Source organism: Phaethon aethereus, assembly GCF_964289735.1.
Source record: "Phaethon aethereus genome assembly, chromosome: 3".
NCBI lineage: Eukaryota > Metazoa > Chordata > Aves > Phaethontiformes > Phaethontidae > Phaethon > Phaethon aethereus.
This window is the reverse complement of record NC_138576.1, coordinates 36,477,329-36,621,507: the sequence shown is the minus strand read 5'-3', so window position 1 is coordinate 36,621,507 and position 144,179 is coordinate 36,477,329. Positions and strand designations below refer to the sequence as shown.

General features: G+C 39.2%; 1 protein-coding gene across 1 annotated transcript; it reads right to left on the bottom strand.

The window, feature by feature from the left end:
* Positions 1-26,233: 26,233 nt before the first annotated feature.
* On the bottom strand, positions 26,234-110,591 carry SENP6 (SUMO specific peptidase 6; the record flags this gene model as incomplete). Its single annotated transcript, XM_081997940.1, has 24 exons — positions 26,234-26,443; positions 29,778-29,928; positions 30,027-30,095; positions 32,454-32,542; positions 34,690-34,793; positions 37,817-38,250; positions 44,596-44,688; positions 44,944-45,066; positions 45,865-45,981; positions 46,069-46,175; positions 46,779-47,005; positions 50,336-50,515; positions 54,193-54,235; positions 55,139-55,309; positions 57,955-58,187; positions 59,079-59,481; positions 62,722-62,867; positions 64,439-64,509; positions 71,807-71,827; positions 76,649-76,750; positions 83,037-83,179; positions 83,794-83,857; positions 90,212-90,305; positions 110,540-110,591. The coding sequence occupies 24 exons, from the start codon at positions 110,589-110,591 to the stop codon at positions 26,234-26,236; spliced, it is 3,447 nt and encodes a 1,148-aa protein (XP_081854066.1).
* Between the last annotated feature and the right edge of the window lie 33,588 nt (positions 110,592-144,179).

Sequence of the window (144,179 nt, the reverse complement as noted above, 5' to 3'; positions counted from 1 at the left end):
CTTTGGCACTCAGCTTCCCCTCTTTCTCCAGATATCCCATAGTTTATCTCTTTTCCCAGCCTCAAAATGCTTTTTTGCTCTTTGAAAATAAACTCTAAAGTTTCTCTTTGCTTTCTAAAGGGAAACTCACATCTGTTGTTAAAACTGCTAGTTATCAGAAAGTCAAAAAACATAGAAATAGGAAGATCACTGAGGATATTCAAGGGAAAACATGCCAGCACAAAGGGCCACGTCCTAGAAAATCACAGCTGATGCCATTCCAGGTAAGAAAAACACCTTGAAATGGTCTGGACTGCTTTTGGGGAACACCAGGAGCTCCCAATCCTGGCGTGGCGGCTGTGCTGGTCCTGCACCATGCTGCACCTGAGCCCAGCTGGCCAGCGAGGCTCTGCCTGGAAGGTGACCCACATCTTCTCAGCCTCCTTTGTTCAGCGTGCCCACAGCTCAGCAAAGTTACCGTTCCAGATCGTGCTTTCCCTACATCATGTGGCTGCTTCTGCCTACACGATCCCAGTCAATACCAGCACCAATAATTTTGTACCTCTGGTACTTACTCACCTTCTCAAGCCCTTCTACTCTAAACTGCCTCCCCCTTACACATTAAACTACAGCTAAAATTAGCTTCTAAAGCAGATCTCCAGCTCAACGCAGCAGCATTCCCCCCATTTCCATTCTTCCCAGAACAGGAAAACAGATTGCCACTTCCTTTTAGGAATTTAGTGAATCCACACATTCTGTGGGCAGCAAAAGGCATAGGGGTTTCTTTGCTAGGATGCTCTTGGCATGGTGACAAGGTGCTTCTGCTGACCCAGAACAAGATCAGTGCGATATCATCCAGGGCAAGGATCGCTGTGAGTAGCCAAAGGAGTTCCCAGCAGAGCAGCAACCCACAATAGTCTCCAACAACAAAAAAATACTCCTTCCTGCTGATTCAGATGGGGAGCAAGCACGTTCCACTGCAGGGCTTCCCAGGCTGTGCTGGGCACACGTGAGCAAAGTCTGCCATGAGAGGAGTGTTGCCCACGGCAAAGGTGTCCTCCACGTCACTCTCCCAACCTCAGGCTGACGAGCAGGGGTAATTGTAGGTTGACAGCTTCCAAGTAATTACAGCCATCCCCAATCCAGCGCTTGCTGGTTTGACATTGGTCATCCTCAACAAGGGAAGGCAGAGTGGAGAAAAATATGGATTTTAATTAAAACTCTCTTTCCAATCCTTAAATTCTGTTTCTGCCAGATGTTCTGCCCTGCGTTTCTCCACTACCCTTCTCACTAGATACCAAGCCTGGCTGCCAAGTAAAACAAAAACCAGCATCTCTTTCATCCTTGGAAAACCGTCCTGATGCAGCCAGTTTTACTTGCTCTATTGTACAAACTCCATTTGCAACCAATCTTGGTGTATGCAGACCACAGAGAGCATGTGAAGCTGCACACTCATTTGTAAGACTGACGCCATGCAAATCCTTCCCATTTCCCGCAAGTTGTGAAACACAAAAGGCAGGATATCCTTGAAGTAGCAAAGTAAAAGAAAAAAGAAAAAAAAAAAAAGAGGCAGAAAAGGCAGGTGTCCTGGGAATAGTGTTTACGTAGGGCTTCTTTAAGGGCAGCAGCCAATCCTGAAAAACTGAAGTCTGATTCAGAGGGAGCCACCTTGTAAAGCCACCCACAGGTACCTGCACTTGAAGCACCAAGGATCCAAACCACACCTCCGCTGCAGCCTGGATCCCAGAGTGGTCCAGGCAGATGAACGACGGGCAAGACACAATGCAACCCACGAAGCCCATGCAGGTGACATGCTAACAACACATACTGGAGTATTCGTTATGTTTTCTGCCCTGGTGAACTCCAGATGAATGCTATCACATGCAACTGGGTCAAAATTTGACTGCCATTACATTCAACAGTGCAGAGGTGGTATCAGCTATCACCAAACCAAGGTCTGCATCCCACGTATGACTCACTATAGCCTGAAGCACCCAAGCTCCACATCAAGCCCTTCCCATCCCAGCTGGGTGGGGGCCCCGGTACCCAAAAAAGGCAAAATCTTCCCTCAGCTACAGTAAGATCTTTTAAAAACCCTTCACACTTCTTCCACTTTTTCTTCTTGTTATTACTGAAATACATGTGAAGACCTTGACAGAGGCCTAACAGAGAAAGCACCATAGTTTTTCTAACTTCCCCAGGTAATAGTACAAGCTTTTAGCTTATATTAAAAGTTCAGCATAGTCCAAACAGTTGCAGGAGATGCTAAAGGGAAGTGATGATATGGCAGAAAAAAGGAAAAAAACACCCTTCTTTTTCAACAGCAGTAACTTGAAGACTCCTAAGACTTGAGCTTCAAAAATAAACAGCCCCCCACACACCAACCACCAAGTTTTGTTTAAATGCATGCTAACATCACCAGGCTAACTCCTCACAACACAAAATTGTTTTTCCTGCAAATGTGACTACTATTTCATATTCAACTTGATCCTCTTGTATCTTCAGCTATGTGATAGTTACACAGTTTTCCTCAAGCAAAGGCCTGAAAAAAGTAAAATTAAATACTTGGAAAAAAATCCTGTATTTTTCACACAGATGTGCTTACCTCATTGTCAGACTGGAGACTACTAGTTAGTTTTGTGGCTTTGTCTGCCTATAAGACATTCATCACAAAGTTAGGCCATGAATTTAAAATGAAGCAGCTGGTCAAATTAAACAAAACAAAGCCACATGAGACTCATACGCAGCTGTATCTTTCCTGTTAAAATTTCCCCATAAAGTATGCACAGCAAGGGAAGTAACAGATCCTTTTAAGAAGGCTCCTGTCTTATCTGGATCCTCTCAAAACTCCTTGGCCATTTGCAACAAGACAACCAATGGAAATAAGAAAGGCTTCTAGAGAGAACGTGCCAAGTCCTAGGAAAACATAAGCCAATTAGCTTTCATTATTTGCAATTAACCGCACCTCAGCACACCTTCAGATGTCGCTCCAAAACCTTTACCTGTCTTGGGGTGAAATACTTAGCCCAAATTGTGAGGCCTCGTGGTCTTCTTACACCCATGGCAGCCACACCCGGGGTCAGTGCCTGGGCATGTATGGGGATCAAACAGCATCTTTCAGTTGAGGAGGGAAACATGGCTTTAAAGTCCCGTCTAGGCATGGTAGGAAGGGGAACCCCTGATGTTAACCTGTTTTGTCTTCAAGCAGTCAAACCAGCATTTTTCTTCCACTGCAATCTTCAGGTGTTCCCCCTTAAATCTGCTGGGGTCCTTGTGATCCTCTCAGCTTCCCAGCCCTTCCCACCGTGACACTGTCCTTCAGGCTTCACGTGTTCCTCAAGAAGGAACTCACCTCAAACTACTCTTCCTCCTCCTGCTAGTTTCCCTCTCCCCTGCTTCCACCTCCTCCATAGGGTGAAAGCAGCAGAGTCACTCAGCAAACACACCAGGGGCATAAAGTGGCCTTTGTCCACCCTCTTCCCTCCCACAGGGATTCACAAAGAAACCAGGATTAATACAGAAAACAACTCATCTCAGATAGCCAGCTTTCTTTGAAATCATACAAATTTCCACTTCCATCTGATGCACTCAAGCAGTCAGTACTTATTACTCATATGAAAGCCCAATTTTTTTACTAAAAAAAAAAAATTTTAAACATCAGGAAATAATAGAACTGCATTTTTTAAAGGGTTACAAAAAATTCTCCTTCTACAAAACTCAGTAACTGATCTGGAACCATAACAGAAGGGTTAGCAACAGAAGCTACAGAGGGCAATTTAAAAAAAAGTCTATGAATCAGCTTATATCTTAAAACCCCTGCTAGGCTACATAAACAGACACAGAACTCCATATCAACAGAAATAAGAAAGCTGACCTCCAGTACTTGTTAAAAAAAAGTACTTCCAGTTCCAAGCTAAAAGAAACCTGATAAAGTATTTTCAAAATACATATACGCATGAAAAATTGGGAAAGTCTGTAAGGATTTATATCTAAAGAGAATAGTCCACAAGGGTGTATAGCCAACATATTATTTATATTTATCACTGCTGCTTTGGTGATGAAGATCTATAATCACAATTTGGCATGTGACAAAGACATACGCATAGCATCAGATCCCATGTCGTGGAAAGACTGTATTTTCATTTACAATAGGAAAGACTGTTACAACCCCATGCAGAGGAGCTACTTAGCCCACTGCATTGCAAAAACCATGTTCTGCGAGCATTGACCTTTTGGGCAAGACATGACTTGTACACCATGATAACAGGCTAAGAAACTTCTTGTCTAAGATTCCTCTCCCTAGGTTAGTAAGAAATAATCTTTTTCTTTGAGATGATGTAGAACTTTAAAGTAAATTGTAAAACAAGATCTAAAATTTGTTTCAGATTACCATGAGAATATGATACAAGATGTATTTGAAAAAGCATCCTTTCCCTAACCAAAGCTTAAAATCTGTTCTTGTATAAATGATATAAAAAATCCTAAGATCTTACACTACTTTTCAAAAGCCCATAACTGTATCTCCAAACAGCTGAAGAAAAAAGTATTTTCATTTATGACATTCATGCAGTGAGCCAAACACTATCTCAAGGTCTATATAATTTGAGATTGAGTGTCTGACCACGACTAATTTCAGATGCCTGAGAAGATAGAAGAGTAATCTAATGTGTTGACAATTAAAGACAAACATCATCACACCATCTCTGAAAGTTTTTTCTTCTGTACACTTGCAGTCAAATGCTCTGTTCCCAACAGTTCCAATTCAACACAACAATGACAGACAAGCCCATTTCTCTTCTTTCTCCTGAAAACTTAGAAATTGGAAGCAATGCTCTTCAGCATGGAAGATCAGTTACTGAAATCTAGAAAAACCATTAAAGTCTCTGAGAAATAGCTTGATCCCAGCAAAGAGCAAATAAGGACAAAGTGATGATGCAACATGCGCGCGTATTCCCACAAATGAATACACAGCTTGCAGGTCTATTTTTGGAAAAAAATTAAAAGAGGGGGAGAAAATGGGCCTGGCAACACGCTCATCGAAAGGCAAGCCAATAAGTGCAAGAGAAGGAGACACATGCATCCTGTCGCATCCATATAAATGACTCTTCTTGCACCAGAGCAGAAATATGCTGCAGAATGCCATTTGTGTATCCAAGCCCCTGCCAAAAAGGCTTGTTGCATGAACACAGCCATTTAAAGCAATCAGCAATCACTGAAAAAATATCAACTTATTACGAGCCCATAAAACAAGACAAAGATTTATCTCATTAGTTTTCCTATCTTTGTGAAGGATCACAGGTAAGAAGAAAGAAAATACAAAAGAAATTTCTCCCCACCCCAAAACCACCACATGTACTAAAACCAAGTGTTCTTATCTTTTTAAAGGGCTGCAAAAATGCTGTAGCTTCATGAGAGCTGAAGTGGTAGCAGCTTACCGCCCCAAGAGGGGTAAACCTTTTATCTGCCTCCCCTGGTTTCTGCTCCTTGCTACATGCTCCTGCTGCCCCGATGCATAAGCTCTGAAACGCACGACATCCCTCTGTAACAGTGATATGGAGAAGAGAAAGGCTATGGGCTTTGTTGCTTTCTGCAGAGCCAGCAGTTTGCACTGGGGGTGTGGAAAAGCCCGGTGCCCATCGGCACTGCTGGGAAGGGAGTGGAGGGGGGGGCCACAGCTGTGGGAAGATTTCCTCATTTCGTGGGGCCAGCAGTCACTTACGTCAGCCCAACTACTCACAAAACTGCAACCCTAGGGAATGGTTAAAATTTAAGTTATTGAAAATGTTTGTCAGCCTCTTCATTCCTGAATGAATCCTTGTCCTGGAAACTGCAGTACGTGAGCAGGGCCGACGGCACAGGAGGCTACCGCACACAGTTAAACCTCGAACCAGCAGAGCAGCTACCGAGCAGCCCCCTCCCAAAACTTTCCAGTGCCTCCCCTCAAACAAGCAAAGTGCCATGGTGGGCAGGTTTGGCGTGCCTGCACACAGCACTCACCCAGCTGAGAAAAAGGAAGACGCAGCAAAATAGCCAATCTTTGCCAGAAAGGATTTTGTGAAAGATTTTTATTGCTATCACCTCCGCCACTATAGAGCAGGTGTGACAGGCTGCACTTGAATAAATCGGGCAGAGCGAAACACGGATGGGAACTCGGAAGGGGGTGTTCTCACCCCACCGCTTCTTCTCACTCACGGGTCATGCCAGAGAACTGGAGAAGGACACACTGCCCTCCCACAGCCAGCTTCTTCTGAAACACAGCTATGACAGTGTAACATCTTAGATTGCTCTGGGGGCACTGAGAACGAACCCGAAATGACCAAAGCCTTGCTAAGTGCCACCGTAACAAAGAGAGTACAGCAGACAGAGGGATGGAGTTCTGGCCCATACAAATCACAAGCTGGACTTGCTGAAAATACAAAATATAACAATATTAACATGACTTTGGATCAGCCATGAAGGATCCATACAAACATGTAAGATACAATTCGGAAAGCTGTTCCTACCAATATAGCCACAGATCTTGCTGATACTGGAGAGATTTTTGTAAACCACTGACTTTGATACGTTCCCTGCTTCTCATTATTTTCCCCAAATTTCAAATCAGTCTGCTAAATATTGTTCATTACAAAGAAAACAAATTTGTTCAAGAAATTAAAGAATTATCCAATGTATAAATAATAATTTAATTGTCCATTTAACTACCTTTGCAAAATAAATTCGGTAAGCTCATTCAAGGCAGGTTGCTTCAAAAAGCAAAGATAAGTTTTCTTTTATTTGAAGTTGAAAAAGGTCTTTTTGTTGAGTATTTACAAACCCAGAGTTCACTCAGACTTCCAGCTGAAGACTCTGGGAATTTCTCTATTGATTTTTCTGACAGCAGACCATGCCCTGAAAGATGCACATACAGATGTGTCCACACCAGCTCTAATAGCGCGCTCAGGACAGCTCTATTCGGCGCTGCTAAGGCTGGATCCCAGTTTGGAGACTGGTCCTGTTCTGCCTTTACCAGTGTGGCCAGACGAACACAACAGCAGCAGTGCTGTGAGCTGCACATACAGAAAATTTAACTCCAGGTGCCTCGTTCTTCTCTCGTGCCCTGAAGCAAGGACAAACTACCCTTTAGCCACACACTTGCAGAGCGAGGGGAAGCTTGCAGCTGAGAAGGAAAGACCTCTGACCTGACAGAAGTGCTTCACGAGTCGCATAAACTCCGGGTACGACCCGCAGCGCAGTCACGGCAGCGCAGATACCATCCTGCGCTAGCCAAGCGCTTGCGCGTGCTACGCAAGCATTGCGTGCGGCCTGTAGCCGCAGTTTAGCTCGCAGCGCTGCAGCGTGCCTACACGAGCACCGCATCGGCAGGGTAAACGCTGCCTGGCTGCAACTCACTCCCTTTCCACTGGGAAAAAGTTAGGGTGCTGCCGGGGCTCCCAAACCACCTTCACAAGGCTGCACGAAGCGGCCCACGGGTGGCAACAGGCTCTTCGCCTTTGAGTTGCGGCAGGCAGCTCAGCGGCAGGACTGAACCGAAACAGCCCTCCCCGGCCCCGTCGCTCTCTGCTCCGTTTTTGCATGCTGTTCAATTTAAGAAAATGCCAGAACACGCTTTGGCCAAGTCATTTTTTTTTAATTGGTATTCTAAGATAGTTGCTTATAGAAAGACAGAATTAGAGTGCTCTTTTCAATTAAATGCATACTATTAAATATGTATGGTCATTACTTACAGAAATCATTCTGCCGGAGATTAAAGAGCCCACAGATTTATGTGTCTTTCATGCCATCAAAACCGTAGGAAAAACCATGAAAGCTTTAAAGACTTCTCATTTAGCTTCGTGAAACTGATTTTTATGGGAAGAAAAAATAAAAAAAAAATTAAAATTGTTTCATCTGCAGGCTTCAGTTCAAGAACTGAATTTTCTGCATGTGTTCTTTATATTATTATAGTTGTCTATCAATACTTCAGATGCCTGTATTTAAGTCTCAGTCACCAGTATTTACCTCACACATTCCAACCAGCTGCAGAGCAAAAACATTTTAACATAATGTGCCATGTATCAGTGTTAAGTCATTTTTATCTGCCCATGGATACTTTAAAAAGCAGATTCAAACTGAGGGTACCTAAAGAAATATACTCAACAAGCCTGATTTCTTTTGTTTTAAATAGGCCGACAGCTCTTTAAAAGTGTTTCAGAACAGAAGATGCTGTAACATTTGGACACAGGTTATGAAGCCACATACAGTATATACTACAGTAGATGATGAATGCCTCGGGTTTTATCCCTCTGATTTTCCTGTTTAAATCACAGTATGATCCTACACCTACATTTCCTATGTGATTACAAGCTACACTCTTGAACCACAGCATTTTGCTGTCAAATGCAATAGTTTGCCTCAACACTTAACTATTTTAAAACCAAATGTGTTAAGCTGTAAGGTCAGATCACCAGAAATAACTCAAAGATCCTAGGTCTTTATCATAGAAACTACATTTATTTGAGCACTAAAATGACTTTTTCCACATAAGCTCAGGCCAGAATACTAGCAGCACCTGAAGAAATCAAGTTCAACCCCCGGTGCAAGAACAAATAAAACAGTCAAGAAGAAAGTCTTTAATATATCCTTACCGTAATCCCTATTTGACTTTCAAAAACCTTCCCAAAAAGGAGACCACACCACCTCAGCTTGTTCCAGTTTTTCCCAAAGCATAACAGATTTTACAAACTACATCAAATCCTTGGTACAGGCTAGTTTAATCTCTTCCGATACAGTCACTGACAGAAAGACAAACACCACTTCTCACTAATTTTAAGACTGTAGCATCTTCTTGTCCGTTTATCTCATCCTCCTTCTGCTAGGCTTGCCTACCCTTTGGTAGATCACAGTTTCCAAACACGCACAGTCTCTGTAGATGACGTTTTCCAAACCCTTCCTAAGCCTTGATGACCACTTCTGCCAGATTAAGGCATTTGCATTTACCTTTCTTAAAGGGCTGTGGCCAAAACCGAACACATTATTCTGTTAATTTAGGCTTCAATAGTAGCAAAAGTTAAACGATAAACTTCCACATTATTGCATCCCACTGTTTATTGCGATCCCCCATAACCCTCAGATCTGTTTCCCATGGCACTGCTGCGTAATAGGATCTCCTTCCTGAAAATTGTACCTTGCACTTGAATACAACCACTGAATTTATCCAGGACCTCTTGTCCTCCAAGACAGAGCACCAAAAATAAGGCCTGAAACCCCTACTCCGTCTCCTTCAGACTTTGTGCTAATTCTGTTGATTAAAGACACCAATGACAACAGCAAGTACAAAGGTGCCAGAACTGTCCCCAGCACCACTTAAGATGACTTCCCAGTTTAATGACGACTAATAATCACTCTGTGAGAATAATCACCCAGAGTTGCTATCTCTAAACCTGGTCCCTTTGGCTTAGCTGTTCTCAAACACTTCAGAGGAATAAATAATTTTCCCAAGAGCAGCCCTACTGGGGCAGATGGCAGGTCTGTTGTCTCCAGTATGCTGCCAGCAGTAGTCAATGCCTGAAATGAATATAAAAGCTTAGTAAATACTTGACAGCACTTTCCCAGCATATTCTCCCAGGCTCCAATTGCAGTTCAGTCACTCTGAGCTACAGGAGGTGCTCTGTACAAAGTCAGCCTTAGTGGATCTTTCTTCCACGAATTTGTCCGGTTGCTTTTCGAGTCTCTGTAAACTTTCAGTATCCACATGCTTCAGAAAGGATTTCCAAAGCTTAACTACTCACTGGGTCAAAACCAACACACACCCCTTTTGTTCATTTTGAACCTGCCAGCTTAATCTCATGCTTCCACATTTTGCACTGAAAGTGACAATAAAAAGTTCGTCCCCACCCAACTTTGCCACATCACTCACGAGACCACCAAAATTTCTAAAACCTCAAAGCTTTGCTCAGAGCAGCATTATCAAACACCAAGAGAATATGAAGGTTAGATTGGTCCCAAAGCCTTCTCCACCCCTGCAGACCAGACACAAGGAAGCACTGACTTCACCTTGCTTATGAGAACATTGTAGTTAATGGGTCAAAATTCTGACCCAGTATCAAAACAAAGGTGCATGGCAATCCCGGATCCTGAAGGACACAGTACTCGGTGCAGACTATACATGAACACCCACTTTTAGAAATAGGCTAGAAACACGGGTGTGGGGAAATTAGTTCAACTCACAATTTCTGCAAGCTAATACTGACACAGTTTTAATTCAGAAAGCTATGAAGCCTAGCAGTAAACTTCACTGCCTTTATGTTCACACTGCTGGCTTTATAGTTTCACAGTCAAAGGCGTAACTGTACCGTCACTAAGTAGTTTATTAACTCAAACACATTAAAAATACATCCACTAAAAATACAGTCAAGTTAAATCCTAATTTCTACATTAGTAAAAACAACATCACAAAGGTTTCTAACTTGTGCTCTGACCATTTTGGTATTTACTTGCCCACCTCAACAATCCTTAGACCTTTTGTCTTGGCAGTTATTTTATAAATCGTACACTTCATAGTTAACTTGTACATTAGCACAGTTTTATGGTATTTAAACAAATACTGCAAGAAGAAATTTGCTTATACTTACAAATTTGCATAAGGGTAATTTTAATTATTAAATCATTCCAATTGTTATTAGGCTTTTTTCCCCCCTAGCATTCCCCTCTGTCTTGAAAAGAAAAAATGCAGATGACATTTAACTTACAAGTTCACCTCTATCCTGTTAATTTGTCACGTTTGCAACAGAAGGAAGCCTCAGCCCTGTGGCCAACCTTTGTACTCAGATGGCTGCTAACCCAGTTCATAGGCCGCTCCACAGCCCAGCCATGTCCACTGAACTGTAAGAAATTAGATCGCCTCAAAGGTCTTTTCCTTCTGAGAGCGAGACAGGACGCAAGTCACGACATACTACTTCTCTCCACCTGTGTAAAAAAGGGCTGACAATCAGCAATATTGAGATGAAATAACAGGTAAAAACCATCCTTTTATGCAACCCATAATCTATTAACTTAGTTATCTCAATCTTAAGGGCTTCTGGTTGCATTAATATTTACTAGTTAGGAATCTGAGGGACAGGTACCAGGCAAGCATCAACAATAAATATGCTGCATTGAAAGCTGTATTCACGTGATGGCCCATTAAGGGGACGAACCTTTTTAAGTTTTCCTATTTAGTAATGAATGTAAATTACAGGAATTAGGCACCAGGTTTTGCTACCACATCACGCATACACACGCTGCTCTCCAAAAACGCAGCCTGCAAAAAGTACTTCAACGAGAAGCACGCCAAGAGAAGATGTGCTTTAACTGCACTGCCGGTCACACTGTGTTCGACAGGTCAAGGCTGTAAAAAATTTCTTTTCCGCAACAAGGACAATCCTAATAGCACAGAAACGTTTTTGCAACAAGGAGAGGAGCTCAGCTGTAACTCAGCATGGATGGCATTTTACAGAGGATGACACTAGAATTAAAAAAAAAACAAAAAAACAAACGCCAAACAACAGGACAGGAAAGAAACTCCCATAACAGTTCAGTTAAGGAAGTAAAGAAAAAGCACTTTAGACTGTAACCGCACCTGACCGGGAAGGTCTGGGTACCGCACACCCACCCCGCGGAGGGCTGCGGGGGAGCCCTCACCCCGCCGAGGGGCTCTGCCCGGCCGCCCCCGCACCGGCAGGTCGCTCCTCCGGAGCGAGGGCCCCCCCACCCGAGCCCGCAGACCCTGGGGCCGGCACTGGGACGTATCGTGTGCCGCGACCTCGGCGGCAACATGTCTCCTTCGTTACCGAGGCGTGTAAGGTGAGAGCTACCGGGCGCAACAGCCGCCGCCCCGTCCCCGACCTCTCCCCACAGCGCTCGCCCCCGGCCCCGAGTCAGCGCCCCTTAAAGAAGCACCCGCCGCTGCAGCCCGCGTTTGTTACCAGAGGACGCTTGTCTCCGCCGAGTCCCGCTCCCCCCGACGAAGCCTCTGGCGAACGCCCCACCGGGCAGCCGACCGCACCTGCCGGCGGGCCGGGCCGCACCGCGGCCGAAGAGGAGGGCACGGCGGGGGGGAGGGCGAAGCGGAGGAGCCAAGGGCCTGGTCCGGCGCCGCGTCTTTACCTCCTGCTGGTGCTGTTGCGGCTACTGCTGTTGCGGCGACCGCGCTCCTCGCCCGGCTACCGGCCCTGTCGCCGCGGCTGCTGCGCTGCTCTGCGCCGCCCCCCGCCGCCCGGCACGGCCCGGCCCGGCCCGGCGTGCCGCCCGGGACGTCAGCGCCACAGGGGCCGGCCGGGGGCGGGGGCTGCGCCGGCGACGGCGGCGGGAGCGGGGGGAGGAGGCGGCGGCAGCCGGGAAGCCCGGGCCGGGCCCGCCGGCCTTCTCTCCGCACCGGCGCTGCTTGACAGGGAGACCCGGCCTGCGCCGCCCGCCCCGGGTCTCCCCGCGGCCGCCCCGGCCGGTGCGGGCGGGACAGAGCCTGGCGCCCCACGGGCAGCCCGACCTCGCGGCCTGCGCCCTCCGGCACCAGGGATGTTGTTCGAGGGGCTGGTTTGGGGACGCACCTTGCTTGGGGCTGGCTGCCGGCGGTTCTGGCAGAGGTTGGGTTTTTTCCTTTTTTTTTTTTTTGCCCAGTGCACTGACTCGGGTCAGTTTCTATGTTGTCTTTGTCTTAATAATTACCCCATAGAGAAAGGTACAGAGGAGGTGGTGGCTGTCCTGCTGCGGCAAACCTCAGAAGCCAGAGGTTGATTAACCCCTAGTTCCTTGCCCTGGCCCAGGCCCTGTGGTGTCCCTGCCATCGCAGCCCTATCCCCAGGCACCCGTCTTGCCAGGTCTTACTCGGGTGGGGAACAGCGGTGGTCATGGCTGCTGTTCCGCCATTGAGCAGCAGCCACCTGCCCCGGCCTTGTCCCCTCCAACCCTGCGGCTCCCATGGCCTCCACGGTGGCTCTGCGGGATTTCCCTGGCACCTGCCTACACCCAGCTATGCATCCCCGCGGCTGGTGTGCTGGTGTGACTCAGGAGAGCGGCCTGACTGGCCACCATTGCATCATGCTCAGCTGTGGCATCACACCACTGACAGCACCCACAACCGCCCCTCCCTGACCAGCCGTGCTGGAGTTTTGTGTGACCTCCCCGTCCCTCAGCTTTACGAGCATTCACTCCTAGCATCACCCGCTGGTTTGTCAGCTTCCCCGTAAACGCTTTGCTTCTCTTCACACAATACTTCACGAGTGACACAATGACCCTGGCTGTACACACAGAGCCTCCATCCTCTCCACCCGATGGCTGTAAAATTCTTGTCTGTTTTGCTGACAGAAGGAAATGAACCCGTTCATACTTCCAAATCTCTCGTGTTTTCTTTCATCTTGCAGCCCTAACTGCCTTTCTTTAGGCAGGGTGTGCTTCACTGCATCCTTTTTGGAGTGTTAGGACAACATCAGGGACATTGTGAGTACAGCCACTAGCTAATAAATAATTTAAACAAAATGTTTTCTTCCAGCCATATCAACCCCTGTAGGTACGATAGTCGTAACGATGCCTTGGCCTTTTTTCAGGGGTAAAGAGAAACCCCAGAGGGTTCTCTAGGGAAGGGATTCTGTCAAGGATCAGTGTGGATGTAGACATGGAAAGGAAAATGAAGTACACAAAGTGCCTGAGCAGTCCTGCATCCTGGGAAGACCAGTGGTGGAGTTAAATCCTGTGTCCAGATTAACATTCCTACAACTCCTGAAATGAGCTACAAGCTTGTTTTGATTTTTAAAACATTCCACATGCCTGCAAAGCAGCAAGGTGAATTTGACAGCTGCACCTTCTCTTGATGTAACTTAGGAATGTTTAACAATTTGGACAAATCAAAATATTGTAGAACTTCTTGAGAATGGGAGTTTACCTTTGGCATTACCTTTCAGGGCAGTACTTTGTACGTTCAGCCTTACTTTTACTAGTAAAAGATAAGGATAATTATTATCTGGAAAAAAAATGACTAGACAACTAAATAAAAATGTAAGTTTGCTGACTGGATAAAACCCTCTCTGTTAGCAAAACAGGATACAATGTCAGGAAATGGTCAACAAAATATTTTCAGTGTAAACAAGCTGCTCGGTTCCACGGTGCCACGGAAGCCAAGCAGTGCTGAGCCCTATCTCACCATCTGACGTGCCGCTCTCTCATCAGGAGGAATGCGTCTCTACTCTCTCCCCTCTTTTCTCCCTGGGAAATCTAAAAATAACCCAAGACACAGCAGTGCCTGTTCTGTAAATCTACTGGGAAAATACAGGAAAACACACACAATTGAAATCCGAGTGCAAGAACTTCAGCCTAAACCTAACTTGGGGGAGGGGGTGTGTGGAAAGAGAAAACAAGGCAAAATGTGTCCCTTGCCTGTTGATAAGGAGGCAGCAAGAAGTATTTCCAGTGTCATTCCTAGGGAAGTTAGACCGACCTCGGTAATTCCAGTCTGACCGAGACTTTTCAGAACACCAGGAACAGGGTGGTTAGGTTGGAGATGCCAACCAATTTTTGCTTAATAGCTGTATAAGGGACAGACACAGTTCGAGGCTGGGGGGGAGCATAGTGCTTTTAGCATCACCCAGTTCTTCCCGCACCTCAACATGTCACACGAGGGAAGCAGCATCGGAAGATCATCCATTCACCGCTGCAACACATAGATCAAGTTTGTTGGCATAGCTTTCGCTCAGGGGCAGGTTCATGCTGTACCCAACAGACCATGAGGGTCTGTTGTGATGAACGAGAAATATCATGAATGAGGAATATATGTTAGTGCCAACAATATCCCACAATGTTCTATTTAAATTTTTGTGAAGGTAAATTCTTGTGTATAACACAGTCGACCAAGATTTAGACCACTCAATATAAACACAAAAAGGTAAAGGCTCTCACACTTGCATGGCTAAAAATTTCACTCCTGAGATGGTTGTTCCTAAGTGGTTAGTATTGTGAGTGTTAAGTTTCTCTCCCCTCATTTTATTATGAAAAATAACATGCAAAAATCAGGTTTGATACTGACTACAAGCCTTTACTGTATGCATCTCTTCAGGTGGAAAGCTTGTGTTTAAGCCATGTTGGTATTAGCGGGGTTTCCCTGTGGATTACACATAGCTACAACTGGTTTTACACATCGCCTGTAATGAGTAAAGTTCTGCCTGTAAAAATGTCTATGGGTGCTGACTTAAGTCACAGCCAATGACTTAAAGAGGCCAGAAGTTCACTTACTTTACATTGCTTTGTTGGCATACTCTAAATATATATGAATGTGATGTAATTACACTGTGTCTGTGTAATGTGGTCGTGTTAAAATACCTCATCAACTCTTGCAAGTTTCCTGACTGTTGAGTATTCCACTTTAGTGCCTTGATACTCCCTAAAATTATTTTATAGTTTTGCAGTTAATTTCTGAAAAAAACCTAAACCTAAACTCACTGGTTTTAAAAGCATTTTGGATTTACCCATGCAGAATTTCCCAATGTAGCTATTGTAGCTGCCAACATAGTCCTGCCAGCACAATTTATCTCTTATTGTCTGCATAAAGAATAGCATGTTCATGTGTTTGCGAAAGAACATTTCTAACTGGCTCAAGGTTTAGCAGCTTTTGTTCAGAGACAGAGAAAGAACAAGAAAATTTGCTGAGATTTTTAGCAGCAGCTTACCAACTCCAAGATGACGTTCCTTTCAGAATCAACCTTTGGTTTCTTTCCAAGAAGTCTTACTCTAGATAAGAGCCATTCCTTTCCTTATTGTGTAAATTATTTACTGGAAAGCAGTGTGTCAGTCATATTTTATCTGCTCCCTTTCACTTAGTGTTATGTGCACCTACATAATTCTCTGATTTTGACAGCTGTGAAATGATCCTTCTTTTTTTCCTCTTTCTTTCCAATAGATTTTACATGAATGCCTATTTTGACTACACCTAATTTTTTTAATATTCTGACTTTTCCACAGGCCTTCTGTATTCCAACTGCTTTGTTCAAGTTATAAAAAAATTAGACATTATGTTTTAAGGCAAGAGCCCCTATTTAAATGTTTCATTTCAATTGGTAAGTAGTTTCTTCTGTTGTGTTATCAGACAACGTGTTAGTTAAGGAAGGTTGATGGTTTTGCATTTCCACCCCTAGCAACGTGTGACCGGTTTCTGAAGCTGTTGTTTTGACTGGGAGTAGGACTCCTGGACTGGCCTTATTTTTCTATTTCCTCTCCTTAAAGGCTAACTCAACTAAGCAAATAGATTATTTTGAATTGTGGGTAGCTCCAGCATAAATACTAGCATGAAAGGAGGTAAGAGGAATCCCTAACTTGACAACTCATAGTCCTTCTGGAGTCCAGTTGCTTTTTGTTTCACTTTTGTGAGCAGATTCATTGTATAAACCCAAATGGGGAGGACAGAAAAATGAGATTACAATACTCCAGAGTGGCTGGAAGATGTTCCTGGAGTTATCCCAGTATTTGAGAACTGATGGATTCCATTCCTGGTGCAACACGCCCCATGTCTCTGGGGAAAGGATTTGCTTTTGTTTTTGCTGAAGCTTCTCTCTGGCAAAGATATCATGGGCCCACTCTCACACATATTAAAAGTAGAATGGAACCAACTGGTTTAGCTAATTCATCTGGAGAACAGTCAGGAGCTGTAGTATAAGAATGAGAAGCCAGTAAAAGCCACACAGATAACACACAATAACAATTACCCTATTGTTTTTCATTTTTGTGGGTTCATCCCCCCCACACACCCCCAGTGTCCCATGATCACCTATATAGATTTCCTTTTTGGTGAAATTGTTGATAAAATAACTTCAGGCTCATCTGAAAAACAGAAGTAGCCTGTTGTAAACAGGTAACCTATAGGTGTCAGGCATAAGGCTGTTCTTCCTTCATGGAGCAGAAGCTACTCACCTGCAGGTAAATGAACTTCAGTATGGATCAGGTAGATCATGGTATCAATATCTTCTCACACTTCTTAGGGAAGTGGAGACTTTTTTAGTGAATTCTGTGAGGATATTAACTGATTTTTAAATCTTTCTGTAAAGGCCAGTGCTCATCTAACATGTTCTCAAATTATTGTCTCCTGTTAAACATATTGTGAGGACTTTTCTTCCATTCCATTTCAGGCAGTTTTAGCTTTAGCTTTTAAGCCAGTCTTGAGAAAGAAAACTTGAAGAGGCATGAGTGATCCATTTGAAATTCTAACACACCTTTGGGCAGGGACCAGAGGAGGTCCAGCAGTAATCTAATTCACAGAATAAGGGGGTCCAGCTGTGGCTCTCCTACACTTCACATCGATGGAAGAAACAAGAAAAAAACCCCATAGTCTCAATTAAAAGGCTGTGTGAGGAGCATGCTGCTAGGCTGAAAAGGAAGGTAACTAGAGCTGCTAAGACAAGAATGAAATTCTGCAAAGCTCTTGCAGGCGTTTCTCTCCTGTCTAGCCCTCACATATCACTGTGGGGTTATTATACAGAACAGAGTTTAATTTGCATTGCTAGTTGAATAAATCCACTCTCAGAGGTGTAGATCCTGTCCTTGATATCCATCTGGGCAAACCACTCAACAAACTTGCCTGGGGACCATTGCTGCATGAAGGAATCATAGAATATCTCAAGTTGGAAGGTACCTGTATCATCAAGTCCAACTCCCTGCTCCTAGCAGGACTACCTGAAACTAAACCATATGACTAAGAGCGTCATCCAGATGGAAGAATAACACTTTGCCAGAAAAGTAGGCTGCCGAAGCCGTACGTTGTTTCAGCATCTCCCTCTCTTCATTTACAATGCAGTTACACGTGCACTTGAACGCTATCAGAAGCATGGACTTGCCTCCCCATACCCTTCCCATACGTGAACTAGCAAGATTACCTCAAACCTCACCCTGAGTGCTTTCCTGCCGGTGAGTAGCCCTTGAGTTGGGTTTTACACCCACACTTAAATTCCACCACCAGCTCTTCAACCCCTTGTGGTAGGACTTTTAGTACAAGATAAGGCAATCCTCACCGAGACATCAAATACCCACTGCAGCATGACGTTCTCCCCTGGCATGCTTATTTGGCCCAGGGAGTGCCAAATTGTCCAGTTCTGACTCAGTCACTAAATCTGCCAATAATCTGTATAACTTCTCTGTTCACAAACAGTTCTAGTAATGGGACCCAGGTGGGAAAGACTAAAGATAGCCCATTAGTTTAGCTAATTCCTTCTGAAACCACGTATCTGAAACAGATGGGGAATGACATCTCAAGTGGGGACATTAAATGCAAATACTAGTAAACGGGTTTTTTTGGCATAAATAATCAAACCTCGTCGATTCAGAATGCTATACCAGCTCTTCTTAGTATGGTCAGCTTCTCAGACAAATGAGGATGAACTTTGTGGGTAAAAATAAGTTTGAAATCAAAAGATACTTCCTCTACTTCCCTGAACTCACGGGACTTCTGACTATACAAACAGGCTGATGATCGCAGTAATTTAGTGTCACATTAGCTGAAAAATGGGAGGACTGCTAATGAAGTTAGGTATAGCAGCAGACTATGTAGGACACACACTGAATGTCATATGAGCAAAAAGCAGCAATAATTCATAAATATCAAAAGTTAATATTTGATAGGTTCTACTTAAAAGAACACCTAACATGTATGTTTCCCCAGAATAGCTCAGCTAAATCATATTTCTGTTCTAAAGGTAAAATCACTGATGCCCGATGAGAGTGGTTATGACACTTTCTAACCATTTTAATAAATACTTTTTACAAGACACTGAAGTTGCCCATTTAATCAGTTTTTAAAGCTACTTATTGAAAGACCTCTCTGCTGAACAGAAAAAATACCCAAATCATTCTAGATAAATAGCTGAGTTTTGTGTTCAGTTGCTTATAATAGCTTTACTAACTTTCAGCTGCTTGGTTTAAAACTTTCCAAATTACATATTTGCTTTAAATTGAACACTAGCTAAAATGGTTCTGCTCACAATGATATTAAAGAACAGTAAGGCTGATTAAGCTTTGCAAGACAGTTTCCTACAGACTTGTAGCATAGATTTAAATTTGGCAAGCACTTTGTCTGCGTGCCAGAGATGTGCCTTTTGCCGTTAGTCTTACAAGACAACCAAATTTAGCCAAGCTATGAACTTCTGATGAGTGTTACCCATGGGCTGGCCTTGATCCCCGTAGCTTCGTTCTCAGAACGGCGCACCTGTAATGGCGGCACTGCCGCTGCGCTGCTGCCCGGGATTCCCTTTGCAGCCACCTCGCGCCTGCCAGGGTTGTCACACCAAGTACAGGAACCCAGAGCAAGCTCACAGAGTGACAGAGTAGTTGAGGTTGGAAGGGACCTCTGGAGGTCACCTGGTCCAATCCCCTGGCTCAAGCAGGGCCATCTAGAGCCAATTGCCCAGAACCATGTCCAGGCGGCTTTTGAGTATTTCCAAGGATGGAGACTCCACAGCCTCCCCGGGCAACCTGTGCCAGAGCTTGGTCACCTTCATAGTGAAAAACTGTTTCCTGATGTTCAGACGGAGCCTCCTGTGTTTCAGTTTGTGCCCATTGCCTCTGGTTCTGTCACTGGGCACCACTGAAAAGAACCTGGCTCCAAGTTGCTTGCACCCTCCCTTCAGGTATTTATACAGATTAATAAGATCCACCCTGAGCGTTCTCTTCTCCACAGACACAGCTCACTTGGCCCTCCCTCATAGGAGAGATGCTCCAGTCCCTTCATCATCTTAGTGGCCTTTTGCTGAACTCTCTCCAGTATGTCCATATCTCTCTTGCACTGGGGAGCCCAGACCTCAACACAGCACTCCAGGTGTGGCCTCAGCAGTGCCAAGTAGAGGGGAAGGATCATCTTGCTCAACGTGCTGGTGACACTTCCCAGAGCAGCCCAGGATACCATTAGCCTTCTTTGCTACAAGAGCACATTGCTGGCTCATGTTCAACTTGGTGTCCACCAGGACCCCCAGGTTCTTTTTTGCAGAGCTACTTTCCAGCCAGTTGGCCCCCAGCATGTGCTGCTGCATGGGGTTGTTCCCCACCAGGGGCTGGACGTCACACTTCTTTTTGTTGAAGGTCCCCATCAGCCCTTTTCTCCAGCTTGTCAAGGTCCCTCTGGGTGGCAGCACAACTCTTTGGTGTTATCAGCCACTCCTCCCATTTTTGTGTTGCTTGAAAACCTGCTGAGGGTACACTCCGCCCCATCATCCAGATCATTAACGAAGATGCTGAACGGGACTGGACCCAGTATTGACCCCTGGGGTACACCACAATTTACTGGCCTCCATCTAGACTTCTTGATCACCAGTTTCTGGGCCCAGCCATTCAGCCAGCATTCAATCCACCTGTCTGCTCATCCAGCCCATACTTCAACGGTTTCTCTACTGATGAAGCTCCTTTGGCAACACAGGAACATGGAGGAGAAAGACAACAGTGGCTGTTTTCCTGGAATGCATACTGAAGAATTGAGCTTTCAGACATGATAAAAGATTAACAGATGTAGAGCCAAGAGGGACTGGGAGAAGAACCAGTGCAGAAAGGGAATCACTTGGGGGTTTGGAGGGAAGGAAAACAGCAAGGGACAAGTGGCCCTGGGGCAAAATCTGTAACCACTAGAACAAGTTCTCCCTAGAACAAAACTAAGATTAAGGTGCATCAGTATTTCTCTGCTGTCAGCAGACAACTGGAAAAGCCACTTGGATTTGTGGACCACGTTTTCATCTAGGTGAGCAAGGAAATGACAACATACTATGACTGCTTACAGTAGAATTAGTCCTACTGGTGACCATTGTACACCAACAATGGAAGTCCGAAAAACCCATACGCAAACTACAGATTAAGAGAGACAGTTACAAACACAGGCACTCAAAATGTAGGAAATCCAAAAAATATTAAACTGTCCAAGAAACCTTAATGTACATGTCCACTTGCATGTACAAACTTCGATGTAATCACATGTAATGTTTTTTCCAAGTACCACTTCTCTCAATGGATGCTAAGTCTGGCGTTTAGGGAACTTAAAATTTCATAGTAAAGACAACTACGAGCTGTATGACTCCTGTTGTTCCATGAAGAGGTATGATAAGAAAATGAAAAAAAAAATTTCTCTTCGTTAAACCAACTGAATAGCGTATTTCAGACATGAACACATGACCCATTGCTACCAAAAAATTATCGATTATTCAGCAAATTACTTTAAAATATTTTCCAGCAGTCATTAGCTATGTTCTTATCTTCAGGTGCCCAATTTGAGATGCTTTGGGTCAGATTTGCAGGAGCATTTGCAACACCAGAAGATCAAATGACAGCTCAATACAAGTACTGTAGAAAGCAGTCACCTGTGTAAAGATCAGAGCAAAAATTGGAAAACAGAATTAAACACTCACTTCAGTGCTGGCTTCTGATAATGTCAGGTCAATAAAATTTCAGTCTAGGCAAACAGTTCTCCTAACCAGAAATTTGTCTCTTCAAGTAGCTAAGTAAACAGCAAGCATGTTTTTAAGCTTACATGTCAACACCTGTAAGTGAGAGCAGCTGGAGTGTGACTTTCAGCAGTTTAGTTAGAGTAGCTTAGCTTAAACTAAAACCTCTTCGCCTGAATTTCAGCACTCAATTTGCAAACTGGAGGTATCAAGCAACTCTGCAGACAAGACAGTGAAGATCACCCTGTCTAGCTCCTAACTGGCCTGAAAAATTTAGTGTCTAAATAAAAGCATTTGAATTAGACAATGTCTCTATAAAAAAAGGGAACCTCTTTGACTCGGAGAACTAACTTACTTGATTTAGACAGAAGACTGAGACACAGGGATGCAAGTTAGAAGCTGAAATCAGGCTGACTACACTGCATCCAAATTCATTAACTGCACATGAAAGACTGAGAATAATTGAGAGTAGCATGAAAAGCTCACCAAAGTGATGGTACAGTAAGGTGGCGAGCAAAAAAAGAACTAATAAATTCATGTAGGGAATACTACTTTTGGAAAACAAAGGCCTGTTTTCCCTGGGGAAAAAAAAGCTTTCTAATTAAATAGCCCGTCATAAGCCATCCATACAAACACCTTCAACACATTAATCCAGACACTTGTTAAAAATGTAATCTTGATTCCTGAAACTAGGCATTCATTTGCAGTGGAAGGAGTCAGTGCAAATTCTGATTTCATTCTAGGAATTTCAGTGGTCTTTAGGATGGGAGGAAGCTGTACAACTTCTCACGGCCTTTTATTGCCCTTTTGCAACACTGACAGCTATTATTACAATATTGTTTACAAATTTAGCTTTCAGAACCAAGGAACACTTAAGTGAGAAACGTGCTCCATTTGTTTGCATTCCAGCACAACTTATGTCCTATTTAGTTTCATTTTCTGCTAGAAGGATGTCACGCTTCTAACAGTGCTCTTTTGGGGTTAGCCCGATTTTCTCGTATTACAGAACCCACACACTATCCAGCATTATTGCTGATGTACACTATGAAATAGATTTCCAGGCCTGAAGCTATAGAATATGACGTTCTTTCGAGCTAAAATAATTAGTTTTCAGCCTGATGCATAAATAGCAAACTCATCCTAGAGCTTCAATTCCCAGCCAATGATTTCCCAAGAGCTCCTGCAATTAAATGTCATAGGTTTGGTCCAGTATATACTCATGTCCCCATCCAGGCTACCACTGCACTGTCTTACATACGTGTAAAGGTAAGGGAAACATTAGTTTCCCAAAATAGGAGTTGGGAAGGACAAACCTGATGTAAACAGGCACTGTCACACAGCTTGATTTAAAAACTGTTATATTTGGAGGACAGTGCGGGTAGAGTTTTGTGTAACGGTTTGCAAACTACTACTGTGAGTTGGCATCAGTATATATAGTCATATTTAATGTATATATGTTTAGTTGACATATATACAGAAGTACCACGTTATGAATGAAGGGCAACGTAAAGCTTGAACCAGTGGCTGAGAATACATTCTACTTAAAAACCTGAGTAATAAATCACAGTGGATTGGTAAACTAAGGAAACTGCTGCAGTTTGTTCATCAGAAAAGTCTAGTAGTTCACTCCAATTTTCCAGAGGAACTGCGTTAAGAACAGGAATTAAAAATCATACACTGAATAGCTTCTTGTTCTGCTTTACTCATTTGCTATGCAATGCATAAATAAATAAAAAAAGTATCAACAGCATGGTTTTCTCATGATGGTAAGAAGTTTGCTTGATTTTTCAACTCTTTCTTTACTGCGTGTTTTTTGAAGTTGGATTCTTCCAAGACAAGAATGCGGTGCAACCTCAAAAATCAGTAACACAGTTCTGCTTGAAGTCTGTTTTTTAAAGAGTGTGCTCAGTTTCTTAAGCAAGAAAAATAGGAATGTCACAAGGGACTACTTAGATGTCTCTTCTGCTTTTGCAGCTATCCTGCAAATGTGCACCAGAAGTACATGCATTTTTTATGCTAAGTAATCTAAAACTTTTACAAGAGTTCTTAACTGTTATTCTATCCGATGTGAAAAACAATACAAACATACATTTAATTAGGTAGCCATCTGATACTTTACGCTGCAGAATGCAGCCATGCTACTCTTAAAGCATCTCTAATCTTAAATCTTATAAAGGAATATACAACTTAGACTTTCCTCAGAGTGTATGTGTCATCATATAATTATTAAACAAACATATCTAGTCCCCACCCCACTAACTTGCCCTGAATAAATCTGATTCAGAAAACTCACTGGTAAAGCTCCTTGACAGACTGCAAAACACCGTAGCGTAGCTGACCATTATGTTAAGAACAAATACCTAACAAGCACATGCGGCAGTGAGCTTTTTACACCAAGTCAGTAAGGTTTTAAATAACTCAATTCTGTGGTTTTTTTTCTATTAACATCACATTTTATTAAAAAAATAAGTTTCCTATATTTAACATGTATATTAGCTTGCTGCATATGACTGAAGATCTCGAGACCTTTAACATTAAATGATAATAAATCAAACACTTTCTTCACAGCTTCGAAAAAGGGGAGGGAGGAAGAAGGGGAGGACAGGAAAGAGGAAGGAAAAGGAGGCAGCACCAGGCCATTCCTAGCAAGAGAACCAAATAGTTCTACAGCATCAAATTATGAACCTGCATCACAAACGTTAGAAAAACTGTATTATATTGATCAAATTTGGATATATTCCATATAATTAGAACATACCATTGGGAAAGACTATACTGGGAAGGAATACATTCTATTTGCAATTGTCTCTTCTCTGTGTTTCCAAGACATTCTTTCCGTTCCTCCTCTACACACCATCACTGATTTACTTGCATTTGTGTATTCTACTATTCCAGTATGTCGGTTACACTAAAGCCAGATATACAAGGCCCTGCAGGGAAACAATCTGAGACTATTTTATCACAGATTTCCCCAACAGTGGCAAGAATACTGGATAAATTTGATGGAGGAAACAACTCGGAGGTGTGCGCATTACGTATTTCATTTGCTGTCCAGAAGAGTGCCCCCACACACTTTCAACAAGAAACCAGGGTAGGAGTCATCTCTAACCTGACATATATACGTGGTGCTTACATATTCTCCATGGGGCCCAGGGCCTACGCTAGGAGAGAGACGAGGGAATTAACTACTCCCCTAAACCCCACAGGTTATCTCAGCAAAAGATTAGCAGCCCATGGTTGTATCGCTCTACGTGCAATCACGCTGCCTTGGTGAATGAGCCCCCTTTTAAACAGCGGGTCTCACAGAGACAGTCATCTGTGCAGAAATGCCCTGGCAGGAACGTCATCAACAGCTGTGTTTTCAGGGTGCAGCAAGAATGAACACTCATGGAGAACCTGAAGTACTGGGTTAGACTTGATCTTGTGTATAAAAATTGATCTCAGGGGACACAGAGTTCAGCTAACGAATTCTCTGCTGCTTCTCTTTGGGAGACAGGAATGACAAATGACATTGCCAGTAGAAAAATCAGGTGAGAAAATACTATCTGCAAGGTGGGACAGAAGGCCCCTCTCTTCCCCTGGACAGGTTCCTTCCTGGGAAGAGACAGTTGCCAGATCCCTTCAAAGATACCTATATTAGTAGAAGACTGGAGAGAGAGAGAGAGATCCTTGCAAGAACCATTTCTTATTTTCCTCATTTGAACACCAAAACCTTTCTGTAACAAAGATAAAAGGCTACGTTTGCAGTTTAAGCAATGATGGCATTTTAGACTGTTGTAAAATCAAAATACAGTGGAAATATCCAAACAAATCCCAACATTAGGCTGATGCTACCTAAAGCCAAGAACAAACAAGCAAGCAATGAACACTGGTATTTTGGTTTTTTTGCGTGGATATTACAAAAAATAGTAATCATACACTTTTTCCTTTTTAAATGTTCATTACTTAGATAAAGCACATATGAATGTTAACATTCAGAATTGTAACATAGAAAATGTAATGTGGGCAATCTGCTATTCCAAGTACACTTACCAAAATACAATTTTATAATGAAGAAAGTCTCAAAATACACCTGTACAACAATTGGGGTCCACAAAATATGATTTAATAGTATCACTCAAGATCACTTCATTGAAACCACTTTTATAATACTGTTTGAATAGTAATCTCTGATCAAAGAGCATTCTCCCCCTTTCCCTAGCCCGTCCCACTAAAGCAAGTGTGGAATTTTAATTGCAATGCATATCTTTTAAAACCCCAAATCTGAAGCAGTCCTATGAACTATTACACTGCCTACACTTAGATACTGGGAGGATGGGAATCACCCTCTCTGAGGCCATGGTACATTGAGACACATAACCATATTATGGTTTGTAGCGCAAGCAGAATAATCTTGTAAAGGGCAACTAAATAGGGTCAAAATAAGAATTCAGTATCTTACTACCAAATCATTCCCTATGTGTTACTTAAGCCTGTAACATTACAACTTTACTGAAAAAGAAAAGTTAACCATTTTATCCTATAAATATTTTCTTTATTTGCTTTATGTTTAAAAGTTGCTATTTAAGTCCTATTAACAGAAATACATAACAAAAGCTCCCTAACAAGTGGAAAAAAAGTAATTACAAATGCTGAAAAAGTTGGCCTCATTAACATATGTACAGACTTGCTTACTTAATACACATCTTTGTGGGAATTAAATCATTTTATGACACACATTTTATACAGGCATTAAACATTCCCAAGTAACTTTGAGCAGAGAATACGCCAAATCTTTAGTCTGGGCAGAAAAAAAAAATGTATATTTCAGTTTTGATTGTGGAGCTAACATGCAACAGATACAACATTCAGTCTGAGCTGCTGTTGGTAAGTTGTTCTGTTTTCTCCTGCAAAGATCTTTCCATTGAACTTGGGTCCTTTTGTCCCTTCTTTTCCTTGTTCTGCTGTTCCTGCAGCTTCAGGATTATTTTTCGTATTTCTTCTCTTTTGGTTTTCATTCTTGGGCGTGGAAACCAGTCTGTTAAGTTCATTGGTAGCTCAAAACTCAGAATGGGATTCTGAAAAGAAAGGTCATTTGTGTATTACAGTAAGGAGTTATTACCTAAAAGACTGGAGGGAACTGCAGTGGGAAAAAGTACATTCTTCCCCCACCTCATTCCATCAGCTTCTACAATTTGTGTGGTTTGTACATGTACAATTAGGGTAAAATCAATCAAGCAGATTGATTTTACAAGAATAACATTCATCCAGATCACAGTTGTGGTTCTAAGACTGCCCAAATAATCTACTCTGTTTACTATACCTTTTAGACAAAGCATTTGATTGCATAAATGTGTAAAAATGTTCTAATTAAAAAAAAAAAAAAGACAAAATCATTGTAATGATACAGCACTTTTTTTTTTCCAAGTATGACTCGCATAAGAATCTGGAGCTGATTAGGAATCTGTTGCTAAATACCCCATGGCTTATAAATACCTTTAGGACCACAACCAACCAGGAAAGTCAGGTTTAACATTCCACCCTAAAAAACAGTGCCTGTGAAAAGCCCCTGGCTATCACCAGCCCTTTTTATACTTACATTCTTTTTTCTTGCTAGAGGTCATTCATCCAAAGAATTAAGAGAATGATTATTAGGAGACATTATCTACAGCACTTCTTTGACACTATGTAACAATGTCACCCTAACCAAACAACAGTTTATGGAATAGTGTTTTCTCTCAAAGAAATTCCTCCCTTTGTGCATTCCAGTTTGCATCATTAACAGGGTTATTTAAGAGTGAATTACATTCATCCACTGAGCTAACACAAGGCTACTTGGGGAAAAAACTAGTCACACCCTGCACAGGAGCATGTCAATGCCTAATATTGCACAAGCAACAATACTCCACATTCAAAGAGAACATCAACTAGATAACATGGCAATTAAAAAACCCTGTGTTGAACTGACTTTGCCAGTGAAGCTACTTAACACCAGCAGGAAGCAGACTTCAGAAGAATGACACTAAAGATGCAGAAAACCATGGACAAAAACTGAAGAGGTTTTCCATCATTTCAATTATGAAATATGCCAGACAAAGGAATAAAAACATTAACAAAAACTAATTAGTGTGGTTACCAACAATACAAAAATATTTCAAATTAATCTGATGAGGTGCTGGAGCATGTCCAGAGAAAGGCAACGAAGCTGGTAAGGGGTCTGGAGAACAAAGCTTATGAGGAGCGGCTGAGGGAACTGGGGTTGTTCAGTTTGGAGAAGAGGAGGCTGAGGGGAGACCTTCTCGCTCTCTACAACTACCTGAAAGGGGGTTGTGGCAACATGGGTATTAGTCTCTTGTCCCAAGTAACTAGTAATAGAACAAGAGGAAATGGCCTCAAGTTGCACCAGGGGAGGTTTAGACTGGATATTAGGACAAATTTCTTTACTGAGAGAGTGGTCAAGCATTGGAATCGGCTGCCCAGGGAGGTAGCTGGAGTCACCATCACTGGGGTGTTCAAAAAACGCATGGACGTGGCACTTCAGGACACGGTTTAGTGGGCTTGGTGGTATTGGGTTGATGGTTGGACCTGATGATCTTTAAGGTCTTTTCCAACCGTAATGATTGATTCTGTGAACACTTCCTTAACTGACGCTTTTTTTGGTGGTTGTTTAGTTTGAGGAAGAAAAGCAGGGACATGGATCAGAAGCCAGCTGCGCACGCATTCTGCTGCCTCGGAGCTTCCTTCTCGCTTTGCGAGTTCTTTTACCCACAACTGACATGACCCATTCCTCCACCAAAACCCCGGCTCCTACCTGTAGGGGCTTTTAGGGCCCCACGCGGGCCGGCAGGGCCCCGGGCCGGCAGGCGGGCAGGGCCGCCGGCGGCACCACGGCGGCCCCTGGCGGCGGCAGCGGCGCCCCAGGCAGCCCGCCCCCTCCCCGCGAGGGCCGAAGGGACAGCGGGTGCCACGCGCCTGGCAGGGCAGAGGGCTGCCCGTCCCGCGTGGGCCGCAGGGCAACGCTGAACGGCACGGGGCTGAGGGAGGGCTGTAATGCCGCCTGCTGCCACTGCTGACAGGTACGCTCCCTACCCTGCCAAACGAGTCCTGTTTTTAAAAAATACATGTCATGGTTTTAAGCCTTAGTATTAAAAAGAAGATACTTTAAGTAAATCCATGAAGAAAAAAGAGGTGCCTCAGTAGTCCACAAACATCAAGTGCCCCTCCCCACTGAGTTCCTACAGCTGCTGAAAACAATGAGCCTTTGTGCAAGTTTTCAAATACATCAGTAGCTGAAATGACTAGCTCAGTAACTGTACGACAGCCAAGCAGCGTGCAGCCAGCACAGGTTTTCCTCTCCCACTCGTGTGATGTCCGAGAACACGCCGGGATTTGCTATCTGACACATCTACACACCATCCCTGCTCCCTGGCATACTGCAAGACCAGGCAGGACAAGGGAGTCAGCCCAACGTAGTTCAGCCATCACCCTGCGAGAAGGAAGGGGCTAAGGTTATTACAACTTGATCGCTCCTCACATCCTCTATGCACAAAGCAGGAAGCACTCGAGGATGTTTCTAAGCTCTCAAGAACTCATTGGCAAAGCAAAAGCTCTGGGCTTTGATTTGCACTAATGCACGGTGCTAAAGCCTTGCTGCTCTCGTATGGAGTATTAATGAGGGGTGGGGGAGGAATGGAGAAGAAACCACCAGCTTCCTCAGGACGGGTTAGTTGCAGGAGAGTTTAGGAACAGTGCTGTACGTACTACAGACTGTGAACAGAGTTAGTGTCCCAGGCAGGCAGCGTCTCACCTGACCATCATTTCTCCTCCCAACCCAGACCTGAAGGTACTAATGCTTCTACTTGTGAAAGGAGCCGTAACTTGAAGACCAAGACAGTTAAAGTAAGTAAGATTTTAACCGATTTCTTCAATGGAATCAAGATACAGCACTTAGCTGTAATGATTCCACTTACATGTTCTAATGCAAGTTAAAAAAAACTAGCTGTGTCATATCAATGAATTTATTCAGCCACATTTCCTAGGGAGAAAAGAACAATTTTTTGTACCACATCTTTTGTTTAGATTTTGAACTCAAAGTTAAACTCTGTTTCTTACCAGATAATTTTAAAGGCTATGTACTATAAGAACACAAAGGAAGAATCTGAATATGTTTTCTTAACATTCTCTCAGAAAATTCCATGGCTTCCAATTTCCAATACATATGTGCACCTGATGATAATGTTCATTATCCAAAAAGAATTACTATGTATGTTAATGTATACATTAGCTTATAATGCACAATCTAATAAATAGGTATAAGAGCTACACTACAGAACCTTTTATTATTGTAATAATTTCCATAGCTCATATTTGATTGCTGCAGGAAACCCCCAAAAATAGTTATGATATACATACCTCAAAAAAGCTCTCCACGTACTGCAGTATGTACACCCCGCAATCACTGAAGTTGTTCTGTTGTGGCACTTTTGGGTTGGAACCTTTCATGACATCTTTGGAAAAGCTTCTTTTGTTGCCTTTCCTGACTTCCCATTCTACTTCTAAATATCTATGATAAAAGACCATGCAAATTAAAACTTTACTTTTCTTGCAAAATTTTGCCACACACACGCTCCCCTCCAAAAAAAAGTCAGATACAAAACTTACTCCCTTAGTGTTTTCACAACATTTGACCGGGAAGGGCCTCTCAGTGAGTCCATAAGCAAAATACAGGGCCTAAGAGAGGACACAATGTTTAACTACACAGTATTTTACAGCAGTTTGGAAAACACAATGTTACACAGCTATCTAGCTATGAAATAATTTGTGATGTGACCTTGAACAAAACTAGATCAAATACTATAAATTTTGCCGGCGCTGCTATAATCCCCTAGCTGGAACAGCTAAATGCAAAGCTATCTTTAGATTTAACCATACACTAAGTACAGAGAACTTTGGCATGCACTTAGAAAATACACTGCTGTCAGACTGAAAGCATTTGTTACAAGCAAAACCTAGCTGCCTAAAACCCCCTCAAGTGTCTAGTGCTCTTTCAGATGCACAAGGTACCTGGGACACTGGCAAGACACTAGAAAGTAAGGCACAGAACCTGTAAACATCCTCCTGGAGTAGCAGCTGGAGGACAGATGGGAGAGTCCACAGCAACCGAGATGACAGTGGATATGCCTGTTCTAGAAGTGATGCCAACCAATCAATCTGAAACCTACCTGATAGTTACCCACAAAACACACTTACTCTATTTGATAGACTTTAGAAATACAACACACCTATAACCAAACATTTTCTAGAGAACCAAATCTGGTTGAACACTCTCTTGCATACTCCAGATGCTTACATCCTATCACTTGATCTAGAGGATGCTACCTTTGCAGTAGCTATAAACATAACACTCAATCATATCAGCTGCATTATATGCAACAGCTGGATTTACACATCAAAGCTAACTCATACCACTGTTCAGAATCTCAGCATGAGATGTAAGATGTATTTTGAGGGATAAATAGGATGCAGATTACTTTTCACAAAGCTCTGCTTTCTCTTTTCTAACAATAACACACATGCATTCAGGCAAGGTGTCCATTAGAGAAACTGTACCTTCAGAGACACTGCAAACTAGTAAATTCGGACAAAGTATTTGCATGCATTTATGTATAGGTTTGTCTGCATTTATAAATTAATTTACATGTATACAGTTTTGCAGGTGTAAGCATGTAATCACTTGAATAATGTCTGCTTTTACTTGTACTTGTTTTAATTTCTGATAAAAGAAACTTATTATTTATATAGGCAATGCTCTTTAAAAATGCAGAATCCAGTATGCTGGGGTGGGGACATATAAGAAGTGAAAGCTTTGTCAAGGTAATTTTCTTTTTCATATAGAAGTACCTTAAAAATATGCTAATAGTAAAGTGTTTAAGTGCCCTTAATGGCTTTTGATACTTAAGTGTCAAAGATCTTATGAAATTTCATGTTTGGATTAAAATAATGGCTGGTGGAAAGTATTATGTACAGATAATCCATCATCAAAATGGGACAAATTTAGCTAAGATATAATCAGAAGCTCATAAATATTCTGAAAATTCACAACACAGATGAATTCTTACCCTTTCACGAAAATGTATTAAGAATAATTCACACACGTTCCTTATGATGTGTGTGTGTATATATATAATTTTATTCTGCGCCATAAGAATGTATTGTGAAAGCCTTTACCTTTCTAGTAACCATTATATTCACAAAGAAGGAAATATAAAAATAAATAAATAAATAATGGAAAAATACAAAGGAAATTGTCAAGACAGCACTACTAGTAACAGTATTTCTGAATTTGGAATTATTAATTTCTGTCACACCAAAATGCAAGGAACTACAGTCAATGATTATTAAGAAATCATTTCTGGGTTTCAAACATAAAAAATTAAAATTTTAAGAATTTTCAAATCCAAAACAGGTAAAAAAAGCAAACAAACTTTTCAGTACTAAACTGAATTTAGTACTGTGGAACACTCTTATCAGAGAAAAAAAGAGTAATACCAAGAACAGAGAGAGAAAAAAAAGACTAATACTAGTAACAAAGAGAGACAATAAAGAGCTAGAACACATTTAGACAGGAAATGAGGGCAGTTAAAAATTATTCCCATTTTCCTGTACTAATCTGAGTGGTGACAAAGGTTTTCTTTAGTATTAAGTTAATTATTTTCACTTAAAGACATTAATCTGCTTTTTAATATAGAAGGATACATTTGAACATGCTTCTGTACCTTCTTTTTGTAGGAATTTAAGTGCAAGATATCAAAGAACCTGATCTGAAGAAACAATCTTTGCTTGCCTGAAGCAGCACATAGGCTGAACAGAAACCCTTTGGGGTTCTATTATTTCACTAGCAGTTTCATTCATTAAATTTTCTGCTCACCAAAGATAATGATAACACAAAGTATAAAATTCTCTCTCAAACACTAATAACATGCTGATTAAAGTGTCTGAAGACTGATGCACGACCATTTCCCATAATTACTGTCTTTTAAATTTCATAAACTTTTATGAAATTTCCATTTTAACTGTTTTAATACTTACTGTTTACAGATAGTAGGCTTCAGGTACCATTGTCCCATTTCTGAACTGCAGTTATCATCTACAAGGCCACCATCATCACTACTGTCTTCCTACAGAAGCAGCATGTTTACAGGTGTTTAAAAGCTAGTAATGTTTATCAAACAGATGCAAAAGAAATTATTGCTATACTTACCGTTTTTATTCAAGACCAGTAACGTAAGTTTAATAAAGAAGTGGTAGCTTTAATCTGAAACCATTCATTCTTTGTAAAGTTTGCATTACCAACTTTTAGTCACATGGTTTCTCAGATCCATGCTGGAATGACACAGAGTGAACGGTGCTATTTATGGAATGACTGCTGAAACTACAAAAAAGCTGCAACTGACATTTTCAAACCATTGCTGGCTTAAAAGAGGTGCATCTCCATTATTTGGTTATAATCCAAATTATCAATACTTTCCCTTGCTAATTATTACTAGAAACTTGCTTGGCTGTTTCACGTATGTTATCTTCTAGATGAAATGAGACAAAATCTGCAATGAACTCTGAATTAAAATTTGATCTTTGCTCCAAAATGCACCAACTTGGTTCTTAGGGCAAGGGAAATTAAACCGCCATGACATTATATATCACAGGTTGCAAAAATAGTCATGCCACAAACCTGGGAATGGCCTTTGACCTTTTGATTTCAATATTGACTGCTATGAAGGATATGGAAGTTTTATGAACAAAACCACTGAGTTCTTGTATCTAAAAGTATCCCAACGATCCATGGTTTCTTACCCTTCTACTGAGTTCACTATTACTACCACAGACCATTGCGTTATAGGGAAAAAGATACTTCCCAAAAATGGAAACCATCATAAGAGCATGATTTGTGAAATTTTTGATGAGAATTACGTACACTTCACTACCATGCAGGATCCTATGACCGAAATCCTCATCCTATGCCATGAAGATGTTATCATATTAAAAACTACTGCCTAGTTCCCAATACACTTGTTCCTTTTGCAGCCTCAACTCCATTTTTGGCAGATGTGAAGGTACACTCAGCCTGTCATTGTCTACCATTTCTATACTTGCTTTCTGCATTCCAGAATGTATCAGTCACACCTTCAGCCTTAGTTAAATTCTAAACTACACTGCAACCAGGAAACTCAGCATCTTTTCCCTCTCTCAAGGAACACAGCTGGCCCTGTACTTTCTTCCCTGCCTTCATGCCACATACTTCAGATTGGAAACACGCTACTACTCGTTCTCCATATTCAGGGAACTCTACTAAAAGAGAAAGGCACTTCCATCAGGCAAGAATCACAGAATGTTTGGGCAAGTGGCATGACAACAGAGGTGGGTTGAGTCTGTATGAAAAGTACAGTTAGGTTTCAACATAAACTGGAGCTTTTATATATGTGCACACATATACATACTATTTGGAAGCCACTACAAATAGCTGCAGACTTTGGAAAATAATTGTTTGCTCTGGACTCAAAGGTGAAAAATAGGTAATTCCTAGACTGTATATTTGACAGCCTCCAATTCTTTATTTCAGACAACTTGGAGTCATACACCTGGAACATGAACAGGAAGGCCAATTAGGAAGAGTAAATGTGTAACTCCTAGCTTGCTCACATTGAGTTTATACCGTAGAAGCAAGACGGCCCTGGAATAGTGCCCTCATACCCACTAAAAAGTCAGTTAAAGGACATTTTAATGATCAGTCTTTCCACAGCTCTAAAATCTAAACATCTCCAATTTGCACAAGAATGCTACTTGATTATAAATCCATGTTGTTTAAATTTGTTTACAAGAAGCACCAATGAAACAAAACAGCAGAGTAGCACCTACTTATAAATGTGTCTGTTTATGTCCAGGAAATGCAGCTGAAAGAGTAACTTGTTCGTGGGACTGGTAGATAAAACATGGGTGTGGAGGAAATGAAAGATAGAAATGTGTTGACTTTCAGAGGTTCCACTAAAATCACTGTGTAATATTGTTGCTATGCAAAAGACTCACAAATTAAATACAGCATCAGTAGAGCAGTTTCCTATTAAACAGTCTCATGAACAAACGTACAGTCTTCTCCCGTCAGCTAATTTGCAAATTTTTGTAGGTAACCAGTGCTTTGGATTTGACACTTGTAAAGATAACTAGCTTTAAGACAATGCACATTTACAATGTGTATAAAGCTTTTAAGTTGCCCATTCAAAATACAACACAACAGTTCGCATTTCCCAAATAAAATTTCTGAATTCTTTACCTGGTTATCTTGGTCTTCAGAAAAATCTATAAGCTCATCTTCGTTTAGTTTACTGCCATCAGTTGAGTCTTCGCTATAGTTTATCCTGATTTTGTGCAATCCATCTGTATCAATCACAGACAGTAGTACATTTAAACATCAAATGCAACATCATCATTGAAGACCAAACTAATTTTAAATACCTCAGAGTTGCTCAGGATTGCTCACAATAACTGTGATACAGCTCACAGAATATTTTATTCATGAATATGAACAAAAGTGAAAAGTTTCTTCTAAGTAACACAGCACAAACTGTTCCGTATTCTATGAAACACCTAAAAAAATTCTAGAGACCCAGACTAAAACCTACCATGAAATTACCCTGTACTTCTATGAAGCCTTTACATCAGTATAAATTCGTACTGCTACTAAAAGGGGCAGTCTCATTTGGTCCCTAAAATAATTGCTTATCCCCATCCCTAGCTGGTTCCTTCCATGACACCAAATACATCCACACACAGTGGACCGGACTGAGACAGTCAGTCACAAGCTTATTTTTTAACTTGGATCAGTTTCTTGATCAGATTCGCTGTGCAGCTATATGAAGACTTGTGCTGGTAAAAAGGAAAAGGGAGCTTGGGAACACACTGCTAGGGAGGGTAGAATGCAGGATCAGCTCTCCTGGGAGCAGCAGCTTCGCAATGTTTGCAGAACTTTACTATTTACTACATAAACCAAGTATCTGTAAATTCACTCCCTATCCCGTCTACATATTTAGTCTCTTGGGAAACAGCATATGAAGAAATAAAGAATGAATGTTGCAGCTGTACCTGTGAAAGAAGCAGATACAGACAGCTACACTACCTAGCCTTACTACACTGCCATGCAAGACTTCAGAACAGATTTTGACAGGAAATACAATAAACTATGTGGGAATAAGTGAAAAATGAGTAAGTCATGACTGCAAACCCCGAAATCTTCATAAGCAAACTTTTCCTAGAAGGCGGCTATGCAATATATCTAAACAGTCACAAAAACAGAAGTGTTTGTTATGGTGTCACTGGAGGACGTATTACTTACTAAAGAAAACCAGGATTTCTCTAAGAACGGTAAAAAGGGCCATGAACTAGCTAATGGAAAAAAATGGAGATGACCTGCATTTGAGAACACGTCAACAGAGAAGCTGAAGTAACACTCTGGAAAGAGGTTACCAGTGGAGTTCCACAGGGACAAACCTGGGAATTAGTCTTACTCAGTATCTTTGAAGAGACCTTAGCACAAGATGTAGGCCATATACTGATGTGATTATTGCTGACAGATTTCTGAAAAATAAATTTGGTACTGAGAAGAATCACATCTCATATAAGAATTGAGCAATGAAAATGGGATTAGTTAAGTAATTAAAAAAATACATATTTTAGATTATTTCTGCAAAGTTATTTAGGTATCAACTCCTCCTGATTTACAAGTCCAACACCAGGATTTAGCCTGAGATCAAGACATCTAAGTTTAGGCTCCCATGTATAGTAGGTATCTCAGGTCTCAGTGTTAAGTGGAGACCATAATCAGAGCAGAGAGCTACTCAACTGAACAGCCACCCTATGTCTGCTTTAGGGTGAGCAGCAGAGGTCTCTGTTTCATTGACTATGCTATCAAAAAGGCACCTGCTGCCTTTTGAGATATCCTAGGACATCTAGGACACACATATGGATTTAGCAGAGTCAAGATCCACACCCTTCTGGAGCAACAGCTGACGGCTGGGCAGAAAACCCAAGGCTGACATCCCCCATCTTCCATCTGGTTGAAATGGAAGTTTAGATACACAGCATATCTAAATTTAGTTGCCTAAACATATGCTTAGTGTCAGTCTCAAACTGAATCTCACCCTTGAACCAGGACTGTGACCCGTAAGAATGTCTGCATTAATGAAAAGGTGCATCATCTGCAATAGGTGAGCAAGACAGTCCGAGTGATTTAGTCAGCAATAGAATGACCATCAGCCACCAATACAATGCAGCCATAAAAGTAAGAAATGTAATCCTAGCAGAAATACATGTCATAAAGTATGTTCCAACTAATTACAGACAAGTAACAGTAGCAGTATCCAAAACATGAGACCATATCATACAACAGCGATATCATAAACAGTAACAATCACACATAAAATGAAAAATCACTTCAAACAAGAGCAGATCTACACACACATTCCCCCCAAGATGACCTAGAAGTGACAATGTTATCACAAATGAGTAAGTTTAGATTAGAAAGTAGGAGAGTGTTTATATCCACAAAGATATTAAAGTTGTAATGGCGTGCAGTATACAGATTAGACCATATGATTGATATCTTTTCAGATCTTGTACTATAAGCTATGCAATACTGTGCAAATCAAGTCAGTGGGAATACTATCAGTGACTAAAGTAAAAGTTTTTGCATGACCAGATGTTTTGTACTCTATGCCTCAAGGGGATCCAAACCTTGCAGTGAGCAGAGAAAACAATTTTTTCCTAATTCCTTCATCTGTCTTTAAAAGTATGTCAGCTCCTTTGTTCAGTTTGGTAAAAACACTGTTCCAGATCACTGAAATCAGCCTCCACAGCAATGATGCATGGACAAAGCCTCTCTAAGTGTAACATGGAGGTCATGTGAGAGAATTTTTTATTTTCTTCTCAGTCTTTACATACTTTCTATCAAAACATTAATGAACTTAATGGTGCTGAAGCAAAACCTCAAATGCTAGAAAACACTGGAATGAAGGTTGCTCACACAATCTTAATTCAGCTCCCTCATGCACATGTGTTATGAGGATCCATGGTCAACTACTATTCTTTCCTTAACAATTACAGTCTTAGTGATGTAAAGTGGTATCTACAAAATGATTTTGCATGAGCAAAAGGTCACACAACTGAAAAATGTACCTGATTCAGGAAAGTAGTGTTTTATCTCCAGCTTATGCCTTGAGAGTTACGTCAACAGCCACAAAAACATTTTAAATGCAATGGCTATAAATTACTTCTATTGCAAGCTTCAAACTTCAGCCACATCCTAAACTTTCAAAGTATGGATTTTACACAATTGCAAAAGTAGTAACAGATGTGAAATCTCCAAATTTTTTCATTAAAATATCTGTATTTTTACAATTACATACCCATAGATTGGCTAGCAGTTGTGAATTCACCCTGTATACCATTTTCATCCAGAGTCCTATGGTCAAGTTTATGGCATGCTGATTCCACAGTGCTATGTTCTTCCACATCACTGTCTATTTGATTCAGTTTTTTGAAAGCACTTTTTCCCCTACAAGGACTTCTTCCACAACATGAAGACTCACTGTCCTCTGTTTCAGTGTTTGGGTCAATTAAAGCTGTGTTATACTTTTTGGTCAATGTCTTCTTTGCTGTGGACTTGGAAGGCGAGTTTTGAGCATCTAACTCATTTGGCAAAGGAGATGGTGTGTTGCTCTCTCCATCCGAAGAGGAAGATTTTGTCTGTGTTGTAGCATTTTCATGATAGTGGGGATTTGGTTCATATTTGGGTTTTTCTAAACCAGGAAAACAGATGACAGCCAAAAACCAGTGGGCACTGCAAAGGAAAAAAGACATTAACAACTAGCAAGTACATTAATGCTCACAGTTAAACCTGAAGTTGGCAAAAGAAACCCAAAACACTAAGTGTGCACACACACACACACACACAAAAATCCAAACCCTGTCCTTTATAGTTATCAAAGATAGCTTGTAATAGCTGTTCACTTTTCCGAGTAGGTTTTACTCAAGCCTTCAGAGTCTTCTCTAAAGGTAAGATCACTCCATGCAAGTAGTCACCAACAAATTCATTAATATGATGTCGTCAGTTAAAAACAGGTGCTGTCTAAATATTTATTTCAATTTGCTCATACTTTACACATTCTTTTCCTTCTTTGATTTCAATCTTAGTTCTTCTTTAACATTTTCTTTATCACTGCATGAATTAGAGATTGTAGAGTTCATGTTTTATGGCTGTATAAAGTATTCTGGTAGTTCAGCACTAGCAACACAAGTAGTCAGATCTAACAGTATAGCTGAATTGCCCATGTTCTTCCGCCTATGAGATCTTCCAACTGTATATGACACTACAGATTTTTAAAGAAATCTTGCCAACAGCGAATTAAAAAAGGGGACAAACAGAAGTGTTTCTAATGCCATCACCATGACTCTGTGTTCTCCTCACCCTTCACAGAAATGACATTCTAACCCTTTCAGGATCAAAAACAGTTATATCCCCCAACACAAAATAAGATAGGAGGTAAGTTTTGCCCCAGTTTCCTCCTTATCTCCTTGCCTCTTCAGACTTCACTGACTTGCCACTCAATCAGAAATGAAACAGCAGCAAATGCCAAGACTGAGGCATTTCAAGTAGATATCGACTGACCTTTTTTAGAAATTTTCTGAATTTTCTCTGATACCCTACAGCAAATAACAAAACAGAAACTAGCTATGTATCATGCAGGTGAAGTCACATTTCAATGTGTTTTAGAAAAAAGAAAAAGCAGTAGCTAAAAATGTATGTCTAACTGACATATTAAAAAATTTGTTAATTATTATGAAGCCTAAATTCCATCGAAACTCAATCGCAGCTAAAGTAAGTGGCCTTTGAAAGCAGCATATGAAGTATGGAATCATTTTGTGTTGAATGATTCATCACACTTAGTAAATGAATATATTAAGTATTGCCAAACCCTGTAATTTGTTAATATAGACTTTATGTACCAGTTACATAAATAGACTAGCAAGTTACCTGGATCTAAAAAGAATATAGCTTGTAACTTTTAAAAGAACAACCTATTTCCATTGGAGACTTGAACAAAAAGGATTGTACTGCCAAAACACACTGATGCAGTCATGGTTAAATCAGTCATATTGTTCTGAAGTTGATTCTCCCCTCATCCTGCCCAGCTGCAGTTACTGCAGTTTGACAACTTATTAGATGATGAGCCCACATTCACTGAACTAGTGGTTCTAGGAGAGTTTGGAAAGAGTTTCTGGAAGTAGGTACTGAAGTCCAACAACTCCAAAGCAATCATTTCTAGAATGTACTCTTAAAACAGATGCCAGAATAAATAGCTGTGTCCTAAAAGAAAAAAAAAAGCATCATTCTAGGCAGCACAGGAGAAGCGTTATCAGGAGCAACCACGAGCAGAGTTCCTATAACGCAAGAGAAGCTCTCAAGTTTTCTCAAATCCTAGAATAACTTGTTTCACATACTACTAAATTCAAGACACAAAGAAGCAAAAGAAACTCCGAGATTGGTTCTCAACCAGACTAATTTTGCCACAGATTAAGGTTTGAGACCTTTTATAAACAGTAATGAATGCAGTTCTTTCACTGGAACCAAAGAAACTCTTCCATACCTTTGATCCGCTGTTGATTCACATAAAGTCCTGTTTACAAGGACTAATTAGCAGCCTCAAACCAGGTGGGAAACTCCCGAAAAAGACCTGCAGTGCTGCAATGCATCAAGTTGCAAACACTGGGAGAGTCTAGACAACTCAAGGCTGTATGTAAGTGACCATAATCTATCCAGACAAGGAACACACTGATGGAAGAGAAGTGGGTGATTAAAGCCCTACTACGCTATGTTAAGTTGCACAGATATCCAGGCAAAGGCATGTTGAAAAAATGCTAAAACCCAGGTTCTCAAAAAACCACGCAGAATGGCACATACTTTTTGCTCTATACACCACAGGCATTAACTGACTCTCTCTCCTCACCACTGATTCTCTGTGCTCCTAGCATTTTCACTAAACCCTTGAATTTATGAGGCAATTCCCCAATTAAAAAAAAAAAAAAGCCTAGAAAACTAAACACCAAGTAGCTGGAAGTTATATTCTACTGAACATACAGCATCTAAACATCTCCATTCTTGTCAATAAAGCATTACAGTCCTCATTTTTCAACTAAGGAACTTGGGGAAATTTTGGGAATTACACAGAATCACAAGGTTGGAAAGGCTGCTCTCTAGCCGCTCCTCCCCAAGCCTGTAGCGTTGCATGGGGTTGTTGTGGCCAAAGTGCAGGACCCTGCACTTGGCCTTATTAAACCTCATACAGTTGGCCTCTGCCCATCGATCCAGCCTGTCCAGATCCCTCTGCAGAGCCCTCCTACCCTCCAGCAGATCAACACTCCCACCCAGCTTGGTGTCATCTGCAAACTTACTGAGGGAGCACTGTATTCCCTCATCCAGATCATCAATAAAGATATTGAACAAGACCGGCCCCAGAACCGAGCCCTGGGGAACACCGCTTGTGACCGGCCACCAGCCGGATTTAACGCCGTTCACCACAACTCTCTGAGCTCGGCCATCCAGCCAGTTCCTCACCCAGCGAAGAGTAAACCTGTCTAAGCCACGAGCCGCCAGTTTCTCCAGGAGAATGCTGTGGGAGACGCTGTCAAAGGCTTTACTAAAGTCCAGGTAGACACCACCTACAGTCTTTCCCTCATCCACTAGGCGGGTCACCTGGTCATAGAAGGAGATCAGGTTGGTCAAGCAGGACCTGCCTTTCATGAACCCGTGCTGGCTGGGCCTGATCCCTTGGTTGTCCTGCACATGCCTTGTGAGCACTCTCAAGACCAACCGCTCCATAATCTTCCCTGGTACAGAGGTCAGGCTGACAGGCCTGTAGTTCCCAGGATCCTCCTTCCGGCCTTTCTTGTAGACAGGCGTCACATTGGCAAGCCTCCAGTCTTCTGGGACCTCCCCTGTCAAACACGGCTGCTGATAAATGATGGAGAGTGGCTTGGCAAGCTCCTCCGCCAGCTCTCTCAGTACTCTCAGGTGGATCCCATCAGGCCCCATAGACTTGTGGGTGTCCAGGTGGTTTAGCATGTCCTTGACTGCTTCCTCCTGGATTATGAGGAGTGCATTGTGCTCTCCAATCCCATCTTCCACATTAGGGGGCTGAATACCCTGTGGATACCTAGACTGCCTATTAAAGACTGAGGCAAAGAAGGCATTAAGTACCTCAGCCTTGTCCTCGACCTGGGAGACAATGTTCCCCGCCATATCCAGTAGGGGATGGAGATTCTCCTTGCCTCTCTTTTTGTTGTTAATATATTTGTAGAAGCATTTTTTATTATCCTTTACAACTGTGGCCAGACTGAGCTCTAGCTGGGCTTTTGCCTTTCTAATTTTGTCCCTAACACAAAAGTCAAACAAGGGAGTTTCTGAAAAAGCTGCAACTTAGTACAGATGTTAGGTCCCAGCCCACAGCCTTCATCATGAGACTTGCACATCTGAAATACTCACTGCAGATTAAGAAGCCAACTAATATACAATCAACACCACAGATATATAAAAATGTGTATGTGGCACAACAGCAAGGTTTCACACTCCTATTAACAGAAAAAGTCCAGGGGCTATATATTTCATAACAGATTATATACACAGCTACAGAATGCTACCTAAGGCTGTAACTTACACAAACAGGATATATATTGTATCTGCTAACCAGATCAGAAATACTTCAGGTTAGTATTTTGCCATTAAAACTACTGAAACCTAGAAGACCCAGCCCTGATAATTACTGCATCTTTTGTCAGCAGTATCTTCATTTCTAAAAATAAAACTTTCTGGTTCTATATTAGAGAAGCTAAGAAGCACCTGAAGTGGTACTGTAGTGAAGTTAATGAAAATAAAACCAGATTTACATGTCAATTCAACGTAAAGACAAGAGTTACATACCAAAGTAAGAGACATACTTGCAACCAAGTAACCAGCAAAACCTCAAAACATTTTTTGACTGAAAAAAGTAAGTTGACTCCGGTTCTCTGCTCTTGACTCATTTTGAAACACATGGAAAAGAGTAGTCAAATATATGGTAACCTGGTAAAACCTGCTGTTCTTCTGTGTCATGGCAACATAAGGAAGGAGGAGACACTTAGCAAGTGACCGCTCTGCTACTAGGATCGGGGCCTAGCACCCTTCACACCGGTTTTTGTGTTCTTCCCTAGGTATCTCCACAACCTCCTCTCTGTCCCGAGATACCAATTACTCATCATAATGGGAGCATTTCATTGTCGAGTCACCGATCTTTTCCTAAACATGTTAACACGTCCCCCCACAAAGTTCAGCTATTTGTTCCTCAGAACTGAGTGTTGGGTTTTGGGGGATGGGGAAGTGACATGTTTTGAGGGGAGACAGTACAGCAAGGTGCATCTGAGAAAAATACTAGCAGCTAATAACAATAAATTAAAAAAAAAAAAGGAAGATCTTATTTATACTTTCTTTGCCAGAAGGCAGGTCAAAAATAACAAGAAAAACCAAACCTGCTCCCCCCCCCCGCCAATCAAACCACCGCTTTCTCATCTCCCTGGATACTTTTTGCTCTGCAATTTCCTGAACATATCAGGAAATCACTTTTGCAAACTAATGGCCTATTATCACCACTTACCAAGTTCCAGTTCACAGTGAAGGACAGTTCCAAAAAGTGTGAACAAGTGCAAACAGGATCATTTCCGGATGAAAGATGCACACTAAGCGTACACTTTTCATGCTCTCATCACTACTGGATGAGTCCACAAGACTAAGCTAGTCCAAAGCAAAATTCCCAACCCCCACATGGTGTGAACATCATGCCGTCAGTACAAATCGTTTTGTTCTGCAAATTCACTCCATTGAGCTGCACTACTTGCTAAGGTAGACGTTGCTTTAGTTCCTTATCAGTAAATGAACAAGACCAGTGAAAACTACTATGTGCTAAGTTACTAGCAACAGAACTAATTCTTGTGAAACCACCGAACTATTTCTTCTCATTCTCAGGTGATTTCTAAGTCACACTGTCTGGTATTTGCAGCATGATCTGTCTCATTTCTCCTGTGCATAACCAGTGTGGGTGTGTGAATAACACAAGAGAGGATGGTGGGAAGTAAACTATATAACAAGCTCTAAGGCAACTACAATTTAAGTGACAGACACTTCAAAGGGCTGGTACTTAAAGCTTTGGGGGAGAGGGACAGCAAGGATGAAGTCTGCAGTGGACAGGGGGAATATCTTCTACAAGTCATTTCCATCACCTAAGGACTGGCTGTCTTTCCACGGCTGCACAGATGTCACAGCATCTCAAAATCTGAAGTCAGTGTTTGTGAACAGCTATCTTCTTTGAAGAGGTTTTAATTAAAAAAAAGAAAACAAAAAACAACAAGCAGAACACCAAACACTATTCTTTGAATTTGTAAACGATCAGTTAGGTATGCCTGTAAGTCAGTTACAATTGTCGTGTCTTACTGTCCTTACTTTATTTAGGTTTTTCTTGTATATTTTCAAAATGCAGTAGTTTAACTTTCCCAAGTATTTTGGCTTAAGGATTGCTTAGATTCTTTTTGTGAAATGTAGAAACTTGTTTGTGACAACATGCTCTGATCTTAAGGAATGCAATCACCATCATTAACAGTCCTTAATAACCATTAAAATGCTAACAGTCCACTTCCTGACCCAAGAAAAATACCAGGATAAAAGGATAGAAAGAAAAAGAATAAAGATCCCAATACAGGGCCGTAGAATTTTTCGACTGTTTTTTCTTCCAATACAGGTTTACTGTAACTGAAGAATGGTCTTTTCTATACCAAAGAGATCTCATTAGAAGAAAAAGTAAGGACTAAGAAAAGGTAAATCCCAATGTTATCAACGACAATAGAAGACATAACTCCAGAGAACCAGATAAAACCAAGAAAAAGTACTCAGAAAAGGTAATTTTTGCTCAGTCTTGATATTGCCTGATACTTCTTACACAACAGCACACTTAAAGGTCTTGTATTACTATTTTGTTTTTACCACCCGGAAGAAGATGTTGATTTTCTTAATTTTTAACTTCAATTCACACTATAACATTCAATTTTAGAATTATTACAGTTTAGCCTTTATCAAATGCAATAAAAAGGTATGTTTACTTACGCTTCATTAAGGGGAACAAAAATGAAATCTTTCTCAAAAATGTCAACATGGCGCGTCCATGTTTTTACTCGCCCATGTCGTTTTTGTTGTATTCTGCAAGACGAAACCAACACATGATTTGTAGGGTGGCTTATTTTACTTGACAGACTACTTTTCCATATATTTTCACCATAACAGCTTCTTAAGGTTTTCAAGGCATATTCTATGTTTGTTACAGGTCTGGATGCTCCCTAGAGTTCTGCTGGTATCATAATATAGTATGTAAGGATTTCGTCTCTGTAAAGCATCTGTTCTTATACTCTTTACTGTACTTAGCTCTTAGTAAAACTGATTTATCAACAGACTCACGAAAGGTTTGAAGTTTCATGAATGTTTCTTCTTTCTCTTTGATTAAGGCGTTTATAGAAGAATGAACTGAACACATGTATTCTATCAGCATCTTCTTTTTTCAGTTTTTCAAGTACCAAATACCTAATTAGTCGGAAAAAAAAAAAAAAATTCATGGAGGTGTTAACTCAAAGCATTCATCACCATCATCACCAGAGTAAAAAGGGCTGCCAACAGTGCTACCTCCCTACCAAATTGTTGCAGCCTCTCACAAAATAGCTATAAGAATATTAGAGCTAAATAACCACAGGAACTCATTAATGCAGTATCTGTGTCAATATTTCAAGGTGTAAGTGCTCCGCTCAATCAACAAGTTGTTCTTCTGCTGTTGTATTTATTTTTACATCATGGCAGGAAAACAAACTTTCAATTAGTTTGTTCTAGTTCCTATCTAGGAAAGAGCCGTATTTTGTAACTGTGCCACTAAACCTCCAAACAGTCCCAGAGTGATGCGCTAATTTTCTTTTCACCTCTAAAATATCATAAGAGACTGAAAATTATACACATGTACCTTATGTGTAGCATAAACACAGCAGCATGTAACATTTTAATACACTTTTAACATCTGTAGCACCAGTGACACCAAAATCTTAATTTATGTATTATATTAACCAAAACAAATTAAATTCCAGGGTACACAAATACTCTGGAAAAAAACAATTGAACTTAAAAAGAATCTTTCTTCCAAGTGAGAAAAATGTCACTATCAAGCAGGACAGGAGAGGAACCAAAATCTCTTGTAAAGATACAAAACAACCTTTAAAATTAGAGCTATGCATAGCTGGAGACCAAGTTATCAACTGACCTATGAATTTTTAATGTCAGAACTTTTCAAGTTTCAAAGTAAAAGAAGTCTAAAAACCAATCTGAAATAAAACTTACTTTAAATAAAAATCAATAATAACATCATTTAAAAATTCTCCTTCATTTAGACAATGGAGGTCTTCATTGGTCACAGAAATACCACCTTTAGCGGGAGGAGGTGGATAAACTATCAACCTGAAAAGAAAAATACATTCAGTAATAAATATTGAAATGCCAAAAAACCTCAGAAAAATTGTTACAGGGCAAAGATAAATATCTTACTTTTCTATAGGACCAATAAATACTGTGTGTGGTTCTCCAATTTCTTCGTCATCATCAAAATATGGTAACTGTTTATTTCGCTGCTGTATTTTGGACTCAGAAGCAACCTTACAAGAATAAAGTCAATATTAATTTGCATACTGTACTCAAATTTGCCAAAAAGGTAATAAAGCTTTGTGACATACAACAGTGTAATAGCCATTGCTTTTGAGAAGGACTTCAAGTTGGTTTTTTTCTCCTTTCTCTGTTCATTTATTATACTTAAGTCTGTACTCATTTCTTGCAGAGCCACAAACCTTTCAAATTCTTTAAAAGGTAGTTTTGTTTAAGGAAAGCATTAATTAAATTTAACTACAACACTGCAACTTAATTTCTTGTTTGAAAAAGTATCATTTTACCAGTAGATGAATTTTGAAACAATAATGTTGTCTAATTATAGTACAAATTTCTTGTCGCTTAATAATTTTTAAATTACAACATTACTTGTGGAACATTGGACAACCTTATGATCAAACTAAGCACACTAAAACGTATTGTGAATGCACAGAATCACATAGTCTTATAACCTCCCATGGATCACTATGGGAATCCTCACATACAAGTGAGCAGAAATTGGGACTTTTTTTGGTCTAGTGACTAGCCCACTATTTTTAGTGTATTTGTAACCCAAATAATATAATGACTTTGTTCTAAAACAAAAACATAATTACATTTTTTATTTTGTTTTCTCTGTGAGATGGGCTTCCTTTGGAATTGTCTTCCAAGCACTTAGTAAATGCAACAAGCCTGCCATTGGCTTCTTCAAAGGAAATTTTCACAAAGAAGTCAGAAATATTATTCCTAATACCAATGTCAGTGATTATTTTTTCAAATATTGAGTTTGCATGAGGATCAAGACCAGTTTCAAAAATCAAAATTATGTACTGCTCTTCTTGACCTATGAAAAAGCAGAGAAAATTATTAATTTAGAAACAAAATAAAACGTGTCACAATTATAAGCAGATTTCAAGGAATCATGGGCCAACACATGTACACACTGCTGACAATACAAACCAGCAATAATATACATGTATGCAGATAGACCGAAGGATTAACTACCAAACTCTACCTACATTTGCAAAATGACTGCATTCAACTTCTGCCTGAATCTAGAAATGTTAATTACCACACCTGATAATTTTTTTTAAAGACGCTCAATGGAAAGCCAAAACATATTCTGAAATAACGGCTCCTCTGCTTACTGACAGCAAGACTCTGTAATCTACATTTTCTCTTTTTCTTATTACAGTTCCTATCCTATTGTTTCATTACAATTCCAGAAATTATGTATTAGCATTAATTTCCTCTCTACATAGGGAAACACCACGCCCTAATTTCCCGCAGCTCAACTTTAAAAAGTCTAGAGCAGCCGTTTCAAAAAACAATGAAGATACATTCATTTGTGGGAATTTATTAGAAAAGGAGAACTGTATTAGGAATGTAAATGGGCTTTTGTGGTCTCAATGTTTATTATAAAAATGGCTTTCATCTACTTACGCCCTTCAATATCTACCTGGTATTTTATTTAAAAATATTTCAGCTGGGTTTTCTCCTACTTTCCAATAGATGTGATTGAAAAAGGGGAAGAAGACAGAACTAAGACAACATATACTAAACTAAACAAGAAACAGTGTATGAGATCCCAAGATCCAGGTAGATCCATGGTCTGTCCTGATCTTAGAAGGCTACACTATAAAACATTATTGCTTTTTGAAAGTTTTACATATAAAAGTCACTACAGCATATAAGGCCAGAGGTTCCCAGCCTTTTTGCTAAAACAGTCTATAAGAATCACTTTTACATGGATATACAGCACTGACATCTACATGTCAGCTCTTTCAGACAGCAGAGATTCTCAAAAACAGTGACAGGTTGAAAAACTTACTACTTTAACTTGAGGTAGCTAGCAAGCAGGATGCAAAACCTAAACCACTGCTTAGAAATGAAACTGAATAGAATTCTGAGGGGGCAAAAAAGAAAAGCACATTTTTTGAGATGTCTCTTTCCAAGACTTAAATGGGAAAGTAAACGTGATGCTTTTTAAGAAGTGGACACAAACCGTATACCACATATTAGTAGCACAAAGTTCTACCTGATTCTAGGCACATGTCGTTGGGTATGTAAGTACAAAAACCTGTGATGGCAATTTCACAAAAGAAAGTTGTTTTTCTCTGATCAGATTTCTGTTACCACAGAAACAGAAATCTCTTAAAGATCTCCAATTCACTGGCAACCAGTTTGCATTTCTAGAAAGTATGTATCTGAACAAGGAAAGGAATTTAAAGCGTCACAGTAGTCAAAATCTTCATCCCCTTACACAGGTAAAAGGATCTCACCATCTAGAAGAGCAAAGCCCTGCTTTCAGGTCCTGTAACATAAACAACCAAAACATCTCTGCCACCAGTGAACATTCTGCAAAGAAAATACTGTCAGGCCCTCTTCTCTCATGCTTACGCTCGCTAGCCCTAATAAATCTTTTATTTCTTTTGGTACAGTGGCTTAGCTTCAACAGGTCAGCCTACACCTTTATCAAAAGTTGGAGAACGTGAGTGGGATCTATCAGCTATTGTATAAATACCACCCGCCCACATAATCTGACAAATAAAAAAGCAGTAAGTTGCACTAAGAGGAATTATTTAGGCAGACACAGGAATAGGATTCAGGCTGCAAAACCCAGTCTTGCATAGCTGGTTAACTCAGCTGCAGGGACCTATTTTTCTGTAAGAGAAGAAGAGTTCCAGACACACACATAACCATTTATTTTGGTTATTTTTAACTCGGCACACTAACTGTTGTGAAAAATAATTCTTCAGCAGCATATTTCTCAATTCACTGCACACAGAATTTAGGTGTCTGACTGGGTTTTGGGAATTCTATTTTGGGCACTAGGCACCTACACACTATTGCTTACACAGCTATGGATTCAGGCTTAAAGTAATTTCATTGCTCACAAAGCAAACTGCAACTGTGTTATCACAAAGTACGCAGAAGTATCAAGTACGATAAAGCAGTTGGGTGTAAAACTAGCTCAGCACCACAGCCTCAGAGGGAAAAGCTTGGGGAAGAAAGGCTGATAGACATGCCAAGGGAAGGATTTCTTACCCTGACGACTCAGGAATCTTTTCCTTGTTTTCACTTGTGAACACCTGTATTCACCTGGGGTCTAATTCCTGCTCCCAGGATTGTCTCTAGCTCCCCTGCGCATTCTCCAATTACTTACAGCTCATGCTTTTTATAGGAGGTGGATGAGGTTGTAACAGCATTATGCACTAGAAGCACTCAATGCTGAGATTGTTGAAAGCATTCCTCCTCCATTTGAATGCCTCACGTATCTATGAAGCTGAGTAAAAGTATAAATAACCAGAAAATTTAATCTAAAGAGAAGTCTAAGGGCAAGAGGACTCTATGCTAATTTTTAAAATACTGTGCATATTAAGATTAATGTTTTTAAACTAAAAGAGGGTAGAGTTAGACAAGATATAAGGAAGACATTTTTCCCAATGAGGGTGGTGAAACACTGGCACAGATTGCCCAGAGGTGGTAGATGCCCCATCCCTGGCAACATTCAAGGTCAGGTTGAATGGGCCTCTGAGCAACCTGATCTAGTTGAAGATGTCCCTGCTCACTGCAGGGGGGTTGGACTAGATAACCTTTAAAGGTCTCTTCCAACCCAAACCATTCTATGATTCTAGGATACTAGACCCTTGAGGAAAACTATGTTGAAATTAAACTTAATTTTAAGATACATGAAGACAATCCACTTATTTTCAAAGCAGGTATTTGTCTACATCACAACATCACTACATGCATATGGAAGAAAAAAAAAGCCAAGCCAACCCACGCAAGTTGCTACTGAAACTGTAAACAGAACAGCACAAAAACCAGAAGTAAGTATACATATACACGTCATCGAAACGTAATGGCCATATACAAAAGCTAAACAAACCAACCTGCTTTCATTCAGTACAAATATTATTGAAAAAAAGTTATACTACGCTCACTAAATGTTTTAACTTGCATGTGTCTGGACAAACAGAAGACAACAGTTTTGCCAAGCTGTTCTGGACTGTACTCCTCATCAGCCTGGTAAGGTGATAGTGTCTGGAAAAACACTACACCTGCTCCAGCCACCAATGATGCCAGTTTTATTCTTTGCTGCACTTAGTCACAATCGAAAACATCAGAACACAATTTAAAGTGAATAGTAGACTGAAATTGTTTTACTTACTGTCTCCTTTACATTCGTACCAGACATTATCTTTACTCATTCTCAGCTGGTCTCTCAAACTACTACAGGTTGATGGTACTGTTTGTAGGAAAACTACCGGTAATTTTCGGACACTACACCATTCACATTTGGTAAGTTCTGAAGTTTTCAGGTTAATCTCTCGGATATCACTTTCTGATTCTAGGAGAAAATAATGACATTATAGTAAAAATATGTAGGTTTCCTTTACAATTTCCCCCCTGATTTTAACAAGAAATCAGTATGTGTTCATTAACTTTTAAGAAACCTTTAAATAAAGTCTGAAATTAACACATCTCAAGGAAGTGATGTCTGTGACGAACTGAACTCCACTGTCACCTGTCAGGAAAATAATCAGAAACAAACCGTTTTCTTCTCACCGACTTTCATCTAGTTTTTATTCCACAAGAAGAACAGCATTTCAAGTGACAATTTAATTTTGCAACTATTACTATGACACATTTTACAGTAAGTTTGTAAAACTTTCTTTGTAGATTCATCTTTGACCAAAGTTCCCTTATGAAAAATAACTTAAAAAGAGGAGAATAAACATGCACAGAAACAACCTGATTGCCTGAGGAAAGTAAGGTACTGCTCTCAATTTACTACTAAAGAGAAGTGCTAGCAACATGGTAAATTTTTAACAGTACATCTGATGCTGCCAATGCTGAGTATTTTCTGGGTTTTATTGAATTATTAAAATGGAAGGGAAAATGTGTGATGCCAAAGTTCTTCGAATTCGGTGAAAAGACACAGAAGTTCAATGCCAGTAATTCTTTCTAGATCAGAAAAATTGTTAATGGCAGTTACTTAAAGCTTTAGTTAGTGGCAGCTTCCACCATTCTACCACATGCTTAATGGCAGTCTCCATCAAAAAAACTATACCCCCGATACAGGGGACAAAACATAGAGGGGACAGAAGGAGAAATGAAGCCAACACAAAGTCCTTCTAATAAATAAAAATCAAGTCCCTCTCCTCCTCCTTCACCTGTAAAGAGGAATAGACACTGCATGGAATTCCCGAATAGACTAAGAACTTGCTTAAGTTAAATTCTAATAAATACTTCATTAGTAATACTTTCATTAGTAAAATGGTTACCACCTAAAAAGTTTAATTTGCATCACCATGAACATAATTGCATAAAAACACATTTAATTTTAAAATAAAAGACAAGAGGTAGATGCCCCATCCCTGGAAACATTCAAGGTCAGGTTGGACAGGGTTCTGAGCAACCTGATCTAGTTGAAGATGTCCCTGCTCACTGCAGGGGGGTAGGACTAGATGACCTTTAAAGGTCCCTTCCAACCCAAAGATTCTAGGATTCTCTGACATACCATTACTTTCTACCTTACTACTATTAGTTATTAGTGGTTCTTATTATTAATTATCAGTTTGTTGTTTGGATGTTTGGCTGTTGGCAGTTTTTTCCCCCCCTCAACTGTTTCCCCCATTTTTCTCTTGGCATTTAGCAGCCAATGTCCAGCAGCAGCCCTCTACATTCTCCCTCCTTGCTGGCAACCGAATTCACACCCCTGTGCCTTCCAGAAAGGGAGTCAGCTGCTCATAAAGACAGGGCAAACAGTTACCCAAAGCAAAGCATCCACTGGCTGCAGACTGGAAGCGGTGGCCACCACAGCTTCTGTGGAGGAATGCAGCTCTTTCCTTCTAAACCTCTAACATCCCTGTCCCACTAGCTGCAGAAAAAGTAGCCCAAGTCTGAGTCAGGCTGCAGCAATAACATGCTTCCTTCAAGCTGACTGGGCAGCATTTACTGCTCAGAACAGTAGTTTGCCATCTCATTAGGAAGACCAGCAGCAATATGGTACATGGATATAACTAGTCCATCTCCTTGCACCGATTCTCCTTTATCTCCCTAGGGACTTACATAGGAGAAAATGAAGCTAGTAACTAAATTAAGGTTTACAAATGACTCCTGGAGTCTTTTCTCCTTTGTGTTTAAAACAACAAAATAGCTTTCCAAGGGTAGGCTGTAATACCTGTCTCTGTAGTAATGCTTCAGTTTTCTCCTTCCTAAATGTATACCATTTCCTTATTTCACCTAACTTCCCACTTTCAGAGGCAGACCACAGTAATGACAATGCCAACCTAAAACTGGATTCAACCCATTTAACTGAGGCATACAGGTCCTGGTAACGATGTCTAAGTAGAAGGTCCTTGCCAAAACATGAGCTAGTCAGTCTTTGGAGAAAACTGTGAATCCTTGTAACTGTGTTTGTACTGAGATGAAGCATACTGAATTTCATGTGAGAGGAAGACTGTCTACTCTTCATATTCATCCTTTTGCATTAAAACAGGCATCTTATAATACATTTCACCACAAACGTCTTAACCTGTGAACAGTATTTCCTGTAACACTAAAAGACAATAGGTCTTATCAATTAAAGGCAATGTGAATAGTTTTTTTACACGTTAGAAACAGAAAGCTGTTTCCTTGAAACACCAGTTGGGACTTGCAGAAAATTGACAAGGGATGAGGAAAGAATTTTGAGAACTTGACATATATTTATACATGCAAAAACAAGCTCGCGGCAGGACAGTACTGCTGTTTCTACAGCTGTTCAAAGTATTTGCCTCTCCCTGAAAAAAGCATGGCAATCGTAATCAATCTAAAGAAAAAAAAAACCAAACCAGGTGTCATTTTTATTTCAAGACTTTTACTTGTATTAAAACAAATCATGCTGTAATTATGAAGTTAATAGAAAGCAAGCTAACTGGGAATATACCCATCTTCCTCCACATGCAAAACTCAGAAAAATGAAATGGAAAAGTGCTAAATGTTCCAATAAGCACAGCTTTTAATGAGTCGCCATTTTTACATTACTGAGGGATCAAGTCCCATGGAAAGAATTTCACCATGCAGCTGTTCTGACTAAAAACCAATAGACATTTTCTACAAATTTTACTAAGCTTTTTAGAGTTTTTTTAAAATGCACTTAATGCATGAAAACTGGTAGTTTCCATGCAGCAATGTTTTAGATACAGCAGAAACTTAAATACTTGACCGAGCAAAGGCTACGCGTATCTTTACAGGTTGTGAGACACCCTTCTGCATATAGCAATGACAAAATGCAACAGTTCTCTTTTACAAATAACAAAAGGCAGAATTAGATAGGACTGCATATCTTCATGGAAACTTAAGATTAACAAAAGGAGACAACGCTTCTTTTCAGGCCCAAAGCAAAACCCTACAAAAGAAAACAAAGGAAAAAGAGCAGTAGTTGTAAGCTCACTGTTTCCTAAACTATGTCACTGTACTTCTTTCAGTAACATGAAAAATACAACCTATAGGCTAGAGAAGAAAAAAATTTAAAGGGACATAGAGACAGGAGAGGTCTAAGACACCTGTGTGGATTTTACTCTCTACTTACACATCTGAAATAAAAGAACTGATAACATGTTAAAGAGGTAACATGTTTTACAAGAGGTTATGCTCGTCTATTGTTGCTGTTAATCATTTTCAAGACCTTTTTCAATCGTCACCAGAATATCTACAGCTCTTCAACTAGGATGAAGGGGAAGAATTAAAGACCCAGTTGCATGCACACCACAAATTGCTAATTCCTGCTATCTGTGAATTTTATTTCTGTCAGTGGAAGGCAGAGAGAATGCCAAATAATTTTGGTTTTTATTCATCAGGCAGTTCAAGTCAAATTTATACTTAATTTTTTTTCCTCTTTACTACAGGTACCCAGTATAATTTATTACATATATAACAAAACAAGAATGAACACTTCATTATGATTCACTTGCTAATTCCTTTGACAAAGTTACCTCATTCAAAACATATATATTGAGTTTTAATTAAACATGTACTCACCTTCTTGACTTTCTAGGCGTATTTTGATATAATCCAGGCAAAACTGTGGAAGACAACACAATAATAAGATTTTACATCTTCTCCACACTAAAACTGACTTAATGCCTTTTAACTGTTAGTAAACATTTTTCAATCGACTAAGTACTTAAGTAATGATGATTTTAAAATAAAAACATAAAATGTGATTTTTTTTTTTTTAGAAACAAATGTACATTTTAGCACAGCTCAAGGAAGCAAATATATTCTTTACTATTCAGTGTCTCTTTCAGTCATATTGACCGTTGAAACTTAAGATCTCTCCTAAGTACTCTGTTTTCAAAAACATTTAAAATACTCTGAAAAATACCACAAATTACACAGAGGAGAAAAAAAAAACCTTCAAAAGAGAATGTTAATTATCAGTATTTAAGCCAATCAAACAATAGGGTTTTACAGAGACGTGGAAAGAACAAGTAACACTTCTCTGCTCTTTATGTGGTTACCCCAGCAAGAAGTGTGCATTTTACCTGGCTTATTGCATACAATTAACATGCAACATCTCCTTGAAAGTCTCCATGTAACTTAGGTTAACAAAAAAATATTGTTCTATAGAAGCAAAATTATTCACCTGTGGACATGTTTCTTCCTCCCACCTATCAATATGCATTTCTTTGTAATTCGCCTTCAATTTCCTTAACAAATACTAGCTAATCCATAAGCCCCTCCCCCAGGTAAACAGGGTTTTCAAGGGTTTTGCAGGCATGATGTTTCTATTAAAGGCCAGAACTAGATTTTATGCATTGGTATGTAATAGTACTTTGGGATCCTTTGGGAAACACAGCCTCTGAAATTAGAGACAAACTTCCTGTTCCACAGACAAAGGTAAAATATTGTGTTGTTAAAGTATGAAAATAACCATGTCCCTCAAAAACTGAAAGGAGATTTGTCAAATAAAAAGTTTACTTACAATCACAGGTTCCACTACCATTCTTCGTAGAGTTCCTATTCGTATACTTCGACAGTTCAGAATGACACTTTCACAGGAATTTTGATAATTTAGAGGTACAGCCTCAGTTACAATCTCTTGAGAAATAACTTTGCGACGTTTTATTGGAGTGTTAGACACAATGTTCCCAAACTGAAAAGTAATTTTCAAGGTTTCAGAATGTCTCACTAAGATTTAGTGCTAAAACAAGCTTGTTAAAAACTAGTGACTAAATTTTCAGGTACTTTTCTGTTGGTCAACGTGATTACTTACTATAGCATCCGCCTTAACAATATACAGAAGGCAGACATTTCCTAAAGGACTTTTTGGAACACCTGAAGATGTTAATATTACTAGATTCAAGAAAAAACCGTTAAGCTGACACTTGTAGACATTTTGTTAACATTTCCAAATCACAAATAACGTTTCTAAAATTGCCAAAACCAATTTAGTTGTCATAATTTTGAAACACTGTGCAGCCTAGCAAAACAACATTTTTTGAAAATATATATTATTTACTTATTTCCATAAAAACACTAATGCTATAAAAGCACCACAATGTTAGTGGTTTTATTTTTTCTTCCAGCTTTTATTAGTCCAAGCTTTTGGTAACTGAAAACACTTGAGTTGTTACTGAAGTATAGTACATCACCACATGAGCAGGAGTAGAATCTTCAAGAATTATAAATAACTAAACCCAATCAAAAGTCATTAAAGCAAGTCTACGGAACTATTAAGATGTTTTTAGGACAGACTCCAGGTCAGAAGAAAGAACACTGAAAGAAGGCCACATGGAGTTTGGCTCCAGTTCAAAAAAGTCTCCAGATGCTAACTGAAGCTCTAATCTCACTGAAGTCTCCTGTTTACCAACAGAACAATCTTACAAAAACCTACTGAAATGAAAGCAAGCTGGCTAATAGCCATCAGATTAATATATTTATTTGTTGTATTGCTTATATTGCTCTACTTTGTTGAAGGATTTTCTATACAGTAGCTTTTTCTTTGGTGTTTATATTGTTTCATAAAGCTGTCCATTAATAAACACTCCTTTGAGTTACAAAATATAATTAAATTCCCACAGAAAAACATTTTAAACGCTTCAATATTCCTATTAAGACTAAATCTTGACAATTATTTCAAAGTCCCTAATCACTAGCCTATCTTGGCTGCAATTCAAAATATACTTTCGGATGCTTCATTTAAATACAGTGGAGAAGGCAAAGATTCTAAATCCCTGTAATTAAAATATTTTCCTAGGACTCTTGTTGAAGACAGCTTTTCATTTTAGTCTCCTGGACTAGCTAAATATTATTAAAAGCTCAAAACTCAAATCACAGACAAACTGTAAAACAGTAAGTATTCAAGTGGTGCTATACTGAAGTAGCCTCTTCTGTAAAAATTTATGAATATCTTCAGAGAAAAACAAATGAACAAAGTTTCTTAAAGCTTCTTTATAATATCTGACAAAAACACTGTGATACCTGCAATTCTTGGTAGTTTCCTTGAATAAATGCAAAGTTTGTGTCAAATTTCACCAAAAAAAAGGTCTGTTTCCCTTGTTTTCAAAAGTAAAGTGTTTTCTACTTTTGTCTAAAATATGCAATTAATTTCCAGTGTTTTAACAGGTTCTTAAAGACTAGTGAAGAGGAACATATGGATATATAAAAGGAAAACATTTGGGAGAGTTTCAGAAGTCTTAGACACCAGTGCCTTCACAATGCAATTCTTTCAATTAACCCAGCACCTAATGCCAGAATAACTGAAATTCAAAACTACTTATCATCCAAGCTTTTAACCCCACAGCTTCACTGTAGGCTAGAGGTATTGATAGTAGAGACTAATTATACACCACATTGTAAATATCCGTAATTTCATCTATTAAAGTAAACATCCATAATTTCATCAATTAAAGCACTAGAATGTTGGCTTCTGAATCTCAACATAGCATGAAGGTTTTGGCATCATTACCTTAGCATTCTAACTCAGAAAACACAAAGGATTTGTGTTTTTGATGATCTTGAAGGTCCTTTCCAACCTTAGTAATGCTGTGATTCTGTGATTTGAGACTGCAGGTAGAAATCGGATCAGATACTCCTTGTTGCAACAAACTCGCAACAGTGAAACTGGACAAGTGACCCAAGAATGGTTTTAATCAGTTGAATTAATGGTATTAATTCAACACCAGTTGCCACAGGGAATTTGTTCTTAATGGCTCACTACTGAGGTAGGTAAGTTTTTAACATACCGTGAAAGCTGTCCCCTTTGACAGCACTTAAGGAGTCTGCTCATGGTGCATTTTTTGTCTTTGTTTATTCAATCCTTGCAGTGGTACTCAACTAAAAAACAAAAGCCCCACCATGAAATCCTTAAAATAAGTGCTATTAATTGGGACAGTTGTCAAAGTATTTTAATTTTAAAGGCCACTATTGCTCCCAGTGTCTCTTTTCACCTTTAATTTCGTATGTCCAAAGTCTTACCAGGCAACAGCTGGCACCGACATTCTTCTGCAAACTAAGTAGGCCCTTGAGTTTCATAGAGATACCCTGCCCAGCCTCAAAGAGTATACATTCAACACAGAAACATCTATGTTAAAAGCATAATTCAAATCATTATGAATGCTTGTAAAAATATAATGAACACATTTTCTTATGTTTCCAGTATTACATAAGCAGATACTACTCGATGAGCTGCTAAGTAAGAAAAGCAATCAAATACACTCAACTTCTGACAATGCACGACAAGCCTTTATATTTTCCATTAATGATTTAATTTTCTTTAAACAAAGCATTAAATAGTACCTGATCTTTCATTCTTGCTTTTCTTGGTAGTGTGACTGCAATTTCTGAATCTGTTGTTATACTACCTATTCTCTGTTCTACTCCACAACTGTTTTCCTTTAATGCTGCTTCCACTTTTCCTGTAGAAGGAGCTGGGGAGGAGCGGGCTGAATCTGCAGGACGAGGCGAAATGCTTTCCATTCTCCTAGCGCTGCCACTATCATCCTCATCATCATCGTCACTAGACAAAACAACTAGACAGAAAATATTAAATTCTCAACCACTACATTCTTCTGTAACAGAAATTTCAAGCAATAGATTAAAAGTAATTTATGTAATTGTCCTACAGTGCCAAAAAAAAGTCCACATTTATCATTATATTAAGCTTTAATTAATGTTTATTTGGAATCTTCTCACAGGCGATCTCTCCCTCATTTTTTATTTCTCATAACTAACTACACAAGAAATATGTATCATTAATCTGCCTCTAGACACAGAGGTGAAACCATACATTTCTTGGTCCAATCAAGAATTGATAATGAATAACACAACTTACGAAAAACTGACATGAGAAATTATGACTGAAATTGTTCAAATCAGTAAGACAACATGGTCTAGTAAACTAAGCATAGAACTAGAAATATAATTTCCCAAATTGCAGTTCCTTCCTGCTTATAAATTAACAAGCTTATGCAGAGAAAGCACAAAAATTAACATTTTACAGATTATGAAATTTAAATAAGCGGGAAAACCTGGACAGTGTTCAGATGTGCAGCTCGAAAGGACAGAGGGAAAAAATAGAAAATAAAAATCAAAGACTGTCTTTTCCTTTGGGAGAATCAATGATGGAATTCTGCTAAGAATGCCTTTTTAAATCATAAAGTGCAAGTCTTTTTAAAAAATAAACAAAAAAAAGAATAATGAAATAATTTTGGTTTTCCCTAGTGTCCATCTTTCTCAGAAAGTACCTCAGTATATCAAATTATATCAAGGAAATTATAAAAAGCTCTGTCTCTCCTCCCCAGGAACACACACACAAAAAGGTTCCATGCAAAATCAATAATGTAAACCTGCAAGGATAGTTCCTTCATTATACAGTATTTTGGGTTTCCAGTTTATGACTATACTCATAGAAAGGTACTTACTTGGATCATTTAGTTCCGATGGTCTTGTACTCCTCTGTCTTAAGCTTCCTGTAATTTTAGGATTTTTTGTCCCAGTTATAAGACCAACTTTTCCGTTCTGTCGTAACATAGAATGTCCTACAATTTCATTACTCAGTAGAATATCCGTCGGACCTTTCCCAACAGCAGAACTATAAAACTTCTTTGTGTTGAACCCTGTACCTGAAGATTTTTGCCCTGTTGAATTCTGATGTATTGAAGAACGTGATAAAGGTCCCACAGATTCACTTAATGTTACAGTTTGTCTGGAGACTCTTTGCAAATCCTTTAGAGAAGCACTTTCACAGTGTCGGCATTTGGTCTGATTTTCATTTGCCCGCCCACAATTTGGGCAATCAGTAGAATAATCAATTTGTTCCAAAAGCTAGAGGGGACAGACACACAAAATCAGTAACTGTATAAGTACGAAGATACCACTTCTAAACCTTGCGTTTAATTTCTGTTCAGAATGAAGACTGATAACACTGTATTAGCAACTATTACAGTAATCAGAGAAAGCAAACATTATAATACAGCTTGATTTTTTTCATTTAAGAAAATGAAAAACGTTCTAAGAGGAAATGTCACTTGTGGCATTTTTAAAAAGTAATTAATGTTGGACAATTCAGATTTTCCATTTTGCCTTTTTTCTTTCCATACGTAAAAGGTTGCACACCATTCAGATATATATATCCATCAGCAAGAAGGTCCACTTACATCATGTCTGTAAAAATAGTTTCATTGGACTAAAATAAAGTAACCTAAGGATCCAAAGAGCAATGCTAAAGAGAACTAGAAGCAACCTCCTAGGTAACAAACTGAATTTGTCCTCCCAAGATATCTTCTAGCAGTCCAGCAGAGAGGGAGGGAGGGAGGGGACATGTGTGTGCACATGGGAGAAAGGGAGAAAGATAAAGAGGGAGCAAGAGAGAGAAAGAGGGTGTGTGAAGGCGGGAGGGCGGGGGGCAAGAGAAAGAGGCGGCAGCGAGAGAGAAAAAGAGAACGTAAAAACAGGAGTTGGGGAAAACGAGTTCCCCAAACTTTCAAGAGGAAAGCAGAAGCTGTAAGGGAAAATAAATCCTACTGCTACAAAGACAGAGAGGTGTTTTGTTTCTCTCTCATGTACTAGGTCCCACTTAATTACGTATCACAAGTGCAGAACTTTGTCTTCAAAGGATTCAATACTAACACATAAGCTACTGAATGTATACTAATTTGAATATGGGACACCTCCAGAACTGAAATTTAATGTATGTTATCATTTCCTGGAGTGCTAAGCTCGAATGACATAACCACTATACTGTGAACTACTGAAGATAATAAATACGTACATCCCACCAACACCTGTTTGAAACTATTTTCTAACCAGCTATTTTCAAAACAAAATTTGTACCCCCCACACCTTTCCAATGAAGAGGACTTCCTCAGGTGAGGGATCTTCAATAATTAAAAAAAAAAAAAAAAAACAACGTAAAGACAAAATGCATACAAAGAAAATATATTATTTTTACAAAGTTTCTGCAATTTAACAATTGCTAAGGCTACACATGCCATAGCAAAACCATTAAACTTCTTAACCCATTAAAAATAGAAAATAAAACCAAGAGTTGTGCTACTGAATTCAGTTGCAGGAAGATCTGTTCTATATCCAGAACGTGTATCCACAAACTACAGAGTCTTACAGGACACTCGGAGTGATGGTGTTTGTCTTCCCAGGTAACCGTTACACGTGATGGAGCCCTGCTTCCCTGGAGATGGCTGAACACCTGCCTGTCGATGGGAAGTGGTGAATGGATTCCTTGTTTTGTTTTGCTTGTGTGCGCGGCTTTTGCTTTACCCATTAAACTGTCTGTATCTCACCCCACGAGTTTTCTCACTTGCACTCTTCTGATTCTCTCCCACATCCCACTGTGGAGGGGAGTGAGCAAGCAGCTGTGCGGTGCTTGGTTGCTGGCTGTGGTTAAACCACAACAGCTATGCATAGGGAAGAAGTACCAGATGTAATCATTAAAATGCTGTTTACAAGTGCAATCTATCTGATGGCTTTGGAAATGAAGTCACACCTCTGGAACAACATACTCGAGTCCGACACTTTTTTATCAGGGAGACAGAGAACAGCTTGTTTTAGCAAAGTGGTCAGCTACATGCAACCTGGCTCAAGGACACTGAGCTGCTGATGCTTCTACATGTAGCTCCAGCCCTCACTTTCCACATGTATACCGTGCAGGAATTAGTTCTGGAAGTCAGTACCATGGATTTGTAATAGGGATGAATATGCAGAAAGCACACCTTGCTTCTACATGTATACAGAGTCAACTAGAGCTAGGAGTTACTGCAAATGGCCTACACAGATCACAATCCAGACACAAATGATGAGGCTGCTCTCCTTCCTCTCATGCTAATTCATGTAATTTGTAAGGAAGAAACTCTGTGTATTAAAAGATGACATTTGTTAGATCTTCAGACTGAAAATTGTTTTATCAAGATAGTTACAAGATGCCATTTATTTTTAAGTTGTTTTCTTTAATGACCATTTCAATCTAGAAGATGGTTTTCTGCCTTTGTCCCTTACCTGACAGGACATAAGCAAAAAATATTTTACTACTTTGAAGAAACATAAACAAAGTTATCAATGTAATGATTAAAACAAACCCCACAGAACTGTAATGTCTCCTGTTTTGTTTTAAACTCTTTTCTTACTTCATTACTTATCTATATAGATATGATCTATAAAAGCTATCATACATAGATCAAAAACTCAGCTATTAAAATTTCCAAGTGACATCATATTAATAAACTAAATATATAATGCAAACGTGTAAGAGTGGTACCAAGTGTTTCATCCTAACAAAGAAATACAGTCTGCCTTACTTTCTAATACACAGAAGCAAACACAAACTGATTATATAATAATCACAAATCTACTTTTTTTTGTTTTGTTTTTAACCAAGATCTCCTTATAGGAAGTTTTGCTTTGTAGTCATACAGTGTGACCTGTATGTGGGCATTATGAATCTTCTGTAGTAACCTGGAAAGATGGTATGTAATATGGAGAGCCTTACAGGAATTTCCAAAATATCTTAAATTTGATATTCAGAGAAATTACAGAGAAAACATCCTGGTTGGCTGCATCTGGACCAGAAAATGCCATTTGGATACTTGTGCTAGTTTCACAGAGGAGAGCAACTTAGTAAGAAGTACTTGCATCTTTGCAGTACCTCTGTTTTTGTTGTCACAACGAGTACAGAAAACCATGACACTTTAAAAAAAAATAATAATTCTGTCAGAGAGTAAAATAGTTCCTCTATTTCACAGACAGCAAACCAAAATTATCAGTTTCTGGTTTATCAATCAGCCAGTCAATTTAAGCACAGGTTCTTTTGCTTTCCAGTGTAGCGTCCCTTTGTTCAAATCAGAAAATAAATATTTTATAGCTAGTATCAATATTAACACTTAAACATGTATATCATTGTAACTTCTTTTTAAAATTTAATTATATAAATCTTTCTCCCAACTCTGTGGATTTTTAGATCATCAACTTATTTTACAACTGAATGCCTGTTTTTAAAATATGCATCAACTTTTAAAGTTAAACAGAAGTTCACGTTTTTAAAATCTAACCCACCTTTAACTGGGTTAAGCACTTTTTTGTAGCAGAAGATAGAGTCAAGTCAGATTGATATGAATTGCAGTGACGTTTCTGTTGCACCTTTCTTTTAATTTCAGATTCTGATTCTGATTCTGACTCTTCAGTGTTTTCCATTATACTGTCTAGAAGGGAAAAAATGCAAAAATGCTATTAAGAAATGTCTACTCATATGCTGTTAAAATTATGATCAACTTATTTCTTCACCTATACTAACTTGAATTAAACACAGACACCTTTTTAAACACCCAACTACACTGCTTCAAATGTCTCATGATTTGTTGTACGTATAAGAAAAAATTCCCTAAAGTAACTTTCAAAATGTTCTTTTATTAAAACTATTTCAGTGTCTCTCAGTGACAATTTGCAGCTTAATATCTTTGGAGGAGGCTTTGGACATGAAAATCTATACTAACTTCGCTACAACTAGAATAGAGCTTCTGCTGCTGAAAGTGGAGGGGATCTGCTAGCTTATGCTGATGGTAATTTTCACTAAAAGACTGCTGGTGAATGCATTTAGAATAACTGGAAATGTTCCATGTAATTATGATTTATTCCTTCAACACAAGACTCAGCAGTACATTGAACTATACTGCCATATCCTGTTTTATATTGGGGCATTCATTTAAATACTGGAAAAGCACAGGAACAAAGAAATCCATAATCTACTTAAACTAACAATGTACAGGGTCAGATTTTCTTTTAAGAAGTGCAATATATTGTACAAGAGTGCCTTAATTAATTTTAATATTAAAGGGCTATTCACACTCCCTAGTTTGATTTCAGTCTCCACACTGTAACTTTTTTAAGTCTATATTTTTTTTAACAGATAGTAACACTTTTTCAAAATACATACTGATATGTATGTATACATATTCGGAAACACCCTACTATTAGAAGACATCTCAAAACTAAAGAATGAATTGTTTTCAAAAAAGAAATAATATTAAGTGGGTTTTTTCTAAGTCAACCTACTTTTGTGTAGAATTGATGAAGTTCTACTTTAACATTAACCTCAAAAAGCACAGCAGAATAGCTGGCCAGTGTAGATGGCTAAGCAGCTGAACAGCAGGCTTACAGACTGTATCTGTACTGACAAAGCTCAAACACAGTGATTTTTCTTTTCAAATTTCACAATTTCCACACCTCAAAGCAAATTATATTGTCTTTCTTGTGTCTCCATCAATGGTCCCTAACCAATAATATAAGAGCAGATTTCAGCTGAGCTACAGGGCAGTGCTCATGCTAGCTCTTCTACTCATGACCTCAGTTCCTGAATAAACTTCATACCAAGTGTTATTTACCATGTCACATATTGCACATACTAACAGGGCTACAGAAGTTCCTTGTCAATAATTCAAGAACAAGCTGGGGGCTTGGGCTTGGACTAGATGGTCTCCAGAGATCTGTTCCAACAGCTCTAAACATTCTAAATGTTCCCAATTTCAGTTGTTCTTAAAATAACTAAAGCCTAATTTAAAATTAATTATAACATGACTGAACAGGTTGCAGAAATCTGTCAAAAAGAGCAAAATCCTCCCTTCATGCACAAACTTGTATAAATCTACAATATCATGATATAAGGATATAAATAGATATACTAAAGGTTACACAAGGTTTGGCAACACACCCACCCAAAGCAGGAATTCAAAAATTATTCTGTTTAAAAGAAATGATAACTCCAAACATAACTTACCCACTCCTTGAGACCGTGGTAACCTAATGTGGTCTGCTTCTACCTTCTGAAGCTGAGGGGGGTATTCTTTTCTGGAAAATAAATTAAATATATGGTTGTTCTTTTGACAGACACCATTATACTTTAGCCACAATTACACATGAACAAAATAAACCTGAAATGTATCTGAAAGCTACGAATAAATAATTTATCCTATTACATGCTATTTGTACACTTAAAAAATATTACCAGAATGCTAGGAACAGCTACAGTAGAGATCTCTGAAGTGTTTCTGATCTAAATCCCCTTTGATAGTAATCAATAGTTCAGGAATCTCTCACTTTCAGACCAACATCTTGAAAGACTGAAGCTGGCATCTCCTCCTTCTCATTCATGAGGTACAAGAACAATACTTTTAAAATCCAAAACCAGAAACAACTATTCTTTTAATATTAAAGTAGATTCCACAAGTTCCACAGGAACAGAAGATGCAAACAGAGGGAAGAGACCTGATATCAAAAATTGTTGTGGCCAGAAAATGAAAGGAACAAGACAGGAAAAGACATAGTTCCTTATATATTTGTTTTTAAAATATAAGAATATAGACAAATTAGTGGACAATAAAACTTTTGTTGGTATAATTTGCATAATATACATATCACAATTTTTTGGTGCCAATTAATGCAATATGAAGCATTATACTAAGGTTTTTTGAGTCTCCTGAAAGATATTTTCAGCTTACACACAAGCATGTCAAATCATGCTACTACCAAATTAAGATTCCTGAAGCTCACTGCATCCCAGTTACTGTCTGTGGCAGTTTTCTTTCTCAGCTGTCTTATCCTGCTCTGCAGCTGTAGATTACTGTTCCTGTTACAACAGAAGATGGCACGCACCTGAAACACAGGACACCTTGCCAACAACTTCAGCAGAAACTGTTTTTATTCACAAGCCAGTGTACTGGGCTGCAAATGGGTCACACTGCTATCTCTGATTACAAGGACATTAACCAACAGCAAGCGGGCTGTAGGCAGTAACATCACAAACTAACAGCTAAATTCTGGGGACCCATCTGACAAAAAATTTGGCTGAAGCAGGCATCAGTGCTACGCATGAATTTTTATTTCTTTCAGCACAACATCTCCTAATGTATCAAATTACAAAACCTTTGAGTTTTCTGCATTTCTAGGTAATATTTCTCAAGCATTTCCCATATTTTATTATTAACGAACATCTCTGGAACAAGATTAATGTAGAGTGCCCTTTGGAACACTTCTTACAAATCTAGCCTTCTAAATGTACTAGTCCACTACTAAACACAAACATGCTTTTTTGTGTTGAGGGGCTGCAGCGTGAAGGAAAACTCGGGCAGCAAAAACACCTGAGAAACAAGGATGGCTGGATTGCAACAGAGTGTGGAGCTGTCACAGTACTTTACCATGAGTGCCCACAAGCACGTCACTGATGACAGATTAAGTAGTTCATTTGTTACTGATTGTGCCACATGTGTCTCTGAAACAATCCTGCTAGCCCCCACAATTTTTTTAATGCCTGCGCACACACACAAGCTGAAACAAGATCAGAAAGTCGACATGAATTTGTTTATAATTGACATTTAATTTGTACATAAATTAAGTGTATGATCTTTTTGAACACTTTCTTTAAAAATGCACATCACAAAGGATTACATTAAAGGCAGAATTGGTGGAAATACAAGGCAGAACTCAAACTAATCATTACATCATGATAAGTTGGATGCGACCATCCAGTCAATTTTTTGTCCACCCATCAAATCTAGATCTCTCCAATTTAGAGAGAAGGATGTTGTGGGGGACTATGTCAAAGGCCTTACACAGCTGGCAGGGCTTATTGACAGAGTTTTAAACTAGAACTCAAAGTGGGAGAAGGGTAGTATCAGGCTCACCCATGACAAGCTGTGGGATGACACACCAAGGTTAGAGGGACAGGGAGCTAGCGAGGCCCCCTGAGCCTGCTGCAGCAGAGAAAAACCTCAGAGGAAATAAAGGAGGTTCCTTTAAGTGGGTAACACAGCCAACAGCCCAGCTGAAGTGCCTCTACACCAATGCACGCAGCATGGGCAACAAACAGGAGGAGCTAGAAGATACCGTACTGCTTGAAAGCTATGATCTAGTTGCCACCAAAACTTAGTGGGACGAATCCCATGACTGGAATGCAGCTATGGATGGCTACAGGCTGTTCAGAAGGGACAGGTGAGGAAGGAAGGGTGGAGGTGTTGCCCTTCTACATCATGAAATGGAGAGAGTGCTAAGAGCTGTCTCTGAAGAATAACCATAAGCAGGTCAAAAGCTTATGGGTAAGAATCAGGGACCAAGGCAATAAAGGGAACCTTGTGGCTGGTCTCTACTACAGACCATCCGACCAAGGGGACTCTTGGCGAAGCCTTCTCCAGCCACAGGAGGCATCATGTTCGCAGGCTCTCATCCTGCTGGGGGACTTCAACCACACCAACATCTGATAGCACAGCAAGCCGCAGGCAATCCAGGAGACTCCTGGAGTGCATGGAGGATGACTTCTTAAGCCAGGTAACAGAAAGCCCTACCAGAGGAGATGCGATACTGGACCTGCTGGTCACCAACACAAGTGAGCTAATTGACATCAGGATTGGAGGTAGCCTGCACTAATCATGAAGTGGTGGAGTTTGCAGTCCTGAGGGATATGGGGCAGGCGAAGAGTAAAGTCAGGACCCTGAATTTCAGGAAAGCAAACTTACAGATCTTCAGGGAGTTAAGTCAATAGGACCCCCTGGGAAACTGCCCTCAGGGACAAGGGAGCAGAACAGACCTGGCAGATCTTTAAAGACACTCTTAGAACGCAAGAGCTCTCAATACCCAGGTGTAAGAAATCAAGAAAGGAAGGCAGGAGACCAGCATGGCTGAGTGGAGACCTAATGGGCAAACTGAAGGGCAAGAAGGAAATGAACAGGTAATGGAAGCAGGGACAGGTATCGTGGGATGAGTACAGGGACGCTCCCCAGTTGTGTAGGGATGGCATAAGGAAGGCCAAGGCATGGCTGGAGGTCATCTCGGCAAGGGTTGCAAAGAACAATAACAAGGGCTTCTACAGGTCTGTCAGCCAGAAGAGGAAGGCCAAAGAAAGCATACCTCCTCTGATGAGCAAGACTGACAGACTGGTAACAACAGATGAGAAGAAGGCTGACTTACTCAATGACTTCTTTGCCTCAATCTTCACTGGCAGTCTCTCTTCCCATAGGTCTCAAGTGGATGGACTGCAAGATGGGGACTGGAAGACCAGTCCCTCCCACAAAGTCCCAAAAGAACAGGTTGGAGACCACCTGAGGAACCTGAACATGCAGAAGTCTAAGGGACCTGATGAGATGCATTGCAGAGTCTTGAGGGAATGGGCTTATGTAGTTGCCAAGCCACTCTCCATGATATCTGAGAAGTACATCCCCCAGTACAGGCTGGGGGATGAAGGGATGCAGAGCAGCCCTGCTGAGAAGGACTTAGGGGTGCTGGTGCATGAAAAGCTGGACATGAGCCAGCAATGTGCGCTCACAGCCCAGAAGGCCAACCACACCCTGGGCTGCATCAAAAGAAGTGCGTCCAGCAGGTCGAAGGAGGTGATTCTGCCCCTCTACTGGTGAGACCCCATCTGGAGTCCCGTGTCCAGATGTGGAGCCCTCAGCACAGGAAAGACATGGACCTGTTGGAGTGGGTCCAGAGGGAGGGACACAAAAATGATCAGAGGGATGGAACACCTCTCCTGTGAGGACAGGCTGAGAGAATTGGGGTTGTTGAGCCTGGAGAAGAACAGGCTCCGGGGAGACCTTATTGCAGCCTTCCAATACTTCAAGGGGGCTTATAAGAAAGTTGGGACAGACTTTTTATCAGGCCCCATCAGGATAAGACAAAGGGTAATGATTTTAAACTAAAAGAGACTAGATATAATGCAGAAATTTTTCACTATGAGGGTAGTGAAACAGTGGAACTGGTTGCCCAGAGAGGTGGTAGATGCCCCATCCCTGGAAGCATTCCAGGTCAGGTTTGACGGGGCTCTGAGCAACATGATCGAGTTGAAGTAGTCCCTGCTATTGCAGGGGTGTTGTACTAGATGACCTTTGAAGGTCCCTTCCAACCCAAACTATTCTATGATTATTTACCGTTGTCTGAATTTCGTGTTATCAGGATAGACTCATATTGATACTTACTAAATGGCCAAACACTTCCAAGAATACTCAAAGGCTAGCATAAAATGAGTATCTTTCTTCTCCCACAATATAAGAGTTTTACTCATATGCTCACGATTAACACCTAAACCTAAGTTACAAAAAACAGCTCCATGTCAACTGAGGCTTTCCAACACAGTTTTACTTGGTTAGCAATTCAAGGTCAGGTGTGAAGTTGCTTTGAGTTAGAAACAAAAAGCAAAGACAATTTTAGATACTACGTAATTGTAGATTTCATCTGAAAAAAATTTTTTCCTGGAGACAGTAACAGCCCTCTCACAAGAGGTCAGCAATTTTAAGTGCCTCCTACTAGTTTCCTTTCCTGAAAAACCCACAAACAAACAAAAAGGCAGAGCCCACAACCACATAGTTTTTACAGATGACAAAATGAAGCCCCTCAGCACAATGTTTACCATTTGAACAGCTGCAGATCCATTGATACCTTGTCCAGTAAAGTACTTAGTACACTGAGCGGTTTAATTGTGTGTGAGTCCAGAAACAGAGTAGAAACTATAGTAGTTTTTTTAATTTGAACATGACACCTATCTTTAATAGGACTGTTCAGAATAGAAAAAAAAAAAATCTTATACAAGATTAAAAAAATGTAACATACTTAAAAACAAATCCTTTCATGCTCTTAAATCCTAAATTAAACTAATAGTCTCTCATTTCAAAAGAAATAAATGAGGAGTCAAACAGCTAAACAGATCAAGATGCAAGACTACCTACATATTGTGTCTAACAGCAAAAACAAGAAATACAATATTGATTGCTGTTCATGCCATCCTAGCAAATATAAAAAAATACACTTTTTTTTTTGCCTGTTAGGTTTCCTAAAAATATTTCTTGTAAGATTTCTATTTTGCTTGAAGAACAAGGCTCCATGCTCAGAGACTAAATAATTTTAGGCATCTCATTTAGCTCAATTATAAGCAGTTTTGATTTTAATACCTTTAAATACGAGGGAGGTAGACCACTATTTGACAAAAGCAACCTCAAGACGGAGTAAAGCATGAAACAGCAAAACATTAATTACAAGACCAAGAAAGATCAGGCTCTTCTTGCAACTGACATGGCAAAAATACTGAGGTAGTCTGGACTGTGGAGGGTCCTGAATTTTTGACACATCTTAAGTGCTAAATGGTATAGAATTCTTGACTAAACATGTTTGGCCCAAACAGAATGGTGTCACTGATTCAGCATTTTCAGCACACACACAAGATGACTGCCATATTCCTTTGCTGATGGAATTGGACCTTGCTATCGTCACCTGGGCTGATAGACAGGCATCTCCGACACCCTCCAGTCAAAGTGAAATTTTCGTATTAGAATTTCTTTTTTAGGGAAAAACAACGGCGGTGGGAGTGGGGGGGAATGGTAGGAGGGCAGGGACAGGGACAATTTCTGGCTATGATAGAAAGGAACAAACGTAAAGAAACATCTGGATTTGGGAATTCTGGATACAGTGCTGATCAGAGCTTTCAAAACTACCCACAATTTGGTATGAGCCACATCAAAAATACCATGTATGTGCAAGGCTGCACCAACTCCTAACTTTGTTGAGGTGTAGGCTCACATAAGAGCTGTGTTTAACGCACAGCCTGGCTCTTTGAAAGGCTGCCTTACTCAGCGTTTCCTCATTCTGCCTCTCTATACTGTTACTTGGAGGTATACCACTGCAGGCAGGTTGTTGGTTTCTACATCATTACACAAAAACAGAGTAAAGCATGTCAAATAGGAAGCATCAAGCTGCTGAGGTGAGATTTACCTTCAGTGTGTCTTACAGGAAAAGCAGAGTACAAAAGTCAAAGGCTGAAAGAAAGAAGCAGGAGCACAGGGAGTTGGGGTTTTAGTACACAGGTCAGTAGCCTTAATTGGGCCAGAAAGTCAGGAGTTGAAGCTGCACATGTCATGATGGTAATGATTAAGACTAAATTTAGCAGCTCCTGCCTAAATCATCTTACCCTGGTAGGACAGCAACATAAAGCAGGGAAAGAGAAAAAAAAGAACATATCCAGTAGTACTGGATGATGGAGCAGCAGGTGTTCCCAAAGGAAAATTAAGATCACCAGCATGCAACTTCCTATGACATAGAGTACCAAATTAAAAACATTAATAGCTGAATCCTTAACTAGTAACATAAATGCAGCACAAAGAAAAATGGGAAAACATACATGAACTCAAAGCCCAAGCAGCGAGAGGATGGTTAAATCCCTACTTAGAGGGCCAAAACTAACTGGTGAGTGTATCTCTGATATTTCTTTTAAGACATAACAAAAGGCCATAAAACAGAAAGGCTTGATTTTACTACTGAATTTGAAATAAATCTAGAAAATCCTGAATTCACAAAGAACAGATCTACACAAGATTTCTGTGTAATTTATATCATTATTGTTTAAACATTATGTATACTGTTTAAACAATTCAACCTGATATCAGGTATATACTGCCAAAAAACCATCTACATAGGACATTTATGAAAACTCAATAAATTCATTACTATCAACAAAATATTTACACTAACATAAATTTAAGCCATACAGAAAGAAAAACAAATGTATGGTATTTCACCTTGCTAACAAAATATTAACAGCAGTAAAACAGACGTGAAATGAGCGAGAAATGAGCTTTACAGTGTGACTGGTTTTCCCATACATTTTCTGTTAATCGCTTTAACATATACACTTCATGAACAGAATGTACACAGTAATGCAATAAAAACCTTTAATGCTATTCAAACCAAACCGAGATGACAGAGGGAAAGCTGTTAAACACCCTACTAAGATACGCTTTAGAACCACTCTATTACACAAAGTTTGCTGCTCTACGAAAAGAATTAGCAGTTAATTCTTAAATTCCAGAGAAAGTTAAAATTTATCTATTTTCACATTGGGTACATAAATAGATAGATAGATTTCCAGTGGAAAGTACCCAAAGTTCACATTAACATAGCATTATTTAGAGATGAATGTAAAGATCCTTTTTTCGTAAAAGGGAGTAAGTGAACCACAGAAACAGAACAAAAACAAACCACCCCCCTCACACATGAGCAAATATGATTGACTGGACTGGATATTCTTTAACTAGCATTGATAAAGCACTCATTCAGTTAATTTTCATAATGCTCATTGCCATGCTCATTTCATCAACAGTAAGCTTACCTTTCCTTTCGGTCCAGATTGCTTAAAATATGAAAAAAGAAAAAACACATAAGATGCAAAGCCCCACATGTGTTGCACAGCACTAAATTCAAAAGTTACTAAATATAAATTCTAACTGTTTCATTGCCTCTTGCACTCACTGGACTAGTTCTCAAAAGAGCATTATTATTTTTCAGAGTGTTTTTGTAACAGTAATTATAAACGCACAAACAAATGTTACTTCACAGACAGCAATGGTCAGTGGCCTAAGTACTACATTGTCTTGACTCTTTTTCAATGTGTAAAACTCAACTGTCATCTCACTTAATTCACTGCAATGTAGAACCTGACATGACAGAATCCTAATATATTAATTAAGATCAAGCCTCGTTGCTAATCCCTGATTGCCACGCAAAAAAAGATAAAACAAATTTATGTAACAACTTTTTTCCAGCTATTCAAAGAATACTTAAGTGTTTAAATTGAGGGGAAAAAAAAAATCAGAAAGCACTAAAATATTTAGGAGACCACATGCAACCAGCTACTGGATACTGCAGGATAAAAAGATGCAACCAGCCTCTTCCTAAGGTTCTGGCTAAAAAGAATCTCCAAAAATATTTAAAAATTAGGGCCACTAGTTTCAGAAGCGTCTCCTTTAACGTCAATGAATGTAACTGGTGCTCACAGCTCAGGTCCTTTGTATACCAATATATATGATTATGGTATAGATGATATAAAAACAGATCTAAGCACAGCACGAAGCCAACTTGAAAACAGTATCTTTATCTCTCCTGCCTTTTCAAAACTTGCAATATGGAATGCTGTAAGCTTTTAATCTATGTAGTTGTTCCTCCCAAATACCAAAAGCCTAACAAACTTCTGTTGTATATGCATTACACTAACACTATTCTAAACCAGAACAAATTCAAACTGTTTTCCTGTTTTGTTTCAGTCAAATTAAACAGAGTAATAATATTACTTAATATTATTAATATTAAAATTAATATAAACTCATTCTCCTTTCCTTTTCACAAACAGAACACTCACAAGAATAGAGCACACTCTCTAATTCTGTTACTCAGAGGAATGGCAGGATTGAAAGTAAACCAGGTAAGGAGGTAATCCTGATAATCCTACAGACTGCAGTATAAACAGACAGACATTCAAATCTCCACAGTGCTCTGGCTTCTGGGAGGACAGCAAGAGGAATTCAAGACTGAACGTGACCACTGCCGCTTAGACTGGGGTGGAGGTAAATCAGTCAATGCTGGATAAAAGTGGGAAAAAATTGCTTCCAACTGAAGATAGCCTTTACAAACAATAAAAACTGGTTTTGTGCAGGTCACATCTGATCAGTTTATAAATCCAGTCAGATCCAAACCATGTCCATATGGAGCCATATCCACTATCTTTGTATCCTTGGCACAGTTAATAAGTAACTTAGATTAATTGTTTACCGGTGCTGTGAAGAGTCACACTGTTAAGCATTGCAAATTTTAATGCTAAGGAAACTTAAAGGCAGGAAAAGAATTTCCAGAATGCCTAATACTGTACACTGTCATTACATTAGATGCCTCATTTGTTTTAAAATTCCGTATTAATATAGTGCATTTAAAAGAATTCTCACTTTTACATCTCAGAAAGATTAAGAAATGAGAATCCTGGACAGATCCAGGAATTATAACGAGCAGTGTCCCTAAGAATTGCTTCATGCAGCTCATGCACAAGACTTGTTAGACATGCTGTACATACATGCTATTCCAATGCCAAGTCCTAGAGAACAGTCAGTCAATAGCATAACAGAACTATGCATCCATTAAATGAAGCAAAATAGTTTGAACCAACTACACCACCAGGCTAAGACGTATCTGAAAACCTGCTGTATCAGAAGTGAGTAAATTTTAATTTCATCCCCAGATTCCACTGGAAAAAAACATTAATAACATTTATCAAAATTTTCTTTTGAAATGCTGAATTTTGTTGTACTGGAAACTTATATTTTAAATATGACTGCAACAGATATTCAGCCAGAATTTAAATTAACATGGATGTGCAAAAAAGTTGGAAAAAGAAATGAGAAATACAGTACAAATTACAAGCTCCAAATTCAACATGATAGAGATTACACTGGCGTTTCATAATTAGTTTGCCCCATGTGACACCCTCCCCATTCAAAGTACCTAGTACCAATAACACAGTCTGTAACATTAGTGCCAGAGATTCAATCTGCTTACAACTAATTTAATCAGGTTTTTATTTTTGGTTATCCTTTTAATAATCCACTATAGATTTAAGAACAATATGATAGGTTAGTTAAAACTATTTTCCCCATATTGTTACTGATCACCATACCATAAAACAATTCTACAAATGTAAACAACGTAAAAGAACACAACTTTGTGTTGCCTGGAAATTAGCATAGGAAAAAAATCCCAACACCTTAGAACTCAATTTTCATGCCACCAGCCTTTCTTTGTCTTGATATGTACCTAGAACTTTATTCTTGGTTTGCCATCCACATTTTCTGCATATACTCCTTTCTGAGGAGGCACCACCAGAATTTACTTTTAAACTCAACTATTGTGTAATGTCAGTAAAAAGTAGCAAAAAAAGATATTAAAAAAAAAAAAAAAAAAAACCTAAAAATATATGACCAAAGAAAATTACCCACTTCATATGCACTGGAATTTTGTATGATAAACAGTTTTAAACAGTCTTCCCCCCGCCCCAATTACTGTGTTCTCATTCATAAAACTCCATTTTCTATATCAAGTAGCCTTGAGATTCCCCTTCTTTGTTAATTAAAAAAAATGTATGACAGGAGACCATGTTCTATTAGTTTTCAATCCCCTAACTCAGAAGCAGATTTAGAAGCTTTTTTAAAACAGTCAAGTGAGTCAGCTGGCAAAAGATACTGGAATTAAATATCCTCTGCACAGTTCCTCTGTAAATAAAGCTCACCCTCAGTGAATTAGATCCTCCAGCAGCAAAACACTGCTTGGAATTATTATAACTATTTCCTGCCTTTGAAACTCCTAAAATATCCTTAGCATTGAGTTAATTGTCTGTTGTTAATGTAAATGAACTACAATAACAACCCTAAAGGAAAACATACTTAGAAACATTCAAGATGACTACTATCTAATTACATCATGCAATACTCAGCTTGCCCATACTATGCATTAGTTTTCTTTCTGCATCACACATACAAAGCCGCTACTTTTTTTTTTCTCTCGACATTACCTTGTAGGCTTATAAGGAAGCAAGTCCCATAGGTGAAAAAGGCAAGCAGGCAAGTCTAACGTCCCCTCAAGGTTAAGAATCTCTGGAGTGGACACCTGCATGCCGAAGAAGCCTACGGCACTTAACTAGGCAAGATGAATCCATGTTGACTGGCTGTTTCGAACCACATTGATTTTATTAAGGTTAACAGTCAGAGATCCAAGAAAGAGCAGTCTTGCATGAGTTTGCTTACTTCAAATCATTTTAATTAGCACTGCAGAGAAAAGTTTTTATCCCTTAGAATTACAAAAAAAAAGTGAAAGGTAATGGCATGAATGCTTCGAGATGCCCCATGCTTTCCTCAATGGAACACTGAACAAAAATATTCTAAAACGGATTGCATGTAAGAAGAAAAGAGCACAGGTGGTTCAGCCTAAACCACACTGATAACATAAACCTCATCTTTCAGTTTAATTTGTGGGGAAAGTTCTCCCAGACCTCCTTAGTCATCCCTGACTTGCAATGATGGGAAGAAACATAAAGAAAGGGGAGATCTCTACTACTGCATCTGCTATTACTAAGGGGAAGGAAATGTCCATGCTATTTTCCATTAGTACAGTTTGAAATGGAAGGAGGCAACAATGGTGTAGGTCCTCAGGGACACGACTGCCAAAATCCATTTTTCAGTCTGTTTCTTCAATGCCAGATTACCCTAATACATGTTTGGATCACACCATTCATTCACATTAGTATATGGGCTTTGTTTTTCTGAAGACAGCAAATGAAAATGAGGAAGTGGGATGGAAAAGAGGATGATGCCTACATATGATTCCACCACCCCAAAAAGTCTACACTAAAGACAGAGGAAAAAAGAGGGCAGAAGAAGGCGGCTACAAAATTCTGACAGAATGAAGCACTTGTGGGCTCATGGAAATCCATTAAATTTATAGAAAAAAAGAGCTCTGAATGGACAAATTTTTAAAGAAAATTCCTTAAAGCAATGGTTAGCTCCTATGTTTGTGACACGCTTGGTATGAAAAGCCTGTAAAAAAAATTTTTAAAACCCTAGAAGTCTGATGTAGTTTTAAGTTTTCAAAACAATGATGTTTAATTCAGCATAGCTGAGTAAAATTCCCCAGTTTCCAGCCCATTCTAACAACTATTTATATACACACAAAATCTTGGTTCTGTGAGATGTCCCAGTTTATGTTTTATGCTGTATTTACAGACTATATATGATCAACAGATCTACAGCTTAATTTTTAGATGGTTCTTACACAATCTGGAGTTTCTGTGAATTAGTATTTGATTATAATTTTGTCAGTTATGTGAATTTCTACTGCATACTAAGTACATTTCAAAGTATTTTCTAAGTATATTTACATTACCAGGTGCTCTCCTACTGAATATGTGTCATAGTGTGCTTTAAGACCAGTAAATTGTAAGATTACATAACAGTAAGTCCTAAATGGTAAGTTTTATGGAACTTCAGTATTACGATCAAAGCTTATGATCAAGAATGCACCATGTAATTACTTATGTTTCCTTAAAACACTTCATAGCATAATGAAAACAATTACATACAAAACCAGAAAGGACTTTTTACAATAGGAACATCTGGAGAAACAAATGCAGTCTTACCTTTGGGCTGCTGTTTTTACTACAGCTGTCTGCGCGTGTGCATGATGAAAACGTCTACCATGTACCACAGTTACAGGACAAGACATATTCTGAGCATTTTCACTGCAAACATACAGAAAAATGGTTTAAGAAAAGACCCTGGTGTATTTGTACACTGTCTTAGCTAAAAACTGTGGTGTCCTGCTTTTACAGTAACAGCCGTACAAAATCCAAAAAACAACAAAGTATTTCTGAATCAGTAATACAATTTGTTAGGATCCTCTGACAGGCAAAACAACATTCAGCCCTAGAATAAAATAGACAAATAAGAATATACACAATTTTATTTGTTTTCCAGAAGGTAAAGATTTTTTTAAATTTTATCACCACCCAAAACACTTGTGAACCAGCTGTCCTTTACTCAACCCCATCACTGCAAAAAGATACTGTTTTTTAAATTAATTATAACTATTTATAATTAATTTTATACTTCAATCTATACATTGTATTAAGGCTTAATATTAGCTTCTTATTAATATGACTTAAAGCGTATATCATGTGAACAGACTGAATTGCAGATCCAGGAATTTCCCTCATCTTATTACTCATAAGGAAAAATAAACGCAGCAAATTTATGCATGTAAGATGGCTGGTAACTGAAACAACACAACAAATCTCATAAAGAAGAAAAACCTGGTTCTCAGGTACTCAAATATCTCATCAGGACTCTGCACAGAGATAGTATATTCACCAATGTCTTTTAGCATTTCTTCAGTTCCTTCATTTGTTGCCTTTTGACACTTGAATCTCACTACTATGTAAAACAAGTAATTCTGGAGAGAAGATTAGTTACCATTATCCTCTCTAGTAAAATCTGATATAAAGATACAGTAGATCAATAAAATAGTACTCTTTTGAAAATCATTAGGACCTAACAATTATCCTGCATGCTTCCGTGTCAGAACACAATACTACTACATTTGAAATGTTCAAAAACCACGTAACTTTCAACAGACAGCACGCTGATCATGCAAACTGTTTCAATGGAAATGGAAATAAAAAGCTTAAATTTTGCTTGTAAAATTGCTTGGAAGTTTTAACTGCATTAAATAAAATGTGAAAAAGCATTCTGATTAATTAAAAATATTTCTCAAAAGTATTATTCAGCAGAAGTTTTGCTCCTGTTGTTTGTCCTGTTATGAACAATGAAAAAAACCTGAAGTACCAAAATTCTCCCAAAAGCTGGCAACCAATTCCTAATCCTTCCTTTACATTCCTCCAGAAGATGAACATGAGCAAACTTTGCTTTTTAAATGTCTTTCCAGTTTAGCACTACAAACCCTTTTGTGAGCCTTATATTGGTATCCTAAGTCAATACTAGAAGCTTTCAGAGCATTTCTGACTGACCATGACTGGTATGCTCTGACTGATCATAACATAACCATGAACATAACAGAACAAGACCTATCAAAACCAACCAAATGGTAAAATTCTCTTTTCTAGAATATGAAGTTTCGAAACATCATAAGTGTTCCGAGTTAACAGTTCAACTTTCTCAAGCTAACCTAATAGCGTCCCATTCAATCACTAACCCCTTGAAAGGGGTGAAACACACTCATCCCACATTCTTCCAAGTCAAGACTATGAAACTCCAGCTGGTCAGTCATCATCCAGACTAATTTGCAGTGAACCTTCTGTTTAGTGTTTAATAGAGAAATAAAAAACTTGCCCCAAATACTTTAGGGTGTCTCAAATCCTTTCTGGCTTCCAGTTTAATGTCTTTGAAAGAGATACTAGAAAAGCAATCACAAGCAGAGCGCAAGAATGCCTTCTCAAATGCTTAAGACTTAATGGAGTTTAAACACGCAAACCGGTCTATAAACACACCTATCTCACGTTTTATCATTTCATTTCTTGAATCTGAGCTTTGCCAAACCATCATGATTGGGAAACTCTAAGTCTTGTGTCCCCGCAGCAAAAAAACCTGAAACTGCAGTTGGTCTGGAATAGAATAACGCAGCCTGCTGGGTGATCAGATTTGAGTCAAAGCAGACTGTTCTAGATGGCACACTTAAATGGTTCACATGGCATCAGATATGCTTCCAAGTAGGACAGCTGTAAAATACAATCTGCTCTATAATCCTGTTCTTTGAATAGAACATACCCAGTGCAGACAGAATCACCAGGAAATTTAATCAAAATTTCGAGCAAGTTGCAAAATGGGCACATCCAAACTGAAATCTGGGTTTGCAAGTTGCAGCACAGTTTCAAGAAAATTAATATAATTTTAAGTTCCTTGAAAGAACAAATGCTCTTGAAGTCTCAAAGAACTTACAGTATATTAGGTATGTAAGTCCAATACATACATCTTTATACTGATACATACACACATACATTGACATGATCTCAAACCACACAATCATTTAAAATCTAGGCTCTGATGAAAACAAGGTTACACTACCACATTCTATGAACCGATCCTAGAACTTCCTAACACCACAGATACAAAAGGCAAAGCACAGAGAAATCTTGCATTGGACAAGTAACTGCACTGTAGAAGTAACGGAAGCATGACATTTCAGGAACACAGGACACAACTACAGACTAAATTAATTTTGCTGTTCATCAAATAGATTTTTTTTTTAATATTTCATTAAAAAATAAGTTGAGGAACTTAATAATGTGAGAAATTTTGATATGTTATTCAAAACTAGCAAAGATAAAAGCACTTTAAAGTAAGACCTCATGATTAAAAAAACCCAAAACAAACCACAAAACTATTAAGATTTAATTTAGAGTTTGATACTCTATTTGCTTAACCAGATAACAGATGATAAATTTTTGGTTGGTTTAAATTTTTGTACATACAAGTGGAGATGTACAGTGAAAATTTCTTCTCACTCTCCTCACATATCCCTTCTTCCTATCACTCATTCCCTGAATTTTAGGGAATATTGTACTGCAATAATACTAATTTGAGTCAAGCCCCACCAATGTGAAGTGTTTTTAATCCCTATTCTGCAGACAAGATGGGAAAAAGAGAGACTTCAACTTTGTGATAAAAATCACTATGAATAGCTCAAGAATTTCAATTATCTGATCTTCTTATACTTAATCTAGCAGCTTAACTGCACTATCAACCTTCAGAGTTTTCTCTAGTTGAAGAATCCAAATATTGGAAAGAAGGTGCTATTAAGCACCTTCCATGCTGCATGTCAAAGTGAACACACCACCAATCTTCACTACAGACAGTGACTGGATAACAAACTTTTACTGATTTGGGGATTTTGTTGTGATACATGTATTATGCAAGACATAACGATATCACAATTAAGGTTTTAAATCAAGATAATCATTTATAGCACAATCCCGTTTCCAAGCAGACTTAGTGACCAAAATCTGAAAAGGAGTTAAACAATGTTGGCAGTATGAGTTTTAATCGAACATCAAGTGTTTACGGCAGTCACAGTGGCCTACACACATCCATTATTCCCCACTACATTCCTTCATTAATGACAGCTTATTAAGAAGGTGGATGCTTATATTTTCCATTTAAATTCAGGATGCAGCTCAGCACTAGTCAGAAGCTGGATGCCTGCTTTCAAAGTAGATGACGTGACCTTTAAGTAAGGTAACATACATGCCACAGATTTTATTTTTTTTTTTAAGATGAATTTTGTAAGTCATACTAGGTCTTAGGTTTATAATGTTATATTTGTCCATAGAAGACAGTCCCAATCCAAGTAACATGTCTGAACTAAATGTTTAAACTGTCTAAAAAAACCTCAGCAATTATTTACCTTAAAAACAAAATAGAATCCATATACCTTTCTGGAACTTAAGAAAAACACACACATATACAGTCAAGTATGACTGCTTTAATAGAAAAGGGAGAAAAATTACATAGTAAGGTTGGATTTCACTACAAATGCCACAGTCCGACAGAAGAAGTTTCTAGTCTCAGTTTCCAGAGAATTAGAGGAATCATATTTTAAGTGGTTAGGTATACTCAAAAGCAAAAACAAATATAATGTACATGCACAGGCTTCTTAACTACTAAAACAGAGTAAAGAAGTCCAGACAGATTTATAACAGGCGTTTTTATCTTTGTGTCTACATTCAAATACAGAATCCTAAAGAATGGAAGTAAGCAGGATGATTCCATAAGAACTGGTCAATTTGAAGAGCAGCAAGCCAGAAACCCAGCTACAATCTTATAAAACTGCTGTCTGTACTAAAAATTAAAGACTGAAACACAAAACATCATTTGCATAGCATAAACCAAGGATAATGAAGTACTGTGCTAATTTATGTAAATGTAAAAAGTATTTTAAAAAAAAAGGAAGTACCCATGTTCGGTGTTATCAAGAGCTGCAAAGGAAGTCCCTGAATGCGTTGAAAAATAACAGACTGCTGTTCAATGACACAACTTTTCACCTATAACAAAACCCCCTGCTATTATTAAATCTATTTTATTTTAAAAAAGCTCTCAAGTTCCAAATAATACCCCGTTAGTCTATCTCAAAAACCAAGACACTGTATTCCAATCAAAGGAAGAGAGGGAAAATGTAGAGGCACTCTCACCAAAAAGCTCAATGAAATCTTTTTTGTAAATGTCTGATCATGTCTGATCTGTGGATCTGATATGATCAGGTCTGAAACATCTGCAGAGACAACACAATGTTTGCTCTTATGTTTCATTGGACACCGGGATGGCAGTGATTTTGTTTAGGTTTATATGAACAAACCCTATACAACAAAACTCACAGGTGTTTTTTTAAAAACACCGGTGAATGGGCAGAGATGAATTTTTAAACAATGATGGGATGGGAGAGAGTAATACTTTTACATAAGTCTACATGCCTTTTTTTGTCTTAATACATTTAGCTAGAAATCATGACTTCAGACAAGTTCATTATTGAAAACTTAATAAAATGTAAATAAAGACAGATGCTTACGCTTATTCAAAATAAGCTAGCATATAACACTTAATACCCTGTAGTTACCGTTCCAAACATACATTACATATACCCAAACAATCCCCTGTACAATGGCATGTTGGTTACAGTAACAATAACTTGAACAATTACAAGTGCAAAATTTTACTCATCAGTGCAAGTTCCACTGTTTGTCAAAACTGAGCCACTAAAAAAAGAATGCAGGTTAAGAATATCCTTCATTCACCTAGTAAGCTAAACCATTGTTTATGTCGTACTTACAGCAGTAGTCCCTAACAAGAAAATGTTCGTAACTGGTCTTCTTTTATCAGAAAATTCAGGATCTGTGGGGTTTAGTTTTGTGCTGGGTTTGTTGTTTGAGTTTTTTTTATTTAAGAGCACGCATGAATTTGAGACCATCCACAAGCTACAGAAATTAAATTAGAGTGGTATGTATCACATTTGGTTAAGATAGTGGGTGAAGGGTCATCTAGGTTTTGAAATTCAACAAATTGATATGCGGGAATAGGTAACAATTACAACATAAGTGCAAGAAGAGTCCTTATTTTGACCGAAGTATGTATAATTCTTATATTTGTTCTTCTCTATCAAACTGATGGACCACCAGACCAGATTGGAAATTCTGGATTCATTCCCTGTACATCAGGCTCAAAGATCAGAACAGTAGGGGAAGACACACATCACACAGAACTTCAAGGATTTTCTCAAGTGACTCTGTGATTAAGACAGTCCCACTAACCAACACTGCTCTGCAGATCAGCATGCAAGAATGAAGGACATCCCTCATACAGCTCTGTATGGGTTAGATATTTGGTAACTGGTCCAACTATAGCTAGCTATCTCTCGAACTTCTCCTTCCTCCACAGGTAACCAAATTGAGTGCACTTTAGCAATATGAAACACTCCCAAAGTTACATGAACGTATCACTTTTTATTATATACTAAATAAAGAGATCAGTCTGTTACAAGCTAGGGACAGTAGTAACGAGCAAGTATAGCACTGAATGCTTAAACACTGTTCCTGACAGCTCTAAACGCAAGTGATAATCTTGGGCTATCATGTAGGAGTACGGATATTTGCCGAATCCTTTAAAGGAATAGTCCACGACTCCTAAATCAAATGTTATCTTGCAGTAAGGAAAACAGGAAATGCATCCTGAGCTAACCTTGGCAATTCACAGTCACGGAAAGAAGAAATTCTTGATGAGGATATTAGAAATATTCTTTTACCTGTTAGCACTGTATAAAGGAAAAAATAGCACATGCAGATAATACTGGTAAGGCACTGACTAGTATGCCAGTGAACACACTAACTCTATTTTAATGATCTTCTGTTATTTTACTGATGTGTTAACATTTCAGAAGAGGAAAGACCTTAACAATCTAGTGTTGTTCACTTAGCATTGATTTATGATCAAGTCGGTAAGTAAACACAAAACTAAATGTAGTACCTCAGTTTCTTGCTATTTCCCATCATGTTGAGGCCAATTGAGTTCCCTTTAAAAAGTCTCAAGCTTCCAGCTTTGCCTCGCCTTGCGTATGTTTTTATGGGATCACCACTGGTGCCGACAGCTCCAGGCCGACAACGAACTGACTGTAACAAAAGAATTCACATATATTAAAATACTTGTACAAAAGTTAAGAGGGATTAGAAAATATTTATATAAATGTAGACTGCTTGTGTACCAAATTTAACGTAAAATATACCCCATCTACACCCTTACTTACTAGGATTCCTTATTAAAAAAAATATGAATATTTTCAAAGTATTATGAAGCATCTTGCAGTAGTCAGCTATTTCAGCACACATCAAAAAACACAAAAAGCATGGCTTTTGCCTATGTATCTTCTCCCTTTATATATAAAGACACACACATATATGCATACAAAATCGGGAATCTGACACTAAGCAATCATGGGATATAATGATTAATAATTTTAATTTAAAAATATAATCCCATTAATGATCATTGCCTACACTTAACACTAGTTATTCAGGCTCATATTTTCAGAATACTATACAAATCAACAAGATCTATAGCAGTCAAAGAAAAACGTTAACGGTAGACAAACAGCTTGAGCATATGTTGCTAAATCAACACAGAAACTTTAATTTCATAATACCACACACATAACTACGCAACATTGTTTAAGAACCTAGTGAGCTTTAAAGCTACATTTTCATTATGAGATAAACAGAGTACTTACCTTTCTTTCTTCACTGGGACTGAAAGACCCATCACCGTCATCTATGCTGAGCAGATTTGCCTCACTAGATGGATGTGGGAGAGAAAAGTAGATACACTGTAATGCAACAGACCACCAGCAAAACATTTTAAAACACACAAAGGGCTTTTTTTTCCTTCTCTCTTTAAATTTAAATGCATCACATACACATTGTATATATATGCCCAAAACAACACGAAGAGAAAGTGGGCAAGTAGTGATCCAGATGTATTATGTGAATCTGAACTTGAAGTATACATCAAATTATTTCACAAAAAACAAAATTAAATGTATGTTATTAATTCAAAATAGAGAATACTATTGAACCTTCAATGTTGTTATGGCAGTGCTGATAACATGACAGATTCTATACAATCCTATGCATAAATTGAGTATACTAAATTAACCTGTAAAACATAGTATTAGTTTGTTCATGCATATCAATATTCAAGTATGTGGTTTAAAACTGCAAACTTCACAGTGCTTTATGAGAAGAACTTAATGTACAACTAAATTTTATGTCATAGCAATTACTGCCAAAATATGTCCTCCTAAAAACAGCATATTCGGTTTGGCTCAACTGCTCATTAAAATATGTTTCTTCAGTACTCCTGTGTCTGTAATCTTCAACTATTATAATGGGGAAGAAGTTACAAAAAAACACACCCACCCCATGACACTGTGAAAATGTACTCTTTCCAGTAATAGGCAATTATCCTCAAATATCTTAAGTACTTAAATTAAAACCACAATCATACATTTTTATACTGATAGCAGCTAGATTAGGCTAACACATTCTTGCTTCCAGAAGTAACTGGCAGATAACCCCTTCTCATCAATCCTGATAAGGTTACTCCTCTCTTGGCTGCAACAAAATAATACAACTTTTAGCCAACTTGTAATTGCATGGGTTTGGGGTTTTTTGATTAAGATTATTCAGGCAGAAATTACTTAAGAATACAAGCAGTTATGCCAGGAGTTCCAAGGAACAGCCACAGGAGAGAAACAATGATGGAGGTGAAGGTGGAAACATTTCTTAGCTGCAGGTATGACATGTCGACTGCAATATACATACTTTCTCTCTTTTATATAGAAGGTAACCACTCAGTACTCCCCGTCTCGCCCCAATTTGCTAAAAACTTCTTCCATGCACAAGATTTCCTTCCATGTTACAATTTATTCCTCCATCTTACGCTATACAGATATCCCTACATCAAATAAAAGAAAAAAGTTCTTGACTCATGGTGTGAGAACTGCAGACTCTGCAAGTTCAGGAGAGACGACTGTGTGCACAGTTGGTTTTAATATGGGAAGAATGATGTAAATACCAACACTTAGCAAGTGGCACTGTTGTATTTTCCTTTAATTTACAGACTACAACAATTTTAGGTGCATAATGGTAAAACAAACAGTGTAGGGGATCATCACTAATTTCCAATATAAAATGTCGCAAAGACAGAATAGTATAGTTGTACTTCTGTACAGACCATCCATGGATATTAAAATTATAAAATACTGTGATTTTTTTTTTTAAACTCCCTTTCAGGATAGATTATTCTTTCAAGGGAGGCTCACTGAGCTTTCTCAACCCTTCATCAGAAGACAAAGAGTTTAATGATTTCAGAATTTTTCCAAACCCTAAAGAATAAATAAAACACTGCAGCACAGACATGAATAGCAACCTGTGGTACCTGTAGCTCTGGCATTCACCTACTGTGTTGACCTAGCCAGATCATTTCACCTCTAGATACATTTTCCTACTTCATCTCCAGCTCGTACAAAAATCATGACAATTTTCAAAATTCCCTTGTACAGTAGCTATACTTTCAGGGCTTCAAGATGCCACAATACGGCAACCATTTTAACAAAGGGTGTTTGGGTGGGAGAGAGAGAAGAGAAGGTAACAAAACACTGAAAGAATCCTTAAATCAAACTGAACAAGAATAACTTCTATGATGCAACTAAGATGACATGACTAGAAAAATATTTGGGAATTGGATGTTATAAAAGAACCAATATTTTTAGATTTTAAGGAATGCAAAGTATATGCATCAGTACCAGAAAGGCCGTTTTTTCCGAGAGCAGAATACATAGCAACTGAGTAATGTCTATTTGCTCATGTATCACATGCTTACAGTTGCCTGCTTAAAAGATGCCATTTATAAAGGCAGGAAAACACCCCACTATACCACACTCCCACATAGCAGACAATAACATTTTAACACTACTGAAATGAAACCTCAGTGGTCTTGCTGGGAGGAGGCTATGCCTCCACACTTTGTCACTTTTAACCAGGGAAACAGAGAGAGATTTTCACATTAGAACAATAATTTCTAACTTTTTAACACTTTAATTAAAATTCTAATACAAATCAAAGTTAAGTCTTTCCTAAAATTAAGACAAAAAAAGTATTAAGTAATTTAGGTAAACAGAGTTCTTTGGAAAGAGGAGTTCAAATCTAGGCAATGAACAAGAAAAAAAAAATATTCTCTTTACTTATCTCTAAGCACTTTCCCTTTGGTTAGTATTTTAAAGCATCAAGAACTGTGCAATAACTAGTTAGATAACTCAGTTTAATAGACCATGGTTTTACATATGTACAAGCAAACCAAACTTTAAACCTCTGTTGATCATTGAGGTTACACTCCAATGAGATGCAAGTATATTTCTATCAACTACCAATTGATCCAGTCACGTTTCAAACTTAATTGGAATTTCTTTCTAAAAACTCCTACGTATAAAAATAGGAGGCTGACAGATTTCCCCTCACAGTACACTGTGTACATTCTTTATTTTAAATCATATGGTGGTAGGCAGTACATTAAAAAAAGCCCTGATTCAGAGGCACAAGAGAAGTAGTGGTACTGTTCAACTCATGCACAATACTATCCCGTTACAGTAACTCTAGCTAAAAATTAAGAACTAAGGCTCTGAACAAAAAGGTTTTTACCAATTTAAAGACTACAGTGCCTTACTAACAGGGTCACAAAAATAGCATAAAACATCTATATAAAGAAGGGCTTTTTTTGAGAAAGGAATAAAAAGGAAAAAAGTATTGGAAAAAAGCTAAACAGAAATAAAGCAAAATAAAGCAAAATATAAAAGTATCATTGCTTTTCCAGTCAGGAATACAAAGGAACAAGCAGTTTATCCCCCTAAATAAAAGGGGAAAAAAACAAAAAACATTTTGAAAGAAAATGTTAGTTAAGAGAAGATACCACACTATAAAAAAATTAGACCCATTTATTTGTATTCAGGTTTTTTATAAGGCTATTATTGAATAAATCTCAGTGGAAGTCCCAAGACTGGACTATTAAAAAACCAGCATGACAGCCAAAGCAAAGTGGGCCCATCAGTTTACAAAAGCACTGTGGGGCATATCAAGACATATTTCAAACACATTTACCCAGATATTAAAAAGTAAGTAAATATAAATTATCCAAGACACTTCAAGAACAATAACCTGTAAAACTAGGAAGCATCTTGTAACATGGTAATTTCAGCAATCAATTTAATCTATTACTTTGGCCATGTTTGCATAAGTCTGTCATCCTTTCGTGTCTCCCGCTACGTAAGAAACACATGTCCATCATTTACTCTGTGATGTCTACACAGGTTTCAGTGTGTTCAACTGACCAACTGGTCTTTTTTTCTGTTCTACGTAAAGATGCCTCTCCTTCTGTATGATCTCCAAGTACAAAGCAAGAAAAGTCTCAAGTCACTTGCTATCATCTTGATTACTGTCTTAAGTAGATCAAATCTTGTAAATCATCAAAAAATGTTACTTTTACTCTTTCAAGCGGACTTTACTTTGGGATCAGATACTTGTCAATTACCACTTTGAATTTCCATAACTCTAGTTCCATGCCGAGTATCAGCTCTAGCAACTTTTAAGAATGTATATATTGTGTTGGGTGATCATTTACTTTCCCAAATCTTTTCCAGTTTAGAAAACTTCTTTACTCTTTTTGTATTCATTACTGGACACCTTACCATCATGAAACAGCCCATCTGATTCCCCAGATAAATTAAACATCACACTTTTAAAATAATCTACCTGTTCTAAAAATTGCTTTTGTAGGAGGTCATTAGCCACATATTTTGAGTTCATCTCACTGAGGAAAGGCAATCCACGCAGACATCCAGTATTGACCAACAACATTAACACAGATCTCATGGGGTAATACAAGAATACAGCTAATCCTTTAAGTGCTGGAATGTTATTCTTGGGCCAGTTCAAAACAAACTTATTGTGTGTCTGCCAGTAAGAGGGCAAAAAGCTGTGATAAGGTCAAACACTAAAATGCTGGTGCCTCAACAACAAGCATGAGACGCATCCAGATGCTTGCTTCAGCTTTACAACTTTCTCCACACAGAAATGCAGTAAGTTACAAGCACTGCCAGTAAATATCAGCATAGCATAGCAAATAAGAATGACATTTTTAAAAAATTGCCGGAATGCATACTTATCGCATAGTATACTCAAAATACTGGGGGAATACAAAGCTTTATGCTCGAACACTTCTATGAACTAAAGCTGCTAATCTTTGAAATATTCTGCTAAGCGTAAAGGGAATTTAGAAAGAAAAGGAAAATTTACTGTCAAATTTGTTTTCTTAAGATTCCCTTCTCTCAGTATGTTGTTATACAAAGTAAAAACGTATCAGAAAAGCAAAATACATAAATTATTTCAAAATGTTCAAAGCTTACAATGCCATTAAGACAAAAAAAAAAAAGGTTTTGCCAAAAGTAAATATGTAGGCACCTTACAACAAACAGCTGTTTGGAAGGACTAAGAAGTTGCCTTAAATGGTATCAGAGGATGGGTAAGCAAAAAAGGCAGGATCTCCAGTTTAAATCAATTTTCAACTACTCTTATCTATACTTACAGATAAGATTCCGCATAAATCACAAGTATCAAAACAAAATACTGATGTAAGTAATGAAATTTCAATGCTGGCAACAGGAAAACTGTTTATCGTACAGAATATTTGAAAGGAATGAAAAAATCACTCAGAAATACCATCTTAAAATCAGATACAATGATATAAAACACATGTTCCATAATCAGCCTTTCAAACTTTTTTTTTTTAGTATCACTACACTATATATACATTATATATATCTTTTTCTGTGTTCTTAAGTCAACATCAGCCAGAGACAGACAGATAACAGCAGTAAATTACTAGGAGGAAAATAGGTGTTCTACTTACAGAAGTGAGTTACTTTTATTTCTGAAGACAAGTAAAACACAAATACTGTGTTGTATGTACTGCCATTACATTTAAAACATATTACTGTGCACCAGAAATGGATGTAAAATTGCTTAGGAAAAAAAATAACCTTAATTTTATAAAATTAAAATGCCCTTAGTTTGAGAACCTGTAAAAAGTGGTTTTAACTTCTGATACAGTTCTGTTTTCACAAAAGCTCTTAATGCTTACCTCACACTTCAGTGAACTCCTGAACTCATTTTTAATGACTAAAGCTTCATGTTTCTTAATGTTTTTGTAATATTCCAGCATAGTTTGTGGCTATATGTCTACTTTCCTATCTCCCTTCCAACACACAGTATTTGGCAGAATTTTACAAGATACAAATTCATAGAAGAATTATTTTTCTACTTAACCATAGGATTCAGTTTCTCCTCACTAGAGGACTGTAGCATCCTTAAACTTGCAGGTCCTACTCTCCAAATATCTAATAACAACAAATAAAGCTAACATGCATTCTTCATGCATGACACTTCTTGTTCTTTTAACAATTCATCAGTCTTTTTGGAAATAAATACATTAATATCACGAAAATATATTAGTAGCAGTAAAATGTCACAAGGATAACGTATGTATTCAAACAACACACACAGGGTTTAAGTTTTAGTCAAAATCCAAACATACTAAGTAAAGAAATACATGATTAGGGAACAAAAACAGCCTTCAAACTACCCAGTAAGATAAACACAAGGGAGAAAAACCTACAGTCTTTTAAGCTCGGTTTAACTTGATGTAGGCCTACAGCTACTGAAGTACCTTAATCATAACCGTGAAGTACTGAGTAGCAGTAGTAGTTGAAGCTCCTTGGATACCCTACCTTTCCATTTCTTTACTTTGCAGGTTGACATATTTCTTGTCTCTGTTCCTTACACGGTAGCTAAAAAGACAATTGCAACACTTTTGAAATGTACTGTGCCCTGTGTTGTAAGCCCCATGTTCACAATTAAATTTACATTATAATGCATTTTTATATTGCAATGCTATTAAAAATAATTGCTTATTTGAAACCATTTTTCTTAATCACTAACATTTTAAAATATATTGTTTCTTATTAATAAATTACAAAAACGTATTTATTTATAAATAGACACTTATACTTTCAATAGCCTAGATAAAAGCATCCTTACTCTTTCTCTGCATCTCCTTCACTTTCTTCTGCATGATCAAAGCTCCAATTATTTTTAAAACCTCCATCTCTCTTGGACTGTGATCTATCCAAAGCTGAAATGAGAACAAGTTAAGATAAGTCTTGATTTCAAGCTGAGTTATGAATCAACACAAATTAGAGGAGTAAACCAGATGTATCTATTTTCCCCAAGTATTTATTTTGTTGAGGTCAATGTTTAACTATTGTTTGACAAAATAAGTTCATCAATGCAGTAGTGACCCATTTTCCTAAATAAATACAACTGAGTATCTGCCAACACCTTTATTACTAATGCAACAAGTTAGCAAGCTATTAAAAATGATGCATGATAGTTTTACAAGCATTTCAATTGTTTTACTGACATCTGTAAATTTAAGGGTTCCTTCTCTGATATGAACTACAGGCCACACACACAAAGGGTCCTCACATTTATTATTTAAACATAAATAATATTAACATATTTAAACATATACATATTATTTATGTCTAATACCCAAGCACATATTTATTTTTTCCACATAAAAACAACAGTTCTGAACTGTCCCAAGTACAGTTTCAACATAATACTTTTTTTTTAATTCAACATCTTACACTGACCTGAATTAAAATCTGGTACTAACTGAAATTTCAGTGTTAGCATCAACTAAGTAAAAACCTGAAAGTTCTGAGAACAGTCACACTACTTTACATTTCAGATTTATCTACTTCAGTATCCAACAGTATGGACATTTTCATATAAAATGATGGCATCAATGTATTCTTAAGTGAAGGAGGTCCAGAGCATGGAAACAGCACTCATTAAAGCAAGGCACTGTTCATGCCAGGCCCTAATTATTGTGACTAAGAGCTGTCTCACACAAATTCTACATAACAAACTATGCAGCAGCTTTGATTTTGGTGTAATTTAAATGTGTCTTTTCTTACTATGTTTTAGTTTACATAGTTGGAAATGCATTTAGAAATAACGAATGCAACTCTATGTTTTGGTGGAAAAGGGAAAAAAAAAAATTGAAACCAACAGATGTCTAGGGTAAAGTATAAAGAGCGTACACAGAAATACTTACTGCATACTCAACCTCTGCTTCCAGCTACTTGCATCTACTGGTGATTCCCTGAGCCATGGGTGATATTTTTGTGTTTAACAGCCTTTGCTAGCTTTTTTCTTCTCCCCGCTTGCTTTTTTAATGAATTTGACTTTACAGAATCAACAGTATCTTGCAGCAGATAGTACCTCAGCTTAATTATACGAGTATCTCCTTTTGTTTGTCCTGATTCAATCTACTATCTTTTGCTCCACTTCTCCAGTTCTTGTACTTTGGAAGATAGTAGTAAGTTATCCTTCCCTATTCACCCATGACTACATAGATCTCTATTGTTTTCTTTCACGGTCATCCTTTTCCAGGCAGAGGGAAAAAAAAAAAAATGAGCCCTTTCAATTTTTCCTCACATAAAAGCTGTTTCACGCCTTTAAATCACTCTCAATGCTTCTCTGAACCTCTACTTGTCTACTGTACCCTTTTTGAGATGAGGATACCAACACTATGAAGAATATTCCAGATGCATACATGCCATTAATTTCTACAGAAGCAGCATGATGTTTCTGTTTTCTTCTTTACCCCTTTCCTAGTAAGTCTTAACAATGGATTTGCTGTTTTCACTGTTACAGAGAACTGCAGTGATCTTTATGTACTAGGTAATTCCATCTTTCACTCACAATTGGTAACAACCAGTTCAGAGCCAGCGATTGTCTACAAAAATTCTCTTTCCTACTTCTCATTATCTTAGATTACTTGGCATTTACCGACACTGAATCTCATATATGAATTTAACCCACATAACCCAAAACATGAGCATCTGCAATTTTCTTTAACTAACCAGCCATTTATACTAACCCAATTAAAGTTTGCAGCATCTACAAACTTGGTCGCCTCTCTACTGAACCTCTTTCCTTATAGCTGTGCGCCAATGTTAACACAGAACCTTGCAGAATTCAATGGGTTACTCCTTCTACTACAGAACAAATCATTTTTGCCCTCTCTTTCCAGCTACTGCCAGTTGGTCCTTATAAAACTTTCCATTTTATCCAGCGGCAACTTAGCCTCTCCAAAAACCTTTGGTAAAGGACTCTACAGAGGGAATGATGAAATTAATTTTGGTCTTCATTGTAATGGCTATGAATTTGGGTTCTACAGTCACAAAGCTCACTGATGTAAACTTCCTCAAATACCACCACTGCCTTTTTAAGAAGCTGAGATAATACCAGTTGCCTTCTTTACCTGTAGCAGAAAGATGATGCTAACCAACAAGTAACACACTACAGTCATTAGTTCCTTTATCCCCAGGTTCCGCTTACAATACTTGGATGAACGCCATTTGATCCTGCTGCTTTGTTCATTATTTGCTGAATATACTGCAATTTCTTCCATTGATGTTTTGTTGAGTCATACACTCAGTCACATTCCTTCTCAAGAAATATTCTGGCATGGAGACTTTTCTAAGTGTTGTCAGTGAGTGCAAGCAATTCTGGTTTTGAGCTTATATTCTCCAAAGCTGCCTTTTACTACTTGGTTGTCTACTGACCCTACAGATACTCCAGAAACTTTTCTGCTGAGTTTGAAGAAAGACTTAAGAATAGTCTTTATGCCTGTTATTCATCAAAGCAGTTATTAATAAGAAATTTTTTTGTTTGCCTCATTATAATTATAGGTCCACCAACTTTTTTATTATACTCTATTTTCCTCATTCGGACAAAAGTTCAGATTCAAGAAGGACGATGTTTTATTTCAGACATCTCCTCTTACATCTCCCTTGTTAGCCATGCCAACATTTGGGGGGCCTTTTGAAGTCTATTTAAATAAGCACCATACATGGGCTGTAAGTCTCCAATATGGAGTCTTTAAAAAAGTCCCAAGTTGTCTGCAAATGTTTCACACTCCTGCTGCATCTTTTAGTTCCTTTTTGAAAAGTAAGATTTTCTGTAGCCTTTTTTTTTTTTTTTTTTTTTTAAATTAAGCACTGCTGTATTGGATCGTTTGTCCACCACTACAGACCAGCTCAGGTGTCCATTCAAGAACAGTCCTAGTGTCACTAAGCTCTGGTCTCACTCTGCTTTGGATCAATTTTAATTCTCTACAGCATTCTTGATCCTACCAAAAATGCAAATCTAGAAGTATAACATCATGTTAGCCAGACTGTTCACTTAACGGAGTTACTTGACCTGAATGGTCACTTAGGATATGATTCTACAAAGGATTTTTTTGTTTGTTTTTAAACAGGGACAACAAGTCATTTGTCACACAGCCTAAATTCCTAACTATTTTGTAGTAAGACTTAAATTTGGAACCTCTGTGTTGCAATTTGTACCATGTATGCTATCCAGGCCATTTTAATCAGCAAGACTCATTCACACCCAGAAGGTGAAAATATTCAAATAAGAAGACCTGGCCGTAAAATATTGAGCCAACAGAAGTCAATGATCTACCTCTGCCCCAGAAAGGCAGCATGCTGGAGCAGATTTCAACAGCAATGACAAATTATTTTTCCTCCCACTACAAGCTCCCTTTGGTGCTGTTTTGCCAGGGGAAATAAGCAATTCTGAGTCTGAGAAACTAGACGGAATTTAAATGGACATCTTAAACAGGTGTATCTAACATATTTTACTGCTTTTTTAATCAACTATGATCAGCTACATGTCATTTCTAAAAAGCCAATTAAAAAAACTGCTGAAAAAATAATTCCTATTTTAGTTCTTAACAAAACTTTTATGGCATTATTAACCACATCCTGAAGCCAGCCTTTTAAAAATCCCCATACAATCTTTTTGTGTAAAACCTGGTTAAAAAATGCTAGATTACAAAAAAAAGTATGCTTGTAGGAAGAATTGTAGAAAGCAGATTAACATCTTTAAGTTACTGTGTATGGACACTGTTTTGTAAATTCCGTTAGCAGGATTTACTAACATTCAACAGTGTCGTTAAGCAATTCCTAAATGGGAGGAAAAAAGTTCACAGTGAAACTCCATGAAATAAAAGCAAAGTAGTGCATTTGCAAAAAAAAAAAAACCAAACAAACCAACCACCTTTAAAGTTCTGCCTGTCCAAAACACTGAAGCAAGGAGTGACATACACAGTATTTAGTAAAGTGCTAGCATCCAACAGATGATAACATCTTCGAAAACTTTTTTGCGTATTTTGTACCTCGTGCTCTAAGGCCAATCATTCCATATGAATCTGTATTACAGCTAACCAGAAAAACATTCTTTTCATTGTTTTGGATATGACGCTGTATTGGGTTTGCATGGCAAGGTTTTGGTAGTGGGGTAGCTACAGGAGTGCCTTCTGTGAGAAGATGCTAGAAGCTTCCTCCATGTGTGACAGAACCAGTGCCATCCAGCTCCAAGACGGACCCACCGCTGGCCAAGGCCAAGCCCATCAACGATGGTGACAGCATCTCTGGGAAAACATAGTGAAGAAGGGCAAAAAACCCCAAAACCTGCGCAACTGCAGCTGGAGATAAGAGTGAGAACATGCAAGAGGAACAGCCCTGCAGACATCCAGGTCAGAGCAGCAGGAGGGGCAGGAGGGGCTCCAGGCGCCAGAGCAGAGACTCTCCAGCAGCCCCCGGGGAAGCCCATGGCGAGGCCGGCTGTGCCCCTGCAGCCATGGAGCTCCACAGGGGAGCAGATCTCCACCTGCACCCGGGGAGGGCCCCACGCCGGAGCAGGGGGATGCCTGAAGGAGACTGCAACCCTGTGAGAAGCCCACGCTGGAGCAGGCTCCTGGCAGGAGCTGTGGCCCAGTGGAGAGAGGAGCCCAGGCTGGAGCAGGTTTGCTGGCAGGACTTGTGGCACTGTAGGGACCCAGGCTGGAGCCATCTGCTCCTGAAGGACGGCACCCTGTGGAAGGGACCCGGGCTGGAGCAGTTTGTGAAGAACTGCAGCCTGTGGGAAAGACTGTTGGAGAAGTTCATGGAGAACTGTCTCCCATGGGAGGGACCCCACGCTGGAGCAGCTGGAGCACAAGGAGGAAGGAGCAGCAGAGACATCGTGTGATGAACTGACCACAACTCCCATTCCCCGTTCCCCTGCGCTACTTGGGAGAGGAAGTAGAGGAATTGGGAATGAAGCTGAGCCTGGGAAGAAGGGAAGGGTGTGGGGAAGGTGTTTTAAGATTTGTTCTTTTTTTCTCATTATCCTACTCTGATTTGATTGGTAATAAATTAAATCAACTTCCACAAATTCAGTTTGTTTTGCCCATGATGTAATTGGTGAGTGAACTCCCTGTCCTCATCCTGATCCATGAGCCTTTCGTCGTATTTTCTCTCCCCTGTCCAGATGAGGAGGGGGAGTGACAGAGTGGCTTGGTGGGCACCTAGCAACCAGCCAAGGTCAATCCACCACAGATGCCAGATGCATTTACTGGCCACACAAAGACAAACTAGGAAAAAAAATTTCTAGGAAAGCAACTTTTTCAGATGTATCACCAGATTGTCAGATGTATCACTGGATTGTCAGAACTCCCTACCACCCCTGGAATACAACAGTAAAAACTTCAAGATTTCTGTTACAACATACAGAAGTTTTTAGAAGTCTTTCGTCTGCTGAGATCACATCCCTTTCTGTGTGTCCAACAACCACACTAAACATGAGATCTAAATCAAACAAAGGTTTGGTTCAGGAGCAAGGTGTTTTTCCAGGAGGACCTGAAGTTTACATTCTTTTCCCCCAGGCACACTTCTCCAGAAAAAAGAAATAATACAAGCTTCATCTTACAAATGCTTAGACCATCACAACTGCGACCAACTTAGCAGATACTGCAGCATTCATACAAAAAATGCAAATTAATTCAAATGTGCTCAGAGTCATTGCCTTCATCCAGACTCATATTTAAGTAAATTAAAAAGGATGCTTCTGAGCTTTCTAATCTGTTGATCATTTTGAGTCATCACATATATTGTTAAGAGGATACAAATATTCATAAAAATCTGACACAGAAATATTTTTTTGTTTTACTTTCCCTGTTGCTTCATTACTCTTTCAGACAGACTTCTTCAGGCTTCTATGCAAAATAGCTTTTTACCTCCCAGCTTTGGATACCATCAGCTCTAGTATGTCAACTGTGTAACAACAGTGAGGTTGCATTTTCACATTCTGAAGCAGCACTACGTGAACAGGTTTACATATCCCTCACACTTCCTAAAAGCTGGGGCTTCTTGCTCCCGTCCTGCACCCTGCGCACATCAGCACAGCTGTTTCTTCACTGAGAGCAAACTTGGGGAAGGAAACGAATTCAGGCAAAAATACCTTAAGCGACAAGGGAAGGGAAAAGTTATTTTTCAACCATATCAGTTCCCTTTTCCGTTCAACCACTCTACCACAGCACAGCAATGACAGCACAGCAGAGGTAAAGGGCATCCAGGAACCAAGACTGTTTTAGGCACTAAGGATACCAAAGAAATCTGCATGGAACCATAGCCTAACCTACATTTATAGGTACAGATTTAGAGATCCATTACTTAAAAGATGCTTTAACTTTCCTTTCCCTAAACTAGCTGCAGGTGCAAAAAAACCATCAAAATCACTTCCAATAACAGGCAGTAATCATAAATTGACAAGTGAGATATTACATGAAGCACAGAGTTCAGTAGTAAAGTTCTGTGATGCCAGTGTAATGTCCATAACAAAGTATGGACATTCTTTTACACTGAAGGCAATTTAATTTCTCAGACAGCTAATAAAAAAACCCCACCCTTTCAAGAATGCAATGTCAACAGAAAACCAATGATAAATACAGAGCATCCACTCCTGGACAAAAAGTTTGCAAACCAGAAGCATTCATAAGAGGTCTGTAGTTCAAAGACGGAAAATCATCTGCATATTCTGATAAACAACTTTTTTTTTTTTCTTTCAGGACTTTCATACACATTGGGTTGCCTACTGTGCAGAATATCATAGAGAATGATTGGACTCAAGAACACAGAACCGTGTAAGTTTGATCATTTGCTGAACTGTGTTTAACATTTTCTAAGTATTAACATAGAGTAGTACAGTATCCTCTGTAGGAGGATAAAAGGAGGATAGAGCTTTGAAGTATGTTAAACATTTTCTTTGCTATGTCTTTGAAGTTTCTTCTGGTAAGATAGTGGTGGTAACCACACAACAGACACCTAGTGTTTCTTGACCTTTTCTACTGATTCTCCCAACAGAGATGTAGAGGTATCGCCCAAGGATGCTGCCCTTATGATAGCATCAGAAAACAATGCAGAAATACTTCAAGATGGCTTCTTTATCTACCCCAGCAGCAAAGGAATGCTAAGGAAAATGTGGACCCATTGCTCAATGAGACAGGAACCTAGTGACAAAAGACATGGAAAAAACTGAAGAACTTCATCTTTTTTTTTTTTTTTTTGCCCCTTCAGATTTCACTTGTAAATTCTGCCCTCTGGCCTCCCACCTCGCCAACTCTACCAGCAGAATCTGTGGGAATGCAACATCACTCATTGTCAAGGAAGGTATGATTATGGAACACTTAAGCCAGTTGTACGTATAGAAGCCCACAGGATCAGACAGGATGCATCTGATGGTGTTGAAGATGCTTGCCCATGTCACTGTTAGACATTCAATATTAACTTTGAAAGGTCAAGGCATATGAGAGGTTCCCAATGACTGGAAGAACACCATACCTATCTTCAGGATAGGCAACAAGGATGATCTGGTGAACTACAGGCTAGTCTGCTTCACCTCAACTCCTGATAAGGTTATGGATCAAATCCTCCAGGAATCCATTTCCAGCTACGTGACAGCAAGAAGGTGAACAGCCAGCATGGATTTATGATGGGCAAACTGTGCCTGACTAACCCAACTGCATTCTACAGTGAAATGGCTGGCTGTGTAGGTAAGGGGAGAGCAATGGGTGTTGCAAGGCCTTTGACATGGTCTCCCAGTAGGTCCACATAGCAAGACTAGAGAGACATGGACTGAGTAAATGAATGAGAAGGTGAGGAGAAAACAAACTGGACCATTGGGATCAAAGGGATCTACCAGTACAAATCCAGCTGCTGGCATCCCTCAGCTATCAGTACTGAAGCCAAAACTGTTTAATGTTTTTGTTAATTATTTGGATGCTGAGACCAACCGCACTCAGCAAGTTTGCAGATGATACCAAATTGGGGGAAGTACTTGATACACCAGAAGCCAGGGCTGCTATTCAGAGGGACCTGAAAGGCTGGACAAATGGGCTGACAAGAACTTTGTAAAGTTCAACAAAAGCAAATGCAAAGTCCTACATCTGGGACCAATTAAGCCCATGCAGCAGTGCAGGCCGGGGGACAACTGGCAAGGAAGCACCTCTTCAAGAGCATCTAGGAGTCCTAATGGACAGCTAATTGAACATGGGTCAGCAGTGCACCCCCACAGCAAGGAAGGCCAACCATATGACACAGTAGCAAAAGTAGAGCCAGCAGTCAAGAGACATGACTCTTCCCTTCCATATGAAACTGTTAACTGGAGTGCTGCATTTAGTTTTGGGCTCTCCAGTACAACCAAGACGTTGACACACTACAGCAAGTTCAGAGAAGGGCTGTCAAGATAGCCAGGGGGATTGAGCACATGACATATAATGAGAGGCTAAAAAAGCTGGGTTTATTCAGTCTTCAAAAGCAGGGAGGGAAGACAACTTTTTTGCTGTCTTCAACTACCTAATGGGAAGGCAGAGAGAAGATAAAGCCAAACTCTCCAGAGAGATGTACAGCAGAAGGACAAGAGGCACTGGACACAAGCTGGAATGAGGAAAATTACAACTCAATTAAATTATTTTTTGCCATGAGAGTGCTCAAGAGTGGACCAGGTTGACCTGAGAGGTCATGGAGATTGAACAAAACCCTGAGCAACCTGCTCTAAATGGACTTGGTTCGGACAGGAGGTTCCAACCCACGTCTCTGCAACCAGCAGTCACGTAAAAACAGTGACTACTCGTAGATATAAAGCATCACCTACGGCAACTGCACCATCATCACAAACACTTCCAAAATTAAGTACCTCTGTCACTTTCCTTCTTTTCTCTCTGACTAAGTCTGCCACCCACTCAAACTTTCCACACAAGTAAAATAATTTGAATAATATCAAAAGCAGTTTGCAACAATAAAGAAAAAGAAAACCACCAAAAAAAGAAACAAACAAAAAAGTATTTTTTTCATCTCTAGCATTATGAACATGTATAATTCTCTACTTACTTAAGACCTTTATTGCTAGACTGGAGACATATTAAAAATTCCGAAAGGAAGAAGAATGTTTCAGTGATTTTATAAGAAAGACAAATGCAGGAGAGATATCTTCCTATTTTATAGGAAAAATTGGAGGATAAAAGGTTAGGATAGGCTAGGGACAATTTCTGAACTGCCAAATTACTCTCAAAATGTGAAAAAGTATATAAAGCTAAGAAGCCATTTCAAGGAAAATGACACTTGAATAAGAATTCCAGAATACAATTTCTGTGGCAAATCAGTATGTGATGTTAATCAAATTCTGAACACTGGAAGAGTTTTATAAGATAAACAAAACACAGCAGGAAACCTTACAGTATATTAGGCATCTGATTTGCACACTTCTGATTTTAGATTTAGTTATGCACCATGGGATCCATCTTCATAAAAAAAGCTAAGCTTGTTCAACTGAGAATATAGCAGCACTAAACAAACAGAAATCTATTTTTAGAAAGTGCTGACAGCCAGTTACATACCAAATAAGACTAATAACCTAGCCTAACTACCTGGAAATTAGGTAACCAACACTTTGAGAAGGTTTCCAGGTTTGCTGCAATAATTGGAATACCAGGTTCCAATAAACCACTGTATTGGTATACCGAAAGAAAGAAGAAAAAAAAAAAACACAAGAATTTTTATTATTTAACACTTCTGGATCTATCCTGCGAACTTTCAAAGACTATGTCAGGTAGATGTTATCCCCTCTATAAAAACATACAGAAATTGAAGTCCAGAAAGGTTCCATGACTTCTATGAAAAAATAACTTGCAAATGTAGGACAAAAGAAGAAACTTGAAAATGTAATTGAAGCAGAAAAAAGCTAGACACTTCTTTGATATTGTCAATAGTCCAAAATCCACCTGAAATGGACAGCAAAAAAAGCACACAAAAAGAAAACACTCAACAACCAAGAAAAACTCAGTAATTTGGCCAAATGAAAAAGGCACAACTCCGTAAAAGCTGAGTAGGGAAAGGACAACAGGAGGATGAAAGAGTTATAGTTAAACTCTGAGCTGTGAGAAAAATTTGCATTTGCCTTTCTGTAAAGGCCAAAGACCTCTTTTTTTCCCCTGCTCTTAGTGATACTGGCAAGCTTTCATACCCATACGAGAGGGCAGTCAACTGGATTAGATTGCTGATACGGCTGAAAAGTAATACAGACTAGCTCCATCAACACTTCCCTCCCCCCCGTCCACCCAGGATTAGTTTTCTGCCCACTTAGTTCCTTCAGCCAACTTGCCATGAAGCCAGAGAAGTGCTGGCATTGACTCAAGCAAAACCGTGAGCGCAGTGTCTCTCGAGGGGCAGCAGGACTGTCACTCAGAGCAGCACCGAGCAGTTGGGTAGGCCTGGCTGCGTTGCAAATTGCTGGCACAACTACTTGCATGGCCATAGAGCATGGCCCCACGCATGGGGACTGCTAACACAGTCATGCAAACACGCATACAGTTAAAAATCAAGTAAATCGTGTCTGTTTACTAAAAAAAAAAAAAAAAAAATCAAATAAATGCAACACAAATATAGGCAGCACCCTGCTCACACTAGGTACATTATATACTTCAACTCCTTTTGCAATTAGAGATCATCAATACATTGAGGCCTGATGTAATGCAACTACATTACTGCATTAAAAACACAGAAATCTTTGTAATGGAAGTATCAAACTTCACTAAACCTAACAGCAATGACTTTAAGGAACAACTGCTAACTAAACAGTGTGCTAAAATTCACAAAGCAGGCTTTATTATTAAAAAAATAAAAATAACTTTAACATCCCTGGAAAAACAAACATTTTGCTCAGTAATTACTTGTAAAGGCTTGAGGAAGTGCTATCAATCAACTAATTTTTAACATAATAAAATAACACATGCCAGCTTGCTAACTGCACCCAGCTATGTATTTACTTTTCAAAAAATATCATTCAAAAGACAGCTGAACCAAAATCGAACTTCTTAACAGACCATCCTGCAACTGGAGATGAGTTTCAGCTGCCTTCATCCAAACATGAAACTCATGCTTACCTTGATCTATCAGTTCTTTCTATCACAGGGCACAGAGAAAGTCTTCCAAGTAAGGAGCAGTGCCTTTTCCATGTAACAAAAGCTTTGCTAGATGACAAAGAACTTCTTTACTACATGAATGACAGTTATTTTCTGTGGTATTCGTCAGGTAAAGATTCAGGTACAACATACTTACGGCAGAACTAGTAATCTCAGTTAAAGATTTACTGCCCCGCTGTGCCAGGTATAAATCATAATAACCTGGACCAGAGTAGTCCAGAAGTTCACTTTTGAAAGTTTATTCCCAATTGTAAAGGATGCTTAAATTGCTTCTTGAGCAGTAAGCCTTGGTAGAAATAAAGTTACAACGGACTCTAGTAAGTGTTTCTAAAAGAAGCGAGTCTCAGAAATTACAAAGACAATTGTAAATATGAAACCTAACATCTACTGCATAGTTCAAATTCTCATATAATGGGCTCTTGAATAATCTTTCTGTTAGACTGTTGTATTAAATTCTGTCCTCAGCAGGATATTCATATTTTGCTAAATGAGCCATAAAAATTGGACATGGCAAACAAATACAACATTATGTCCTACGATATTAATAAAAATACAGTAGAATGAATTTTAGTACAAGTGAAACAACTGTATGGCACTGAATAAAAACATTCTCATGAAAATAACAAGTATTTTTGCAGCTGTTTCTTACAGGCATAGATGTCTAAGATTACATAATATTAATCATGTCATATAGTATTATGTTTTACCACACTAGTGAAATATTATTAGTATTTATCATTCCTCAAACATCATTGTGGTAAGTCTTATTTTAAAAAAAACAAACAAAAACACCAAACAGGGAGACTCTGCTACAGCTTCTGTGGTCTGAAAACAAACAAACAATGCAGGAAGGCTTTGCACAGAGTTTCTGAATCATCACTGTTCTTTATTTATTATCATTCAAGATTCAGTCAGAGAAAGATATGCCAAATACAATGTCTTTCACTCCAAAATATTCTTTCACAGGAATCACTGGGACATGCATTCAGAAATGGTTTCTTGCCTCATGCAGCACTTACAGCACTTGCCCTTTAACAAAAACTTTTTAAAGGCCTGCTGACCAACCTGGGAAGAATAACCACAGCCTGTTATTCCCTCCAGTCTCCAGCCCTCACCATAAACTTGTTCTGTGCAGAAGTTAACCTGTTATTTAAAATAATTGAATTTCCCTGGGCAGAATAAAGCTGCTGTTACAGAAAAGTATTTATTCTGAAGTTTAAATTATGTACTAGACCTTAACCTGACTTAACAGCTCACCAGAAAGAGATGAAAGTGGGAATGTCCAGCTCCTCTCACATGCAGAGTCTGTCTGCTCTCCCCAACCCAAGCCATTGTCCTGCCTCTCCTGCTTACCCTTCAGTGAGCAAATCCAACAGAGGATTGGCAAAGCGCCAGTCTGGCAAGGCAGTACACAGCAAGTTCCATCTCTCTGGCCATAAACTGGTAAGCCTCAGAGGTGGTGGACAATATGAGACACGCGAGGCTGCAATTCAGGGGCAGGAGGGGGCAAAGGGAGAAGAGGAGCAGACCTCTCCCTCTCCCCCGCCTGCAACAGTGAGCCCTGAGACCAGCGCAGCTGCAACACATAGATCCCTCTAATCAGTTAATAATGTTCTGTTAGTCCCTATGCCCAAACCAGTTAATAATTTTAAGCCTTGCAAAGAGAACCAACAAATAGCTGGCATGCAGCATTACATCCAAAATGGAGTCGCAGCATGATAAAAGAAGCAACATCACAGTTCCCTGCTTTAGGGAAAACACACCCAATTTATCAGTACCCTATACAAGACAACAGCATCGCACCTTAATCATTTTACTATTCTTTGGACAGTTTATTTTGAAAGAATTATTTTCAAATTTGATATCCATTCTGCAAATTGCTAGTGTACATTAACTGCAAGACACTAGTACTCACGCATTTACTACAATCCTTTTAATAACCAACTACCCCCGGATTTTAGAACATATATATTAGAACATAATTCCTTCCACAGATGATTTAGAAAAAAGTTATTCAAACAACAGCACTGCCAAAATGGTATTTCTTTAACTCATAGCAGACATTACACCACAAATAAAAACAAAACAACTTCTCAAAAGTTATTTGCTCTTAATCATTCCTGTTCGCTACAGTACCCAAATAACAATTAGTCATTCTGTATTCTGATTTATACTAGACTGTAATTCAGAGACTGAATTCCATTTGGCACAATCCCCAGTTCTGTACAGGGAGACTACACCATATAAGAAAATTACTAAGTAAGTTTTCAGTACTTTTACGACATTCTATTCAAAGTACCCAAAAGACATCTCACAAATGCGTCCATGTACTAATGAACTACTAAGCTCTACTTACAACATGTTAGTAGTTCTCAAAAAAAGCTTCCAACCTAAACATGTGTCACTGACTTAGGGAGTGATTTAATGATTAAAAATACATTATTTGATTTTAATCCATTTTTTAAGAACTGGTTATCTTTTCCACATTTCCTAAAGGAAATGAAATTTCGTGGCCTCAGCAGCAGAATGAAAAACATTTTTTATCTTGTATTTGTGAAGGATCAGGGAAATAAAGATTGCCAGGTAATTCTTTTTGCATCATGACATCCATCAACACAGGCTGCTGAGCACCCACTATGGAACTGCCATTTACTCCTGGGAACACAACATTCATAATCAACTGACTTGAGATACACACCCCCCCCCCCAAAAAATGTCTAGCTATTTGCCCGTGAGATCTCTACTCCTCTGCAAACAAAAGGGTTTAATAGCTATTAGTGGGAAGGAAGGAGACAAAATAATGAGATAACTAAAAAAAACCTCACAGTCTTATAAAGCAATATATTTAAAAGTGGCAACTGTGGGGATTAACCTCATGTTACAGGACCTGCTACCACATAAAACACCTTGACACCCCTCAGTTATCTCAATTAAGAGACACAGCTAAAACTCCATAGAAAAGGTGAAGTCTGATACTGCACTGAAATCCATTATAGTCTTCCAGAAACAACAGTTAATAAAAGCCAGAGTTGCTGTTCAAACCATTACAATAAATAATCCATTATGGTTTATTCTTGTACATAAAACAAGAAGAAAAAGACTAAAATATCCCAATAGGCTCATCACAAAAGTATCTGTGCAAGCAAGACTTTGCATAATGTTGGTTTATGCTTGCTATCAAGCCACATATTGATGTTATTACTATTACTTTTATATTTATACTTGCATAAAGAGGAGTATAAGGTTCTCTTTTAGGAACATTATAAATTTAAATTTTTTTAAATTATTTTTTGGCCACTAAAAAACAGTACTTTCTGTACTTTTTCTGAGGAAAGTGTAGTGCTTTGCTATCAAATCCAAATGTCAGAAAATAACGGATGAGGCATCCCATACAAGATAGTTACTCTCACACCTGAAGCTTCTATGTCCCGCTTTGTGCAAAATTATTATAGCAGCAGCTGCTTAAACTACCAAATAATAAATGCCTCCATAATGAAAACCAGAAAATTGCACACAGATGCTTTCCAGCTCAGAAAGCCAAGGACAAGCCTGGGCTACTAGAATCCTATGTCTCAAAATTAAAAAGAAGGTGATGATGTGGAAGAGGACTTGGGCACAAGCTATTATTTTAGAATGTGCTACCAAGCATATTACAACATGTTATAGAGCATTAATAGATAAATTTAGTTTTAGTATCTTTCCACGTGCTTTAAGCAGCAGCCTGTCCTTCCTTAATACTTCATGCTACCTATCACCCAAGTTAGATAGGCACATACAAAAAATGAGATGGTAAGAAGATAGTTTCAATTTTACTTTGCTGAGAAATAGTTTTCAACAAGTGGGTTTCATTCCTAGAAAATAATCTGTCATTGAAGTCAATGAGAAGGTTTCTTATTCTTAAAACCACTGGAAAGGAGAGATGAACAAAGCTCTGAGAAGACATATAGGCAGTGCTGGAAAGAAATTCTGTATGGGTGAGATAACTGGGAGACATAAGCAAGTCATAGAAGAGTCACGAATTTCCCACTTTCAGATAGAAAACTACTCTCAAGAAAAACAGAAGACAGGAACAGAACATGTCTGGACATTGATGGGACTGATGCAAACCAGAGAAGAATTCAACAGCATAAAGCAGAAGTTTATGTTATGATAAAGACACAGAAGAAGGTGAACGATACCTGAAACATCCCTTCCCCTCATTTTCAAGCTAATATTTATCTCCACTAGGTGATAAACAAAGCGTCAGGGACTGATTCAGAGACAATTACAACAACTAATAATTAAATTTCACTGTTAAGGGGAAAAAAAAAAAGATAACAGTCATAGCAGGTAGAAAAATTTCAAGTGTTCTACCTGAATATAAACTTCACTCTGCCCTACTGATTTGTATTACTCCTGTCAGAGATTTCTCAACATGATTAGAAGGAAAAAAAAGGCAGGAAAGGCTGACCACCACTTCAAATGGCAACTCTATGTCTATACACTAACACACAAATGCTGTGCATTTTTGTACCACTCTAGAACCTCAGCTACCTTGAAGAAAATACACGAGTCTACAACCCTTGCTTTGGTGAAGACAATTCTTTACATGTGAGCTGAATGAAAACCAAAGCAGTCTTCTAGAGTCCTCTGGCAGACAACTGTGAAGTTTCTTCTGCCACTGCTAATGGGTAGTCCACATAGTTTTCTCTATTGTTATTAGGAAACCTGTAGGCAAGAAAACGGAATGAAAATTGAGCAAATTCTTATCATGATTGCACTGAAATCTCTCAACAGCTCTGAAGGTAGGGACTGGCAACATTCCTTAAAAGGAAGACTCCTCAAAAAGAAACTTCAGTATTGGTTCTCAGCATCACTATTGTAACCACCAGGAGACTGAAAAAAGAAAACAGAAAGGAATAAAACGTTTCTCCTTTCTTCTGGAAAATACATGCATTTAGGAATAATTTAAAGTGTGCCTCTTATCTACTGCACAAATGTAGGGAAACTTTAAATTTAACGCTGGAAAAAAGAAATTATAATTTCATTGCAACTCAGTAATATCCAAAGAAGCAGAATATAACAGAAGTTCCCACAATTTTTCTTCGAGGTAATGATCAATACTCTCCATTCCTACACATTGAACATCCTCCTATTCTAAATCCGAATAGACTTGCCTATCATTGCTTTATATTTTAGTTGTGACTATCAATTAAAAAACACAGGATTCCTGCAGATGGAAATCTCTGATCACTATTTCTAGTCCTCCAAATCAAGAAAGAATTCCCATGCAACAGGACTACTCTGTTATTGTGAATTTCTGCATATTCTGCCCATAACTTTCATAAAATCATAGAATGGTTTGGGTCAGAAAGGACCTTAAAGACCGTCTAGTTCCAACCCCTCTACCATGGGCAGGGACACCTTCCACTAGACCAGGCTGCTCAAAGCCCTGTCCAACCTGGCCTCGAACACTTCCAGGGATGGGGCATCCACAACCTCTCTGGGCAGCCTGTTCCAGTACCTCACCACCCTCATAGTGAAGAACTTCTTCCTCATATCTAGTTGAAATCTACCCTCTTTTAGTTTAAAACCATTGCCACTTGTCGTATTGCAACTGGCCCTGCTAAAAAGTCTGTCCCCATCTTCTCCAGGCTGAACAACCTCAACTCTCTCAGCCTCTCTTCATAGAAGTGCTCTCTTTGAAACCTTACTGTAGGAAAGTAAATTCAGAAAGGTTTTACTAGTTTCATTTGCAAACTAGCTTAAATAACAAAAATAAGGTACTTTCCACACTTCTGAATTCTAACAATCCTGACATTTCAAGAAAAGTAATCATGTCTTCATGATTCAATCACCAAAACCAGCTCATGTGTATCAGTGGATATAATACAGTGGATATAAGAAAATGTATCAACCATTAGCACAGCTCCAGAATGATAACAAATGCAGCTTTAAAAAAAGAGTCAAACATTATAGTTCTAGGGATCTTCTTCACATTTTCCATTAATCAGTCTATACAACACAGCATAAAAAATGATGACACATTAGATACACAAAACTGGACAAAACCCATGTACTAGTATGAATCACTGTGTTCAAGAATGGCATTACCAGAAAGGCAACAGATAAATCACGCAAGGAACACCCTTTCAGAAAGACCATATTGTTTTCACTGGAGAATAAAATAACAAAAATATAAAAAGGAAGCACTTCAACAGCAAAATTGCAGCCGTATTTCTTCATAATAGTACCTGTTACACTATATGAGAGAAAAGCAGTATCTTACTGGACATGAGGAATCAAAACCAAAATTCTGAACAACTATCATACCTAAAAGCCATTAATTTCATTTAACTGTATGTTTATCTTGAGTCTGACCAATAGTCAACATAAGCATGACAGCACCAGAAGTTTCTGTATACATATATGTATGCACACATACATACAGAGTTACATATTTACACAGCAGTTTCCCTTAAACTAAGTTCAATTAGTGATAGATCTAACATCCATTTGGCACATAATTCATTTGTTTTGAGCATTAATGGCAGGGATGGACAGAGGAGTCCTCCCCCTCCCCTTTACCAGCCTATAATATAACACTTCCAAAAACATCAAGTAAACAATTTTGGTTGTTGCTTACACAGACTTCAACAGTCCCTGAAATATACACACGCAGACTAGTTATAGATAAAAACTCTAGGTCCATGTATTAATCCTCATCTTGCAACAGAAGTTGCCATATTTCCTACTTCATACACCTCTACCCCATTTTTCATAGAATCATTAAGGTTGGAAAAGACCTTTAAGATCATCAAGTCCAACCATCAACCCAACACCACCATGCGCACTAAACCATACCCTGAAGTGCCACACCTACACATATTTTGAACACTTCCAGTGACAGTGACTCCACCACCTCCTTGGGCAGTGTTCCAACGCCTGACCACTCTTTCAGTAAAGAAATTTTTCCTAACATCCAATCTAATCCCCCCAGTGCAACTTGAGGCCATTTCATACCATCCTATCCTCTCGTCCTATTTTGTCCACGTCACACTTGTTTCACAAGTCTGGCACTCTTGTGCTTGTCTAGCCTTTAGATAATGGTGGTTCTAACATCATTAGGTTGATCTAATGTGCTCCTGTATGTTTCCAGATTACAGACTGACAACCCCTGCCCCCATATACATATATTTTATTTTTTTCTATGCCTTTTTCCTATAAAGCCAACATCCCTAATAAGAACCTCTCAAATAACATCTGAAAGCCTTCTTTTTCCTTTGCTTCAAATCAGTACAAAGTTTACCAGATCTTAATAGATCTGCTACAGTACTATCATCCCATTTGGACCTGGGCCACGCTCAGAAGTTTTTTGTCACCATCGTCCATTAGGCCTTCTTCACACATGTGTGCACACTCACACACTCTTAGAGTTTCTATCACATCATCAGTCCTAAAACTAACGTGCCCCAAATAATGGGGAAACACAAAACCAGCTGGTAACTCGGTTCACCAATCATGTAATACTGAAACTTCAAATGGGGATGCTATCCAGTGGTCCCGCTGTTGGAAAGAGATCCAAGAAGTAAATATGAAATCTGTTTTTTCTTAGACATCTGTCCAAACAGCAAGTAGCCAAGGTGCATGCAGAAGACAGTGACCAGTCATCACCCTGACACTTTTAGTTGTCACTGTCACAGTGTCTCATTGCATTCTGTGGAGAGAGTTCAGGAAAAAATGGAGTGTCTGCATTTCTCCCCTGAAACGTTTTTAAGGTAGAAGGGAGGTAACGTGACAGCAGTTGTTACCCATAAAGAGTTTCTGAACATCAGAATTCCAAATTAATTATTCAAAACAAAAAGCAGTATTTTGTTCACACAGTACTTCTATCCCAGAACCTCTAACCCAACATTCCTCAGCAAGAGAAAATTCGCAAGAGTTCTTTATAACAGAGGTACTACTAATGCTAAACTTATCCCTGACTTGAAAAAGTCTACTTATTAAGAGTAATTTATTTCATTAACCTATCTTTTTCTTCATTATCATCATGGCAATTTAGCAGAATTTAGACTATTGGCCTATGTCATCAGGATATGCGCTTACAGCAATTTTGCAAGACTACAATACCAGTTTGTGGGTTTGTTTTTTTTTTTAATCAGTGAAACTGTAAGGGCTCAACAGTTAAAGATATTCGAATTTCAGGATACTTTTTGCATTATAATTACGAGCTTTACAGGGAAAAAAAACCCACAAAATAACAAAACCATACCTCAAAAAAATTACTCGCGGCTTTATAAACGCTAAAGGTTTCTTTCCGTTGCAGCTGACAGATTCATCATCATCTTCGTATCACAAATGTAAGAATGACCCCCCTCCTAAAATTAACCTCCGTCCCAAACCTTTGAAGTAGCATTTTAGAAGCAGAGGAGACTGATTTGATGGTGGGGGGAAAGGGTACGGGCTAGGCCGGGGCCTGGGAGCAGACTGAAGGCAGGGAGACGCAGCGGGGAGGCGGCGCAGCAAGCCTCGCTTCCCCTCCTCACCTAGCGCTAACCTTGCCTGGCCGCCCAGCAGCCCACCGCCCCTCCGAGGGAAGATTCCTCCCGCTGCAAAACCGGCCCTGCTGCACCAAGCCCAGGCTGCTCTCAGCGCTCTGCCCCTACAAAGAAAACACTGCACTTCCAAAGCCTCAGAAAATTAAAAGAAAGAAAGGAAGAAAGAAAGAGAAAAAGAAATCAAATCGCCCTCGCTAACCCCTCCCTCAAAAGCAGGTCTCTTTCACCAAATCAAACCACCCCTTACGGCACCCACCCACCCTTCCCCCACCACGAAGCCACCTCTCATTGTCGTCGTCCCCCAAAGGGGACCCATTCCACACCCCCCCCCCCCAGATGCACACACACGCCCGCCTCCCCCATTCCCCAGTCTGTACCGTGCCCCTTACTGGTTGCCAGAAGGGAAACGCAGCCCATGGGCCACAATTCCCCTCCTCTCAGCCATGCACGCACCTTCCAGAAACAAGCTGTCTCTGCAGCCGCCGCCGCCGCCGCCACCGGCCATCTTCCTGCTGCCGAGCCTCGCTCCCTCACTCCATCGCCCAGAGAGGCGGCGGGGCCTGGCCCTTCCCCCGGCCTGCGCGCTCCGCCGCCCACCCCCACTGCGGAAGGCTGGGTGACCCGCAGCGGCGGCGGCGGTGCCGCCGAGGCCCGGCCCTCTCCCGCTCCCCAGTCCGCGCGCGCGGCGGCCCGGGCCGTGCTGCCTTCCGGCCCCCGTGCAGGAGAGGAAGCGGCGGCAGCGCGCCCGCTCCTCCCTCACCGCGTCCGCCACCAGCAGCCCCCCGAGCGGCTGCCGGCAGGGCCTGTCCCAGCAGCCGCCGATGGCGCCCGGTGGGGGAGCGGGGCCTGTCCGGGACTCCGCCGGAGGCGCCTCCGAGCGCACGGAGAGGACAAGGAAAAGCTGCGCGCCGCGCTGCCGGCCCTCTCCTCCATGAACGGCGCGGCGGGGCCTGACCAGCGCTGGCCTGCCGAGACCCCTGGATCGCCCGCCCCGCCACCCGCAGCGGGGGCCGCCGGCTTCCCCCGGCCCCCAGGCGATAAAATGGCCGCAGTAGGGCTGCGCCCGGTAATGCCTCGGGCTCTCCCGCTCCCCCCTTGATCAGCTCGGAGGCAGCAGCTCCCGGGAGGTGAGGAGATGGATCGCACTGCCTAAAATGAATGAACTTCGCCGAGTGCGGGAGCCCAGGGCGCACGAGTGGGCCCCCGCCGACCTCGCCTCGCTCGGGCAAAGGCCGTACAAATTCTTACCAATCGTAAAATCCTCTGTGGCCTTATCACGGCATATTTAAATACAAAACTTGGATTCTGCAGCGTTGCCAAGCCAGCTATACAGAAATTGCAAGTCGTGGCCTCGGGTGTATTTGACTTTTTAAAATGAAAAAAATCCTTTTTTAGCGTGTAAGGTTTTACATTTTAAAAAGCTTTCTTGTGAAGCCCAAGTACCTAAGTACCAAAACCCTACAGCCCTTAAAAACTGGAAGGTAAATTCTGACAGTCTAGAGTTAGGGAAAACTAGATACTCCTTTCTTGGACAGGTTCCTTCATCTGAAATTCTACTGACCCCACTTTCACTGCAGAATAGGGGATGTTTTATGTCAAATTTCAAGTACCTAGTTTCTAAAATGACTAATCCCTGAAAAATGAGCTTCCAAAAATGCTCGAACTTAAGAGTTTGTAGACTGAAGTCCTAAATTAGTGAAGTCGAAGTACCTAGTGCATGGGAAAATTAAAAACTAGAGAGAGGAAAACTGTTTTCCTTTAACTCTTCTAAATTCACTGTTTTCATTCCTGAATTTTCTGTATTGACACCAACCATATTCATAAGCCAATGTGTTTAAAAATACTTCAAGCGAGACTGCTCAATTTTTACACAAGCAGGGGGTAAAAAGAAGCAAAGAAGAGCACAGAGCTGGCCTGGAAGATGACACGTCAGACCGCTCCCCCAATGCTAAGTCATAGGACCAGAGCTAATAAGCAATTAAAAAGAACTCCAAAACCTGCAACGGTGCTGGCAAACTTACATATCTTGATCTTCAAAACCTCCATAGAAAAAAAGACTTTCTGAAAGCGGGCTCACAAAATATTCTTGTTTCGTTAGTGGTAACATTAACAGGAAACAATTGGGAAAAATTGGTGCAAGCTAATTACACAAAAATCAGAAGACCAAATGTTTACTAGAAACCTAGTATTAAAAAAAAGGCAAATAAAACCAGAAAAAAGGAACTTTAGAATCTAATTTTCAAAAAATACCCTATTGTATCTCAGAAGGACATTGTCTAGACACAGGGTTTACTGTGGTGGTTACAGCATTAATCCACAAAAACAAGTTCCCATTGACAATTGAGACCAGACTGAATGATCAATGAGAAAGAGAGAATTAGTATTTCCCTTCCTACTGTGGGAAATCATACAGAATTTACTGAGTTTTCTTTCTCTTCTCAGCCAAAATGTTAATTGTGTTCACAGAGTAAGAGCCCAGGAATGAAATGCATCAGATCATTACTTCCAGGCCTTTGGCAGCCACTGGAAGTTGACTAGTCCCATTACGGGTAGTTGACAATCACAGGACACAATCTAAGATCCTGAATTTACAAACACTTGCATATGCACAGGTCTGCTGGCACAGCACTGCATAGAGTGAAAAGCTGCTTACCCCATTAGACAATGATGAAGAATTTTTGTTTCACATTAGAAATCTAATTTTTCCTTCTATTCCAACAACGAAAAAATTGTTATCAATGAATGTGGCTTAGATGATTCACTACTGAAATTATGGGAAATAACCATCTTTTTTTTTGTATTTCTGACTCTTTCCAATTACTTCTCCACAGAAACACTATTTCCTTACTTAAGGAATACAATGGAATTCAGATTGCAGTTTTGCAGCTCCTGTAGTGTGGTAGTAGTGGTAAAGTGGTAGTGTGCATTGATTCTACAGACTTGATTTTCTTTACTGATACAGAAATTGCATTTAGAAGTTTAAGGGAATTTGTAGGCACCTTGAATAATTTTTTTTATTTACAACCGATGAACCCATTCTACAGACTATAAATCAATTCTTCTTAATAGTCCCACCTTTCAGAAAATAATTGTTATGGGTTGAATTATTTTTCACTGCTTTCCACTGTTCCCTGAATGTATTAATGATGCACAATCTGTCTTCTGTTAAATAAAAAAAAAAACAAACAGTTTTGTTGCCGTCCTCATGACCTGATGCCTGTTTTTCCTCTGTGCATTTTTAAAATGAAATCAGATTTATTTCTTGTGCTTACTATGTCTTGTTGTTGCTATTAAAGCTAGTGTTTTAATTTTAGGGTTTTTTTACCTGATATCATTCCAGGATAGCTCACATACTGTAGTTAACTCTTCATTAAGGAACATCCCCAAATGGAAGAGTACCATTATAATGATACATCAGGATGTGGAAAAGTTTTTTGTTAAATTTTGGTATCAAAGATAGCTTGTCAGGTAGGTTGTAAATAACTACGGACTGCTTAAGATCATTGGGACTTTATCTAAAATGTTTTCTTAATTCCTTCCTTGAAGGACACCTGTATTTTAAATCTGATCAGCCTACCTCAAAACACAATACTGTGTTCTTGGAGAATAACCATAATACACAGATACCTATTAGGTTTCCTGCTACTGTCATAAACATTTTGAAAATAAAAATCCCATTATTCATTACTGTGGCTGTTGCTTAAATATCTGCTGCACTGTCTTCGTTGTTACCACATCATAACCATTTAAATAGTTTTGCTTTAAATCTGCATGTTCTCTTGTTGGACAGTCAGATCAAGCAAGTGTGTTGGGCTAAAAAGATTATGCCTCATTAAGCATCAAAGTGAGATTTATAGAGATAAAAGAGTGATTGAGAGATGTGTCAGCATCGTTATCCACAACACTGCATTAGATACTACTTTTGGAAATAAACATTTCTTTTTGTAGGGTCTGGGTTACGCTTGGACGGACATTTTTTTCTACAAGAAAGAAAATAACAAAATTTGGTGCAAAGTCCAGAACCGTTACATCAGTGACCTCTCCTAAATAGAAGAATTATAATTATGATCCTGAGAAAAAGTAAAACTTCATACAAGAAAATTATTTAAAATGTATGCGTGGAATCAGACTAAAGAAAAAAAATTGTAAATATTCTATCTGAAAAATTTGGGATTATCTTCTGTATTTTTAATTATTCCTTAATAATGTACATTGGGTAATTATTTTATGACAGACGTCGAGGCAAAGATTGATCTTTAACTAAAGAAAAGCAAAACTGTTGATGGTAGTTCTGTAAGTGTTAAAAGGGGAGTTCATGAAAGGCTCAAGAGAATATATCAGAGCTGAGAGACTCAGAATATACTTCCCAGTGAATATCAAAATGCCTGTATAAAAGGTATTTCAGTATATTTTGACACACTTCATTGTATTTTCTGTAAGTTTCCTGAAGCAATTCTGTTGTTAACCTGAAATAATTTTTCCTTTTCTGTAATATTTTTGTGGTGATACTCTAACAGAAATACATTTTTGCATACAGACTGATGAAATACATTTATTGATTGCAATCCAAACTTTATGATTAGGCAACAGTGTAAATTTCTGGTTTGTCTTTCAGCATAACTTTTTCATCATTTTCCTAATAAGAGCAGAAGTTCTAACTGATTTAGAGGAGGAAAAACATAAAATGTTGCATTTGTCAACATAAATAGTATGGCAAATCAGTCTTTCATTGAATAACAAAAAGAATATAATTAATGCATTTACAGCATGAATATTAAAATCAAGGGCTATGTAATCAGGAAGATAAAATAATAGAAATTTTTACCACAATAAAAATAAAATAAAAGCACAGCAAGACTCAGACTGTTACTTAAGGCATCCAGAAACATCCAGCATACAAAACATACTTGCATATATGCGCAGGGTCAGACGCTGTTTCTAATCGCTTGCTTTTCAAATCAATGGGAAATGTACCTAAGTCAACTTCTAAAGTATTTTTAAACATATATAATAGATATTGAAACTTTTTATATATGAAGTTATAGAGAAGTCACTCTCACAATTACACAAGGAAAGAGATACATGTTCTTAATTGCCAGCTAACAAAACCGAACTTGCAGATGGTCTGTCTTTATAATGGTCTCACACCCATCAAAAAAGGAAACTCTGTTTCGTAGCTGAAATCCTTGGAGATACTTTGTCAGAAATCATTAGCCTCAAGGTCTTTATGTTAGTAGAGATGTCTAATTTAAACAAATGCATATAATAAACAGAAAATATCTAACTGAAATTGTTTCAGCAGGGTCACACGTCTTAGAAAAGGATCACCTTTCCCCTGCTTGTCTGTTTCATTAGATGTCTATTTGTCTAAAACGTTAAGAATTCTTAGATTTCAGAAAGCTGAGGCAGTCTTTTAGCAAAAGTTATGACATGTTTACGTACGAAACTTCTGTATATATCTGAATCATATTTATAAAAATAAAGTACACCAAGGGCACATAAAACAGAAAATATTAACCCATACACATGCAAGCAAAAATACATACTAAAGCAAAGGAAAAGGTCAGGTTTGTGTACAAGGGGTTGTATCATAATCATAATGAAAGCAGAGGCAAAAGAACACCACATCCTACCTATAGTCAGTGTGCATGACTTTCTCTCCTACTGCTCATATGCTGCTGGCTAAGACACTGAGTTTGTTTCTTACAAATTCCCCTCCTAATCAGAAAAACTTGTGAAACCTCTTCCTCAATGTACAGAGAAGGTTAGAGATCTGGACTATGATGATGGACGTGCTTCTGTCCGTGTAATTTAGTGGTTAAGTACAGTAGTGTACTCAGTCTCATCTGCAAAGTGGAACCAGTAAAAGTATATCTAGCAATAACTGTACTGGAAAGAATAGAATCCACACAATACAGGAATTGAAAGATGTAAAGGGGTTGTTTCATTTGCCCTTCTGCATAGAGTTAAGTTGTTAAAAAGTAAAATGTTACTGGCATATGCCCTCAAAAATCTCATTTTAAGATTGATACTCAGTCTCCACAGATAGTGTATTAGAAAAGTGGAGTTTTTCCCATATTAAGCTAAATATTCTTCTACATCAGTTAGAGCTCACTATGCTCTTTTGAGTAACTTTTCTATACTGGGAGATTGTTGTTGTGTTTCTCAGTCTTTTCTACAGTTCCTTCAGTCTTCCTTCATTTATAATTTTTAATCTCTCTGGAGTCTCAAACATGCCTGTGTTTTAAAGTGGGGCATTCAAAACAGGATGCGGTACTTTATGTAGGTCTCTGCAAAGCTGAATAAAGCAGAATGACTGTCTTAAGCTTCTGACACAGTGCAATTCCATTTAATATATCCTAAAACATTTTTTAACAAAATCACAGATAGATCGTGATCAATTTGTAATCCAGTATAAATCCCAGGTCCTTTTCTGTATGGTTGTTTCCTAGCCAACTATATCTCATTTTCACAGAATCACAGAATCACTAAGGTTGGAAAGGACCTGCAAGATCATCAAGTCCAACCATTAATCCAGCGCCACCATGTTCCCTAAACCATGTCCTGAAGCACCGCATCCACAGGTTTTTTGAACACTTCCAGGGATGGTGACTCCACCACCTCCCTGGGCAGCCTGTTCCAATGCTTGATCACCCTCTGGGTGAAGAAATTTTTCCTACTATCCAATCTAAACCTCCCCTGGCGCAACTTGAGGCCATTTCCTCTCATCCTATCGCTGGTTAGTTGGGAGAAGAGACCAACACCCTCGTCGCCACAACCCCCTTTCAGGTAGTTGCAGAGAGCAAGAAGGTCTCCCCTCAGTCTCCTCTTCTCCAGGCTGAACAACCCCAGTTCCCTCAGCCGCTCCTCATAAGACTTGTTCTCCAGACACCTCACCAGCTTCGTTGCCCTTCTCTGGACACGCTCCAGCACCTCAGCATCCTTCTTGTAGTGAGGGGCCCAAAACTGAACACAGTATTCGAGGTGCAGCCTCACCAGTGCCGAGTCCAGGGGCACGATCACTTCCCTACTCCTGCTGGCCACACTATTTCTGATACAGGCCAGGACGCTGTTGGCCTTCTTGGCCACCTGGGCACACTGCCGGCTCATATTCAGCCGGCTGTCAACCAGCTCCCCCAGGTCCCTTTCCGCCGGGCAGCTCTCCAGCCACTCCTCCCCAAGCCTGTAGCGTTGCATGGGGTTGTTGTGACCGAAGTGCAGGACCCTGCACTTGGCCTTATCAAACCTCATACAGTTGACCTCTGCCCATCGATCCAGCCTGTCCAGATCCCTCTGCAGAGCCCTCCTACCCTCCAGCAGATCAACACTCCCACCCAGCTTGGTGTCATCTGCAAACTTACTGAGGGAGCACTCGACCCCTCATCCAGATTATCAATAAATATATTGAACAAGACCGGCCCCAGAACTGAGCCCTGGGGAACACCGCTTCTGACCGGCCGCCAGCCGGATTTAACACCGTTCACCACAACTCTCTGGGCTCGGCCATCCAGCCAGTTCCTCACCCAGCAGAGAGTAAACCTGTCCAAGCCACGAGCCACCAGTTTCTCCAGGAGAATGCTGTGGGAGACGTTGTCAAAGGCTTTACTAAAGTCCAGGTAGACACCACCTACAGTCTTTCCCTCATCCACTAGGCGGGTCATCTGGTCATAGAAGGAGATCAGGTTGGTCAAGCAGGACCTGCCTTTCATGAACCCATGCTGGCTGGGCCTGATCCCTTGGTTGTCCTGCACATGCCCTGTGAGCACTCTCAAGACGAACCGCTCCATGATCTTCCCCAGTATGGAGGTCAGGCTGACAGGCCTGTAGTTCCCAGGATCCTCCTTCCAGCCTTTCTTGTAGACGGGCGTCACATTGGCAAGCCTCCAGTCTTCTAGGACCTCCCCTGTTAACCAGGACTGCTGATAAATGATGGCGAGTGGCTTGGCAAGCTCCTCCACCAGCTCTCTCAGTAGTACTCTTGGGCAGATCCCATCAGGCCCCATAGACTTGTAGGTGTCCAGGTGGTTTAACATGTCCTTAACTGCTTCCTCCTGGATTATGGAGGGGTTTATTCTGCTCTCCATCCCCATCTTCCAGATCAGGGGGCTGAATACCCTGTGGATACCTGGACTGGCTATTAAAGACTGAGGCAAAGGAGGCATTAAGTACCTCAGCCTTGTCCTCGACCTGGGAGACAATGTTCCCTGCTATATCCAGTAGGGGATGGAGATTCTCCTTGCCTCTCTTTTTGTTGTTAATATATTTGTAGAAGCATTTTTTATTATCCTTTACAACTGTGGCCAGACTGAGCTCTAGCCGGGCTTTTGCCTTTCTAATTTTGTCCCTGCTTGACCTAACAAGATCCTTGTACTCTTCGTGAGTTGCCTGCCCCTTCTTCCAGGTGATAAACTCTCCTCTTTTCCCTGAGTCCCAGCAAAATTTCCCTGTTCAGCTAGGCCGGTCGCCTTCCCCACCAGCTCTTCTTATGGCACATGGGGATCGTCTGCTCCTGCGCCTTTAAGATTTCCTTCTTGAAGACTGTCCAGCCTTCCTGGACCCCTTTGTCCTTCAGGACTGTCTCCCAAGGGACTCTCTCAACCAGTGACCTGAACAGGCCAAAGTCTGCCCTCCGGAAGTCCATGGTAGCAGTTTTGCTGACCCCTCTCCTTACTTCGCTCACAACTGAGAATTCTATCATGTCGTGGTCGCTAAGCCCAAGATGGCCTCCGACCACCACATCTCCCACCAGTCCTTATCTGTTTGTAAACAGCAGGTCCAGCAAGGCACTTCCCCTGGTGGGCTCACTCACCAGCTGTGTCAGGAAGTTATCCTCCACACACTCCAGAAACCTCCCAGATTGTTTCCTCTCTGCCGTGTTACACTTCCAGCAGATGTCCGGTAGATTCAAGTCCCCCACAAGAACAAGGGCCAGCGAATGCGAGACTTCTGCCAGTCACTTATAGAATGTCTCATCTGTCTCTTTGTCCTGGTTGGGTGGCCTGTAACAGACTCCCAGCAAGATACCTGCCTCATTGGCCTTCCCCCTCATCCTTACCCATAAGCACTCTACTTGGTCTTCACAATCATTGATTTCTATGCAATCAAAACACTCCCTAACATACAGAGCCACCCCGCCACCTCTCCTTCCATGCCTATCCCTTCGGAAGAGCTTATAGCCATCCATTGCAGCTCTCCAGTCATGAGAAGCATCCCACCATGTTTCTGTGATGGCAATGTTTCTGTGATGGCATTTTGATTTCTCCTAGAGTGAATGATTTTCTACTTGTCTTCACTGCATATCTTCCTCATTTTAGGTAATTTTTTTTTTTTAATTTGTCCAGATCTCTTTAAGCTCTAATCCTGTCCTTAACCTAACCACCTGTTAGGTGTTTGCAACACTTGTGGTCTGGCAGTGAAGATAACAGTAGAATTATACCTAGGATAAACCTGTGTAGAATCATGTGCACCTCTCAGACTGTCAGGAAAACATGGACTGTGCATTTTTTCAGCCTGTATCATGGTTCAGTTTTAAGAAATCATACAGGACAGTGGCTAATGTCTTACTAGAGTCAGCATCATCTGCAATCTCTCCCTACTGATCCTGCGTGCCAACTATTGCAATTAAGATGGACAAAACTGTAGTGTGGCATCAGAGCTTTCCAATGATTCTCAGGAGACTGGAATATGACTCCCAGAGATGTGTAAGACGACCTTACTACCTGTGTAGAAGCCCACAGTTTTTGCTCTTCTCAGTATTTTTCGTCTTTTCCACAAGATAAGGAATGTAATTCCGAGACATTATTTCCTGTTAGAAAGATGTGGATGTCCACTGCTATTTTTGAAGATGTCATTCACATTCTTTAATGGAGGTGTATCCTAACAGCACCAATCCACATGAAATACTCAGTCATACGTACAGTAATTGTCATATCATAGAATCATAGAATCTTTGGGTTGGAAGGGACCTCTAAAGGTCATCTAGGCCAGCCCCCCTGCAGTGAGCAGGGACATCTTCAACTAGATCAGGTTGCTCAGAGCCCCATCCAACATGACCTTGAATATTTCCAGGGAGGGGACATCTGCCACCTCTCTGGGCAGCCTGTGCCAGTGTTTCACCACCCTCAGTGTGAAAGATTTCTTCCTTAGGTCTAGCTGAAATCTACCTTCTTTTATGGTGGAATATGTAGGGCTCAAAGCAAGATGAAATTTTCTCCAGAATTGCATGGATAACAAAACTAGCCCCTGTATGATCCCTATGAAATAAGAAGTATTCATGGAGTAGATAGAGCCTTGGCCCTGATGGAATCTGTAGAAGCAATCTGAGTGCTGAGACAGGGGAGGTCAAAGAAATGAGAGTTGTCTCATGTACTCACAGTTATACTATATAAGGACATCTCAGTGGGAGGGGATGTTCTAACTCATAGTGATTTGTGAGTTCTGCAGTATTTGTTAACAAGCTGTCCCAATTAATAGTGGCCTAACACAAGCATTTGTTTTAATTTAAAGTTTCTTCAAGTCTTTATGCTCTTTGATAAATGACAGTGTCAGTCATTATGTATCTGTCTTTGATTCATTCCAGGAATATATCATCCTTATCATAAGCTGCATGTTTAAAAATGAGATTAATCTGGTTGTCATTGGTGTATTATTCCTAATGGGTACCATCAGGTCATGTTCTTCTTCAGGTAGTCTCATGGAGCTGTTAGAAGTAGAAAGCCAAGAGGCTAGGAGACAATGGGGTTGGGAAATAGCTGCTATCACCCTGAGTCTTGTAAGAAATTGCTGGAGACCCTAGAACACCACACTCATGTAACAAAAATGTCCCTAGTATCGCTGTTGGTTTTGTCAAAAGCTAAGGAGATGTTAACTGCTATGAGCATAACCAGTATGGGATTGGCCTGCAGATTTTTACAGGAGTGGATTAGACTGGTTTTGGTGTTTCACTCCTTTTTCTGCTAAAAATTCTTGAGAGTCACTTTGGTAGTTTTCTGGGAGCATGAGGTCCACAGAAGTCTGTAAGCATATTGTGAACATATGTAAGCATATTACAGAGACTATGTAGTGCTCAGAAGAAAGATACTGTTCCTTTTAATATTATGAAGACATTAATCTCTATTTCTTTTTGAGAAAACCCTGTAACTTGTGATTAAATTTGCTTACTTTAATATATCAAATTATGTAAATTTCTATAAAAGGTACCTAGTCACAAGCACCATTTTATTTTGTTTAAAAAATGTTTTGTTTTGTTTCATGTCACTGTTTTGTTTCCTATCTTTATTTTTAAACAAAATAAAGATAGGAAAACTAATCAGTTTCCCATCAGTTTGAAGATACGTGTACTTTGTTTTAGCAACATAAATCCTCAGTCAATGTGAAATTTCAGCAGACTGTTTAAACTACAGTTATCACATGAGGACATTTAAAGTGGAGTCTATTATTAATGTCTGTCCTGTTTGCTGCCTTGTATTATAGAAGTTAAATGTATTGTTTTTCAGCATAGAAAAGTTTTAAAGTGCTGTATCAGTTTTCATCGTAAAAATTCCAGACTCTGTACCACCCATGAGGATGAATAAAGATTGTAATCATTCTATGGAAAATTCAGCAAATGAAATATAATCTTCTTAAGAATCGATAATATAATTTAAAGAATGGAAAATTAAATCGTATTCATTACCCATAAATAATTTTCCCAGAGGAAAATCATCCAATGACACTTGAAATGTATTGGGAAGAAATCCAGTGCTGTAGAATGTTTCCTTTCTTACTGCATGAAACTTTGTTGCTTTCAGACAGCAGAAGATTTGAAGAGAATAGATATTAGAACAATATATATGCTATCTGTATTAAACTACATTACAATGTTTTTGTGGCTTCTAATTTGTAGGATCTGATTAACAATATTTTCATAATTTGGGGGTATTTTGAGTTTTATTACTGTTCTCATCAGTTTATTTAATAGCAACCCGTCAGCTACCATCTCTTCCTCCTCCCCAAACAGACTCAACCCTGTTTTCAGAGTCTCTTTATCCACTTCTGTCTCACTTCTCCCTGTGGCTCCTGCACTAAATGCAATCCTTCAACTTCTTGTCTGTCATTGCTCGAGTTCTTCCCTTCCCTCAGTCTTCGGGAAAACCTTTCTGTCTGCCTCTTTCCTGTCATTCAGTTTCTGTTTCCAGTACCTACTCTCTTGGTACCAAAATCCCTCCCACGCTTCCCACAGAGGTTTCTCCAACCCTTCTCTCCCACAATTGCCACCCCACTCCTGCCTTTTGTTGTGGCCCCCTCCCACTGGTGCTTCTGCTATATTAGTTTGTTAGGCTCCATGATCCATATTCAATAACTGAGGACAGTGATAGCTGAAATTTAGCTAGATGAATAAAAAGAAAACCTTGTCCCTATTTCTTGAGTAGATTTTCTTCAGTGCCATAATCCAGTTTGGTAGTAAAACACATTCTTCTCCTCTTTGTATTAGCTAACACATGTCACTTTGTTTTTAAAAGTGTTACATACATGTGAGACTGAAACAGCAGTCCAACAAATTTCATAGTGCAAAGAACCTCAACAAAAACATAATTCATGCAACACAGTGTGTGAGATTTTAAGCCAACAAAAGCCAGACCATTTAGAGCTAAGGTTCCCATAGCAACCTTACTCTATCTCCTCCTGTGTCAGTGTGATAGGGTCTTTTTTTACATGACCACATATTGCTAGAGAATGTGCTGTATTATTCTATAAATAGAACATCAGTTTAATAGGTGAGTTAACTACACAAGGACTTACAAAATTATATGTATGTCATGAAAAGAAATTAAAGCAGTGTGGCTTGTAGAGGTACTGTACATATATAAATACTAAGAAGAAATTTTCATGTAAGCTTCAACATGATGTTACAACATCATTAACATAAAACCTGCCTGCAAGTGAATTTTTGGCATGTTTTTAGTTTCCCAATTATCTATTTCCCAGTATATATAGAAAATATAAAGACTAAATAATTATGGGAGGACAATTGTTGGTACTTATGAAACAAAACAAAAATAATACAAGGAGACTCTTCAATTTGAAGTGATTATTTTCCAGAGTAGGCAGCTATGTAGAATCATATGGGAACTCAAAAGAGGCAGACTTTAGCCAGATTTTGGGGCCTGAAATCATCCCATTTCATTGTAAGCACTTAAATAAAGGGGCCAAAGTTTCATACACCGTGCAGTTTCTCTGCAATTTAGAGAGGTAGAAGAGCATCTCCAGAGGTTGATTCAGCCCTCCTGAGATGTGGTTTGCCTTCTGCCTGTCTTACTCTACTGATATACAGTAGGTCTGGAGAAACCAGTCAAGATTTCTTCCTTGCCCAATTTATTGCTTAAATTAAGATAAATCCAAGCTGTATTGTCCAAGAAAAAGGAATGCCATTTTCAGACATTTCTGAGTACTTAATGTGTCTTACAGGTTAGATACAGGAGCCTCCCAAACTACACCAATATCAACGTCTAAATCCATGACTTCATGTTCACTTAACAATACAAATTTGTTCTGGATTAGGTAGGACAACACAGGCCATCTCTTTTAGGTAGATATAGAACAGTACTGTGATTATTCTGGGTTTACACTGACTGAAGAAAGACAAATTATACCTTATTTGAACTAATATCAAAATGATGCAGACAATAACACCTGATTTATATATAAAGACTGTTGGAACTGCTTAACTTCATTTGTGTGTGTGCATTTGAACCAGCAGAATGAGTTAACATTGATTTATCACTTTAAATTCTTCAGCTGTGACATTTTTGGTACAGGACTGTCTCAGAGAACCTAGGAATGTATCTTTGCAGACATTGGATAAGGGACCTCAGCACCCAACTCATGAGATTTGATTTCTACTTCTGGATGCTGGGTTAGGCACTGCAGCTCAAAAGCAATCAAACCCAAAGCTTTTATTGGATCTAGATCAAGGTGACAAAGTTGAGATCCCTGCTAATTTATCTGTACCCTTGAAATGTATGTTTGGAATTTGAAGTGTTTTATATGACACTGATACAAAACTCCGATAAACCAGATGGCAATCAGTTAATTTGGAGAGGATTTTAAAACAAGACTAATACAATGAAGAAAAACAAAGAATAACATTGAAAGAAATACTCCTGACAAAAAAGAGAGAAATATCATCCATTTCCTCACCTGGGCCTCAGAATACATTTTCCATATTCAGTTTCTTTGTAAAAAAGACCTACAAGAGAAGACCTGGTTCATGTTCTGACAGTTGTTAAAAGCTAAGCAGGTGGATACTGCTGGCATTCAACCACTGTTAGCTCTGAAGAAATCTGACACTCTACAATTAGATGACTGGCAAATCCCTGAAATATCTGCTTTCCCCTAATAATATATAGGCAACAATGAGACAATGTGTCCAAATAAAAGTGGGTAGCAGTCTGAAATATTGAACAGTTCCCCGGAGAAATAATAAAGAGAAACTATTCAACCAATACCCTCTTTCTCACAGAGATGTTACAAGGCAGTAATCATATTGTCCTATGCTGAATTAAACTTTGTTGGAACTAGCACATTTAATTGTAAACTTTCATTTAAGATAGCAGTGAGAGAAAGTTAAGATTTTTTTTTCACCCAAACAAAAAGCAAACACATGAGATCCTAGGGATCTGAATGCTCTCAATTAAAAGCTTTCCTCTAGATACAGTTCAGGAAAGCAAAGTGGGGAAATAGCTCAGACGAAAATACGTAAACAACAAATAGAAACAAAATGGGAAAGAAAGCTTAAGAATTCGAATCAGAGTACGGAGTATGTGACTGCTGTTGTAAGTCAAGGCTTATATGTCAGAGCACAGGTTGAAACGGTTTACGATGCTATGAACAGGGGAACTCCAAATCCCTCTCATACCCAGAGAGGCAGAGCCTTGCAAATGCTCTTGAGTAAATGCAGTAGCAACAAGAATATTTGACTTCCTTACCAATTTGTCCTCTTAGTTGAAACAATTCAAAACCTTCTCTATAGTGGGTCAATATACCTTTAACCTACATTACAAAGTTCACAGACAACAGCATATTATCTCCTCTTCTAAGACAGGAATAACTGCAGCTTCTCACTCACTAGAAGAGCCACACCCGACCGTCAACACCGGCCGGCGTGTGAGGAACACCATGCACTTGAACTGTGTCCTGAGACAAGAAGCTCATTAGCCCTGAGGGTCCACAGGCAAAAGTGCTGTTTTCTTACCGGGTTTTAGGTTGGTCATTTTTTTAAACTTCTTCACACATGGTTACTTACGGGCTTGTAGCAACTGCCTGGAGAAAGTGGATTTTGAAATAGGACAACAAAACATCTCTCCTGCGTTGCCAAAGGCAAGGCCCACGTGTCCGGAGAGGAAGGAAAAGCTTCGACGTGTGGGAAGAACCCAAGATGCGTCTGGTCCAGAAACAACGTTCACCTGTCGCAGGAGCCTTCAAGTGAGGTTTCCTGAGGCAGCTCCTGAGCAGCTACCTCTTCCAGAGCCCGCGGGAAAGCCCGCGGCCGCCTGGGCAGAGCGGGCAGCGCAGGTTCTCTGGCAGTTGCCCGGACCCGCCCAATCACCCAAACCGCCGCCTCGCCAACGGCCCGCCCCGGCGCCTGACGGCCTTGCCGCGCTCCCCCTTGGCGCCCACCGGCCGCCCCGCCGGCAGGGCCCCGGCGAAGGCCGGCTCGGCCCGTGGGGCATGCGAGCAGTTTGCCCTGCGTGGGCACCGCTCGGAGGCGCGGGGCTCCACACCTGCAAGGTGCGACCTCGCTTCATGTGGTAAATGCTGGTATGGTGAAGGCGTCCCTCAGGGAAGGGCTTCTGGCACGGCGCTCTTCGCTGACTGCCATCTTCTTTGCGCTGGTCACGAAAAAGGGGGAGGAAACATCCTTGGCCGAGAGTAAAAATGTATGCGCTTCGATGTAATGAAACCTGGGGTTACAGCTACAGTTAAATCAGTAAAACAATCTCTCATTTACTGATTCCTGTGTTACTCTAAGAAAGCCATTTACAAACATAGTGAACATAAGCAGTATTTTCAACCGGGAGAGTCACAAACCTTTTCTCTTTTCTTAGGCGATGGGTCAGACCGTTGTTATTTTGCTTGAACTATTTGTTGCGAACCGCATAAACGTCTACATTTTTCCACTGTTATTCATCATGTACGATATTTGTAAGTATACTGGTCATAGCACTTAGACTAATGTAAATAAATATATTAGTCTTGTAACAGGTTGAGAGAGGTATATATGATAGAAGCATTGCAAATAACAAACGCAATATTTTAATTTCTATAAAACAGTAGTAACCCATATGCAAAAACTGTACCAAAGGGTGTGTCGAATTACCCATAATTTATGTGTGCCTGTAAGAATAGCCTACCACCAAGGGTAAGTGCAAAGAGATTAAGTTAACTTTATCATCAACATTTGCCTTTCTTGGGTCATGAAGATTTTTCCTGATGCTGTCACACTCCACTTGTATCCTCTGCGGGACATTTGAAAGCCATAATGCCATGGGAAGTGTCAACATGTAAGATACCATAGAACCATTTTGGAACAGTATAATGGCATTCTGATACAGATCCCTCTGGTTTTCGAAATAACCACAACTTCTAATTTAAATGAACTCAGAAACTGGCAACCTACATTTGAGAGGTAAAATTTTATGGATGCCTTTCTGCAGCAGAGGTTAGTGTTAGTTTGCTAGAGATCTACCATCTACGATTGTCTGAGGCATGCCTCCTTCTTAATTGGAGCTTCTGGTACAATAATTACTATTATGTTTATAGTGATAACATAACTTTTAAATAGGTTGTTTTCTCATAGATCCAAACAATAAAGATTAGCAATGAGGTATTAGTACTGCAAGGTACATTAACCTGGCAGCGTGAGATAAATTAACACTTAAGTTACTACTCTTTTCCTTTCCTGCACACTTAAGAAAGTTAAGAACCAGCAGTCAGCAGGGGAGAAGGAAACCGAGTTTTACTCTTGTTCAATTTTAAACTGATCACTAATATAAGATCTTGAAAGAAGTTGATAAAGGTGATTTGTTCAGGTTTCAGACAGAAAATGTTGAATACAGTAACTTTCAACTATAGGAGCAAAGAATCTGAAGTACTGAAAACAGTAGAGCTCAAGCTGAGAGGGGAAAGATACTAAGAAGGAGAATACATGACAGAGGACAAGGAGCTCCAAATCAAGCTTTTAAGTCCCTCAGCAGGACCAGCTGGTGAATATTTCAGAAAATTGGGCAATTTACTTGGGCAATTAAATATGAAATTTAAAAAATTAGCACTTGTCCTTAGTTTGTGTTTTAGGAAACAGCTGCGTAATACAGATAATGCTGACTGATATTTGTAAAACACGTGGATGAAGCCAGGTGTATTAGGAACAAAATATCTCACATATATATAATCTCAAAATACCTACCCTGAGAGGAAAGCATTCTTTTGTAAATGCTATTATAAAAATAAAATCCTGTTACAGCTACCTGGCCCATGAGAAGTCAATCTTTGAACTATTCACGGCTTCTAATGCTTTAAAATTCTCCTAACAAATTAAGAAAGACAGTTATCCTCACTTAAAGGAACATAGGCACAGCCAGTGAGATTCGTCTTTCTAGTCTTTAGATGAATGCAGAACTGTAGTCTACATCTGAGCTAGAGGTCTGGCATTGTATTATGTTTAATGCAGAGAAATAGGCAGTTTTAAGGTATATTTGAGATATTTTTAGGTATCTACTTTAGAATGAGATTAATTGCTCTCTCAAATCTCCTGTTTATTTCCACTGGCTATAAGGGGTTTCTAGATGACTAGCCCAGAGGTAGATTTCTATAGTGTAGGAGTCCCTATTTGATTAGATTAATTGTATCTTGAGAGGACTTATCAGAAAATGCAAGCTGGCTATCTGAGTTCCAGGATCATACATACATCCGTAGTCTTCAAGGGGAAAGTACTGGATAATGTTATATTTCTATGCCCTGTCCAAGTGTTTCAAGATTAATTTAATTTTTTATTCCCTTCTTCACTGATTTTTCTGGGCAGGTTCTCTTCTCTAACGCCTTTGGACCCTGATTTATGTTCAGAATATGCCTACCTGTTGTGCTGTGAGGAAACACAGTCTTTCTGTGCTGGTGCTGAAAGCTGATACAAGCTCACACTGCAAGTGTTCTGAGCCAACTGAGAGTGCGCGCAATAAGTGCCTGGCCCGGGATAATTAACCGTGCCACACAGCAGCCTTGTTAGTTCTGGCATGGTGCGACATTTACTGCACTCACGCCTCTCTTGACCAGCACAGAGTTTAGGCAGGGTGATCTGGGCCTTGTCCAAAGTAACCATGTAGACAGAGTTGCAAAAAGGTTATAACGCTTCCATATGCTTTTTTTCAGCTGTGCAGTCTGCCTGTAATCTGATTAGGATTCTGACTGTATAATACAGTAGATCATTGCAATGATCTATATAATACATAGATCTTTACATCTTTATTGATGATCTGGATGAGGGGATCGAGTGCTCCCTCAGTAAGTTTGCAGATGACACCAAGCTGGGTGGGAGTGTTGATCTGCTGGAGGGTAGGAGGGCTCTGCAGAGGGATCTGGACAGGCTGGATCAATGGGCAGAGGTCAACTGTATAAGGTTCAACAAGGCCAAGTGCCGGGTCCTGCACTTGGGTCACAACAACCCCGTGCAACGCTACAGGCTTGGGGAGGAGTGGCTGGAGAGCTGCCCGGCGGAAAGGGACCTGGGGGAGCTGGTTGACAGCCGGCTGAATATGAGCCAGGAGTGTGCCCAGGTGGCCAAGAAGGCCAACAGCATCCTGGCCTGTATCAGAAATAGTGTGGCCAGCAGGACTAGGGAAGTGATTGTGCCCATGTACTCGGCACTGGTGAGGCCACACCTCAAATCCTGTGTTCAGTTTTGGGCCCCTCACTACAAGAAGTATTTTGAGGTGCTCACACGTGTCCAGAGAAGGGCAACGAAGCTGGTGAGGGGTCTGGAGCACAAGTCTTATGAGGAGCGGCTGAGGGAACTGGGGTTGTTCAGTGTGGAGAAAAGGAGGCTGAGGGGAGGCCTCATCGCTCTCTACAACTACCTGAAAGGGGGTTGTGGTGAGGTGGGTGTTGGTCTCTTCTCCCAGGTAACTAGCAATAGGATGAGAGGAAATGGCCTCAAGTTGCGCCAGGAGAGATTTAGACTGGATATTAGGAAAAATTTCTTTACTGAGAGGATGATCAAACATTGGAACAGTTTGCCCAGGGAGGTGGTAGAGTCACCATCCCTGGAAGTGTTCAAAAAAAGGGTAGATGTGTCACTTCAGGACATGGTTTAGTGGGCATGGTGGTGTTGGTTTAATGGTTGGACTTGATCTTGAAGGTCTTTTCCAACCTTAATGATTCTGTGTTATATAAGTAAAATAGAAAAGATCTAGTAACGTCTTGGAATTGGTGAATATATGTAGCTTCTTCTTTATTCTGTGTGGTCTGATTGAGTAGACAACCCTAAAGAATGTCCAGTCTTCTAGATATGAAGAGCCAAAATTTGGTATTACTGCAGTGTAAGTAACAACTAACAAGAGCTATTTTTAAACTTGCACTCAGAGTATTTAAGATTAGCGGATGTCCTATACTGGGCAAAGGATATGATATACAGTCATTGGGGTGTAGTATGACTGAGATTCTCCAGTGAGCTGGCCTTTTAAAAAATGATGTGTTAACCTCTCCAGGAAATTCAGGTGACAACTTCACCTCATACAGTCTGCATCTATAATCATTGCAGCCACAGTATTATTCTCCCTTTTTCTTAGCTTCGTCACTTACTGTGGAAACAGCTATATGACATTTTCCCTTAACTGTTGTATTATCTTCTGGGCACAGGGAACGTAGAGCAAATTCTTTGTTATCCTGCCTCACACAGATGTCATTTTACTTGCGGAAGCAGCACTTTTAATCAGTTTTAGTGAGGACTTCTCTCTTCTGTCACCTTGGAAAAAAAATTTCTTCACAACTTTTTCATCTCGTGACATCACGTTGTTATGGCAATGTTTTATAGCGCTGACCTATGCAGTTGATGAATATAATCACAAAATTTTAAGCAAGCATAAAAATTTATAGACTACTTGTACATGCTTCAGAGTAAAATGAAACATTGTCCTTCCACAAGTCATCTACGAAGTAAATGAAAGGATTACGTTCTTTGGGTTTTTCATTCCCTTATAAAGTTGAAACTGAAGAATGACTCTCTTCAAGTTTTTGGGGGAGTGTTCTAATTAGTGAGCTGAGGAACAGCTCCTATAAATGTCAATATTTAGGCAGTCTTGGCTTTCTAAACTACATATAAGCAGTAATAAAAGAGCAGGTGTCCTTGAAAATTATTTTGTCACATTTTCAAATAATAATTTTAGAACTATACTTTTAGTCAGATGAATTGCAGCTGAAAATATTTCATTTTTATGAACATAGTCTTGACCAGATTATGCCATTAACGTGCTTTTGTTTACAAAACAACAACAAAAAGAACCTTCCTTGACAGTCTTAATCTTAAAAATAGGCTAAACTAACTATGAAAGTATATATGAACATTTCACTCTTCAGAAGAATTTTCAAATCTTATAAAGTACCCTGTCATATCACTGAACTCTGTGACACAAGAATCCACAATATTAGGGCAAAAGTAGCCCAAATTGGTGTAAGACATTAGGAAATATGGCACTATGTCATGACAGACCTCTTCTATGACTAGCATTTAATGAATGCATTGTTGTGGACTTTTAGTGGACTCCATTTAGTCATGCTTTATTTTCACAACGGCATCAAGAAGCTTTGATACAGCCAGCCCAACTTTGATTTCAGTTTTACTTTGTCCTGGTTTCAGCTGGGACAGAGTTAATTTTCTTCCTAATAGCTGGTCTAGTGCTGTGTTTTGGATTTAGTATGAGAATAATGTTGATAACCCACTGATGTGTTTAGTTGTTGCAAAGTAGTTGTGGTGCTTATACTCAGTCAAGGACTTCTCAGCTCCCCACGCTCTGCCAGCGAGGAGCTGCACAAGAAGCTGGGAGAGGGCATCCCTGGCCAAAGGGATGTTCCATACCATATAACGTTATGCTCAGTATAGAAACTGCAGTTGGCGGAGGGGCGGGAATTGCTGCTCAAGGACGGGCTATTGGTGGTGAGCAATTGTTGCATTGTGCATCACTTAGTTTTGTATATTCTATTCTTCCTCTTCTTCCTCCTCTTCATCTTGCTCTTCCTCCTCCTTCCCTTCCTCTTCTTCCTCCTCTCCTTCTTCCTTGTCATCATCTTGTTGTTGTTATTATTATTATTTCCTTTTTCTTTGCTGTCCTATTAAACTGTTTTTATCTCAACCTGTGATGGTTTTTTTTATGATTCTTTCCCCCATCCCACCTGGGGAGGGGAGACAAGTGAGTGGCTGCATGGTGCTTGGTTGCCGGCTGGGGATAAACTACCACACAGTTACTGAACTCTTAATTCATTTTTTTAATTTAAAGACTCCAGGATTTTATTGATCTAACAGTTTTTCTTAGTCTGTCACAAGGGGGCAGATTAGTACTGTTGAAGTTTATAATTTTTTTCCAGCAATCAGCAGAAGTAATCTACAAGAGAAGACATATGTTCAGACTGATCATTTGAGAAATCTTGAAATACATTGTTACCTACAGTTTGATTTTCATATCAATATTGAATGGTGAGAGGTTTATTTAAATATTTCAATCATAGAATGAATGCTTCTTCTGGGGGATTGTATTTGTAACTTCTTAATGCAAGAAATCAAATTAAACAATATAGTGTAATGGATTTTCCATTCTACTTATCACACTACTCACATAGTGTTCATTCAACCACTGCAAATGATTAACTGTTGCCACTTTTGTAACTTTTATAACTTAAAAATGCAAATGGAAAAGATCTGATTCATTAAAGCTTGTTTCCAAAACTTCTAACTCTTTTACAATTTCTGGTAATCTGATAATAGTGTGTGGCACCCTTTAAAAATAAAATTTATTTATGAATGTAAATTAAAACACTAGAAATTTAGTTCCATAAATAAACCCCTTTCTTAAAAAACAAGCCTTTATTATCTCTTTTACCCATTACTTTTCAAACAGTATATTACTACCTCAAACTGCATCCCTTTGTTTATTTGCTACAAGCATAACTCAATTGTGTGCTCAGCTGAAGGATGTAAACCACTTTTAACTTGAATATTCCTCATTTCCTTTTTCTTTCCATTGTGAATTCTACTCATTTTTAGCTTTTAATTGTCTGCTGAGGAGTAACATTTTAAGTTTCCTCTTTTCATATTTACTGAATTCAAGGTAACAGCATTCAAAATTATTTTGTTATGTTTGGGCTTCACTATGTTTACATGTATACTGAAAGAGGAATAGTGCTCCAGCTTACAGATTTTTCAAGATAAAGCTGTGCTCAAGACCTTAAACACTTAGCACAAGCTAGTGTCTGACTCCAATGAGCTATTAAAGGGTCCCCTGAATTTTGATGTAGAAAATAAATAACAAAAATTTGCTTTGTATACCAGAGAAACTACTAATAAATCCATTGAAATTACTGCATGCTGTAAAGAGGGAAAAATTGTATTTCTGTTAAAATTCTTCCTAAATTCTGTTGTAGCATGAGAGTATTTCCTGTGCTGAGAAGTTTTAGTCTGAACATGCACTGTAGTACTTTGTTTGAGCAATTATTTTTAGAACATATTTAGATACTAAAGAATGCGTCATCTTTAAAACCTATGATTCTAGGAAAATAAATATATAAATAATAAATCAATATGTTAAGAAGCTGCTAACAGGAGGAAGATAAAAGTATCTTCCACTTCTAACCATATATAACAGAAATGTTGCCAGTGTCACCTGGCAAAAAGAAAATAAAAGGAAGACAGATGACAATATGAAAGCAAGCTGAACTGAATTGCAGGGATTGATTTCACCAAAATACTGTCTATTTTCTAGACTCCAACAGGGAAGCTAGTCTATACAGACAGAATCTTCCATCTGCGAAACTCTAAAAAGCAGGCAAAGTTTTAAACACTTGCTTCTTAAGTATGGGCAAAATAAGATAATTCAGATAGTTATAATTTGATAACAAATGGTGGCTTTACACTGTAAAGGAAATCCACATTCAGAAGTATCAGGTCTTTTATGTAAGACAAGAAAAAAAAAAAGAACCTTAATTTTAGCAGAGTAGCAATCAATCTTTACTAGAAGATGGCAAGAATTTCTTTCTGAAATAAAATGTCTCAAACCAAATAAAAATAACATGAGCCTGAAAGTGAGATCACATGTGGAAAATTTCAGCTCAGATGTTTAAGGTATGAGAAAACTATGGGAAATAAAATCTAGCTAGTAGTTGTTCATGCTATGTATATGTCTACATATATATTTGTGTATAAATATACATGTGTAGTGATAAAAGCTGTCCAAGGAAATGGAATTTGACTAAAATATTTGACATCTTAAATTCTGATGCCAAATTCAAACACAAATTATTTAAATGGGATTATATATCTTCATATATATATATATGAATGCCTCTTCACATGTCAGGATTTGTTACAAATAAGAAAGTGCTGTCGATATCTGTTTTCAGTCTGCAGGTCATATGTACGTGGGATGAAGTACAGAGTAGTGATTGTTCTAAGATCAGAAGAAAGGCATTAAATAGCCTTGTTGTTGCAATTTGTGCTCTATTTTTAAAAGAACAAGATGTCAACTTGCCTTTGCCTTTTTCTACATCAAAACAGTATTATTTAAATTTCTATAATTATTATGTATACTTCTTGCGTTTTTAAGTGTCCCATGGTAATAGTTAATGAGAGAAACAGAAATGTATTTATTATGCCAAATATTTATTCCATGCTGCCATTACTCCTACTGGTAAATCTGGTGTGTACTGACCTTTTTCATTGTATCCAGGACATTATGTAAGGGAAAATATGCATAACGTTGTTGCGGACAGTACATCCCACACTTAAACAGAATCAAAGTACTCTAAGACATTTTCTAGAATCTAACCAGTGATACAGACCAGATGGCAAACATTCAGCATAGTGTGTTTGCAATTTTCAGCTGAGCCCTCTAAGAAATCTTTCTGGATGTGAATGGACTTTTTACTCTCTATGCAGTTTAAGACATCATTCAGGATGTGTGTCTGATCTTTTCTCTCTGATTTTGAATTCAGTAACAAGGTATAATGCCCAGAAAGTTTTGGAAAACAGTGACAAAGGTGGTGGTAAGAAAGCGTTTTTTTTTAATTTAGTTTTATGTTATAGTGCACCTAGAATAAAAATGTTGGAAAATTAATTTTGAAGCTTAATTCAATGGATAAATTGATTCTATTGTTTAATATCTTTTCAAATATTGATCCCATACTGAACACAGTATGAAGTAATTTGATAAACACCTGCTAAAATTTATACTGTTGCTAAAGGTTATGTTGTTGGAGTTAGATTTTTTGGTGATATATACTGGTATATACATTTCTAGTATATGCATATATGTAAGGTGTATGATAGTAAGATTTTTAGTAAGTTTGTTACAGTTAGAAAAAATAATTTAGCTTCTAATTTTTAGGAAGGTATTTATTTTTATCACTGTTTTACTGATCTTATGGCAAAACATTATACATTTCTACAGGAAGGCAGAGGGCACACAAACGAGTGGGAACTATAGTGTTTTAAAAAAGTCATTAACAAACTGAAAAGGGTACCATGTGCTTTACATGTTACTCAGTTTTGCAGTGAAAATGCCTAGAAACACACCGTCATAAAACAAAAGTTTAGACTGAAATGGGCTGCTCAGGAAACATCGTGTAACAAAGCATCAAAGCTGGTCCCTCTGTGATCTCTTTGGAGACCACAGGGTGAAAAAGGGAGAGGAGTTTCTGGATTATTTTTACGAGAAATACATATGGTTCATTTTACCCACCTACTTTTATATCATGATCTAAGACGAAAAGTGTTGACAACTTCTTAAGAATGGACAAGAGATAGTTGTAGCTCGTGTATTCAGGACCTTATTAGTATACATGAGCTATGAGAGAATGTTTACTTGCAAGTAGTTTTACCTTGGAAAGAAAAGAGGAAATGCACATGCATGCTCCAGGTGCCTAAAAGTCAGTTCTGAGTCAAGTCTCTGAAACAGGAACTTTGGTTTAACACTGTGGGTAACCATGCTGTAGGCCTGAGAAGTTTGGCATAAAGCTGCTGGAATGGTAATAAAACATTTATTTCCTTTCCAATCTGAATACTCTAAAATACCATTTCTTCCTCCAGCAGACTATTTCTGAAAAGGCTGCCCCATTATCTCCCAGAACATCAGAGGTTTGCGTTCCTACCGACTGGGAAGCTCTTCAGTAGAGCCTCAGCTTTATAGATGTAACTGAAAGAACAGCTGTGAAAAAAATGGAGGGTACATCTTTGTTGATGAATTAAACTGATCCAAACTATGGGCCTGAGCAGTGACACATGACCATACCGTTAAATTACCATCGCAGACCCTGTGACAATTTCGGTTTGTGCCAACCAACATTTTCCTAGATAGTGCCTGGGAAATGTTCAGGTTAGCACAGGCCAGGGTCTACTCCCAGTAGGCACTCTGGAAGCGGGTAAAGGAGAACAATGTGGCCACAGGTGGAGCATGTATGTTAAATGTGAAGAGTTATAAATACATAATCACATTATTATTAATTTTTTGCTGTGTACCTTGTGTTTTCTTTTGCTAATAGCTGAAATATATTTGCATCAGTTATGAGAATGGGTGCTATATATTTGCCCTGAAACTCTAAATAACTGGTTAGTTATTGTGCCTATTATAAATGGATAATAATACACTTGGAAATCTAAATGGATAATAATAAGCTTTGAAATCTTTACGTTTAGAAGATCAGTTTATTTTAAACAATGAAGTCATAATTGTGATGATTTTGGTCACAAGTCAGACAATTAGACATCCTAAGAGACAAACTTTAATCTAAATTTAGCAGTTTTAAAAAGAACTGAAGCCCTATACCACTAGATGGCATTATGTAGTCTTTTGGGAACTATGGAGAGGTGCGAATACTAATAACCCATGCAGATAACGTGGGAACAGGTAAGTATTACTGCACCACAATAAATCTTTTTGTTTTCAAGTAGTAATAAAAATGCCTCATAGAACTTCTAATGGTGTCACTGTAAGGCTGGGAAATAAGATATGATATTTGAATATTGTTTTTGTAACAGCGTATTAGTAACTGCTGGCTTATTAACTGAGACTAGCAGTGTATATACGCTTAAAATGATCTCTGGAAATTTTAGTAATATTAAAAATGGGACAGATGACAAAGGCATTGTGAGTGCAATGCACGCACACAATGTAAGGTTTCTTCTGCAGTTCCTCCATTTGTATCCAGCCTTGACTTACAGCTACAGATGGGTCTCAGTTAAAACCCTGGAGATGCATAACTTCAAACCCTGATGATGTTCAACACTCATTTCCAGTTAGGAATTTTGCAAATGTTCCCCATATTTAGAATGGGACTACCTCCTGGAACCAATTATTCATGAACTTTAGTGTGCTTGAAATCCAGTCTCAGATCCAAAATTTGCAGCCTCAGTATATCTCTACCAAGAGTACTGCGGCCCTTGGGACTTTTTTTAACAAAGCCTATTCAGTTTACCAGTTGCTATGATGGCTTCATAATGAGAGAAAATATCCATGAGAAACTAGTTTTCAAATGCCTCAGTTCTAGAGACAATGCCTGTAGCCCAAAGGCTTGTTATACTACTAATGGCCCAATTCTGACCAATTCTCTGCAGACATATAGCTCTCGTTGATTCACCTTTACAAATGAGGGCAAATTTAGTCTTTAAATGTCACAAGAATCTTTATTAAAAAGTCAAATTCTACTTATCTGCAAGTCTTGTTTGTAGATGTTTTAAGTTCCTAAAAAATTTAATATTTCTGACCAGTATTAAATAGACAAAACAATCCTTACATTGAGAAAACTTAGTCCTTTTCAGGTATATAATTTCAGACTAATAAATCCTAACACTATTTAAGGTGAGGAAAGGCCAAACTTTGTCTCAATTACATAGTGTCCCAGTATGTCAGCTCCTGGATGCTACATTGCCTGATTAGAGTAGGGAAAATCCTACCCATAAAGTCCATGACATGTGCACGTCCTGTCATAGAGTGGAGAGGGCTTCAAGCATAAAGTTTTAGATCGGGACTGTGCCTGTCAGTGGGGCTTCTGTGAGCATAGGACCACACTGAGTGATGTGCCTGCTGCAGGTCCTTGTCAGTATGTAGCACCAGGCAAAAGTACAACTGGGAGAGGCCAGCCAGCTGCACACAGTGTGCTCAGTCCTGGGGCAGGAGAGTGGCTGTGACAGGCAGCTACTGGTCTTTGAGATGGAGGTGCAGCAATGGTAGAACCTGAAACTCTTGTCAAATGGGTGTCATGCTCTGCATAAGGTATTTGACATGTCTGGCAACAGAAAAGAGATCATAGAATCATGGAATAGTTTGGGTTAGAAGGGACCTTCAAAGGTCATCTAGTCCAACACCCCTGCCCTTGCAGGGACATCTTCAACTAGACCAGGTTACTCAGAGCCCCGTCCAGCCTGACCTTGAATGTCACCAGGGAGGAGGCATCTGCCACCTCTCTGGGCAGCCTGTGCCAGGGTTTCACCACCCCTTTAATTCACATTGTGAAAAATGTCTTCCTTAGATCTAGTCTAAATCTACCCTCTTTTAGTTTAAAACCATTACCCCTTGTCCTATTGCTACAGGCCCTGCTAAAATGTCTGTCCCCATCTTTCTTATAGTCCCCCTTGAAGTACTGGAAGGCTGCAAGAAGGTCTCCCCGGAGCCTTCTCTTCTCCAGGCTGAACAACCCCAACTCTCTCAGCCTGTCCTCACAGGAGAGGTGTTCCATCCCTCTGAGCATTTTGGTGGCCCTCCTGTGGACCTGCTCCAACAGGTCCATGTCTTTCCTGTGCTGAGGGCTCCAGAGCTGGACGCTGGACTCCAGGTGGGGTCTCACCAGAGCACAGTACAGGGGCAGAATCCCCTCCCTCAACCTGCTGGCCACGCTGCTTTGGATGCAGCCCAGGAGATGGTTGACCTTCTGGGCTACAAGCGCCCATTGCCGGCTCATGTCCAGCTTTTCATCCACCAGTATCCCCACATCTTTCTCAGCAGGGCTGCTCTCTATCCCTTCATCCTCCAGCCTGTACTGATACTGGGGGTTGCCTTGACCAAGGTGCAGGACCCTGCACTTGGCCTTGTTGAACCTCATGAAGTTCACACGGGCCCATTCCTCAAGCTTGTCCAGATATTGTTCCACAGTAGCACCTACAAAACAAGAAAGGGAACTGTTCTTTTTAACCTTTCCCACAGGTTGTGCTGCACGACATAGGTGTCTCTGAACAAAGGAATTGTAATAATAACTACAGTTTGGTGCTAAGTAGATCATACGGGCAGTTGGTAATGATACCAGCAAGGAGTGGAGTGATGCATCAGTCTCTACAGCCTTGCTTGGTGGAAATCCTCCATTTGTGGCACAAATGTCTTTCAAATCCAGGAGGCAGCTTTTTTAGTGAATGCCAGAGTAGGCAAACTCTTCAGTGGATTACTACAGAAAGAAGCTTTCCATCCCATGTGCTTTTAATATTTGTCATTAGGATATGTGAGCAGAAGATATAAAAACCTATGTTATTTTTAGTTTTATTCTTTTTAGGATTAACCTAATAAAGTCTTATTCAAATACAGGTGTAATAAACATAATCTGTTCTTTCACCAGTCACACTCATTCATTCTACACTGGATAGTACAGTAGTATAACATGTACTATATAGTATACTGGGACATACACATACAAATGTAGCTAACTAATATACCATGATAAGTCTGTCTGCTATCAGCATGTCTGTCTGAGACAGTTTAATTATTTTCTGGCTTTTTTTTCATTCTTTTTTTTCTTTTATTCATTTTTTTTTAGTTTGTTTTTGCATACATTGAGTATGATGTAGTGTTCTTTATAAAGATCTGATGTAAATAAGGCTTGGATCAGACTTATTAAACTTTCCTGAGATAACCAAGATGCTTTCAAGAGGTTTTGGTATTTTGTGCTATGCCCTTCCTTATTTATACTGGCTAAGTGCATTTATTCCCAGGGTACATATCTCTGTTGACCCTTAGTCAGTAGGTCTCTGTAGTCTTCACTAGCTGTGGCATGATTTTCTGGCTAGACAGAAGAACTGAAGAAAAAATGGAAAACACAGGGCTGTTTAATTTAATGAAAATGGAGAACAGATAATTAGCTGTTTGAAATAGATCTTTAAATGAAAACTTAAGATTTATGAAGGAAATTCAATTTTATTTTCAGGGTACAGACAGATACTTGGGATCTCAAAGCAACAGTTAAGATGGTAAGGGTGAGAATCACATCATCTAATGTCAGACATCAGGGACATCTGATTTAACCTCAACATCAGTGGAGAGAAATAAACGCTTCTAGGGAGTGATTTCACCGACTGGTTAGTATGAGGGGAACTACACTTCAGAAATACTTGTTTCTCTCGACAGCACAGGGAGACTGGTCAACTAGCTCAAAAGCATTCATGAACACTATGTATTTCTATATTAGTAGAGCTGAGTCTCAAGCTGATCATAATGTATATGATCCATGGTATGGATATCATAATATAGTGATGATGCGGGCTCTCTCTTGCTGCTCAAATCAGAGCATGGGGGAAAGAGCCTCCTGCCCCTGCTTGTCCCTCCTTCCTCTAGAAATTCCTCAGGTTTGAGATGCAAAACTTTGAAATCAATAGGTGTTTGGTACCAAATGGATAAATTGGGGCAAGATTTAGCTGCAATTTATTGACATCTTTTTACTTACCGTATAATGCATATTTACCTCAAGATTATTATGGTTGTGTTTTTCTTCCATTTAATTTGAAATTCATAGCTCAAGTACAATGTTACAAAAACTCCCCTGAGGTTTTGTTAGACTGGAATGTCTAATCTGAAGTGTCTTCACGAAAGACATGGACTTGTTGGGGCAGGTCCAGAGGAGGGCTACAAAAATGATAGGAGGGGTGGAACACCTCTCCTCTGAGGACAGGCTGCAAGAGTTGGGGTTGTTCAGCCTGGAGAAGAGAAGGCTCCGGGGAGACCTTCTTGCAGCCTTCCAGTACTTCAAGGGGGACTATAAGAAAGATGGGGACAGACATTTTAGCAGGGCCTGTAGCAATAGGACAAGGGGTAATGGTTTTAAACTAAAAGAGGGTAGATTTAGACTAGATCTAAGGAAGACATTTTTCACAATGTGAATTAAAGGGGTGGTGAAACCCTGGCACAGGCTGCCCAGAGAGGTGGCAGATGCTTCCTCCCTGGTGACATTCAAGGTCAGGCTGGACGGGGCTCTGAGCAACCTGATGTAGTTGAAGATGTCCCTGCTGATTGCAGGGGGTTGGACTAGATGGCCTTTAAAGGTCCCTTTCAACCCAAACTATTCTATGATTGTTTTCAGGTATCAGATTTCTTACAGATGCACTGTTTGTATGAAGAGCAATTGTGGGATTTCTTCTTCTAACCAGTAATAAAGTGGTGCATTTCTCTGTAACCACTATTAGCATCCTGAGCTGTGGGATAGAGTTTGAGCAATATTTTTGTATTATAACACATTGAAAAGCTGCAATACACAATTTGTTAAACTGGTGGAGCTAAACAAGTTACAAAAGTTAATCAGGGAAATGCCATGCTGGGTTTTTAACAAATAACGCATTGCTGTTTTACCATGAGGTATACCACAAAAAGAATGAGAAGCTTTAGAAGCTGTGAGCAGTCCAGGGGAATGTGTATCACTGTGATTCCAGTTTTTGCAAAGGTCAGGTGAAGGTGAAGGCTGACTTAATTTTGTTGGTAGCTGAACAGAAGATAAACCTATTTACATTCCAGAGGAATTAATTTCATGATTGTGGTGAAGTCAAAGAAGTGGAATTTGGGATGGTTTGCTCATTAGCGATCTTTCAGAACAACATTTCGGTGCTTCTCCTTTTTATTTCATATGCTTTAAGTCATCTATTTTTATTTTATTCAAACAGTATAGGAAACAAAAATCTATTGTCTTTGTTTCTGAAGTTGTTCTTTATAAACAGAGTTTACTATAGGTGTACTTATTCTGTTGTAACAAGGAGGGTATTTCATAATATTTATAAAATTCTTAATTTGTGAAGGTAATGATGTTAGATAATTATTGAAAACATGGAAAATTTATTCTGCTGCTTTCTCTTATACTTACTTTTATACTTATTCATTGAAGAAACCTGAGGCAAGATCTGGGATGTCAGAAATATTTACATAAAAGAATAGAGAGACATTCATATTCAGTTCTATAAATGGGCTAAAAGTTTACATGACCCATATATGTTTGGACTAGATTTTGTTCTTTGATGAATCTCTCGAAAGTACGGATCTTAATATTTTTGGAGTAACCTATTTTTCCATTCATTCTTGTAATGTATCCAGAAAAAAAATCTGGGATAGAATAAAAGGACATGCACTAGCTAGGATTAAAAAAAAAAAACAACAGGGAATCAGTGGTAACAAAAAAAGAGTGACTAAACAGTCAGAGAGTATTCGTTAAATACCCTCCTGCTTCTGTCCATGACCTGAAGACAGTAGTGGAAGACCTTTTCCCACAGTGACTCTGTAAAGGTTTTACTGGTTTTGATGGAGAAAGATCTCAAAGTACTGCTTTGATACTGAGATACTGCTCTTCATTGGGAAGCAAGTCCCTTTTTCTTCAGGGTCTAGTGTTTTCCTGAGGGTGACTAGTCCTGCCTGTGGCCTTGACAGCACAGTGGAGGCTCTCTCTCTTTGTGCAGTCAAGTGCTACGTGCAACTTCAAACCCTGGCTGTCCCTTGCCTTTCTGTGAGTCTACAACACTCATCTACTGGTAAATCCCTTATATTCAAGAGGAAGAATATGTAGCAGGCAGCTGGTGAGGAGCTGTATGCTTTCCTACCATCCCAATAAAACCTCTGAAATGTAGCTCTTGTACACCCAACTCAATTCCACCTCTGGCATCGTGATGATTTGAGATCAGTAGTTTGGTTGCCCAGGAGCGTCACATAGATTACCAACTACACTTGAACACAGTGTTTGTCCAGGTTCGTTTTGTCCCATCAGTTCTAGGTCTTCAGAAGGTGTGAAAGGCCTGTGATGTGCTGCTGTACTGTGCAGGTCCCACTTGCAGCCCTAGTGACTGTGTCTATGCTGCTGCCTGGTGCATTCTGTTGTTCCTAAGACCTACTCCAAACATGCTGTTTAGCAAATGCAAAACAGTTATTTTGTGTATTTTTCTCTGTCTATTTTCTCTGTACTTCCTGAAGGATTGCAAAGAGTATTTCCTTTGCAGTTTGAACACAGTGATTAAGCTGCTCCTATGAGTGACAAGATGTGAAAAGCTTATATGTGCTGAAACAGATGTAAAGCACAATACTGCCTGCCCATCACCTTTACTATACATAGTGATAAGCTGCCTATTCCTCTTTGTTGCTCCCTTCCAAAAAGAAAATGTTTTGAAGGTACAACATTTGTACAATATTTTGGCCTTCTAGAAAGGAATGTTGGCCTCAGATGGGTTTCAGTATCTTGAATTGAAGTCATTCTCTCAGGCCTGAGTGGAGTTAGGGTGTTTACAGTAATCTGTGTTCACAGGAAGCTGTAGTTCTACTTCAGTGTGGTGGTTAACTGGCCTCGATTATCAGTACAGAAAACTATTTAACATCCCTTACTATTTTACTTCGTTATTTCTCATCATGTTTCTCTTCTGAAGTTACAATAATCCATGAGCATGTCTGTTCCTTTAATGATTGTTGAAGTTCATTTAGATGTTTGGAGGCAAATTGGTTTTTTATCTGTATTTATATATATTCCTATATATATAGGTATAAAAAAAAATCAAATCCCCATGTTTGCTGCTAAAGATCTGTCTTGGTGGCTGTCTCTTTCTCTATGTGATGGCCCCTGTTTTTGTTATGAATGGTGGAAAAAAACCTCAGTGCAGGTAAAGTCCTGAAACTCATACTCCTACTAAAAAATGTTTATTATTCTTGGATTTGGAGAGACTTACATTTAATAATGTCTGTCAGCTGTCAGTATAAGCCAAACTGATTGCACAAACCACTCATTTATGTCTAGTTGGGTTCTTAGAATGCCCTCATCACTGAAACTTTTACACTCCAGCTACAATATATTGGGTGCACTAACTGCCCATCTTACTTCTTCACTGGTTTCTTTTTCTGTCTGCATCAGGACACTTTTCTATTTTCTTCCCTTTCCTGGTGGAATGATTTGTTTGGCTGTTTCTGAAGAGCTTTTTCTCTCAGATTTGTCAGCTTATTGCTTAATAGAGAAGGGTACAATTCCTACTAATATTTAAGGTGAAGGATAGAGAGCTGCTCATCATCATATTTTCCTCCTCCATTGACAAGCTAGCAATTCTTTTGGTTTCTTTGTCTTATAGAGCACTACAGCTGTATGTGACAAACCAGCCATATCTTTCAGCTACAGCAGAATGAATCTTTTCTTCAGATGCTCAGGTTCTGCTTCAGTACTTTGTTACCCTCTGTTGAGTGTGATTTATTTTACTTGTTTTGCAATGTTTTTCTGACTTGTCTTGTTTTTACCTTAAAATAGTCATGTTGTTCTATTCTGTTTAATTCCCAGCTATGTCACTATGGTCTGGAGAGTATTAGCTTTCTATCTATTACTTGTTTTCTGAAGGGTAAACTGTCCCTAGAAGAGTCATAGTGATGGAAATTTTTTATATCCAAACCTATCATACATGCAACACTAAAAATCAAACTATGCAGAAGCACTTACTGGATGATCTGGAGGGCATCCTTTTGACAGAAATGTAGAAGAATAATTTGAGATTCATGAGTGTCTTCTTGACTTTCTAGAAGGATTTACTTAGACCTGAGGGAGAAAGAAAATCTGCTTAGTATGAAAAAGTTGTGGGAAAAACATGACACATTAAAGTTAGCTT